Below are 122,387 nucleotides of genomic sequence, written 5' to 3'. Positions count from 1 at the left end.
CAATCCTTTTCTTTACAAACATATGCACCATATAATTATCATGTCGTAATAGCGAAACAATAATGGCATAGTAAAAGATAATGTCATATCACCTGTTAAACGAACAACGTGTGTTAGCACATGTGACAGCACAGTAATCTCAGCTGCTGATCTACAGTTCAGTTTGATCATCTCCAGCACCAGCGGCAATTCGTCTTAAAAGAATGAGTCAATAAACCAACGATAACAGTGGGCAAGAAAGTGACAAATAGGAGATGTTGGCAGTTGAATGAAGAGCCAGTTACATATCTCACATTGCACAAAATACTACTCCCTCCGTCCCATAATGTAAGACGTTTTTTGACACTACACTCGGAGTAGCAGCATTTACTACCAGATATGGAATAGTTTATGAATGATGTAGAACACAAGATTGAAATTATTCATGAAGACACTGTACTCCATTATATTCAGTAATTTACTTCACCAAGAAATATTTTGCGAATAGTTCAATGCATTCATATGTAAGTTTTGTGTGCACGATGCAGTGAAGGAATACCAGCAACAACACCTTTTTCCTACTCTAAGGAACGAAGAATGCTAACCAGAGAATTAACAAACAAAGTTACTCCCCTAAATCCTAACATAATACGAAGCACAAGAAATTAACATGGAACTTACTAGACATTAGAATCTAGTATATTGAACTCTAAGAGAAAAGAGTTCAGCATTGACTCGCCAATTGATTGTCATTATGTTATGCAACACAAATGGAAGCCAAACTATGGATCACTTCGGTTCCTTAAATTATTAGCAATCGTGTCAGCTTGATTATATTATCCAACACCACAGCAAACCAACAGGGCAGAATAATTACTAATGAGTGTTGTGATAGAGATATATTGTTCATCAAGTGTATGTCAAATCACCTTTTAACAGTGCTGCATTGACTACATCAACAAGCTCTAACTCTAGCAATAAACATAATCCTGACTGTGTAGATACTAAATCCATGAAAAATGTATTTTGAATGAACCATGGCTTATATTTGAGAGCATCTACATGGCGGATAAAGTGAACTCTGTGACAATGGAAATAATGGCGGTACCTGGAGCATAGAAACTTGTGTAAGGAAAAATGTATCCCAAGGTCCCTTTCTCTGACACCTCGATCTTCGTGGACTTGAGATGGATCATGTAGATGCTAGGATACACATCAATGAAGATCACTTCAGTACCTCGCGCATAGCCAATTGGCTCTGCTCGAAGTTCTTGAACACTAGACAATTCCGCTATTTCCAGCGCAATAAACTTCTTGAGATCTATGACCCTTTGATGTGTCCATGTTACCACCCTGTCAATGCTCGACACCTTTGACCATAGATGGAGATTGAATCCTCGACTCCGGCCAAACCAAGCCATCCATCCTCTGTTGGCATGATGACATACATCTTTGGTAACTCCAAAGCGCTTCGTTCGCAAGCCTTTCAGTTAGACCCAAACTATGATTGTCCAAGTCAAACTCGATGATTTCATCGCTATCCAACACCCAGTAGAGTGTGTTTCCAACCAGAGCCGACGGCTTTGGCCCAACAAATGAGTCTCAATGAGAAGCCTCGCAAAATTGGTTTAGTGGCGCATGATCAACCATGACGAAACATGCTACTATCTGAAGTCAAATGGTGCAATACCTTAAAAGAAGAATTCTCTCGAAAACAAAGAAACATCACATGTTTCGTAAATCTGAACACTTCAAGAATATCTGAAAATTTGGTCTTTGCATTGTATAGCGAAAGCACGCGAAGCTATAATTTTAATTTGCTAAAAACATTTATGCATCATCACTTCCTTCGTAAAAGAACTTGGTGAATTCAGCACAATGTTGTTGAGGGCACATATATATGAACCACTTCAGGCAACGGGACTTGAACAGACCCTTCTAACAACAAATATGTCATGCCTTCACGGTGTTGTAAATTTGACAAAGCACCATTGCAGTTCATTAACATGTATACATTTCAAGATAGCATACAATGATTATTTCGGCTACTAGTTAACATCACATTTAGCGGATAGTTGATGCACACATAGGACAGAATCTGCATCAGTAACAGTTCAAACTGCATTCTGTATAGCACTAAAAGACAATACAAAGAATACTGATAATGTTGATCCGTTACGCTACAAATATATGCACATGTACTAAAAGATAATACTAATGTTGCTTCACCTCTTGAACGAACAACGCGTGATAGCAGTTATGACATCACAATCATCTCAAGTGCCATTCACAATTGAGCTTGATCATCTCCAGCACAAGTGGTGATTCCTATGATAAGAATGAGTCGATAAACAAATCAGCAGCGGGATGATGTGGGTAGCAATTATAATCTGTAGAGTGCAAAGTTTGAATCTTGAATGGCCGGCCCATCATTCAATAAGCAATTCTTTTACCAAAAAAGGCTTTCGCCCCGCTTTATAGATAAAGCCCAACATCCAAACAAAGTTCGGCCACAACACACACACACACACACGCATAAGTCTAACTACGAAAAGAAGTCAAAGGGTTAATGCTGAGAGCACAGCTCAACAAGCCCTGAAAAGCAAAACAAAAGGCACGCACACACAGGGTGCTGCACAACATCTAGTCTGGCTCCGGAGGAGGCGGGGGGAGCGGGGGCGCCAAGCTGAAGGCCATGGATTGAAGGTCGGCGATGAGGTTGTTGATGATGTCCCGGTCCTGTGGGCGGCTAAGCGGCCGCCAGAGCTGCAAGTAACCACACATTTTAAAGATGGCGTCAGTAGCACGTCGAAGAGGGACCTTCTGAATGACAAGCTTATTGCGGACGGTCCAAAGTGTCCAAGCGAGGACCCCAACGCAGAGCCATCTGAGATGGCGGTAGCGCGGGGGGGGGGGGGGGGGAAGCATGGATTTCAGCAAGCAGGTCAGGGAAGTTGGTGTTACACCACTGACCCCCAACTGTCTCGCGGAAGCAGGACCAGAGGAACTAGGCCATATGACAGGCGAAGAAGATGTGGTTAGCATCCTCCACCGTGTCGCACAAGGGGCACATCCCGTTCCCAGGTCCATTATGCTTACGGACCTCCACGCCAGTTGGGAGGCGGCCGCGAATCCATTGCCATAAGAAGATCCGGATCTTCAAGGGCAGGCGGATATCCCAGATCAAACTGAAGGGTTCGGGTGCCGTCGAGGGGGCGATGGCCGCGTAGAGTGCTTTGGTGGAAAAGCAGCCCGAAGGCTCGAGCCGCCAAGACGTTATATCCGGGGAGCCAACGCCATCCATAGGGAGGAGGGCAATGTCCTGCATAAGGGTGTCCCAGGCAGCCACTTCTGGAGGCCCGAAGGGGCGTCGGAAGGCGAGGCGCCCTAAGTCAATAAGGTCTGCCTCGACAGAGATACGAGGGTCAACTGCAATTGAGAAGAGCGCAGGGAATCGCGCGGCCAAGGGGGAGTCCCCAAGCCATCGGTCCAGCCAGAACAGTGTCGAAGATCCCGTACCAACCGCTATGGAGGTGCCAATACGAAGCACCGGAAGCAGCTGGACGACGGCCTGCCAGAACTGGGAGCCGCCCGAGCGCTGACAGAAGGCAAGGGGCTGTCCACGAAGATATTTGTTCTGGATGATGGTGAGCCAGAGACCTCCGTCGTCATTGGCAATGCGCCAGAGCCAGCGGGTCAGGAGGGCTATGTTCATGCGGCGGGAGGACAGGATCCCTAGACCTCCCTGGTCCTTGGGTTTGCAGATATCCGGCCAGCTAACCATATGGTACTTCTGCTTATCCCCCTCGCCAGCCCAGAAGAATCTAGATTGATACTTGGCGATCTCCTGATGGAGGGTCTCATGGAGGCTATAGAAGCTCATGAGGAACCATAGAAGGCTAGCGAGCGAAGAGTTGATAAGGATCACCCGAGCAGCCTTTGACAGCCAGCGCCCTTTCCAGGGTTCAACACGGTGTTGCATACGGGTCACCGTGGGGTGGAGGTCCGCCACGGTGAGGCGCGAGTCGCTGATGGGGATCCCCAGGTATGTCGTGGGGAAAGAGCCCAACCTACAATTAAGGCGGTCCGCTATGGATTGTGCTTCCTCAGGGAGGTACCCGAGCACCATCACTTCACTCTTATCGAAGTTAATGGTTAGGCCCGACATCTGTTGGAAGCACGGGAGGAGGAACTTGAGGTTAGCGATGTCATGGGTGGAGCCCTCCACCATAATAATGGTATCGTCCGCATATTGGAGGAGGGAGACCCCTCCCCCTCCGACGAGGTGAGGAACGATGCCATGAATATGGCCAGCATCCTTGGCCTTATCAAGGATGGACGCCAGGGCATCAACCACCATGTTGAACAAAAAGGGGGAGAAAGGATCACCCGGACGAACCCCACAGAGGGTGGGGAAGTAGGGTCAATGTCCCCGTTGATGTTCACAGCAGTCCGCCCGCAGGAGACAAGTTGCATGACCCTAGTCACCAAATGATCGTCGAAGCCCTTGCGAAGCAACACTTCTCGCAAGAAGGGCCAGTGAACCGTGTCGTAGGCCTTATGAAAGTCAAGCTTCAGAAACACCGCCCGATGGTGTCTCTGCCGGACCTCATGAAGTACTTCGTGAAATACCAGAACCCCATCAAGAATAAATCGGCCTTGAATGAAGGCGGATTGATTCGGGTGGGTAATGGCATCCGCGAGCAGGGTCACCCTATTGGCGTACCCTTTAGCCAAGATCCGGAAAATCACATTGATCACAGTGATTGGCCGAAATTGGCGGATGTCGGAGGCGCCCGGGACCTTGGGGATGAGGGCCACGATGCCATAGTTAAGGCGCCCAAGATCCATGGAACCCGAGAAGAATTCCTCAAATAGAGCCATGACCTCTGGCTTGATGGTCTGCCAGAACGTCTTAAAAAACGTTACTGGCAGGTCGTCCGGCCCCGGGGCCGAGGCGGGGTTCATCCCTTTAATAGCCTGGAGAACCTCATCCTCGGCGAAGGGGGCCACTAAAGCGGCTTTGGCCGCATCAGAGACCAATTGCGCACCCGACCAAATGTCGGGGGCGAGACTAGCCCCACCCCGAGGGGTGGGGGTAAATAGGGCCTTGTAGAAGCCATCCACATGGGAGCGGATGGCCGCGGGGCGGACGAGAGGGGTCTCTCCATCCCAGAGACAGTGGATGGAGTTGCGGCGTCGGCGGCCGTTCGCCACCGCCTGAAAATATGCGGTGTTGGCATCTCCCCGGAGTACCCACCGCTGGGTACCCCGTATTCGCCAGTAGGCCTCTTCATCAGTGTAGATGGTTGACAGCTGGTCTTCAAGGTCATATCGCAACATCCACTCATCTGGAGAGATTCCAGATGTGTCGGCACGGGCGTCCAGCGCTTGAATCGCCAGCAAAAGGGCCTTTTTCCGTTCTCGGAGATCCCGACCAAGGTTTGCACCCCACCCTTTCATGAATTGGCGGGCAAGTTTGGCACAAAAGTGCCACGACTCAACAGCCGACATGGTGCGATGCGGGGAAGAACGGGCAGAGATCCAGCGGGCAGCCACAGCCTCCCGGAAGCCGGCCTGGTTGAGCCAGAAGAGCTCAAACCGGAAGTGTGGTGGGGAGGGGGGGCGCTCGTCGGCGGTGGAGAGGAGGAGAGGGACATGGTCAGAGCCGATCCTGGTAATCGCCCGAAGCGAGGCTAGGGGGCAGCGTAATTCCCATTCCGGGGAAACTAGGACGCGATCCAAAACGGATCGCGTCGGGTCAGCCTGACGGTTTGTCCAAGTGAACCGGGCACCCGTCCGGTCCAATTCACGGAGACCTAGCTCCACGATCCAGTCATTGAATAACTGCATCCGGGGGAGGTTAATCCGGTCGTTATTCTTCTCATCCGGGGATCGGATGAGGTTAAAGTCTCCGCCCACAACGACTAGGAGGAGAGAGTTGGAGATCTTCAGATGAAGCTCCTCCAAGAAGGTCGGGGAGCGGCGATGATCGGCCGGGCCATAAACAACCACGACCTGCCATTTAAAGTTGAGGGCCCTCTCGAAGATCTCCATACTCATGAAGAATTCCCCCCGATCCATGGCCCCAACCTCAAAGGTGGCATCCTTCACGCCTAACAGGATGCCGCCAGAATGGCCAGTGATCCCACTAGAAGGAAGCCAATGCCAGGCGAAGAGGTGCGGACTAAGGCACTCTAGCTCCTGGAGGAAGAATTCAGTTCGCATGGTTTCCTGGATGGCAATGATGACGATGTGTTCGCCTCGCATGTACTTGATGAGTTGGCGGCGGCGGCCATCATGGCCGAAACCGCGGATGTTCCAGAAAAGGACCCGCATCTAAACCCCCATAGGGGGCTGCTTGACCCGAAGACACGGGAGGCGCTTTGAGCGCGGAGAGCGGCACTGCGAGAGCGACTGCGGCCGCGTATCACACCATCAGCCACCGGAGGGCCCAAGACCACGGGTGCAGCGGACGACTCCACGGCGGGCCGGAGCAAACGTGCCCGAGTCTCAGCCAGCTTACCGTCTAAGATCTCGCGAGCCCTAATGGCCGCAATCTGTTCTAAGGGGGGTCCAACCTCCCCCCTGAAAACTATGGCCGAGTCAGTGGCCACCTTGGCGAGGTGGCCGAGAGGGACGGCCTCAAGTGCGGAAAAGGAGCAACTGGAAGAACTGGGAGGGATGGAATCCACACCTGACTCGAGGTTCTGGGCCGCAACCCGGAGCTCCGCGCGCTCAGCGATGGACGGACCCGGGGAGTCCGCCGGGCGGGTCGCATCGAGGCGGGCGCTGCGGCGGGACGCCGTCACCGGTGTCGAGGTAGAGCGGGGCCGCCGGACGTACGCCACCGTCGGAGGAGGGTGAGCAGTGGTCGGGGTGGTCACGACCATAGCCACCGTCGCGGCCGGAGAGGTGGGAGGCGCGAGGAGTGACGGAGGACCCCAGCGGAGGGAGCGGGGCGACGGGCACAGGGGTGTCGCCATCCGCTGTGTCCGCAGGTGGGGAGAGCGGAGCCGGAGCGCCGGTGGGGGGGGGGGGTCCCCGCCACCACCCATGAGGACCGGGGAGGTCGGCCTAGGGGTGGCCGGGGGGTCCGGGGCCGCCGGCGAGGTGCGCAGGCCGGAGACGACGGAGGGGGAGCACGGCGACGACGGTGGCATGACAAGTAGGCCCACGCTGGAGATGTCACGGGCTGACTCAGACGGAGGCGAAGAAGGCGCGGCTGGCCGACACCCGGGTGCGACCAGCCCCGGAGCCGCCCCAGCCCGGAGGTGGGTTGGCGGGCTCGCGAGATGGGGAGCAAGAGCGGTCGGACAGGTCCTCGTCATCATCGGGATCTTCGAGGCGTGGATGGCGGGACCGACGGTGGTGAGCGCCGTCGTCGGCAGCAGGCCCGCCCCCAAGTGGCTGTCGTCGGAGAAGCGGGGGCGACCCATGTGGTTCGGAGGCTCGGGGCAGATCTTGAGGTCGTAACCGTCGTCGTTGAAGAGCACCCGAATCGTGGCGTGGAGCTTGGAGGAGTCTAGGCATTTCACCTTGACCCGGACCTCCTCCTCCTTGCGGAGAGAAAGCTCGTCGACCACCACCACCTTGCCCAGGAGCTTGGACATGCCGCGAATGACTTGCTCGGACCGGGCCACATCCGGTAGGCCGGCGATGAGGATCCAAGCCGTGCCGAGGACCACCACGGCCTTGGGATCCCACTTCGGCTCGGAGATGTTCACCACAATCCCGTTGAGGGCCAAGGTGATGTTGTCGCTGCGGGTACAGAAGCCCATGCTCAGAGCGTCGGGGAAGATCACCGTGAAGGAGTTGGCCATGGAGGAGGTCACCTGCCAGTCCCACTTGCATCTGCACAAGTGGTTGAGCTCGGCCTCAATCAGCTCTGGGGTGGCAACGGCCTCGCCAACGATAGTGACGAGAGCCAGGAGCGAGGGGGGGGAGGAGGCAGCTCCGGGACCTCGATGTGGAAGAAGCCCATGTCCTCGATGCCGTGCCCGTACATCATGAGCTCCTCCGTCACCGGACGGTCCGGACAGAGAATCGCGGGGTGGCCGGAGTCCTTGCAGAGATAGCACATCGGCGGGTTGGGGCACGCCACCTGGAAGTGTCCGGTCAGACCACAGTTGAAGCACGGTGGGCCGTCAGAGGCGAAGGCGGAGCCCGGAGGTAGAGCGGCCGCGCCAGCAGCAGGAGTGGCGGCCGGGGGGTGGGGAGGGCCTTTCTTCTTCTTCTTCTTTGCACCCTGGCGCCCCCGGTTCCCGTTGCCCCCATTGGACGGGGGGAACGCGGCTTGGGCGCGGGGGGGGGGGGGGCTCGTAGCGGTTTGAGTTGGCGTTGGTGGCCGGGATGGCGGTGTCGGTGGAGAGAGGCATCGGCCGGGGCGACGGGGACCGGTCCTGACGACGCGGTGGGGAAGGGGACCGCCGCCGTGGGGAATGCCGCGAGCCCCCGACCGAAGAGCGGCCCCGATCCCGCGAGTCGGCTCGAGGAGGCGAGCGGCGCGACGGGGACCGGGAGCGGCGGTCGTCCCGGCCAGGGGAGCGGCGGGCGGGGCGGGGGGAGCGGCGGCCGGAACGCGCGGGGGAGCGGCGGGCGGGGCGGGAGTCGAGCTCCACGCGGAGGTCCTCCTCTCTCCGAAGCGCGTCCGGCGATGGGCGCGGGGGAGCACGGCGGTCATCGGCCCTGCGCTTGGGGCGTCCAGCCCCGTCGTACCACTCGCGGGTCATGGCCGGCGAGGAGGAGGAGGGGTGCGGGCGAGCGGGAACCCGCTGGGGCGACAGAGCGGGAGGTGGCGGCGGGCGGGGCTGGGACGAGGGGAGAGGTAGACGATGCGGAAGATGCGGGCGAAGGGGGCTGGCGAGGGAACCCTAGTGGAGGCCAGATGGATTGCCTCGCCAGGCCGAGGCCCACCCAGGGGCGGGGCTGGGCCGCGCGGGGGGGAGGGGGCCTGGGGGGCCCAAGCAGCGCGAGGCCCGCATCCAGCTAGGCCAACGGCGGCCCAGAGGCGCAGGGCAAGCGGTCCACGGCGCGGCCCAGGACGAGCGCGGCCCGGTAGGACCGACCGAGGGAAACCAGTCGCGGGGCGAGGGTTTCCCCCTGAGCCGCCGTGGAGGTGGACGCCGGCGGGCAATGGCGGGGACGGCAGGGCCAGGCCGGGGACCGGGGCGCGGGGGTGCGGGGGGCGCCGAACGACACGATGAATGGGCGGAAAGGGGACCTCCGGTAAACCACCGCTGCGAGCTTGAAGGAGGGCGTTGCCGGTGCGTCGGCCGGGGCAAGAGAGGGGACAGCGGGGGGCGGCGACGGGGCGGACGACCTCCAGGAGGTGCGCGCAGGGCGGTCGGCCCTGCCGGCGACACCCCACCCTCCAGAGCGGCGGCCACGAGGGCGCACGCCGGGGCTCAAGGCAGAGCCTTTCGGCATCGCCGCCCGGGAAGAAGCCACCGGCAGGCGCCGGCGCTGGCCATCCCCGCGGGCAGCGGGACTCCCACCCCTGGGAGTCGAGCCACCGGCAGGAACGGCCAGAGGCGGCCGGGCCGGAGCCTTGGGGGGACACGGTCGCGGCAGACGACCAGGCGGCTCGCAGCGAGGTCATCGGCCTCCACGACGTCAGCCCATATGACGCGCGTCGAGTCGGCGGGAGAGGAGGGCGGCGGAGCGGCCGGGGAGGGCGTTGGCGGGCAGCCGGAGGCCGAGGGAGGGGAGGCCGGCACAGCCTGCGGCGGCGGCGGCGGCGAGTCGCCCAGCGGGTCGCCCGAGCGCTGGGACTCCATCCCTCCGTCCTCCTAAGTTCCTCCGCCAGTCTTCTTCCCTCCTCCGCCTCCGCCCGGCTGCCCACCTCGTCGAAAGAACCACTCGCGCTGAAATGTCCTTGACGCCATACGCAATTCTTTCAAAAGAAGTTCCATGAAAGGTCGTCTGTGACTGTAATAATGGCTCGTATATTTGAAAGCATCTACAAAGCAGATACACTTTGGAAGATTAAGTGAACTTTGTGATAGCAGAAATAATGGGAGTACCTGCAGGAGTGTAGAAACTTGCGTAAGGAAAAACATATAGGTAGGGCACGTTGGCCGACGCCTCCTGAATCTGCATGCACTTGAGATGGATCATGTAGATGCTACAATACACAGCAATGAAGATAACATCAGCATCTTCAGCATAGCCAATCAGCTTCATTAGAACCATACGTGCCGCCGCTACTACTTCTGTTGCAAGAAGTCTCTCCAGATCAATGATCCTATGATGTGTCCATGATGCCACCCCATCAGTGCTAGTTACCCTTGACCACAGATGGAGCTTGAATTCATCAAGTCCGGCAAGACCAAAAAGTCCATCTTTTGTTTGCATGATGATAGTCTCCTCGTAACTAAATGGCACATCCTCAATTTGCTCCAACCTATGGTTATCCAAATCAAACACAATAACGCTACTGTGACTCAACAAGTAGAGGTTGTTTCCAACCAGAGCTGGCGGCCGGAACTGAACTAATGAATATGGTACAACATGAGTCGAAGTGATCTCGCCCCATACGCCGGTCTCGGACGAGTACACGCAGGCGGAGATGGAATCTGGCTGGTTACTGAACACAAACGCAACGAGGAACGGGCGATCGCCGTGGGTTGGTGCACGGAGAACCGTGCCATTGTAGTGCCAATGCCGGTCAGCCTCATAGGCCGGTGGGAGCGGAAGGTAGCGCTTGTCGCTGGTCACGAGGTTCAAGACGAGGAGCGTTTTGAATTCCTCGCAGTCAAAAAGGAGGGCGCGGCCGTGGCGGCAGTCGAGGGTCCACCAGTGGTTGTGGGACATGGTGGCGGTGGGGAGCGTGAAACCGTCAGAGACGGGGACAAACCGTTGAGGCCATGGCTGGTTGTGGAAGAATCCAAGGACCGGTGGCGTCTTGCCGTGGAACTCACGGAAGCGGCGGAGGAAGCCCGCGTCGTGGACGAGGCCGCGCCAGTGCTTGGAGACAAAGGAGGCGCGGAAGAGGTAGATGGGCTCCGGCGGGAGGCGGAGGAGGATCTCCGGGAGTAGCAGTGCAGCGGCGGCCGCCGGCGAGATCGTCCCTGCTTCCATAGGTTCGGTTGCTGGGGCAAAAAAGATGTGTCGAGGGTTTTGCACGAAACAAAAGCTATGTGTATATTCCAGGCCAGCGTATGAATCGGTATTGAACTCAAATATGCTTGACGTGGCAAAGCCCATCTGTGTTAATCGTGTTCGCTGGCGTTGACGAGGGCGTCCGCAAACGCCTTGAGCTGACGGAGTACTACTCGCCACGAGCAAATCACATTGAACCACGTTGCCGAGGAACAAGGAGTTGAGCTGCAGCTGCTTGAGGTGTTGGACGTATTTCTGAAGCTGAATGCACCTTAGTCTTAGACATGAACCCAAACGCTCAAAGTCCGACTAAAAGCCTGACTTCACATGGTTCTATCATCGTAGACAAAATGGCTGAGATACACCGCGTGGCGTCTGTCGTGATTTTATGCAAATGAAAAACACAAAGTTCCTTTGTACCTCAGGCTACATGAAACCTCTTATCCTCAACCCTCCAGCCTTGCTTTGAGATCCGTACTCTCTAACTAACTAACAACAAGAAAATTTTTCTTTTTTGTTTCTCGAAAATGAAACAACATATGAACTTCAAACTTTGCAGATCGAACAAAAATTAGAACATCAATGCATGAAAAAACATTCAGATTTTTTGGTCTCATATAAATATACAAAATGAGATTTTCTTTGAATAAAAATATTATTTCAAGTATTTAAAATGCATGAAAAAATCTGAAAGTTTTTTCCTAGATTGTAGTTAGAATGTATTGTTGTTCTGCAAAATTTGAAGTTTATATGTTATGTCGTTTGAGAGAAACAAAAAAGACAAATGTGTCTGCACAGATCTTGATGCATAAATGGATGGCAAAGATAAGGGGTACCATGTAGCCTAAGCTACAGAAAACCATACTCAAATGAAAATCATATACATTCATCTGAAGCTAGAACCCAAATTTGCAGGAAAGAAATTGCATATCTACTTCCCAGGTACGTATATAGCAGCAGCCATACTGCCATGCCATCAAATTCGCAGGGTTCAACTTTGCGCATAGCGGAGCCGATTTTGCCTACTCGCGATCACGAGGGGAAAAACTACAGAGAAAATTATATCTGCAAGTTCAAAGAACACTAGCTAGCACAACAGTTTTGACCAGTTAAATTTGTTCTCTCGTCTCTTTGCACATCTCAACCGGAAGAGAACATGTAAAAGCACTATGCTACCAAGATTACCAGTCATGGGCAACATTTGATTTCTAGTAATACTTTTGGCTCAGTACTCAATATGATTAGTAGCAAGTTGAGATTTATTGAACCCACAACAGGAGCATGAGTTCATATCTGAAGATTGAATTGAAAACTTCCAGTCAATGTGTTTTCTCAAATGCAGATTCCAGCTCGTGACTGATGTAACTATGCAGCAAAGGGATATCGAAGAAATGGTATAAAATTGTTTGACATGATAAACTGCATCATGGTAGCACATCAGCATAAAGAACTATGAAGTGTGAAGATCCAGGATAAGTGTTTCACAGCTCCAAGAGAATTGTTGAAAAAGGTCAAACTATGCCATATACGGTCACATATAAGGGCTACAGAAACAGAACTAGATCAGATTATTCAAAATTCTAGCTGTATTGTGCATAGCAGTGCAGAAAATATCGATCCATTTCTTGCAAGAAAAATAATAGACACATAGTAAGAGGATGTCATATCACCTCTTCAACCAACAAAGCGTGTCCGCAGATGTAACAGTACAATCATCTTAACTGTTGTTCAACAGTTCAGCTTGACCATTTCCAGCACCAATGGTAATTCCTATGAGAAGAGAATAAGTCAATAACTAGTGAAAAATGTGGACAAGAAAACAGCCGATGAAAGGTCGCAACACTTAAATGGAGCGATCGTTAGATATCTCACCTTGCAGAAAATACTAGCTATTGCTAGAAGGAACAATTATGAAATGACATGTATTGCAAGATTTCAATAATTCATCAAGACATTGTAAACTATCTACCCAAATGGAAGGATACGATATTCAGTAATTTACTTGACCAGGAAGCATTTTTAGAAGTGTTTTGGTGTGAGCCCATTCGTTGTCATAAGTCCAGGAAAAAAACAGTGCGTTAATTCCTATTTAAGTATTGTATGCACATGAGACAGAAGGAATACCAGAATGAACACCTTTTCCTACACCTCAGAACAAAGGATGCGGCCAGAGAAATAAGAAACTAAGTAACAACCCTAAATCCCAGGCTGCCAACATGACACGAAGCTTAAGCAATTGAGAATGCAACATCCGTAGTCAAGAGATTAGAGTTCAGTTGCTTAAACTGAAAGAGAAAATTGTTCAGCATTGACTCACTGATTGGTTGTTATATACTCCCTTTGTAAGATCATCTCCAACAGGAGCACAAAAGTTTCGCGCCCTAAAATAGTTTTAGCACGCCACTGTAGCACTTTTAGCGGGCCGGACCCAACATTGGTTTATCAGATGCCCAAAAACGCACGCCCAAAAAACACGCAGTGTAAATTGTGAAGCGCGCACAATCCGGCCCCTCAAATTTGCAGCTTGCGATAGCGTTTTTCAGCATGCGCCCAACCCTTTTTTGCACGCGCATTATTTTACAGCTTTTGCTGGAGCTGTCCGGCACCCAAAAAACCTCAATTTTAGCGCGCGGAGCAGTTTTTGGGCGCCTGTTTGAGATGCTCTAAAGAAATACTAGCACTGTACCCGTGCGTTGCTACCGAGACATAAAAAGGCGAGGAGTTAAGGCCATCTATGAAAAAGGTTAGTGTCTTGCACAATATGATATTAAAAAAGAGCAAAAATACGGCAAGAGGGACGCGGTAGGTGTCGGAGAATTTGAATTGACCGTACTGGATACTTTGCATGATTTTGAAACACGGGAGAATGGGCATTACAATTTGTTCGCTCTCTTGTGATATGATATAGGACTTGGAAAATTGGTTGGGAAGGGAAATTAAAACAAAATCACAACTTTGAGTTGAAATCACATTTTTGCATTTATTATTTGTGGCTTCTACATGAGTGTTGGTTTCATGTTAAAGTAGTACTCCCTTCGTCCCATAATGTAACACATTTTTGCAAGCTATGTTAGCTTGCAAAAGCGTCTTATATTATGAGACGGAGGGAGTATTATATTTGTTTATCTGTGTTAGATCCCACTTGCGAGTATAGTACAATTATTTATATATGTCTTGAAGATTGCTAGTTCTACTGGAGAGGAGTGTATTTTTTTTATTATGTGGCCCCACATGTGAACTCACCACCAGCTCAAACATTTATAAATAGAAAAGATAAGACGCTCTTATATCTCTTTAGGAAGGGAGTATTAGGCAACACAAACGAAAGTCGGACTATTGGTCACTTTGGTTCCTTATAATTGTTAGGAATATGCAACTTGTATTCCCATGAGGCCATAGGCCGATATATATATATACATGTACAGGTGTGGAACATATGCAGGAAACTCCTCATATAACGGGATAAATACAAAGGGGTACATGACTTATATTATAACTCTAACACCCCCCCTCAAACTCATGGTGGATAAACAACACTGAGTTTGGAGAGATAAAAGCCATGTTGTGCTCTAGTCTGAGCCTTCGTCAGGAAATCCGCCAACTGTAACTCGGAAGGCACATATTGAAGAGCAATAACCTGATCCTGCACAGCAGCACGTACATAGAAAGCATCAACACCAATATGCTTGGTGAGCTCATGCTTCACAGGATCGCGTGCAATGCTGATAGCACCTGTACTGTCAGATAGAAGCAGAGTCGGTGTAGTGACAGAAACACCAAAATCCTGAAGTAACCACCGTAACCAAGTCACCTCTGCCGTCAAAAGAGCCATTGCTCGCAACTTAGCCTCGGCACTCGAACGGGAAACTGCAAGCTGTTTCTTCGTCTTCCAGGCAATGAGAGAACCACCAAGAAAAACACAGTAAGCCGAAAGTGAACGGCGATCGGAAGGATCACTAGCCCACGTAGCATCCGAATAGGCCTGGAGCTGTAAAGAACTGGAGCGAGGAAAGAATAGACGGTGAGAGATAGTGCCTCGAAGATATCGAAGAACACGAAGGAGATGACTATAGTGAACCGAGGTGGGGGCAGAGACAAACTGACTCAGAATATGAACCGGATAAGATATGTCCAGACGAGTGACAGCTAGATAGACAAGACTGCCAACAAGATGACGATAACGCGTCGAATCAGGGAGAGGATCACCATCAGTAGCACAGAGGTGAACATTGAGCTCCATAGGAGTCTCAACAACGCGCTCGTCAGTAAGAGCAGCACGAGCAAGAAGATCCTGGATATACTTTTCCTGGGATATAAAAAAGCCATCAGAGGTAGAAAAGACTTCAATCCCAAGAAAGTAGCGAAGAGGTCCAAGATCAGACATAAGAAACTGCTCAGTAAGACGGGCCTTTACAAAGGCAATATACTCGGGGTCATCCCCCGTGATGATCATGTCATCAACATAAAGAAGAAGAAGTGTCCGACCACGAGGAGAAAGGTGAATAAACAATGCGGGATCATGAGCACTTGCTAAAAAACCAGCAGCAGTGATCACAGAGGCAAAGCGCTCAAACCAGGCGCGGGGGCTTGCTTAAGGCCATAGAGAGAGCGACGAAGACGGCATACCATGCCATCGGGAACAGAATACCCAGGTGGTGGCTGCATGTACACCTCCTCACGCAGCTCACCATTAAGAAAGGCATTCTTAACATCAAGCTGAGATATAGACCAGTGGCGTGCAGAGGCAACAGCAAGAAGGGTACGAACAGTGGTCATATGAGCCACAGGAGCAAAAGTCTCGTCATAATCACGACCATGCTCCTGCTGAAAACCACGAGCCACAAGACGAGCTTTGTGACGCTCAAGAGAACCATCGGAGCGAGTCTTAACCTTGTAGACCCACTTACAAGTGATCGGACGGACTCCGGGAGGAAGAGAAACAAGATCCCAAGTACCAGTGCGTTCAAGAGCAGCAATCTCCTCTGCCATCGCAAACTGCCATTCAGGATGAACAATAGCCTGACGGTAAGAAGTTGGCTCAAGAACAGCAGCACCAGCAGTGGGAAAGCCAAAGCGATCAACAGGCGGACGAGGACGAGAACGCAAGCCATAAGTAGGCTGAGAGGAAGATGACGACCCATCCATAGAGGCATCAACTGGTCGTGGACGACGAGTGTAATGCTAAGGAAGACATGGAATAATAGAAGGAGGAATCGGCAAGGTAGAATCAGGGGGTGGTGACGAAGAAGTCACCGGAGATGAAGGTGTAGAATCCGGTGACAGACTGGGAGAGGAGACCGGGGAGGAAGTCACCGGAGATGAGGGTGGAGAACCCGGTGACATGCTAGGCGAGGAGACCGGGGAGGATGGTGGCTGCAAGTCAACTAGATGTGGAGAAGGAGAGGAAGTGGAACGGAGAGGTACAGTGTCGGCAGGGGTGAGAAGTGAGTCAGGAAAAGTGAGGAAAGAGATATCCTGCACTGAAAAAGTCGAGGAAGATGGGCGTGGGTAGAAGGGACGAGACTCTTCAAAAGTCACATCTCGAGAGATACGCATCCGACGACCAATAGGATCCCAACAACGATACCCCTTATGCTCATCACTGTAGCCTAAGAAGACACACTCAACAGACTGAGCGGTCAGTTTGGTGCGTTCGCGAGGGGCAAGAAGAACATAGCAAACACAACCAAACGAGCGAAGCATCGAATAATCGGGAGAACGATCAAAAAGTCGCTCGAAAGGAACACCACCCTGTAGAGCAGCGGAAGGCTGTATATTATAGGTGGATGTGGAGACGGCCTCAGCCCAAAAATGAGGCGGGAGAGAGGCAGCAATCATCAATGCACGAGCCGTCTCAAGAAGATGTCGATGCTTTCGCTCAGCCACACCATTCTGAGCATGAGCACCAGGACAAGAGAATTGAGAGAGAGTCCCGTGCTCAGCAAGAACACCACGCAACATCTTAGAGATATACTCGCCAGCAGAGTCGGCACGCAAAACACGAATGGGTGAAGAGAACTGAGTATGAACCATGGCAGCAAAACGCTTATAAATAGACAACACCTCAGAACGAGAAGTCATGAAATAAAGCCATGTGTAACGAGAGAAATCATCTATAAAAATAATATAGTATTTATGACCACCTTTCGAAGCGAAAGGGGCCGGACCCCATACATCAGAATGGACTAAATCGAAAGGACGCTTAGACACGGACTCACTATGTGAATATGGTAACTGAATCTGCTTGCCAAGACGACAACCCTGACACTCTAAAGAGACATCTCCTGAGACAGACCCCAGAAGGCCTCGACGAACTAAAGAAGACAACCGAGAACCACACAGATGACCAAGTCGATGATGCCACTGCTGGAAGGAACCAGTGACGGAGGCAACAGAAGCGGGAGAACTGGCGATGGTGGTGGCAGCAGAAGGAACATGAAGCCAGTCCAACTCCCAAAGACCCTGAGAATCACGGCGGCGAGGGCCAGCCCCAACCAGAGTGTGTGTGTGACGGTCCTGGACAGAACAAGAGTCAACGTCAAGGATGACGCGACAACCAGAATCCGTAAGTTGTCCAGCAGAAAATAAATTCATGGTAAGGCGAGGAACATGAGCAACATCAGGAACAGAATAAGAAGGAGTAGTAAGATTGCCTCTACTAGCAACAGAAAGGGGAGTACCATCAGCAGTGAGGACATGAATAGGAGAATCGAGTGATCGAAGAGAGGACAAAGTGGAAGAATGAGAAGACATATGAAAAGAAGCTCCAGAGTCCAGAACCCATGGGGATGTACCTGACTGTGTAGAGGGTGAGTGCTCAGTGCGGGAAGCATCAGTCACAGAACCGGCAGCACCCGTCGAGGAAGAACCTGAAGCCGCGAGCAGACGCTTAAGTCTCAGAATATCCTGCTCAGTCAAAGCAATGGCTGAAGCTGTCGAGGTAGACGACGAAGTCCCTGAAGATGATGATCGAGCCTTGCGCAGGTGTTTCTTCTTCGTGTAGCACTGAGACTCAAGATGACCATCATTGTTGCAATAGGCGCAGTGTGGACGGGGGCGATCTGAGCCTCCAGAAGGAGTGGGCAAGAGCGGCGGAGCACTCGAGCGAGAAGTGGTCGATGGAGCAGGTGGCGTAGGAGCACGAGTAGCAAGCACAGAAGGAACCTCCAGCAAACCAGCACCACGTAAGCGAGTCTCCTCCGCACGAATCTCAGAAAGCGCCTCCATGAGAGAAATACGGCCACGAGCAAACAACTGAGCACGCCGGGGCTCAAACTCCTTACGGAGCCGAGACAAGAACTCATAGACGCGATGAAACTCCAAATTGGCCTGGACAGCCTGGCAACAGGGGCAGGGATGACACCCAGCACTACGGAGAGAATCAAGCTGACGCCAGATAGCAGAACTCTGGGCATAGAAGTCATCAACAGTAGAGTCACCCTGCTGAAGAGCATGCTCCTGACGGATCACAGAGAGGTATAAGGCATCACCAGAGGGCTGATAGCGCTCACGAAGACGGGTCCACATCTCAAAGACAGTAGAAAGACCCAGAAATTCAGAAGCAAACTGAGGCAGAACACTAGCAGTGAGAACAGCTGCAGCACGAGCATCATCATCAAGCCACTGGGTGTAAACAGACAGAGCACCATGATACAACTGAAGAGCCTCCTCATAAGTCAAAACCCTCTCATCATAAGCACGATCAGCAGCCTCATCAGCAACCTTAGCCGCATCCTTGGCGGCCTGATTAGCATCCGTGGGAAGAACCGATGGAGTGGGCGGAGTAGGAGCCACCGGAGGAACTGGACGTGGCGGACAGCAGACCTCGCCAAAAAGAACACCCCAAAGACGAATGCCACGCATGTGAATGCGCATGAAGCCAGTGAACTCGGTGTAGTTAGTACCATCAAAGATCACCGGACAGCGAGGGACAGCAACAAAACCCGATGCAGCAGACATTTTTTTTTAGGATCCGGCGAGAACAACCAGATCGGGATCAGGCGCGGGCTACAGGAGCTTCGGAAGCCGGCTGGAGAGGGAACCCGCGGCTGGGGCAGGGATGGGCGGCTGGAGCAGGGACGGGTGGCTGAGACGAGCTCCTGGGCGCCCGCGGGAAGGGCGGCTGAGACGAGCTCCTGGGCGCCCGCGGGAAGGGCGGCTGAGACGAGCGGGATGGGCGGCTGGGTAACGCCCGATCTGGACGAGCCGGCAGCCAAGCTCCCTGGGCACCGGCGGGATGAGCGGCTTGGAGGCGGCTTGGAGGACTCCCGGCGGCTTGAGACGAGCGGGATGGATCGGGACGGGCCGGCAGCAGTAGCCCGTGCGAGCGCTCCTGGGCAGCCCTGCGAGCGGCCGGCAGGAGAGGAGAGCAGGGCTCCTGCGGGCGGCTGGGAGAACTCCCGATCGGGACGGAGAGGAGATCGAGCGAATAGCTTCGATCGAACAGACAGATCAAACGCACGAGTTGCAGCGTGCAAAAAATTGACCTAGCTCTGATACCATGTTAGGAATATGCAACTTGTATTCCCATGAGGCCATAGGCCGATATATATATACATGTACAGGTGTGGAACATATGCAGGAAACCCCTCATATAACGGGATAAATACAAAGGGGTACATGACTTATATTATAACTCTAACAATAATTATCATCTCTCTTGGGCCAGTGAGATTATACTATCCAATACCACAACAAGGCAACAGGGACAGACCAATTATAAATTGGTGCCACGATACAGTCATACAACTATATTGTTCCTCAAGTACATTACTGGTAGGAAATACACATAATCCTGACTGTTACATCTAAATGTATAGCCCAGCTGAACATCAAGAAATTGATTTCTCCACTGTACAAATCAGTAAATTGATTCCTCAACTGTACAAATATACAAGCTCATTAGTATTAGTTATACAAGCAAATGGCAGGATGTGGGTCTGGATGAAGAGAAAAAAAATTAAAGTACATGGAATTAAGAATGCCAGGGCTTCCCATACATCTTTTTGTTGTGAAAGGGTTATTTTCTGCTCTCGCGTGAATCACTTGTTGGTAAATTGGTGCAACAGTGATAAGAAACCACATGAATGAGCAAATCCTACTAGAACGAGCAGCAACAGGAGGAGGATGCGGGAATCAATAATCAGTAGAGTGCAGAGTATTAATGGCTCATCATTTAATAAGCAGTTCTTTCACAAGAAGTTCCATGAAAATTTGTCATCTGTAAATGAAATATGGCACATATATTTGAAAGCATCTACAAGGCAGATACAGTTTGGAATAGTAAAGTGAACTCTGACATTGGAAGTAATGGCGGTACCTGGAGCATAAAAACCTGTGTAAGGAAAAATGTTTGTGTTGATCAATCTCTCTGGGATCTTCTTTACCTTCATGGACTTGAGATGGATCATGTATATGGTACGACACACAACAATGAAGATCACATCAGCATCTTCAGCATAGGCGACTGCCTCCGCTCCAAGATCTCGAACCATACATGCCACCACTATTTCCGGCGGAAGAAGCTTCTTGAGATCAATGACCCTTTGATGTGTCCATGTTACCACCCCGTCAACGCTCGACACCTTTGACCATAGATGGAGATTGAATCCTTCGATTCCAGCCAAACCAAGCCATCCATCCTCTGTTGGCATGATGACAACCTGTCGATAGTAGCTTTCTAGAGCATCAGATGGGAACTCCTCAGTTAGGGCCAGCCTATGCTTATCCAAATCAAACTCAATGATGACATCGTCATCCAACACGAAGTAGATTGTGTTTCCAACTAGAGCCGTCTGCCTTGGCTGAACTAATGCATCTGGTATAACAATGGAAGCGATCTCACCCCAGACGCCGGTCTCGGACGAGAAGACGCATGCGTAGGTGATGAAATCTGTCTGTGTCTGGTGACTGAACACGAAGACCACGAGGAACGGACAGGAATGGCAGTCGCCGTGGTGGGTGTGGCCAGCCGCGCACAGAACTGCGGCATTGTACTCGAAGCTCCCATGAGAGACCTGCGCGGGGGGCGGCAGGTAGCGCTTGTCGCCGGTCATGGGCTTCCAGACGAGCAGCGTCCCGATGCTGCAGATGTCCAGGAGGACGCGGCCGTGGCGGCAGTCGAGGGCCCATCAGTCATCGGGGGACACGGTGGCGGCGGAGAGCGGGAAGCCGCCGGAGGTAGGGACGAAGAAGGGAGGCCCTACCTGGTTGAAGAAGCCGAGCACGGGAGGCGTGCCGCCGTGGAAATCGCGTCAGGGTGGACACGATCCGGGCCGGGCCGGGCCCTGACCGAGCCGCCGTCTGGACCGGCCGCCGGCGGACCAGACCGGACCGGACCGAGCAGTGCCGCGGTCCGCTTTTCAAGGACCGGACCGGCGGTGGTAAAGCTCGGGCCAGACTGCGAGGACCGCCCGTGGCGTCGTCCGGCGACGGCGAGCAGCGGCGCATGGGACTGTGAGCTCCTGCAGAGATTACGAGGCATGGGGAGGAGAGGAAGGGGCCCATCATGAGCACCATTAAGAGGCCAGATACATGACGACGGCGATGAAAGAAGGTGTTACCGTGGAGGTGGCGGCGTTGCAGGAGGCGGGGAGGTCACCTCGACAGCCTCGACCTGGTGCTGGAGTTCTTCATCTGGGAGGCCCCCGAGCGAATGATTTCCAAGGGCGGGCCTGTTCCTGGCGACACGCAATTAATCTCGTTGCCTCGTTGTTTCCAGTTTTCATTTTTCTTAAGGGTGTTTTCTATTTTCTGTCACATTAATACTGTTTATTTTTTGAAAGTATCACGTTAAATCTGTTGAGTGCATAGGAGTCCACATGGTAGGCTCGTTGCATGTGGCACAACTATCATTTTTACAATTTGCATGTTGCAAATAAATAGGGCCTGTAACGTGTATGCCCACGTACAAATGTACATTCAGTCGTACAAATTCTGATCTAGCACAGGTTAATGGGATCGTGGGGAGGTGTAGATGGAAGGAACACATCGGATCGAGCCCACCTTTCTCGTTCTTTCTGTTTCTGCTCCATTGAATAAAAGAAAAACTCCAACGTTTTAAGCAATAGAATTCCTATTTCTACGAAATAAATCGTGGAGATAATGTCTATCCAATATTGTGGAGTGAATCGTGGAGATAACTGTCTCTCAAATAAGTAAATCGTGGAGATAACTCCCTTCTACCTCGAGCCAAAGAACCCATCGTGTAGTTCATTCGTGCGTAAGAAACAGCCGAGCTCGTTCGGTCCAGTCGAGTTAACCGAGCTAAGACCGGACCGGACTGGTCGACTTTCGGGCCGAAATTCCCAGCTCGGACCGGCCTATATTCCCAGCGGGCCAGGACCGATCGGTCCGGTCCAGGTCGGTCCACGAGCGGGCCAAAAAGCCCGCTCGGTACATCCAGCCTGAAAATCACGGAAGCGGCGGAGGAAGCGGGCTTCGTGGACGAGGCCGCGCCAGTGCTTGCACACGAAGGAGGCGCGAAAAAGGTGGATGGGCTCCGGCGGGAGGCGGAGCAGGATCTCCAGGAGGAGGTCGTCTGGAGGAAGCGGAGGTGGCGGATCTGCGCTGCGGCAGTCGCCGGCGAGCTCGTCCATGGGACTTGCGTGGGGATTGTTAGACTGTATCGTGACATATCCCCAAATCACCTAAATTGAGGATAATTGTTATTGCTGAGATCTCCTTTTTATGACTAGGATTGTAATATTTGCCTATATATTATTTTTTTGATGTAATATTTGCCTATATATTAAGGGAACCGATTGTACTCAGAATCTTGCCGGCAAACAACTACTATCGATGTGGCGTGGCTTAGTTTTTTTTTCCGAAAACATCCAATCTATTCATCTTCAATCAGAGCATCTTCAACAGGTGCGGCAAAAGGCGCGTAAAATTTGGTTTTAGCGCGCGCCGGCGGGTTCCGCGTGCTCCAGCGGTGGCGGGAACTTACCGCGCACGGGAAGTGTTTGCGCGCGAGAGAGAGAAAGCGGCACGCGGCGCGGTAGATTTGGCGCGCCGCTTCGCGCGCGCCTATAAAATGCCGCGCTCGCCACGCGCACAGACACAGCCATGCGCTCTCCCCTCGCAACCTCGCCGCTTCGCTGCTTTCCGCGCCACCACCGTGCCACCATGCCGCCGCGCCGTCGGTGTCCTTCAGGCTACCGCGGCGTCCGCGAGCGCCCCAACGGCTGGTACTCCGCCGAGATCCGGTCCGGCGATGTCCGGCTCGGCCTCGGGTCGTTCCGGAGCGCGTACGACGCGGCGGCGTGGCGCTTGGATAGGCCCCGGTCGCAGATGAACTTTCGGGACGTCTTCACGCGCGAGCAGGCGCAGCGCATCGCCCCTCCGCCGCGTCTCATCATCGACATGGACCGTGCCGACCACGCTCGGCGCTGCCGCCGCCTCCTCATCGCCGAGGAGGACGAGCGAGCCATGGCGGAGTAGCGCCGTCGCCACCCGGAGGACGTCGTCGACGAGCGTGCCTACTGGGCGGAGAGGACGACAAGGCGCCGCGCGGAGCGGGCGGACCGGCGTCGGCGGAAGGCATCGGCGAATGTGCAGTCCGATATCGTTGCAGCAGGTGGGAGGTTGATCTTCACGTCAGACGATGAACGTTGGGACGACATGTGGCTCGATACCTCGGACAACACCGACGAGGATGATGATGGTGGTAGCGACTTGGAGTGGTTTCTATCTATGTATGCCGTAGTAGTTTCTATCTAGTTGCTCCGTAGTTTTATCTATCTATGCTTTCGAACTATCTATCTAGTTGCACCGATGTAAAATAACTTTGTATCGTTTTTTATCTATGCAATTTATCGTTTTTATCTTATTATCTATGCTTCCGAAAATGTTGTAAAATGAGCGCGCGTGCTGCATTTTTTGCGCGCTGCTGGAGCGGCGCGTGCGCATTGCATCTTAGCACGGCTGCTGGAGCCAGCGCTGCGCGCCGCGCCAAACCAGGCGATGGGCGCGTGGCAAAGCTGTTTTTTGCACGCGGCGCGTTTGGCGCCTGTTGGAGATGCTCTCATGGTAGTACAACGAACACTAGAAATAATAAAAATTACATCCAGATCTGTAGACCAACTAGCGACGATTACAAGCACTAAAGCGAGCCGAAGGCGCGCCGCTGTCATCGCCCTTCTCTCGCCGGAGCCGGGCAAATCTTTTTGTAGTAGACAGTCGGAAAGTCGTCGTGCTAAGACGCCATAGAACCAATGCACCAGAATAGCAACCGCCGCGGATGAAAAGTGTAGATCAAAAGGATCCAACCTGAAGACACACGAACGAAGACGAACGACGAACAGATCCAAGCAAATCCACCAAAGACAGATCCGCCGGAGACACACTTCCACACGCCTACCGATGATGCTAAACACATCACCAGAATGGGGGCTAGACGGGAAGACCTTTATTCAATCTTTAGGGAGCCGCCGCCGTCTCGCCTTCCTGAGCAGGACATAAACCTTAACAAAGTTCGAAAAAAGATCTAAAAACGAAGCCCTCCCACCGACAAGGGCCAAGATCCATTCCGCCTCTATGGCCCTAAGGCCACCAGAGACGGGACGGACCGGCGCCGACAGGAGGCAAAGAACACTCGGGTGACAGGTATAGTTACAAACACATGATACGTTTTGTGCTCATTGTGCTCAGTCACAGATATCCTACTAGTATGTTGGGGTACTTTCATTTCTAAGATCCAAAAGCAGGAGTAGTTTACTGAATCAAAACACAATGACGCAAAAAAAAAAGCACTCTCTTCAGACCAGAGAAACAAAAGCCATGTATGATAAAAAACTAAAAAGGAATATTCTTAGGACCAGACTGTTTTGCCTTTCACCTTTTAGGGTGAAGGAGGCGTTTCCTGATTCTGCTGACTATTGTTAAGACCGTTTAATTGCCTATATACTAGTTTGTTGATCTGGTCCCTTGTGAGAGTTTCATGCTCAAGGAGGGCGCCGGCTAGCACATGAAGCTCCTTGCTGTGCGTCGTGAGAATCGTTTTCGCATTCTTGTAAGCCTTGTCCAATAGCTGCTTCACTTCCTCATCGACATGGGATGTCTGCAGCCCCCTCATGGCCGTCCTCTTCACACTGCTGCCACCATCGTCATCGTAGGAAACAAGGCCGACCTGCCCGCTCATACCATACCTGGTGACCATGTCTATTGCCAGCTGCGTCGCCTGGCTTAGATCAGAGGAGGCGGCAGCGGTCACCTCGCTCTCTCCAAATACAAGCTCCTCGGCCACCCGGTGTCCCATGAGGACATCCAATCTCGCCAGCATTTGCTTCCTCGTTTCTTTATACGCATCTTCTTCCTCTGGCAGGTGTGTCACCATGCCTAGAGCATCTCCCCTGGGAACAATGGTGGCCTTGTGGATGGGGCGAGCGCCATCCGTGTGGATGGTAACAAGGGCATGCCCTCCCTCACGGTACGCGGTAAGCTTCCTGCAGTTATCAGGTATCACTGCTGACTTGCGTTCACTTCCCATCATGATCCTGTCCTTGGCATACTCAATGTGATGCATCATAACAGCATCCGCCCCATCCTTGGCTACCTTGAGAGCAGCGTCATTCACCAGGTTTGAGAGGTCCGCACCAGAGAATCCAGGTGTCCCCCTTGCAATGGTCATCAGATCCACATCCTTGCTGGCCTGGACCTACAATACAATCATGGAGAAAAGGTGAGTCTTGCAATGGCGATGGCAAAGACGCCTTATATTTTGGGACGGGGTGGTAGTATGTACTTTTGACATATAAGCCTCGAGGATCTGCCGTCTGCCCTCAACATCTGGAATTGGGACATGAATTTGACGGTCAAGACGCCCAGGCCTTAGGAGGGCTTTATCAAGTGACTGGGGGAAGTTGGTCGCCGCGATCACAATGATCCCATCATTTTGCTTGAAGCCATCCATCTCAGAAAGCAGCTGGTTCACGGTTTGCCTGTAACACGTTGGATCTTCCGGGTTTCTGCGGCCTCCAATGGCATCAATCTCGTCGATAAATATTATGCAAGGAGATTGCTTCTTTGCTTCACTGAAGAGCTCCCTTACTCTCTTAGCCCCAACACCTACATACATTTCCTCGAAATCACTGCCACTGCACGCAAAGAATGGGACGCCGGCTTCCGCAGTCACAGCCCTTGCCAACATTGTCTTCCCTGTGCCAGGTGGGCCCACAAGCAAAACACCCTTTGGAAGCTTGCCACCAAGGCGCGTGAAACGCTGCAAATTAAGTATGCTAGGTTAACAACTCTGATGGGCATTAAGAAAAAAGAGAATTGAATTGTAGCCCATGCATGCCATTTTCTTAGTTGATGATCTTACCTTGGGATCTCGTAGATAGTGAACAATGTCCTCAAGCTCAGCTTTGGCTTCGTCAACCCCCTTGACATCACTGAATTTCATGCCCGAATTTGGGGCCACTTCATTCACACCGTCAAAACTACATTTTGAATCATCGCAGTCATGCTCTTCTTCCTCTTCCGAATCGCCGTTGTCATAATCTTCATCATCTTCTTCTTCCTCCAGATCATCATGCTCGCAATCTTCATCATCTTCTTCTTCTTCAAGATCATCCGGGTCACAATCTTCATCTTCTTCCAAACCATCATGGCCTTGGTCGTTCAATCTGTCAAGCCTAGTCATGCCGGCATAGATTACAAGGCCAGTGACTGCGATGGCCTGAAAGGTACGCCAAAGCTCCTTGCTGAACTGGCCTTTCTCCGCTGCAACCACATTCTAAATTAGCAGTGCGTGGAGAATTCATCCACACGAAGAAGACCAGTAGTCCAACAACAAATCGCGTGTCGTTTATGCATGGGGAAGAAATATCAACAGGTCGGTGTAAAGGAAAAGGGCGGCTACCTCGAGCTTGGGTTTCGAGACTGACAAGGGCCTTGATGTACTCAGAGAGAGCCGCAGATGAGTTCTGGCTTTCGAAGGCCTGCACAACTCTCTCTGGTAAGTGCTAGAAGCAGCGCCAGAGTGCAGGCCCCGCGCGTTGTGACGGACAGAGCTCGACTGGCATCGCGCTTGTAGGTTTGCGCTAAGGACGCTACCTGCATTCAACATAGTTATGTTAGTTCCTCTCCTCCATGGCAACAGTCAAAAATCAAAGGGGTCTAGCTGTATGTATGACCCAAAACAGGCTCATATACGTTACATATATACGTACCTGTGCTAATAGTTGCAGCTGCAGCAGGTTCCCTGGAAGAAGAAGTGTGGATCACGTGTGCCGATCTATCCTTGGCAAGATGCCTTGCAGCCTGTGACACAAGCACACACAAAGACCGATCATGGCTACTGGAGTCAATGTGGTGTGGCATATATAGTACTATCAATCTGGAGAGCCTCCTCGATCGTCCTGCACCCAAGATCTGCCGAAACCATGCTGATGCATGCTGGGAAAAACACAAGGGAAGGAAAAGAAAAGTAAGGACCTTGGAGAGGGCGAGGCGGCAGGCCATGGTGGTGACAGGAGGACGCGCTGCTGCTGGAGAAAGATGTGTATGTCTAGCTGAACCCTTACTCGCCGTTGCCGGAAGAATACCAAGACTCGACGAGAGAAAATAAGGAAAGCTTTCCACCGAATTGCTCCCAAGAGATTATATCCCTCACGATCTCAACTCCAGATTCCAGGTTCAGTTAAGTACTATTCCTTCTTCAGTACGTTGGTTTTGTACCTCTCTCTTTTATGTTTGCGTTTTTTTTTTGGAAATACAATACCCCCTTTGTTTTTATTTAGTCCGTGTATTAGTTTTGGTCAAAATCAAACTTTGTAAATTTTGGTAAAGTTTATAAACAAAAAATATTAACATATACAATAACAAATCAATATGATTAAATTCATTGTTGAATGTACCTTCGCATCATATAGATATGTTATCCTAAATTTTTATATTGTCTTCTATCAACTTGGTTCAAATCTAACATGCAGAGTAAATAAAAACGGAGGGAGTACAAACGCAGACGTTTACATACACGTATATATATTCATCCATATGTTTGCGTCCTATATTTATCAACCGGAACTGGAAGGCTGCGACCCGCCGGTGTGTGCATGCTGCCTGGAACCAGCAATTGTCACTGCTGATACCGGTCTTCTAAGATGTTGCAACCGTGCAAAGCGATGGTGGCGAGTCGACAACGCTGCTCAACTGGGAGCTGCGACCGCCAGAGATGTGGGACGTCGCTGCTTTTTTTTTTCCGTAGCCATGGCCCCCGTCCATGGTGTCCCGAGGTTGCGGACGACAAACACCCAGTGCCCCGTGATGATCAAAAGCTGCAATCGGCAGGAGAAAAGTTGCAACCAACATGGCCGTTAATATGACCAACAGATGCAAGGAGCTGCATTGATGGTTCGAGGGCTGCGACGACGACAACGAGGAACTACGGTGACGGGCATGAAACTACAGTTGACAGCGAGAACGGTAACCATGGAGGTGACCGGGGGCGGCGGAACGGTAACCGTGCTCTGCCTTGGGGTGAACAGGAGTGCACGTACACGAATCGGAGTGCAAGCCCGTTGGGGAAGAAAGAGATCAATTGGCTACACGCGTTATAATCGAACGACAGGGTGGTGACCTACCGAAATTTCGGCCGGTCGGGCGGCGCCTAGCACGGCCCAAACACACACACACACACACACACACACACACACACACACAAGAGGAGACCTGCAATCAATATCAATCAGTTGGCCGGATGCCTTCTCCATCCTTCATGGCGCTCCTATACGAGGTCCTACGGCTGGTTGTAATAGGGAGTATCATTTATTAGTATCATGCATATGATACTAGTTTATGATACTACATTTTTAATGCATATTATCATATGTTGGTATCATAAAGGACTACATTTATTGCTATGCATGACACAAAGTAGCATATCATTTAATATGATACGGTATCATGGTAAGATACTTAAGCCTCTCTTTCTTCATTTAATTCTATGCCAGTTCATCAAAATTGCTTAGTTAGCATGCATGATACTACCTATGATAACTCCCATTACGGGCAGCCTACGAGCCATCAACTCGTCCATCAGACTGCCCACGTCATTGTACGAAGATCCACCGTTCTCCACCGCGCACCTTGACTTCATGCCGAGGTCCTTGGCCTTCTCTCGTACCGCGTCGCCCTCCTCGCTGTTGCCCATCAATCTAACAATGGATTCGGCGATCGCCTCCCCCAGCACCTCCCCAGAAGACGCGTAGTCCTTGCCACCGGTGATGCTGACACCCACTCCAAGCACCTCCACGACGAGCTGCTCGTTGTGGAGCTGATCTGCATACCGCGGCCACGTGACCATCGGCACACCGGCGCTCACGGCCTCGAGCGTCGAGTTCCAGCCACAGTGCGTCAAGAACCCACCGACGGCAGAGTGGTCTAGGATGAGCAACTGCGGCGCCCAACCTCTGATGATGAACCCTCGGCGGCCGCGCGCCATCAGGTCGGCGAAGCCTTCAGGCATCCACTCTGAAGTGTCTAGGGCTTGGCCTGCGGCGCCGATCACCCACACGAAATCCACGCCTGAGAGCGCGAGGCCGCGGGCGAGCTGGTGCATCTCCGCCGGCGAGGAAGTGGTCAGCGTGCCGAAGGAGACGTACACCACCGAGCCGGCGGGCTTCGTGTCCAGCCACCGTAGGCAGCTGTTCGCGTCCGGCGAGAGCGCGTCCGTGCCCCTCCCAGCCATGTCCTTGCTTGCGAGTGCGACCGGCCCGACGAGCCATGCTCGGCGGCCGAGCGTCCTGTGGTAGTGCTCGACGTAGTCCGGCTCCAGCTCGTGGAAGCTATTGAACACCTCGCCGAAGCTCCGCTGGTCCGCGGCGTTGATGCTCTGGAACAGCGCCCAGTGGTCAGGCCGCTTCGCGGGGTCGATCATCATTTGACTCCGCCTCAGCTGGACGCGGTGCGGCAGCCCGGGTAGCAGAACGAGAACATCGGGGTCGTCGGGGACGGTCTCCAGCGGGTTGTTGCGCAGCATGCTTTCGGTGCAGGACCGCGCCAGCATGCTGGTGCCGAGGAACGCGAGGCGCGGGACGCCGTGCTCCGCGGCGGCGTCCGCGGACCAGTGCCAAAAGCTGTCGGACACCACGGCGTCGGGGCGGTTGTCGGCCAAGAACCGCTCGAAGGGCTCGCGGAGCAGCTGCGCCGCTTCGAAGAACCTTTCGCGGTCGACGTCGGACGTAAGGGCCATGCCGTTCTCGACGCCCGGCGGAAGGCCCCCGATGTCAGGGAAAGGAACGATGGATATGTTAATCGCCGGGTAGTCGGCGCCACGGAATGCGTCGTTGGCACGGTCGACGGTGGAGCGGATGATGGCAGCGTTGACGGGCGTGGTGAGGACGGTGCACCTGATGCCGCGGGCGGCGAAGAGCGCGGCCATGTCGGCGATCGGTATGAGGTGGCCGGGGGCGAGGAACGGAAAGAAGAGGATGTGCAGCGGTGGCTGCTGCTCGCCTTTGACGACAGCCATGGCTGGCTAGCTGCGTGTCTGCTCGCCGGCACGGAGCAGGAGCAATCTGTGTATTTAAAAAGGGCAAGTTGTTTGTGACTTTGCTGATCTCCTTCCTCGAGAGTCCACTTTGCTCTAGTTAAAAAGAGGCTCGATTATGACTTTTTCGATGCCTTCTGATGCAAGAGTTTGAACACTCGTCCCACTCTCACTTTTTTGCGCGTGATCTAGTTAAAAATTGAAAACAAGGTAAATTCCGCTACTCTTCGTAAGCCATGGACTTTGCTCAATCAACCACTCCCTCCGTCACTTATATTAGGGCATGTATAATGGTTTTATCTTAGCAATACCACGTAAGATAAATGATGAGGTGGAGAAGAAAAAAATCATAAGAAAAATTTTGTCTTCTTTTATTTAAAAGAAGGCAAGAGATGATCTCTTAGCACAATATGTCTCGCCATGTTTTTAGGAATAGCTAATTATTAAAAATAAGGCTAAAAGATGACCCATTGTATACATCTTATTTTTTGTCAGATAAAACTATCTTGTTAACCATTGTATATGTCCTTGGACGGAGTGAGTATTGTCTCGTTCCTGATCTTTATGCAATTATTAAGTATATTTAGAAAATAAGCCGTAGAACAATGCATGGTTTGACTAAGTAAATTAGTGCAAAGGTCACTGTCTGGTTCCACAACACCTTCGCCAACAGATACGTCCCGAGTTAGAAAACACTATCCAGTTTGTCATCTAGACAGGTCATGCCCTAAGAGCATCTCCAACACGCGCGCGGTAGCACGGCGCGTTAAAAAAGTTTTACAGCGCTGAAATAGTGCTTTTGCGCGCGAGAGGTTTACTAGACGCACAAAAATGCGTCGCCCAACCCCACGGCCCCACATACAGCAGCCTGTGCGCATAAGCCGGCGCCTCAAATCTCTAGCCCCTCAGCCCTCATGCGCTAATTAAACTTACAGCTTCGTTTTTGTGCGTGCTTTATTTTACAGCTTTCGCTGGAGCGCTTGCGTGCACGCTATATAGGCATCTTTTTTAGCGTGCGGCTTATGTAGCTCGTTTGTTGGAGGTGCTCTAAGGAGCAGTTGGAGTGACCCCGCGTCCCCCGCGTCGCCCTCCTCTTGGCGACACGGGAAACCCTAGCTGCCACAGCTGGGAAGGCCCTCCTCCGCCTGCTACCGCTACTCCTGGCTGGCCGGCGAAGCCGCGCCGCGCCCCAGGATGGTGGCGGAAGGGCGGATCTGTCCTTCATGGGCCGCATCTCCCTCATGCCAGGATGCTCCAAGTACAAAACCGCATCTCATGAAGAACTGGTGAATGGAAATCAGGACAAGAGCTACTTGTATGCAAAGCTGGACTAGGACTGATAGCAGAGTCTCAATTAGCTTCACGTTGCTGAGGTTGAAATCGAGGGCAAGTAGGACTGATAATTTCGTACTCACCATAACAACCTCCTCAAGGGTAATTATTTCAGTGAGCTACTTGTATCACCTCCCATGTGCCTTTTTATCAAATAAGTGTGGTTTTCACTTTCAGTGAGATTTTGATGAAATATACTGAATTTCATTAATTTCAGCAGTCACTGAAATAATTACCTTTCAGCCAAACTATTTCAGAAATTTCAGTAGTACACATGAATTCAAATAATTATCAAAAATGATTTTAAAACATTCAAATGTTTAGATGACTTCAGGTGAGTATTTCAGCCTTTTTGCCGAAACGCAAACTGTAATCACTGAATTTCGGTGATCTCGGTTGTTGCTGGAATTTTTCTGAAACTGAAATTCAAAACCTGCTAGTAATGTCCTAGTCAAATAAGGCTAGATGGGAAAACTCATTTCTGAATTGCACCATAGTACAGGAGTAAGACCGCAAGCTCTTGTATTTCTGAGGAGTTCTCTGCTCACATATGTGAACAGGACCAACATGAATTTTATTAGATTGCACCATATCCGATGTTGGGTACGTTGTACCAGAATCAACTTCAAAGTAGTCACCCAAGGCCCCAACTGATGATAAGCCTTGGTTGATATAAAATGTTGGACACTCCCAAGTTTCTGAAGCTTCAGTACTGGGCATCTGTAGTTTCATATTTCTGAAAGTGGTAGCCATTCCTATGCCTTCCCGTTGCTGCACCATATAGCAGGAATGAGATTGCGGGGCCTTGTAATTTTCTTGTTCTGCATGTATTAACTCAGGACTCTTCTTTTCATGTTCATCCCTATCTGGTACTTGATCCGGCCCGGTGTTGTGAACCTTGCAGATAACTGAAGGGCTCCTCCATCGGAATCAATTCACAACAGCAAATAGGTTGAACCACCAAACACGTCAAAAAGTCACAGCGATGACCACATTTCAGAACTGCAATTTCTAGTAAAAAGGCCACTGCCTTGAAATTTCCCTAGGCTCAAAAACGACCAATGCACTGTCCTGCTCCTGATCGGCAGTCTCGATCCTTTGCAATATTTCAGGCTAGAGTACTACATAGAGTAGCAGGCTCATGTACTTTATGCTCATAAAATTTCCATTGCTCCTGCCTTTTTTTTCGAAAAGGGGGAACTCCCCGGCCTCTGCATTAGAAAGATGCATACAGCCACCTCAATAAATAACAATAGGTTAAGTCTTCAACAACATAAAGGCGAGCTCACCAAGAGCATCGCAGCTAAACCAAGATAAACCACAATGGCCACAACCGGCTGGTAAAAGAAAAGATAGGAGCACTAATATCCTATCCTATTACATGACCGCCAACCAAACCGGTTGAAGATATCCCGCGCTACCATCTCCCACCGGACAGATCCAGTAACCAAACGCTCCCTGGCCTCTGTCGGAGTGAGTAAGGACCACATACGGATCAGCGCCGTAGCACGGAATAAAACCAGTAGTGACCTCGACGTCACGAAGCTTGGCCGCCCTCATGGCGCACCGCTGCTGAATATCGTCCACGTCAGGCTGGCTTTGGAGTCGTCCACTCATCCGGCACCCCTCAGACACCGGATCCTGAATCCCTCCAAAAGCGATAACCTCCTCCCGAGAGATCGCGTCCGGGGTCCGGCCTCCTACCGCTCCCCAACCAGCAGGCCGATCCACCTGTACGGACTCACCCGAGATAGGCAAAGCACTCACAGTCGACGCATGGCGCGGCCCATCTGGCGATACTCGGGGTTGGGTGGGTGGAGACCGACCAAGGGCCACCTGCCCTCGCTCCCCACCCAGCACCGAAGAAGTTACCCGCACAGGCACCGGAGAAGAAGGAGGCTCCGAGGCCACCTGCCCCGAGCTGCCTCCCGCAGGCGAAGCCGGCATCAACCGACCGGCAGACGTGACGGGGGGAGAGATATCCGAGGCCACCTGCCCCAGACCCCCTCCCGGCGAGGAGGAAAACTCGGAAGCCACCTGCCCCAAGTCGCCTTCCTCAGCAGAAGGAGAGCAAACCAAGGCCGCCTGCCCCAGGTCACTCCCCGACCGAACAGGTACAACAAGCTGCGGCACCTCCAGATAAGGTGTCGTCAGCTGGGCACGAAGGGGAGTGGCCACCGGCCGATCCCCAGGAATCGTGTCCACATCATCCTCCAAACCCAAAGCCGGTAACTCGCGCTCAAACGCCTCCTCGGACTCAACTCGATCACTCCAGAGCCTCGGTGGTGCAGAGTGAGGCTCAAAAGACCCAAATCTCAGAGTCGTCGAAGGGACCACAGAAGGTGAGACTGCTCCATCCCCGGTCGACGCCGGCTCGGGCCCCGGCCCCTTGGACAACTGTCGTCCAGGGTCCTCGACTGGCGACTCCCGAACTCCTGCTCCGCCATCACTCTCATGCATATCCATATCAGAATCATGAGCCGGCGCACCCAGAAGGCTCTCATCCTCAAACTCAATATCCAAATCATAGACTCTGCCTCGATAAGCCCACTTAACCACATCCGGAACATACTCAATGTTCAAAATAATAACCAAGACCCGAGCAATCCCATGAGCTCGGGTAAAATCCATGTCCACACACTCAGGCTTCCCTACCAAAATGCCCATACTGGCCGCCACCCGAGCATCCTGCAGCGGCCTAGAAGGAGCCCCGGAGAAACGCAACTACTCCTGAGTAAGCGGCGTGCCCTGGGGCTCCACAAGCTTCCACTCCTGAAACTCAAGGATACCATCCGTTCCCGGCACCTTACACATCCCAAAGCTCAACAGCCTCTGCAAATCCTCAACAGAAGGAAACTCAACCCTGAACATCCTATCAGCCATACTGACAAGGTCCCACTGGAACTCCCTAGGAGCCAACTCCCGGAGTCTCTGCACGATCTGTGTCTCAGCCACCTCTCCTCTGGTAACCTTGACTATCCCCGTGGTCATACTCGTAGACTCGTCAGCAGCCTCTCGCTCATTTGGAGATTCAAAAAAAGTTAACTCAGCACAATATACTCCATACATCATGAGCGACGGTGCCTGATCACGCAGCATCGGACACTCCCCAGACTCGTGTGCCAGCTTACCACAGGTATCACATAACATAGCCACACACTCCGCGATGAAGTGACCCTTGTCACCGCACCGGTAGCAAAGCATCTTTTCCTTCCTACGCGCCCACTTGAAAGCCCTCTCAGCCTCAGACCTATCAGACAACTCCGCAGAAACATCGGTCATAACCTCGTTCTCAGGAACCTGCACAGAGGCAAGAGCCGTCACGACCTCCATAGCGTGGCCAGGCAAGAGAGGGCCCTCGGCAGACTCGTCAGTTGTCGTCTGGTTGACCACAACTGGAGGTGGCGGAGGACGTGGACGGTAACGGCTCCCTCTGCCTCCTCGACCACCCCGATAGCCACGAAACCCTTGTCGCTGGCGATGTCCCGGATCCGAGGGCCCCTCGACGAAGCCTCCTGAAGGACCCAAGAAAGGCCTCTCGGCAGATCCATCACTCTACCAGGTATAGCCACGGCCACCACCCGTTGATGAAGAACCACGGTGCTGGCTCGTCCCGTAAGCATCATATCCGTCATCCCCCCATTGACCTCGGGGTGCAACCGTAGACCCAGGAGGGCAAGCAACGAGATGCGGAGGAGGAGCTGGGGGCCTAGGTGGCGCAGCTCCCCGGCCCGCCGCAGGCACGGCCGCCGTACTCTGCACAGCCGGGGGTGGTATTTGCACCGGACCCGAGGGCGGAGGAGGCCTAGGAGGCACAGCCCCCCGGCCAAGAGCCACTGCCGCACCCCCCAAAACAGGCGGCCGAACACCAGCTGCCGGGCCGCCCGGACCACCTCTCCCGCCAGGCAGCACTGCTGGAGCCGGCGGGCTCCCAACAGGGCCCCCGAAAGCCACCCGCGCCGTCGCGGCGGGAGGGAAAGACGCACCACCACGAGCAGTAGCAGCGGGCATCTGCAGTCCACGGCCAACACCCGATCCCGGCGGCGCCGCGGCCCGACCAGAGCCAGTCCCCGGTGGCGGCACTCCCGCAGCCCGCCCCGCCCCAGAGGGAGGCGGCTTCTTCCCAGGAGGCGGAGCTCCGCCAGGCCCCGCCATCGACCCAAGGGGGGGAATGCGGCGTGCCCGGCCCGATCCTGTGGAACGACGACGCGGCGAACGACGAACCCTAGGACGCAGCGACGGCGAAACTGAAACAGGACGATGCGTGCATGCACCCCCTCCCGTAGTAGCGCCCACTGCCTGGCTTGTTCCTTAACAACTAGAAACTGATGCTCAATAAATTTTACTGAACCGAAGTCCTTAACAGAGATAGGCACAGGCTGACCCATATTGCTAACAGTAGCATAGTAGTGGTCAGTAAGGAGCTCAACAGTAGGTAGTTCAGACCACATACTGCAGTTAGACAGAGACAAATTGTCAGAATCAGCGATTCCACCTGATGGTTGCAGCATTTTCGAATCAATTTCTCTATGAACTACTCCCTCCGTCCCATAATATAAGAGTGTTTTTTACACTACATTACTGTCAAAAACGCTCTTTTATAATGGGACGGAGGAAGTATGTGACACTTGAGGCTTCCCTTGTCCAGCAAATAAGTAACAAGTCTCCACTGACAGAAGATGCTGACGGTCACATTTCTTCAAAGCACTGGCCATTACCGAAAGGATTGGGAGTCGAAACTTCCAAGAAGACCATGATTGCAACTCCACTAAAGCGACAATCAGGGTCTGCAACTGAGCATGAAGCATCTGTTCTTGCAATTTTCCGCCCTATCCTTGGCTGATATTCAGGTGGCTTGGCAGGTGGTAGGAGGCAAGGTTTTGGATCCCAAGTTGACTTTTTTTCTCGTGGGGCACCGGAATTCGCGGTTACCACGGTAACCACGAAATACCGAAAAAAATTCGGGCGAATTCAAAATCAAGATTTGAATTCAAATATTTGTGAAGACGATATAGATAGGTATTTAACTTTGAAATATTACGAATCTTGTCCTGCCATAGTGGCTATTGGACCGCAACTTTCGCTTGCTCGTACACCGCGAGTTGGACCCCTGGTTGTTGCAGAATTTTTGAACTTTTGCATCCTAAAAAGAAAGAAAAATGCAGGAGCCAAGACTCGAACACGCGAGTCGCTGCTGAGAAAAGGGCACCTTTGCCACTAGAGAAAGTATCCTGTGCAACGGCCGAACTGATGCTACTGATCCACCAGGGACTTGTGGGCCGTTGGATGAAGAACAAGGGGGCAATATTCTGCCCCAAGGTAGGCTACTGGTACTTTTGTATACTGGTCCTCATTTTCGTCAGAAAGAGCAAAGCGGTACCAAGTGTATTCTATGCAAGCTCTTTCATAGTATATCTCCCATCTTTTCTGTATTTTCTTTCAACGGGTCACATGAGCTGCTACCACTAGAAGACAGGTTCATTTCACGTAGCTATATTAGTCAAGCCATGTCCACTTTGAATCTGAACCCGTACTGTAGTGAAATGCTCCAACAACACTCCGGATCAGACTGCTCCGGATGCATTGCTGTAGATTGGTGCTCCATTTCATTTTGTAGATACAGTTACAACAAAAAACATGGCACTAGCATCAACAGACTGGCAGCAATAGAACATCAATGATCTAGATGATGTGGAAATTGCATCACAAATTGATTGGATATATAACTTGACAAACAACTGGCGTACAAAATTCAGTTGTTTCATACATACACTGGCATGCTTTACAGGGAATCATCAAATGCAGAAAATGACAAAAATAAAAAAATGTGTTCTGAGGTCTTTGGTTCAGTTACAAAACAACATCACAACAGTTATTTCTAAAGTTATTTTCTCTCATACTTAATATTACGGAGTTTTAACTGTTGAGTTTTCCAACTGTCCCAAGAATAAATTCCATGAAAATTCTGCATTTTTTGCCAAAGATAGCAATGAGCCACCACACAACAGTTACATAAACTGATACAAGAGCACATCTTGCCAATTTTCTCAACTGCTATGCACGGCTTTAAACAGAAGCTCCGTCAAACAAATGTATAAACGAAGATGAAACATGCCATCCCATACAGTCTACAGCAGAGTAAGACTGCACTTGAAAAGCAGGCGAAAAGTAGGCGTTCAAAGCCAGAACAGGAAATCTTACAATATTTTTGTACACTACATCTGGTAGATATCCAGTTATTTCATAGAGTTATACCCAGTCTTAGCTTTTCCAGGTTTCCAGTACACCACCATAGATAAACTGTACACTTATAACAGAAAGCATTGGAATGGTTACTTTAATCAGATTACATAACTTGCTGCGTATATTTGGCATGGCACTTACATACGAGCCATTTTGCACTCGAACAATCAAAGTGCGTAAATGACATAGAAGCACCAATGGACTTGAATGGATTGGCATCCACTATATCAAGTTTACACAATATGACTTCAAATAATTATTCTATATCGCGAGCATATAGAACATTACTAGTTCATGTACAAGAACAACTAGTAATTTACAAACTCTTGTCGTATACAGATAAGTGAGTGAATTGCGAAAAACCACCACATTGAAACGTAGGTTTGCAGGAAAGACTCTTCTACGAATTTGTGCCAGAAAACACTGATTTTAGTCCTAATCTTTTGCAAAAAACACTGATCAACCTTTTTATGCATTTTAACCTCGATTATGACATCTGGGGCCCTGGTATTTTTGCATAGTCACCCTTCGGGTAAAAGTACAAAACGCAATCAGCTCCTTGTCGCCAGCCTGGAGCAGAGGCATCGGCGCTCATGGTCCTCGTCACCAGCCATGGCCACACCGTCCAGAGGGGGGGAAGAGGTTGGCTCGTCGCCGTTGGCCGGTGGTGCCGCATCTGGCGGTGGTGGGACGTGCACCAGAGGACGAGGCGGTGGCTGGTTCATGCACGCGGCAGCGCTGCTGGCTTGGAGTCGCATGTGCTTGGTACCGTCGGCCACCGCGCGCTCACCGTCGAGGTTGCTTCTTGCTGCAGCTTGCGCACCGCCGTCGCTGCCTATGCCGAGCTGCACGGTGCCGCTGGTGAATTTGGGCTGCCCAGAGAGCAGAGCAGCAGCACACCGGCCATGGCTGATGGGTCTCGTCACCTGGAATGGGAGCAGAGAGCACGGCCACGGCACAAGCGCATCCTCAAGGCGCAGGCGAGCCTGCTCTTGCTGGCGTGGACGCCGAGCAAGGGCGCCGGAGGTTGAGCCCGAGGTGCGGCGCGCAACCCGCTTGGAGGCGGTGGACGCGAAGCCCCTGCTGAACTTGGCGGCGAGGAGGGCGCTTGCGTCTGCTCCGGCAGGTCACCGCACCGGGCGGTCGCGTAGACGAGCCTTGTCGCCGCCTCCCGCTGCGGCTCGCCGCGGAGTAGCGCGTGGTCTGGGTGGCCTACCTGGAGCAGCTGCCCCGACCACCACTCCGCCTCTAGCGCGCCGACCAGACTACCTCCTATCGCTACCACCCACGTCCTGTGCCACCATATGCCAGATCCGGCCGGGTCCGATGTTCCCCGCCTCCACAACCCACGTCCAAGGACGGCCTGCGTCAGGATCCGGCGGGCCCAGACTCCACCACGCCTCATCCCTCCTCCTCCCCGTCAAGGCGGGTCGAGCTTGGCATGGCAGGCCGAGCTGCGCGTCGGGGTCGTAGCCGGGAAGGGAGGTGGCGGCGCTGGGAGGCGGGGGCGCGTCGGGAGGGAGGTGGTGGCGCTGGGAGGCGGGGGCGCGCAGGAGCAGGGAGAGGGTAGTTTTTTAGGGAGGGAAGGACGTTTTGGCAAAAAGACCGTTAGCCACATCAGCAAATGGTGGGCTCCATCTGTCATAATCGTCATCAAATGGGCTAAAGCCATCAACTAGTGTTTTCTGCAAAAGATTAGGCTAAGAATCAGTGTTTTCGGGCACAAATTCGTAGAAGAGTCTTTTTTGCAATCTACGCTTTAATGTGGTGGTTTTTTGCAATTCACTCCAGATAAGTTCCTAGGTATAGATACGATTCGACCAATTACAGGAACAACTAGTAATTCCACAGGAACATTACTAGTTCAGAGTAAAGATATGATTCAACTCTGAGAAGCTATGTCGATTTTAAGATGGAACAAAACATTTCATAGCATTTACCAATTGTACACACTCTCTTTCTTTAATAGAATCAATTTGGTTTTCTTGAATTTTGAGTGCTTGCCAACAACTAGATTGTATTGTTAGCGTTCTTTTTCCATTCTCACAGTACAATCCTACTGCTGAACTGCCAATGAAAGGAAATGGTACTGTCGTTGTTTGTTGAACCTGCTTAGCTAACCAGACATATTTTTACCATCTGATATCGTCAAAGAGAGTTTATGGTGGTTGCTGCTGTATGTAGACACATCCCTAATCTATTTTCCACTAGCCGTAGTAGTGGTAAGACTTCTCAATTACGGCTGCATCTCGGCATCTCGCACATAAACTCTAACAGTACTCTGGTTTCAAACTCAGCTCGTCTATTTCCCTTTTCCTTTGTCCATTGTACCAATATATGACCGCACATGAATAACATGACAACCAAATTCGGTGTACATACCTTGGATCCTTGAGCTGTAAAGTACGATGGCCCGCTCGTATGCAGTTGTACCGTCGATCCACATAGCTACAGGCCGGTGTGGCTACAGAGATGCAATGACAGCTAGCCGCCGCTGGACATCATGATTTGGATCTTGGGCGCTGGTGTTTCAACGCCGGAAGCCGGAGAGGGAGAGGGAGAGGGTCAATTCGCCCAATTTTTGGTTAGCCCTAGATCAGCCGGCGACCTCAAGCAGTGGTACAGAACAGGGGGAAAAGGGGATAGACGAACCGAATTTCGGAGGCCGAAAGCTGCACTTCAAGGTCCGTTTTGCAAAAAGTACCAGCAGCTCCCCTTGCTCCTCATCCTATCCCTCTCTTTTTCATCGAAGGGCTGCTGTTCCGTCGGAGCACCTGGTGCACGAGTCAGCTCGGTTACATAGGATACGTTCTCTTTGCCACTACGCCACGACTAGTTCTGCTATCATAACAGAGATGTTCTATATTTAACTCGATAGTGAGCGTTTGAATTCAAAAATTTCAAAATATTCAGGATAATTTGCTTGTTATGAGTGTTTCTCGAAGGGTGACGGTAAACGCGGTAATCGCGCGAAATCACGAAATTTCGTTCGGTTACCAAATCAGTGGTAGGAGGAACAATAATATTTCAGTGGGTTGCATTTGCATAGCCTCGACTGCCAGATGCACAGTGTAACCTCCATTGCCTGATTTTTCCTTCACCACTCTATTGCTACATTTTTCTGGACTAGTTGGTGGCCACAGGAGCAACCTTGTATCATCATGTATATATTGCCAAATCTCAACAGCTTGTAAACTGAAAGCCTGTTCCATGGGAGTCATCTCACAACAAGAATTTGGAATAAAATCCTCATCTCTGAATAACAACATAACGATCCCAGAACTGAACCATGAAATATCGTATGGCTGAGTATGTATACCTGAACATGACTCCTCTGGGTAGCCTGCATCTGAATGATACTTTAACAACGGCCATGGCCTAGGCCTGAACATGTGCCCCATGTGTATGGCCCCCACTGGAGCTGACTGCTCAAGGAAAGTGTCGACTATGGTCGTGGGAGGTGAGTGTGTCACAACTGAGCTGAGCATAGACATCAATGGGGTTTGCGTCACCGTGGGCCGCGTCACTCATCACTGGGGTGGAGTTGTTGACAGAGAAGGCATGGAGCTCCTCCAAGCCGACCTTGGGGTCAACGTCAGTGGTGGTAGTCACGGGAGGAACGACGACCTCAGCGGTAGAGGGAGTGCTCGTGCCGATGGAGGCCGTTGGCTGCACGGGGGTGAGCTGCTCGACTGATTGGTGGATGGAGTCGACCGCGGGCTCGAGGTGGACGGCGGTGGTGGCGTCATGGACCTGGGTCGAGGACTCCGTCGAACAGGTGACGGGCACCATCGTGATGCAGATCCAGGGCTGCATCGTGGGCGACGGTGGGGATCTCCTGGGCCTGGGTGTTGAAGGAGAAGGAAGGCGTCGGGACGATGGGTCAGCCTGTGGGCTACATCGCATTATTGAACTATTGAAGGCACAAATGGCCAACCAAAGGGCAATAAAACTTGAACAGAACAGGCTCTTCTCATCAACAACAATTCACAGGATAGAGATTACTCAACATCAATAGAGATTACTCAAGACAACAACATCACACGATTAATTTCTGCCGTTTTGCAAGTTAATGACACAACTATCAAGGAGTAGTAGTTTTTTTACAGCCACATTGACCGCTCCACATTTTAAGGCGTCACCAACCGAAGATTGAACATCCAGTATGAGTAAGTTGTTTCTGCATCCCAGCAACAAAAAAGAAAAAACAGAACCTGCAGCAAAGAACCTCATCAGCAGAGCCGATTTTCGATACTCATGAGGAAGAAAATACAGAAAAAAAATATATCTGCAAGTTCAAACAGCACTAGGAAACGGTTTCTACCAGTTAAATTTGTTCTCTCATCTCTTTGCACATCTCAACAGAGAAAGAACGAGTAGAACAATGTACTGCCAAGATTATCAGTCATGGGCAACATTTGATTTCTAGTAATACTTTTGGCTTAAGATGATTAGTAGCAAAAGTTGAGATATATTGAGCCCACACAATTGGAACATGAGTTCATATTCGAAGGATTGAATTGAAACCTTCCAGTCATTGTGTTTTATCATAAAGCAAAAGGATATTGAAAAAATGATATAAAATTTTCTGGCATAATAAACTGCATTGTGGTAGCACATCAGCACAATGAACTATGAACTGTGCAGATCCAGGAGGAAGTGTTTCACAGCTCCAAGAGAAAATACGAATACGGTCAAACTAGGCGATTAATTTATTTTCTTTACCTTTGCAGAATATCAATCCATTGACTGCAAACAAAACAATAGACACATTGTAAAGAAGATGTCATATCACCTGTTTCACCAACAAAGCGTGTCAGCAGATGTAATAGCACAATCATCTCAGCTGTTGCTCAACGGTTCAACTTGATCATTTCGACCGCCAAGGGCAATTCCTACGAGAAGAATAAGTCAATAAACTAGTGATAGCTGTGGGCAAGGACAAAACAGATAAAATGTGGTGACACTTAAATAAAGCGATTGTTATGTATCTCACCTTGCACAAAATATTAGCTTTTTCTACAAGGAACAACTAACAAATGATATGTATTGCAAAATCTAAATAATTCATAAAGACAGTGCACACCATTTACCTCATAGTGAAGGATACAGTGCTCAGTATCTTACTTGACCATGAAGCATTTTTAGAATTGTTTTGGTGTGAGCCCATTTGTTGTTAGAACTTAGAAGTCCAGCAAAATACCAGCACGTTAATTTATATTTAAGTTTTTTATGCACATGAGAGCGAAGGAATACGAGAATGAACACCTTTTACTACACTGCAGAACAAAGAATGAGTACCAGAAAATTAAGAAACCAAGTAACCACTCTAAATCAAAAGTTCTCAACATAACACAAAGCTGAAGCAACTGAGAAGGCAACATTAGTCCTGACTCCAGACATTAGAGTTTAGTTGCTTAAACTGAAGGAGAAAATAGTTCAGCATTGACTCACTGATTGGTTGTTATATATTATGCAACAAAAACAAAAGGTGGACTATTGGTCACTTTGGTTCCTTAATTTATCAACTCTCATGGGCCAGCAAGATTACACTATCTAATATCAGCACAAGGCAACAAGGACAGTGCAATTATGAATTGGTGCCAGGATACAACCATACACCATATTGTTCCTCAATAGTATGTTTACTGCTAACAAATCACCTTTTAACGGTGCCATATTGACCAAAAATATACAAGCCCAAACTCTAGCAATAAACACAATCCTGACTGTTTACATGTAAATGTATAGCCCAGAACATCAAGAAATTGACTTTTCTCCCCTTTACAAATAAACTAGTTCATTAATACTCTCTCCGTTCGGAATTACTTGTCTCGGATATGGATGTATCTCCATATCCGAGACAAGTAATTCCGAACGGAGGGAGTATTAGCTATGATACAAGCAAATGCCAGGATTTGGGTATAGCCGAAGATTAAATATGTGAACACATGCAAGTTAGAATGCCAGGGCTTCCCATAGTTATAGTTGTGTGTAATGGTTATTTTTCCGCTCTCGCGTGAAACGTACTTGTCGGTAAATTTGTGCAATAGTGATAAGAAAAAGAAATGAATGAGCAAATCCTACTAGAACCAGAAACAACATGGGAGGATGCGGGAATCAATAATCAGTAGAGTGCAGAGTATTAAGGGCTCGTTATTTAATAAGTCGTTCTTTAAAAAGAAGTTCCATGAAAACTTGTCATCTGCAATAAACTGTGGCTCACATATTTGAAAGCATCTACAAGGCATATGAAGTTTTGAATATTAAAGTAAACTACGCGGCACTAGATATAATGGCGATACCTGGAGAGTAGAAACTTGTGTAAGGAAAAATGTATATGCAGTTCCTTTGCTCTGTGACCTCCTCGATCTTCATGGACTTGAGATGGATCATGTAGACGCTAGGATACACATCAATGAATATCACATTAGCGTTTTCAGCATAGCCAGCGGGTGCCGGTACTCCCGGCGCAAGGGACTTTTCCAGATCAATGATCCTGCAACGTGTCCATGATTCCACTCCATGAATCCTAGCTTCCCTTGACCACAGATGGAGCTTGAACCCATCAACTCCAGCACAACCAAGAAGTCCATCTTCTGTTGGCATGATGATGATAGCTTGCTTGTAGCTATATGGCACCTCCTCAATTAAATCAAATCTATACTTATCCAAATCAAACCCAATGATACCATTGTTGCCCAATAGCCAGTAGAGTGTGTTTCCAACCAGAGCCGTCAGATTGGCCCCAACTAATGAATTCGGTACATGAATCGAAGTGATGTCACCCATACGCCGGTCTCGGACGAGTAGACGCAGGCGGAGGTGATGAAATCAACCCGGCTGCTGAACACGAGCGCCACGAGGAACGGACACGAATGGTAGTCGTTGTGGTCAGCCGCGCAGAGAACCGCCGCATTGTACTCAAGGCCCTTCTGATAGGCCTGCTCGAGCCGCGGCAGGTAGCGTTGGTCCCCGGTCACAAGGTCCCACACGAGGAGCTCCCCGGCGGGACGGCTTTCCAGGAGGGCGTGACCGTGGCGGCAGTCCAGGGCCCACCAGTCGTCGTGGGACATCTTGGCAGCCTTGGAGACGGCAAAGGTGCCGCCGGTGGGGACGAAGAACGGAGGCCCCGGAAAGTTGAAGAAGCCGAGGATAGGAGGCGTGCCCCCGTGGAACTCGCGGAAGCGACGGAGGAAGCCGACATCGTGGACGAGGACGCGCCAGTGCTTGGAGACGAGGGAGGCGCGGAAGAGGTAGATCGGCTCAGGAGGGAAGCGTAGGAGGATCTCCAGAAGAAGGTCGTCCGGGGGAAGCGGGAGATGAAGCGGCGGCGGCGGCGGGCCGGGCAAGTCGATGGCGAGCTCGTCCATGTCGCTTGGGAGTTGGGGGGAAAAAGGATAATGCAGACAGGTTTTCTTTGATTTTTTATCCCACGTGAGACACAAAGTTTATGTGTTTTTGTGAAATCGACCTTGAAGTTTTATCCTAGAAACACAAAACTTTCTAACTTATCTAGTCCTCCCCAATCCATCCACTCGAGTCCTTTGTGATTCTTCAAAAAAAATCCAAAACTTCACTTTTTTTTTCTGTCGACACTCCTCTTCATTCTTGCCATTGATCGACTGCAACGCCTGCTCGAGGCGGCGGCACACATAGACATCCTCAGGCCATCGCTAGAGAAGGAAATCAAGCTACGAGTGAGCCTTTACGTCGATAACGTGGTCATCTTCACCAACCTAGATAGAACGCCATGAGATCGACATGCTAAAGATCCTGCATGGTTTTGATCATGCCTCCAGCCTGCATATGAACCCAACAAAGTCATCCATGGTGCCAACAAGGTGCACTCTCAACAACGTGCTCAATTTTTTTACCGGAAAGATGGTGAACTTCCCCATCAAGTACTTAAGTTTACCCATCACCATCAATAGAACTAGGATTGTGCACATGTAATTCATCCCTCATAGGATTAGGGCGAGGCTCGTCGGTTGGAAGGGCCGTCTCATGCCGTTGTGGGACGGCGGGTGCTTGTTCGGTGCGTCCTCTCTGCCATGCCAGCCTTTGCACTCGTCCCACATGCTCGGAAAGAATAATTCAAAGACATCAGCAAGGTGCAGCGACGATTCCTTTGGGTGCAATACGATGAGCTCGCCGGTACAAAATGCAAAGTAAAGTGGCAAATGGTCTCCTCACATGGTGGATTGAGGTGGCCTCAGCATCCTCAACTTGATGCGCTTCAGCCGTGCGTTGCGGCTGCGATGGTTGTGGCTGGCCAGGAAGCACTCTGATAGGCCCTGGGTGGGAATTGGCACGCTTTGCGATGGCAAGGATCGAGTGGTCTTTGCTTCTGTAATAATGTGACGATTGGTAACAGAGCCACTTCAATATTCCGAAACTACTTGTGTGACGAGCACGCTGGCTCGGGGCGGGACGACTCGTTGAGGGAGCGCAGGGGCGGCGTGGTTCTACACGCGGTGGCGTGTCACGGACATCCTACTCGGGGCACGGGGCGTGTTGTGAGGTCGGGCGCGGATCTATGCGGCGCGGGTGTCCTAAGCATGCGACGGGGCCAAACAGCACAAATATGTTGCGTGGGCTCCGTGGGAAGGGCGTCGTAAGGGCAATGCAAGAAGTCGTGCGTTGGTGCTTCTACGCGATTGTTTTGCCGGGGCGTGTCAAGAGCCCTGGACGACGAGCAAGGACAACTACGTGTAGTGGGGCTCCAGATCTGGTCCCGGCGGGTGCTCTGTGGCGTGTGTAGTGCGCGTTGATGGTGAGCTCATCCATGTCGCGCGCTTGGGAATTGGGGGAAAAGGATAATGTAGACAGTTTTTCTTTGATTTTTTATCCCACGTGAGACACAAAGTTTTAGTGTGTTAGTGACATCGACCTTGAAGTTTTATCTTATAGAAACACAAAGTTTCTAACTTATCTAGTCCTCCCCAATCCATCCACTCGAGTCCTAACTCTGTTTGCGATTCTTCGAAAAATCCAAAACTTCACTTTTTTTCTGTCAACCCTCCTCCTCTTCATTCTGGCCACTGATTCACTACACCGCTTGCTCGAGGTGGCGGCGCACATAGACATCCCCAGGCCGCTGCTAGAGAAGGAAATCAAGCTACCGGTGAGCTTGCACATGAGGTGGCGGCCCTCATCTTCGCCAGCTCGGACCGCCATGAGATCGACATGCTAATGGGGTTCCGGCATGGTTTTGGGTGATGCCTTCGGCCTGCACATGAACCCGACATAGTCATCCCTGGTGCCGATAAGGTGCAATGATGTCGATCTCAACAGCGTGCTCGAAAATTTTGGGGGGAAGATCGTGAACTTCCCCATCAAGTAGTTAGGCTTACCCATCACCATCAATAGGACTAGGATTGTGCACCTGTAGTTCATTCACGACTAGGAATGCGATGATGTTGCATTTTGAATTAGTGTTCTGTCAAATTTTCGGTTCGATGCAAAATGTCACGAATCGTAAAGTGGTGGCTTTCCATTAGTCATGACGGTTCTGTGCATTTAACTCTGGAAAAGCAAGAACATAGATAGGTCAGGCATCATACTACAGGGTCGTCTAAAAAAAATGTATTTCTCTGCAATCATCAGCACTTATGCGGAAACTAAATGAAACCGCCACCAAGCAACTTCAGGCTTTTCAAGGTGATACATACCAAAAAGTCCAACTATTAGGAGTAGAAGCCTGCATGCAAACTTGAAGCATTAAACTGCTTATGACACATACGCTTCAAGTTCAGTAAGTACAAAGTCAAAAGCTGAAATTAGTGGCTCGTGATGAATCAGAATCAGAACCGGAAGAGAGAAGCCTCTAGAAATTGGTTTAGTGGCTCATGATCAATCATGACAAAACATGCTATCTGAAGTCAAATGCTGCCAGACTGCCAGTACCATAGAAGAAGGGTTACCTCAGAAACAAAGAAACATCATGTGTGTCGTAAATCTGAACGTGTCTAGAATATCTGAAAAATTAGTTTCGGCACTGCGTCAGTGAATTCAGCACAAATGAGCTACACGGCATTTAAGCTCCTAAAAATCCCTGGTGAATTCAGCACAAATGAGCTACACGGCATTTAAGCTCCTAAAAATCCCTGGTGAATTCAGCACAAATGAGCTACACGGCATGGATGTATCTAGAACTAAAATACACCTAGATACATCCTTTCTCCGACAAATATTTCCGGACGGAGGGAGTAGTATACAAATCAAGATAGCATGCAATGATTATTTAGACCAGTTTTGCACGTCAACGTCACATTTAGCATATAGTTGAGGGCTTGAGGCACACATAGGACTGAATCTGCACCAGTAAGTTGTTTCTACATCATAACAATGGACAAAGAGCCTAGGTACCTGCACAACAAGCAATCTCATCAGCTGAGCTCATGACAGGCAAAAGCCATTCCAAAACAGAAATAGGAGAACCGTTATGCTGTCTCCATATCACAGCATCTCAGTAGCAAGAACACATGGAATGATCAAAGGAACAATGAACTGAACCAGTCATGTGAGGTGCCATATTTGTATCATTTGGTTTATAATTATACTTTTGGCTCATGATGAGATTACTAGCAAATTGAAATTTATCAAAGCCACACAATTGGACCCTGCACATCACATATGGAGGATTGGAAGTGTGGACCCTTATATCACTCTGTTTTCTCTAATGCAGACTTCAGCTCTTGCTTAACGTACTATATAGCAAAAGTATATTGAAGAAACGATATAAAACTAACTGACGATAAATTACATCGCTAGTAGGGAGCACATGAACATGGTGAAGTGTGCAGATCGATGAAGAAGTGGTTCACAATTACAAACTTCCAAGAGAGGGGCCTGGGAGATACTCATCTAAGGCTAGAGAAATATAACTAATGGTTTCTCTCTCAAAACATGGTACTCCCTCTGTAAACTAATATAAGATCTTTTAGATCACTAAAGTAGTGATCTAAAAGATCTTATATTAATTTAGAGAGAGACTAGTTGAGAAAGAATATGTAAAGGAGCCAAATGAGTACGCCATTCCCAGTTCAAACTGCATTCTGTGTTACAGATAATACAGAGAATATTGATAATGTTGATCCGTTCATTTAGAAACATGTGCACATGTACTAGAAGATAATGTTGCATCACCTCTTGAAGCAACAACGTGTGGTAGCAGATATGACGGCACAATCATCTCAAGTGCCATTCACAGTTCAACTTGATCATCTCCAGCACCGGTGATGATTCCTATGAGAAGAATGAGTCAATAAACAAATCAGCAGCGAGAGGATGTGTGCATCTATAATCTGTAGAGTGCAGAGTTTGAATGGCCGCTTAAACATTCATTAAGCAATTCTTTAAAAAGAAGTTCCATGAAAACATATCATCTGTAATGGCTCGTATATTTGAAAGCATCTGCAAAGCAGATACACTTTGGAAGATGAAGTGAACTTTGTGATATCAGAAATAATGGCAGTGCCTCAAGTGTAGAAACTTGTGTAAGGAAAAACATATCTGTAGGGCCCCATCGCTGACGCCTTCTCAATCTGCATGGACTTGAGATGGATCATGTAAATGTTAGGATGCACACCAATGAAGATCACATCAGCATCTTCAGCATAGCCAACCAGCTTCATTGGAACCATACGTGCCGCTGCTACTACTTCTGTTGCAAGAAGTCTCTCCAGATCAATGACCCTGTGATTTGTCCATGATACCACCCCATCAATGCTAGCTACCCTTGACCACAGATGGAGCTTGAATTCAATAAGTCCGGCAAAACCAAGTCGTCCATCTTTTGTTTGCATGATGATAGTCTGCTCGTAACAACTATATGGCATCTCCTCAATTAGATCCAAGCTATGCTTATCCAAATCAAACACAATAATGCTCCTCTTGGCCAAGAGGTAGAGTGTGTTTCCAACCAAAGCTGTCGGCTTCAACTGAACTAATGAATGTGGTACTCGAATAGAAGTGATCTCACCCAGACGCCGGTCTTGGACGAGTACACGCAGGCGGAGGTGATCAAATTTACTTGGTTACTGAACACAAACGCAATGAGGAACTGGCGAGGGTGGCAATAGCCATAGTTGACCCCACGGAGAATCGCGCCATTGTAGTTCCTGTCAAACACATATATTGTGTCACGTATATGGTGGCGCATACCTGGTGGCGTACAACGTTAGGAGAGGTAGAGTAGACATAGGTTGTTACCGAATATCTCATCATGTAACCTGTCTCTCTTATCTCTTGCTCTCCAAGATGTAATCCTCTTATCTTCCTAGAAGATCTCCAACTACATTGTATGCGCTGTTGCCAGGAAGGTGCGTCCCTGATTATATAACACGTAACGCGTCCCTCATATCGAGGTAAGACACTTCTGCCTATTCGCACATGGTAATCAGAGCTGCCTCTTCACAACTCATCTAGGGTTCCAGTAGCGATAGCCTCCATGTCTTCCTCTGCCACCTCCCACTCAAGCCTAAACGGCCAGGTCACGGAGAAGCTCTCCCGCACAAATTATGTGCTATGGCGGACACAGATCACGCCGCAGCTGAGATGGGCCGGTTTCTTTGGCTATGCTGACGGCACCATGCCGGAACCAGCTAGTCTTCTCGTCACCAAGGACAAGGACGGGAAGGAGACTTCTGAGCTCAACCCTCTCCACCCCATCTGGGTCAAGGAGGACTAGCAGGTGCTCAGCTACCTGCTTAGCAACCTCTCCAAAGAGGTGCTTGTCACGGTGACGGCAATCACCACCGCGCACGCGCTCTGGTCGGCGCTGGCAGGCATGTTTTCGTCGCAGTCCTTGAGCCGCGTCAACAACATCCGCACCGCCCTTATCAATGTCCAGAAGGGCAACCAATCTGTCGCCGCCTACTTCGCCTCCATGCGCGGCCTCGCCGATGAACTCGCCTCGACCGGCAAAGCCATCCAGGACGATGAGCTGATCTCCTACAGGCTCCATGGGCTGGACATGGACAACCAGCCCCTTGTCTCGGCCCTCGACGCCCGCATCACACCCGTCTCCCTCAACGAACTCTTCGCCATGCTCAGCAATTTTGATCAGCGCGTGGCCCAGTTCCAGAACTCCGGTGGCCGGCTTCAAGTCTTCTGCAAACGCGGCCACGTGTGGACGTGGCGGCTACTCCTCGCGCCACCACGGTCCTTCTCGTCCCAAGGGCAAGCATGGCAGTCCTGACAACTCAACAGCTCCAGCTCTCGCTCTGGGCGCCCCAACTCCACCAACACCAGGGGGCGCCGTGGTGGCTACGGCAAGTCATGCCCCGATGTCATCCACTGCCAGATCTGCGGTAAGCCTGGCCACACAGCCAATGACTGCTGGTATAGGTTCGATGAGGACGGCGCATCTTCTGAAGAGGATGACAAGGTGGCCGCAGCCGCGGAAGGAGCATATGGCGTGGATACCAACTGGTACCTCCACAGCGGCACCACAAATCATCTCACGGGTGAGCTCAAGAAGGTGACTCTCCGTGAGAAATATCAAGGGAAGGATCAGACCACACCGCCAGCGGTGCAGGTATGAGGATACGTCACATAGGTCATTCAGTTTTTCGTACCCCTTTCCGTAAGATTCATCTTCGTAAAATATTGCATGTCCCTAGCGCCAAAAACCTTCTGTCTGTTCATTGCATCACCATTGATAATCATGTTTTCATTGAGTTTCATCCTTTTTCTTCTTGATCAAGGATCAGGCCACGAGGAAAACTCTCTATCGAGGTAGATGCGTTCGAGGACTTGATTCGGGAGTTTTGAAGATCAAATAAACAAGCTTGTGGTGCTATCAAGCTTTCGTCCACACGATGGCACGATTATCTAGGACATGCCTATTTTTCCTTGGTTGAACGTTTGCTTAGAAAGAATAAGCTCCCGTTTGTTGGTGAGCGTAATATTCAAACTATTTGTGATTCTTGCTAGAGAGAAAAATGTCATCAATTGCCTTATCCCATCTCTACTAGTGTCTCTACTATACCTCTGCAATTAATATTTTCTGATGTTTGGGGTCCTGTCCCTAGCTCTGTTGAGAGACACACATACTACATTAGCTTCATTGATGACTATAGCAAGTTTTCTTGGATCTATCTTCTTAAGAAAAGATCTGAAGTGTTTCAAGTGTTTAAAAACTTTCAAGCACTCGTTGAACGCAAGTTTCATAGCAAAATAATTGCTGTCCAATCCGACTGGGGGGACATATGAGAAACTTAATTCCTGTTTTCAAACACTTGGCATATCCCATCATGTGTCATGCCCCCACGCTCACCAACAAAACGGGTCAGTTGAGTGCAAGCATAGGCACATAGTCGAAGTGGGTTTAGCTCTTCTAGCAGGTGCCTCAATGCGACTTGAATTCTGGAATGAGGCTTTTCTCACTGTCGTACACATCATCAACATGCTTCCCAGTCGTGTCATAAACAATGAAACTCCCACCGAAAGATTGCTTCATGTCAAACCAGATTATACATCGCTTCGTGTCTTTGGGTGTGCATGTTGGCCAAATCTCCGTCCTTACAACACTTGCAAACTCATGTTTCACTCAAAACAACGTGTTTTTCTTGGGTATAGTGCTCAATTCATGTCCCGAACCAGAGCTCTCCTGCGAGCGCGCACGGGTGGCGGCCGCTCCCACCTTCTCGGCCACCCCACCGTTGCCTGGCGGCCCAGCCGTCATGCTGACGCCGCCTCCTCCCTTTCTGCCCACGGGCTTCAAGCCGGTCGTCATCCTGCTGCCATCCTTGCCTTCTTCCTGGTCAGATCTGGATCTTGACCTCCTACTTCTGCCGCCGCCGACGACGCCGGACCTACCCGCCCAGGTTCGTGCCACACATCGTCCGTGTCACCGATGCTCCCCATGCCCACGACAGCTGGCGACTGCCTAGCTCCAGCAACGGCCACTGCGACGTTCTGAATGCCCGCAACAGCTGGTGGCTACCCCGCTCCAACGACGGCGGCCGTTGCTGTCGACACTCTTGTCCCCGTGGCGGCTCCATCCCTCCTTCGACCGGCTATGTCCCAGAACTCGCATCTGTCACCATCACGCTTTCTCCCCACCGAGCCTGGGCCCATGGACCCTCCCGCACCACCGCTCACCGTTGCCGCACTGACGGCGACTGTCCTTGCTTCCCGCAGGTCAGCCCCGACCATAGGAGGGAGGAAGGCTCTTCCTCAAGCATATCTGGATCTCGTTGCTCCGTCGCTTGTTGGGCGCTCCTGCCTACCCGGCGACCAACCTCATACACTCACTACTCCTGCACTGCGCGGCATTGCTGGAGGCGGCCGGTTCATCCCGCTCGTGCACCCGGGTTGGGGGATTGGCGTGGATGCTTCCATCACGATGAGGCGGTTGTCGTTCTCGAGTATGAGCTTGCGGGCTGGAGACAGTCTCGAAGGGGCGCCGCTCGCCCCCTCCCACAACTTTCCATCGCTCCCTTCCATCAATGTGTCGCCGCCTCCTCCGGCGTGTCTTAGAGGCATATGCTATCGGTGCCTGTGTCGAGATCATCGAGCACTCTCATGCAGGGATCCTATCCGCTGCAAGAATTGCCTCCGTTTCGGCCACAGTGCTCATCTCCACCGTGCAGAGCAACCCATGAACACTACTAGGGAAAAGCTTATAGGTAGACGCTTACTAGTAGCGCGGGTTTATAACCCTCGCTACTGCTACTTACTAGTAACGCAGGTTTATGCCACCCGCTACTACTAAGTTAATAGTAGTAGCGCGGGTTTATACCCTTCGCTACTACTAAGTACAAGGTAGGTGAACTCCCCATATCCTCGGCCGAATCCCTCCTCTCTCCCTCACTCTCCCCCCTTTCTCCATAGGCTCTCCGATGGTGCTCCTGCGCAAGCACACCTCCTCCTCCATGGCGGCCAACGAATTCACCTCGTCGCGTCGCTGGCATCCAGGAGCTCGCCCGTCTTCCCCCTCGCCTCTATGCCACCACGACGGAGCACCTCACCACCAGCGACCAACCCCGCTGCTACCTCCATCCCCTTCCTCTCTCCCTCATTTTTCTTTTTTTCCCTCTCTCTCCCTCTGGTTTGACAAACCCTCCCATGTCCTTGCCCGTGTAGGTCGTCGCCATGAACGACCAGGAGTTCATTGCCTTGGCTACGAAGAGCAGCCCCGCGCCGCTGCCTTGCTCAGCCATGGATCCGGACCCTCTGTAGCAGTCGTCACTGGATCTGGTCTGCCGCCGCCCTTCCGCACCTCTGGCGACGCCTGCTGGCGCTGGATCGAACCATTGCTGCCATTGCCAGCACGCACCTCCTTTTTTTAAAAAAAAGGCTTCATGTGGTTCACAATTCTAAAACCTGGAGATTGTTTGAAGATTTTTGCTTTCTTCTCCATGCCAGGGAAAAAGCATACTCATCTGAAATCCTGAAGCTAGAAATTACGTTTGCACAGAGTAAAAGCACTTCGTCGCAAAGACGATGGCAGCTGCCATGCCCATCACACTACCAGAGTTGAACTCCATGCATTACAGAACATAGTGTTAGTTAATTACCAAAAGAAAAGAACATAATGTGACAGTTTTTCTCTGGGCATCATAGTGACAAGTACACACACAAGCCATAGGGGTCTCTGAAGAAAGCATAACACCTTGTAAAAACCAAGAAAAAAAAACCTAACAGATCCCTTCTACACGGATGTGCTGCAGCGCATCATCGAGGCACAAATGCACAAGCAAAGGGCAGTAAAACTTGAACAGGCTCTTCTCATCAACAGTATTTTCACAGGATGAAGTACATTTTAGCAAGCACTATTGCTGTTGGTCAACATCACACGATTAATTCCTGAAATTAGCAAGTTAACGACCCATCTGTCAAGGAGTAGTACTCTGTTTGCAAAGAGACAAGAGAACATTTGATTTCTAGTGAGATTTATTGAACCCACACAGTGAGAGCATGAGTTCATATCTGAAGATTGAACTGAAACCTTCCTGTCATTGTGTTTTCTCAAATACAAAGACTCCAGATCGTGACTGATGCAACTATACAACAAAAGGATATCAAAGAAATGATATAAAACTGTATGATATGATAAACTGCATTGTGGTAGCACATCAGCATAATGAACTACAAACTGTGCAGATCCAGGAGGAGTGTCTCACAGCTCCAAGAGAAAAGGCGAATAAAGTCAAACTAGGCGATATAGTCACATTATTCAAGGTTCTAGATGTATTGTGCGTAGAAATAGATTTTCTTTACCGCTGCAGAGAATATCGATCCATGGCTTGCAAACAGAAGAATAGACACATAATAACACAGGATGTCATATCACCTCTTCAACCAACAAAGCGTAGCAGCAGATGTAACAGCACAGTCATCTCAACTGCTGTTCAATAGTTAAGCTTGATCTTTTCCACCATCAATGGCAATTCCTATGAGAAGAATGAGTTAATAAACTAGTGACAATAATGGGCAAGAAAACAACTGATAAAAGGTGGAGACACTTAACCGAAGCGATTGTTATAAATCTCACCTTGCACAAAATACTAGCTTTTGCTACAAGGAAGAACTAAGAAATGACATGTATTGCAAGATTTAAATAATTCATCAAGACAGTGTACATCATCTGCATCAAAACGAAGAATACGGTATTCAGTAGTTTACTTAACCAGGAAGCATTTTTAGAATTGTTTTGGTGTGAACCCATTCATTGTTACAAGTCCAGCAAAAGAATAGTGCATTAATATCTATTGAAGTTTAGTATGCAGGCATACCAGAGTGAACAACTTTTCCTACACTTCAGAATCAAGAATGCGGGTCAGAGAATCAACAAACTAAGTAACCACTCTAAATCCCAAGTTCCCAACATAACACAAAGCTCAAGCAAACGAGAAGGAAACATCCAGAGTCCATAAATTAGAGTTCACTTGCTTAAAGTGAAACAGAAAAGAGTCCAGCATTGACTCGCTGATTGGTTGTTGTATATTATGCAAAACAGAAAGGCAGACTTTTGGTCACTTTAGTTCCTCAATTTATCAACTCTCATGAGCCAGTGAGATTATATTATCCAATACCACAACAAGGCAATAGGGACAGAATAATTATAAATTTGTGCCAGGATACAATCAATCAACCATACAACTATATTGTTCCTCAAGTGCATGTTTACTGGTAAACATATCACCTTTTAACGGTGACACATGACTAAATGTACAAGCCCAAACTCTAGCAATAAACATAATGCTCAGTTGCTCAGTGTTTAGATCTAAATGTATAGCCCAACTGAACAACAAGAAATTGATGTATCCCCTGTACAAATAAACTAGTTCATTCATATTAGTTATGATACAAGCAAGTGGCTGGATGTGCGTCTGGATGAAGAGTAAAAATGTGAAGTACATACAAGTAAGAATGCCAGGGCTTCACATACATCTTTTAGTTGTGAAAGGGTTATTTTCACAGTGAGGAGGATACGGGAATCAATGATCAGTAGAGTGCAGAGCATTATTAAAGCCACAAATGGACAACCAGAGGCCAATCAAACCTGAACAGGCTCTTGTCATCAGCAATATTTCACAGGATGATCTACATATTTTACCAACCACCGTTGCAGTTGGTCAACATCATGCGATTAATTCCTCACGTTCTGCAAGCGAGCGACACATTTCTCAAGGAGTAGTACTTCATTTACAGCTACATTTGCCGCCCGACCGAAACCTGCACAGCAGCAATCTCATCAGCGGAACCGACTTTGGCTACTCACAATCACAAGGGGCAAATATATAGAGAAAACGATATCTGTTCAAACTGCACTAGCAAAACAGTTTCTACCAGTTAAGCTTGTTCTCTCGTCTCTTTGCACATCTCAACAGAGAGAGAACAAGTAGTAGACTGTACTAGCAAGATTTCTAGTAATACCGAAATACTTTTGGCTCAAGGTGATGATTAGTGACAATGAGAGCATGAGTTCATATCTGAAGATTGAACTGAAACCTTCCAGTCATTGTGTTCTCTAAAATGCAAAGACTCCAGCTCATGACTGAAGACTGATGCAACTATACGACAAAAGGATATCAAAGAAATGATATAAAATTGTTGATATGATAAACTGCATTGTGGTAGCTTGTCAGCATAATGAACTATAAACTGTGCAGATCGAGGAGTGTTTCCCAGCTCCAAGAGAAAAAGCGAACAAGGTTAAAGTAGGCGATAATGCACATTATTCAAGGTTCCAGCTGTATTGTGCATAGCACTGGATTTTTTTTTACCACTACAGAGAATATTGATCCAGTGCTTGCAAACGAAACAATAGATAATAGTAACAGAGGATGTCGTATCACCTCTTCAACCAACAAAGCATACCAGCAGATGTAACAGCACAATCATCTCAACTGTTGTTCAGCAGTTCAACTTGATCATTTGCACCACCAATGGTAATTACTACGAGAAGAATATAAGTCAATAACTATTGAAAAACATGGACAAGAAAATAACTGATAAGAGGTGGTGAAACATAAATGAAACACTTATTAAATATCTCACCTTGCAGAAAATACTAGCTTTTGCTACAAGTAGTCAAAGAACAATTAAGAAATGACATGTACTGCAAGAAATCAAGAATTAAATATTCATCAAGACATCTAATCTACCTCAAATTAAACAAAGGATAACGGTATTCAGTGATTTACTTAACCAAGAAGCATTTTAGAATTTGTTTTTGTGTGGGCCCATTCGTAATTTATATCTATGTTTTGTATGCACATGAAAGCGAAAGAATACCAGAATGAACCCATATTTTCTACAGTTCAGAACAAAGAATGCAGACCAGAGAAATAAGAAAGTAAGTAACCACCCTAAATTCCAACATAGCTTGAAGCTCGAGCAATTGACAAGGCAATATCCAGAGTCCACACATTACAGTCCAGTTTCTTAAACTGAAAGAGAAAAGAGTTCAGCATTGACTCGCTAATTGGTTATTGTTCTATTATGCAACACGAACAAAATGTAGACTATTGGTCACTTTGGTTCCTTAATTTATCAACTCTCGTGATTCAGTGAGATTATATTATCCAATATACCACAACAGAACAAGATGGAAGAACAATTATAAACCGGTGCCAGGATACAACTATATTGTTCCTCAAGTGTATGCTTACTGGTAAGCAAATTACTTTTTAATGGTGCCACTTGACTAAATGTACAAGCCCAAACTCTAGCAATAAACACAATGATCACTGTTTAGATTTAGATGTGTAGCCCATGGGAAGCGGGGGAAGCGGTGCGGCGGCGGCCGCCGGCGAGCTTGTCCGTGCCTCCATGGGGTTCGGGGGAAAGTGGGTGTGTGTCGGCTTTGGGCTTTGAGAGAATGAACAAAATAATTGGGCCCTGGTTTAAGTTAGGGCGAGTACTAGGTGACTTCCAACTCCGGCTCGCCGGGGCGGAAGGAATCTGCGGCCAGGGGCAGCGGAAGAAGTGCGCGTGGGCGCTGAGGTTGGAGGTAGGGACCTACGCGGGATAGGAGCTAGCCGGCGGCAGGATCTGGAGGAGGAAGGCGAGGAGCGTGGCCACCACCGTGCCTGGATGCGGTTGAGAGAGAAAGAGAGAAGGGGATCTGGAGGAAGAAGGTAGAGGAAGAAACAAGATAAGGTGGGGGCAGGGAGGTGCGCAAGATGTATGATGCGCCTCGATCACATGGCTCGCGCGTGACCGGGTGAAGATCAGCCGGTCGGCTAGGCACAAGCGTTTCCCTTAATAAGTTAGACCCCCTTCCACCCTTCGTCAAAAAGAAAACCTAAAAACACTTCCAAAGCACCATCACATTGAGAACACATTGACTAATCTCAAAGCATCCTCCCATTGGTCAATGATTTAATATGAAATCGACTCTAAAGTTGGTGGCAGATGTGAGTGGTGTCATCCTTTCCTCAGCAACCTTCATTAATCCTCTCTCAACATAGGTAGGAAGATAAACAAAATATGAATTATGTAACACAATATGTATAATAAAAAACTGTTTTTAAATACAAATCTACTAATATGACATATAGCTTGCAAAATGTCAAAAACCTTGAGGCTAACAACTGGTTAATCATACTGTCCTAGGACCTCAGGCTCAAACACATTGCATAAATACTACACACTATACAAACCCATATACCTTCGAGACACTCATGGCTAAGTGCAAGAAAAAACTCAACTCATATATCATAATTAAGGTCAGCATAAGAAAACGCCAATTACATATACAACATTCAATGTGGACCGTCTGATATTTCAGGCTCCTCTTTAACCTTGCGATTGTTGGAGAGAATGTTTTGATCTTTCACTTCACAGAAATAGCCTCACCGCTTGCATTTTTACTCCAACGCTAGTGCACATTCTTACTGTAATTGGAATGCATTAAGAAACTACCATGTCACCAGAGTGGAGGAAAGGTTCTCAAGGAAAATAGTAACTTCAAGTAAATACTACAATAACTTATAAATACTAAATGTAAAAGTTTACAGATGTAATCGTTTCAATCATTTATGGACACTACATATTCGTATAAAAATCTCCCTAAAAAGCAAACAGAATACTTTCTAAAATCTTAGCCATTAAAACTTGAGTTCTACATATATAGGTTGCAATGGTGCTTTGTGTAATGAAAACAAAATGGAAGAATTAACATGTGACTAGACCAAGCAAAGAGGAAAGGTTCTCGGGACAAACTTTAACTTCAAAATAAATATTAAAAACTTCATAAAAAATTACAAATGTATTTTGTTGAATCATTTATATGGGTATTCATAGATTTGTTTCTCCAAAAAAAACTAAATACTTCCCTAAATTTTCAAACATTAAAACTTGACTTCTACATAGGTCGTGATGGTGCTCTTCTTAATAAAAAAAATGCAAGAATTACCATGTCACTAGAGATAGCAGAGTGGATTGGTTCCCGGGACAAATTTAAACTAAAAATAAAATTTAAAAACTTCCAAAAATGTAAAAATTACACATGTATTTTCTTGAATCATTTATATGGGTATTCATAGGTTTTCTCCATCGATAAAAAAACTCAATACTTTCCTAAATTTTCAAACATTAAAACTTTAGATACACGGTCGCAATAATGATCTTTTTTTTTGTATAAAAAAATGCAAGCCCATGCATGCTACCTAAACATTTTACATGTCTATTTTTTCCTGATTATTTTTCACATTTAGAAAACTTCTTTTTCACTGCTCAAGCTCATTTACGACTATGCGGATTGGCGCACAGGATTGGCGGGAAAGATATCCTCACTTAACCCATTGATGTTTCTCTACTGACATAGCTATCCAATAGTAGATGGAAATGCTTTTCCAAAACGAAATTGCCAGTCAGTGGTAGGTCCGGTTCAGCCACTGAACTACTGTAACAATGCCAGCCAGCACCTTGAAGATGACCCATACTCTAAATCCGACTGAAACGTATAAAAGACAATCAAAGGAGCTGGAGAAGTTGCGTCACCATTTAGCCTGGAATGGAAGATATATCAAGTTCCATAATGTCATGGCATCACATCAACGCATTAGGAATTCCAGAGTCGAACCTTACGATCGTCGTCCTCCCTGGACCAGCCCCGCCGCCGTACGTGGCTGCGTGAACAGCAACTTCAGCGATGTCACAAACCACGCAGACATGGACCGCAGGTGCCGTCTCTCACTATGCACATGAATCATATATACTCATTTTGCTCTCAAGTATTTTGCAAGTAATGTGGCAGCTGAACATTGAGTTCCCCCTATGCAGTATCAGAAATGGAAGCAGCAGCAGTGTGTATTCTGTCTAGGCCCTAAACGTGGCTCCCGCGTGCTCTGGCTCTGGCGTTGGTGACGCCCCCCCCCCCCCCCCCCCCCCCGCGCGCGCGCTGGTTGTCGCCCCCGCTGCCTCCCCTAGCTCCGGGGACGCCCCGGTGACCGTGCCCCCTCCCGCTCCGCCGGCGCCATGCGTTGCGCTCGGGCCACTGCCCCCTTCGCCGGCCCCGCCCCTGCCCCTCGCGTCCGCTGGGCGGACCTCGCTGACGAGGAGCCGCTGCCCTCTCCTGCCGGCTGCCCCTCTCCCCATCCCGCCGCTCCCCGTCGCTCTGCTCAGCCCCCCGCATGCGGGGTTCTGCTGCCGGCTCGCGACTGCTGCGGGTGCCGACGCCGCCCTCGAGCTCGTCTCGGGCGAGTGGGATGCAAGGTGCGGCCTTGCGGGAGGGAGGGGCGCGCCGCCGACGGTTGCGGTCCTAGGGGGGTGTTGGCCGCTCCGACCAGGGCTACGCCCGCTCGTCGTGGCGCCGGCCGGTGGCTAGCGGGTGTCCGGTAATGTCCTCGGCTCCGCTGGCGGCTCGCCGTAGCCTGTCCCCAGTGGCACCGTTTGTTCGCGTCTCGCCCTTCCGTCCATTCATAGCCGCCTTCAGGTCCTCCCCGCTCTGCTTCCGAGCTCCCCTTCCCCTGCGACGACCCTGGCTGGCCATCTCCGGCAGCGGCAGCGGCGAATCGTGCACCTCAGGGGGAAACCCTACAGGTCGCGGCTCCCCACCGCTCGCTGGACCAGGCTTCACCTGCGAGGGCCTCCTGGGCCGCGGCCCGGCCCAGCTGCTGCTTCCCCCTGCTGGGCCCACGTCGCCCCGGTTGGGCTGCCTTCGTGCCCTAGGGCCGGGACACTGGTAGCCTCGATCTGGCTAACGGGTGGCCTCCCGTCCGCGTCATCCCCCCCCCCCCAGCCGCCTCACTCGACCATGTTCGCTCTTCCACTGCAACTCTGTCGGACACCTCACCGTCCCCTCCCTCCCGACCAACCTCTGCTGACACCCCCTCCTCCCTCGCTGCGACAGGCTATGCCTCGCGAGTGGGATGACAGCGCGGCTCGGTGCTACCTCTTTTAGCACTGCGTTGGTTTTCCCCGAAGAGGAAGGGATGATGCAGCAAAGTAGCGTAAGTATTTCCCTCAGTTTTGAGAACCAAGGTATCAATCCAGTAGGAGGCTACGCGCGAGTCCCTCGTACCTGCACAAAACAAATAAATCCTCGCGACCAACGCAAATAGGGGTTGTCAATCCCTATAGGGCCACTTACGAGAGTGAGATCTGATAGATATGATAAGATAATATTTTTGGTATTTTTATGATAAAAGATGCAAAGTAAAATAAAGGCAAGTAAATAGCAAAGTAAATAACTAAGTAGTAGGAGATTAATATGATAAAGATAGACCCGGGGGCCATAGGTTTCACTAGTGGCTTCTCTCAAGAGCATAAGTATTCTACGGTGGGTGAACAAATTACTCTTGAGCAATTGACAGAATTGAGCATAGTTATGAGAATATCTAGGTATGATCATGTATATAGGCATCACGTCCGAGACAAGTAGACCCGACTCCTGCCTGCATCTATTACTATTACTCCACTCATCGACAGCTATCTAGCATGCATCTAGAGTATTAAGTTAAAAACAGAGTAACGCCTTAAGCAAGATGACATGATGTAGAGGGATAGACTCATGCAATATGAATAAAACCCCATCTTGTTATCCTCGATGGCAACAATACAATACGTGCCTTGCTGCCCTTACTGTCACTGGGAAAGGACAAAGCAAGATTGAACCCAAAGCTAAGCACTTCTCCCATTGCAAGAAAGATCAATCTAGTAGGCCAAACCAAACTGATAATTCGAAGAGACTTGCAAAGATAACCAATCATACATAAAAGAATTCAGAGAAGATTCAAATATTATTCATAGATAGACTTGATCATAAACCCACAATTCATCGGTCTCAACAAACACATCGCAAAAAGAAGATTACATCGAATAGATCTCCACAAGCGAGGGGGAGAACATTGTATTGAGATCCAAAAAGAGAGAAGAAGCCATCTAGCTACTAACTATGGACCCGTAGGTCTGAGGTAAACTACTCACACTTCATCGGAGAAGCTATGGTGTTGATGTAGAAGCCCTCCGTGATCGATGCCCCCTCCGACGGAGCTCCGGAACAGGCCCCAAGATGAGATCTCGTGGATACAGAAAGTTGCGGCGGTGGAATTAGGTTTTTGGCTCCGTATCTGATCGTTTGGGGGTACCTGGGTATATATAGAAGGAAGAAGTACGTCGGTGGAGCAACAGGGGGCCCACGAGGGTGGAGGGCGCGCCTGGTGGGGGTGGGCGCGCCCCCTACCTCGTGCCCTCCTGTTACGTGTCTTGACGTAGGGTCCAAGTCTCCTCAGTTGTATTCGATGAGAAAATCACGTTCCCGAAGGTTTCATTCCATTTGGACTCCGTTTGATATTCCTTTTCTTCGAAACCCTAAAACAGGCAAAAAACAGCAATTCTGGGCTAGGCCTCCGGTTAATAGGTTAGTCCCAAAATAATATAAAAGTGGATAATAAAGCCCAATAATGTACAAAACAGTAGATAATATAGCATGGAGCAATCAAAAATTATAGATACGTTGGAGACGTATCACTCGGCCCAAGCGCCGCGACGAGGGTCGGCGTGAGGCGTCCCGTCCCTCTCCCGATGCCCTCCACAGGGAGGAAGAGCTCCGGCGTGAGCTGCGGAAACTCCGCGAGGGCCGTCGTGATGATCACCGCTCCCTGGCCCACTGCGATGCCCGGGGCCGGTCCCGCTCCCCCCACCCGGCGACATCTGGGGACTGGAGGTCTCGTCGGCGCTTGCCTTCCCCGGCCCCGTGACGTGGCCGTAGACCTTCCCCGTCTCAGGCAGTGCGCCCCCGTCTCCCCGTGTCCAAGCTCCTGTGTCCGCCCCTGCTGCACGAAAGTACGTGCCGCCCGATGCCACCGGCCCCTCGTCTCCTGCCTTTGCGGCCATCCCGGGCAGCACCCCTTCCCGCGGCCGCCAAGGCCCCGCCAAGAAGAAGAAGCGCCGCGGCCAGGGCCGTGGCAACCCGGCCACACTCCTCCCGTCGGCCCCGGGCATCTCCTCCACCCGAGCCCCATCTCCAACCTTTCTCGCCCCCTTGCTTCAATTGTGGGGTGGCGGGCCACTCGCAAGTCAACTACGTCAACCCCTAGTGCTTCTACCTCTGCAAGGACCCCGGGCATCCCGCCCTCCTGTGCCCGGATCTATCGGTGATGTCGGAGCTCATGATGTACGGCCACGGTATCGAGGGGATGGGATTCTTCCACCTCGAGGTCCCCGACCTCCCACCTCCCACCCTCTCCCGTCAGGCGGGCGTCACTGTGGTCGACGGGGTGGCCTCTACGGAGATGATTGAGGCTGAGGTTAACCACCTCTACCGTTGCCAGTGGGACTGGGTGGTCACTCCTACCGCCAGTCACATCTTCACCATGGTCTTCCCCGACACCGTGAGCTACGGCTACGCCACTCGTAGTGGCCGGATCACCCTCACCATCAACCAGCTCGTCGTCGACATCACCGAGCCGGTCCTCGATCGACCCCAAGGCTGTGGCCGTCCTGGATTCTCGTGGACGGTCTTCCCGACATCGCCCGGTCTGAGCTCAACATCCGCTAGACACTACTGGAATCAGCTACTTTGCCATCTGCCAGCTCTTTGCCGTCTGCTAGCAGACGGCAAAGAAGCTCTTTGCCATCAGCTACCCGAAAGCAGACGACAAAGAACTGGCTGATGGCAAAGAAAGCCTTTGCCATTAGCCAGTTCTTTGCCGTGGGCTAGCTGACGGCAAAGATTCTTTGCCGTCGGCTAGCAGACGGCAAAGAGGGAGGGGCCCCACTGACGAGCTTCTTAAAAAAACTTAACGGGCCCCCCTCTTTGCCGTCTGCTAGCAGACGGCAAAGAGCAAATAAGCGGACGGCAAAGGGGGGCGGACGGCAAAGATTTAACATATCTAACGGCGCGCGCCCCACCCCGCCCCTCTCTCTGTTTCTCTCCCCTGCTCCCACACGCGCGCCGCCGCCACCACCACTCGCCGCCGCCGCCGCGCCCTGCCCCCCCCCCCCGCGCCCCACCGCCCTGGGCCCGGCGCCGCCGCCCCGTCCCCCTCCTCCACCGGCCCCCCGCCTCGTCGCCACTGCTGCCGCCCCGCCCCCCTCCTCCACTGGCCCCCCGTCTCAGCGCCGCCGCGCCCTGGCCCCCCGCCCCCCCGCGCCCCACCGCCATGGGCCCGGCGCCGCCGCCCCAGGCCGCCCCGCCCCCCTCCTCCACCGGCCACCTCCTCCACCGGCCCAGGTGAGCTCTACCTCTCCTCTATTTTTCCTTTTTTTTCTTCTGTTTTTTTAGTTTTAGGTTTATGTTTAGTTTAGATTTAGTTTCAGTTTTAGTTTTAGGTTTAGTTTTAGGTTTAGATTTAGTTTTTTCCTTTTTTTCTGTTTTTTTAGTTTTAGGTTTATGTTTAGATTAGATTTAGGTTTAGTTTTAGGTTTAGTTCAGTTTTAGGAAAGAAAAAGAAGAAGAAGAAAAAAACAGGAGAGGAGGAGAAGAAGAAGAGGAAAAAGGAAAGGAGGAAGAAGAAGAGGAGGGGGAGAAGAAAAAAGAAGAAGAGGAAGAAGAAGAAGAAAAAAACAGGAGAGGAGGAGAAGAAGAAGAGGAGTAGGAGAAGAAAAAAGAAGAAGAGGAAGAAGAAGAAGAAAAAAACAGGAGAGGAGGAGAAGAAGAAGAGGAAAAAGGAAAGGAGGAAGAAGAAGAAGAAGAAGGAAAAAAAGGAAGAAAAGGAAGAAAAGGAAGAAGAGGAAGAAGAAGAAAAGGAAAAAAGACCCCGACCCGGCACCCCGACACGACACCCCGACCCCGAGATCCCGACCCCGACACCCCGAGCCCGACCCCGACCCCGACACCCCGACCCCGACACCCCGACCCTGACCCCGACACCCCGACCCCCCGAGCCTGACCCGACACCCCGACCCCGAGCCTGACCCGACACCCTGACCCCGACACCACACCCCGACCCCGAAACAACACCCCGACACCGACACGGCACTACCCCGACATCGACACGATACCCCGACCCCGAAACAGCACCCCGACCCCGACACGGCACCCCGACACCGACAGGACACCCCGACCACCGACACCTCCCGAAAAGGTGTTCTTTGGCCTTCCAGAGGCCGACGGGGTCATATATTTGTGAATTATTAGTTAGGTCATATATTTTTCGATTTTGTTATGAAAAACATCATATATAATTGTGTTGATCGTGTAGTTTTAAATGTGCAGTTGTTTCATCGCTGCGAGGTTTGGTGTTCGACGACCTCGCCGTGCGTTTGACGAGCTCTGCCCCTTCGTTCGTGGGTGAGCACAAATGACAAGTCGTCCTCCCCCATTAATTATTTGATCTATTCCGATGAAACTTGATAGCTAGCTATATATGTGTCTTGAATCATCAGTATGCGTAACCAATATGTGTCTCCCGTTCGAAAGCGTCATAGTTATAAATATGCATGCATTTGCATATTTATAACCTTGATTCTTTCGAATTGTCCAACACTATCCATGGACAGCCCGAGTATGTGTAGATTGGGTTCGTTTTCCCATATGCTTTGCTCCGGATCCGACGCATATATTTCGTCAGTGCCTCCCCTGTTGTTCTCCGGGTACACATCCTCTCTGTTTATTGCAGAGACGTGTATCAGGAGAAGAGCGGGGAGGTGCTGCCGAAATTTTGCGTCGGATCCGGAGCATAGCATGGGAAAATGAACCCAATCTACACATACATGGGTGGGATTAGGACCTATCATTACCTATTAGAGTGTAGGTTGCATGGACGTAATAAAATTGACAAAGTAGATCAACTAATGAATATATACATGGTGAATTACATATATAATTGTTGTGTGTCCAGTAGCTCTGAAAGTCAAGATGAGTGACCGTGCTTGGATGTATACCGGTCACACTGGTCAGAACAAATGGAGCGCTGAATGGTTCACAAAAACTAAGGGGTTTGTGCAAGCCACATTTACAAATGGCCAAAAGAAAACCTAGTGCCCCTGTTTCCGGTGCGGCAATTGGGAAAAGAAGACAGAGGCTGAAATGGGCAAACACCTGCAGAAGAGTGGTTTTACGCCCGATTATACGGTGTGGACATTTCATGGTGAGTCTGCCCAACGTGACCGAGCTGAGGTGGATCGTCGTCGCACCGACGAGCATGGTACCGGGATGGAAAACATGGTGCAAGGCTATGATGATGCTCGGGATTCAGACGAGGAGATGGAGGAATCTGCAAAGGCCTTCAATGAAATGTTGGAGTCTTCGAAACGTCCGCTCCACGAGCACACTGAGCTTTGTCAGTTGGATGCCATCTCACAAGTAATGGCTCTAAAGGCTCAGTTCAACTTGGGCAGAGAATGCTATGACGCAATTATGACAGTATTTGTAATGCCTACAAACCTGTACCAGTCGGACAAAATCCTCCGTGCACTGAAGATGCCCTATGAGAAGATACATGCCTATGAGAAAGGATGTGCCTTATTTAGGCTTGACTATGCGGACTTGAACTATTGTCCCATTTGCAAGTCTTCCAGGTATATTGTGGTAGACAACGGTATGGGTGAGAAGACACAGACCAAAATCCCCGTTAGTGTTCTTCGGTATATGCCAATCGTACCAAGACTTCAACGTCTTTTCATGGTCGAAGAGACGGCCAGACAGATGACATGGCACAAAACAGGCAAAAGAACCGAACTAGATGCAGATGGGAATCTGATGATGGTACACACATCGAATGGTGTTGCGTGGAAAAAGTTTGATGAATTACATGCTGACAAAGCGGCAGATCCGAGGCATCCTCGAGTCGGCATCAGCACGGATGGGTTCAGTGTGTTTGGTATGACGGCAGCCCAATGCAGTTGTTGGCCCATATTTGTCTTTCCACTCAATCTCCCCCTTGGACAGATTATGCAAAGAAAGAACATTTTCCTGACGTTGATAATTCCAGGACCCAACTATCCGGGCAAAAATATGAATGTGTACATGCAGCCACTTAAGGACGAATTGCAAGAAGCCTGGGATAATGGGTTCAGGACATACGACGCCTTTAGCAAACGGAACTTCATAATGCGTGTCTGGTACATGTACTCGACGCATGACTTGCCGGCGTATGCGCTATTCGTTGGCTGGTGTGTGCATGGAAGGTTCCCGTGCCCCACATGCAAGGGAGCTCTTGAGTTTCGTTGGCTTCAGGCCGGTCGCAAGTTTTCTTGCTTCGACATGCATAGGCAGTTCCTGGATCCTCGCCATAAGTTCAGGAAAGACAAGAAGAACTTCATCAGGGGTAGAGTTGTCAAAAACTCTGCACCACCTGCATTGACAGGCCAATAGACCCTGGATCAGTTAAACGCTCTCGAGCCAGATCCACAACGTCCAGGGTACTTCAAGGGGTATAATACTAAGCACGCGTGGACTCACAAAACATGCTTATGGGATCTGCCTTACTTCAAAGACCTCCTTTGCCCACACAACATCGACGTGATGCACACTGAGAAGAATATCGCCGAGGCACTTTTTGGTACATTGTTCGGCATAGATGGGAAGTCAAAGGATAATACTAAGGCTAGATTCGATCTGGAGGCACTATGTGATAGGCCATTACAAAACATGAAAGAACCAAAAGGAAAGCAGAACTGGACGAAGCCAAAGGCATGGTTCAATCTTGGAAGGCCAGCTATGAGGGAAATTCTCTTGTGGGTGCAACAGCAGTTGATGTTCCCCGATGGGTATGCAGCGAATCTAAAGAGGGGAGCGAATCTTGATAAACTGAAGATATTTGGTCTCAAGAGTCATGATTGGCACATATGGATTGAGCGGGTAATGCCGGTGATGTTGCGTGGCTTCATCCCTGAGGATGAATGGCTAGTACTAGCAGAACTCAGCTATTTCTTCCGTGTTCTTTGTGCGAAAGAACTATCGCCTGGCGTGCTAGAAGAAATGGAAGAGTTGGCGCCGGAGTTGATCTGCAAGTTAGAGAAGATCTTTCCACCGGGCTTCTTTTATCCAATGCAGCATTTGATTTTGCATCTCCCGACCGAGGCAAGATTGGGGGGGCCCGTGCAAAATCGTTGGTGCTACCCAACTGAGAGGATGCATAAGACGCTTCGAGAAAAATGTAAAAATAAACGTAGAATTGAAGCATCGATGGCTGAGGCATTCATCATAGAGGAGGCGGCAAACTTCGTAACAGCACACTACGAAGCCAAAAATCGTCATTTGCATAATCCGAAGCCTCGGTACAATGCTGACGAGCCTAAAAAGGGTGGATCCAACCTCAGCCTATTCAAAGGGAATCTCGCACCAGCTAGTGTTTCACATCCAGTATCTTTGGATAACGAAGAATGGCGGACCATTTCGTTGTATATCTTCAACAACCTGATAGAAGTGCGGCCGTACATCGAGTAAGTTCTCGGTACATTGTTTCGCAACTTCTATTTCCTTTGAACTACTCTTATTCCTGGATATGTCATACAGTCGATACGTCGCCATATTCTCGTATGGAGCGGAGATCCAAAAGGATTCCGTCGAAGAGTATGAGCTTCTCGCAAAGCAAGGAGGTGGCTATCCCGGTTTCATCTCTTGGTTCAAACAAATGGTAATTTCTATTAGACAATTTCATTTCATTCGCTAATTTGTGCATAATGCAACAATCCTTTCATATTAAACTTGTAGGCTAATTCAGAGTCTATGGACGCCGAATTGAGACAAGTCGCTAATGGTTTTGACTATAAGGTCCGTTCATTTGACAAGTACGACATCAACGGGTATCGCTTTCGTACCTATGGCAAAGAGCTATCTATGGCCGACCGAAAGTCTACAAATTGTTGTGTATCTGCTATCGGCGAAGGAGGTACCGAGTATTATGGGAGAGTTGAAGCAATTTATGAACTTCTGTTCTATGGTGAAAACCCACCGAATGTCGTAGTCTTCAAATGTTATTGGTTTTAGCCGAAGGAGACTAGAAGGACTCATGAACATATAGGGCTAGTTGAAATCAACCAAAGCACTCATTTAGATGTTCCTGATGTCTATATTATGGCTCAACAGGCGACCCAAGTATTCTATCTACCGTGGGCCTGCCAAACTAATCCAAATCTGAAAGGTTGGGATGTCGTTTATGAAGTGCCGCCACGTTCTAGACTTTCTCCCCCAAAGGAAGAGGATTATGAACCTCACATTAACCCAGACACATATGAAGGAGAATTCTTCCAAGAGACACGTCTTTCCAAAAAGCGTTTCAAGAACCGCTATACTTCACCCCAAAACATTGAAGTAGACAGCGACAATGAATCCGACATCACCCCAGAGGAGGAACAAGAAGAGCCGGAACAAGAAGAGGTTACTGCTGCGGATGACCTGTCAATGCTTGACCGATTACGTCAAGGTGGCCTTGCACATGTTGATGCCAATGAACCCTATGAGCCCATCATTGATTATAGTGATGATGATGATTATGCATTTATTGATGATACTGATCGAGATTATTAGTAGTGTCAGGTATTCAATTTTTTATGTTGTACTTGATGATGATACACTTAAGTGATATACATATTATTATTCATGTCGGTACTTTTTTTATGTTATACTAATTTCGTTTATTCTTTGTCATGGCAGGTGTTGAAAGATGGTGGGCGCTGGTCGGGAGCGCGCCGAGGCCCCTTCTTCGTCGGTGCGTGGTGCGAGGTCTTCCATTCCACACGCACCTCTCCGCCGAGTTTTTCTGGACAGTATGGCGACACCGTCGGGCCCTTCTTTGTCGACCGTGGTGCCTAGCAGGGGACGAGGTAAGAAGAAGAGAGGAGATGGAGCACGTGGTCGCGGGAGAGGACATACGGTGACTGCTAGGGCGCCTTCCTCGCCGCCACCCCCAGCTGTTTCACCCGAGCACGTGACTGCTAGGGTGGACTCGTCTGAGGAGGAGGCTGCACGGACTCCGGTCCACGAGCCTCCGGTCCACGAGTCTTCGGCCCACGAGCCTCGGGGCGACGGGCCTTCGGCCCACGAGACTTGGGCCCATGAGACCCCGGAGGAGCACACGTCTGGATGGGGTACCTGGCCGGGTCAGCCTGAGCATGGCGGGGAGCCGAGTGGCCATGCTGATGATGGCGGGGAGCCGACTGATGAGGAGGGGGAGGAGGGGGGCAACGTCTACCAGCGTGGTGCTACACGGCTCCTGTCCGTGCCGGTGACCCGCGAGCAGAGGTGGTTGATTTTCCCTGATGGGGAGAGGTATGTAAATGCATTTAATATTTTTGTACCTTCTGCATTCACGTTTCTTCAAATAACTAATGCGTTGGCCTTGTCATGCTGCAGGGGTTGGGACCACCATCATAGTGTCCGCCGGCCCAACTCCGTCCTTGGAGTTCTTTGCCGGCAAAACTTCCCGGGGTTTGTCACGTTGCCTGGTGAGGGTCGGCTTCCAGAGCTTGGATTGAGCTGGGAGCACTACGTGGCTGCCCCGACCCCGCCGGATGAGATTATCGACGGTGTCGTGTGCGACACGAGGGCAGACATGGTGATCAGAAAGTTTTGGGTAATTTCTCCTTTACACATTTAAAAATCTTCAACTAGCTAGTTATTAATTGTACTAATCAATATTGTCTCATTTGATTGCAGACATTCTACAAGTGTGAGGAGGGATACGTGGAGGACGCGGCACATGTTATCGAGAACGGCTGCAAGGGCCTACTCCAGAACTTACGGCACGAGGCTCGGGTGCAGGCTGTTCGAGACTACTACGCCTTGCGTGGTATCAAGAAGACCAAGGCGGCGTGCCGCGATAAGTTCCTGAGTAAGGAGCAGTACATGAAGGTAATTCTTAAGGCCTTCTCTACTTAAGTTCCTTCATTTAGTAATTCTTAGCCATAGCGCTCAAGTTTCTATTTGCTAACTTAGGCGCCTCCGAGATGGTGTGCGGATCGGATGGATTTTTGGGAGGTGTTGGTCGATGAGTGGTGCTCAAAACAATGGCTAGCCCTCCACAACGAGGCCAAGGACAAACGTGCCCAAATGGAAGGTGTGCCACACCATCAAGGCAGCTCCAACTTATATCAGTTCGGGCGCAACTGGGTATGTGGTTTGCTTCATGATTCATGCAATTCATTCATCATGCTAGCTTGAGCCCTTTAATTACTAATTTTCATTGTTTCTCTCTTTCAGGCACGCTACAATAAGGCGGATAAGGTGCCAGAGGTGTACGACCTGTATGCCATGGCCCACACTGCCTCTTTCAAGAAAGTCAAGGCTTTCTCTCAGTCTGACCTCGATGATGCAAACAACTTCACCAACATCTCCTCCCACAACAAGCTCGTGAGATATAGAGATGAGGGGAAGGCGAGGAAAGGGGAGGACTTTAACCCGAGCCAGGGTCCCATTGATCCAGAGCTGGTGATGATATCTGGTGGCGGGAGGTCCCATGGCTCCATAGCCATTGGAGATGGACTTATCTGTTGTCCTAGCACTCTCCCGGAGATCAAGGCGCGCCAGTCGAGCTCCGCTCCTGAGATAAGGCCTCGTGAACGGCCAGTGCAACTCGCCATCAAGGTTAGTGATACGTACTCAGTTATCTTTCTCCATTAATTACATTGTGTGCGCTTCCATCAATGATTACAAATGGTCATGTGAGTGGTGTTGCAGGCTGCTATACAGAGTGAGAGAGATAGAACGGAGAAACTTCTGGCGGAGGCGGCGGAGAGGCAGCGGGAGTTGGAGGAGAGGACGACAAAGATGATGGAGGAGGAGAGGGCACGGAATGACATGCAGGCAAGGGCCATGTACGAGCTCCTTGTGGTAAGTTTCTTCTGCAGATTAGCCAAAACATTCATGTAGTGTTTGTCTCATTACTAACTAGTATGACTGAGTTGTCAAAACCAAATGTGCAGTCTGTGTGCGAGAAGACAGGTCAGACCGCTCCGCCGATGCCAGTGATTGCTCCTGGGACCACGGTGAGTTTTATTTGAATGGACATTACTTGCTAGTCTTAACATTTGAGTGTCATCATGCTAACAAGACATTGGAAATGATCTTTGGTGCAGCGTAACTCCAGACAAGCATCGCATGATCCTTCTCCATCTACCGACACGAGCCACCCCGCTCCTACACCTCCTGGATCTTGGTAAGTTTATCTAGTGTTTTGCTTAACACATGCATAAAGACCTAGACTTAGCTTTATTTCCTCCAATGCTTACCATAATGACCTAGACTTAGCTTCTTCTCCTCCAAAATGACTTAATAAGCTTACTGACCTCCAAAACCATCCATTTTACCTAAGTTAGCTCTAAAACGATCTGTACTTAGCTTACTTATGTCAAAAATTGCATAATTAGCTTAGTTAGCTCATAGACGATCCATTTTACCTAAGTTAGCTCTAAAATGACCCATTTTACCTAGGTTAGCTTATAAATGATCCAGTTCATCCAAGTTAGCTCAAAAATGACCCATTTTACCTAGATTAGCTCCTAAATGATCCATTTTACCTACGTTAGCTTTAAAATGACCCATTTCACCTTGGTTAACTCCAAAATGACCCATCTTACCTAGGTTATCTCATAAACGATCCATTTCAACTAATTTAGCTCATAAACGATCCATTTCACCAAGTTAGCTAAAAAACGATCCATTTCACCTAAATTAGCTCTTAAATGATCCATTTCACCTAAGTTAGCTCAAAAAGATCCATTTCAACTAAACTAGCTCATGAATGATCCATTTCACCTAAGTTAGCTAAAAAACGATCCATTTCAACTAAGTTAGCTCATAAATGATCCATTTCACCTAAGTTAGCTAAAAAACGATCCATTTCACCTTAGTTACCTCGAAAACGATCCATTTGACCTTAGTTAGCTCATAAACGACCCAGTTCAACTAAGTTAGCTCATAAATGATTCATTTCACCTTAGCTAGCTCATAAACGACCCATTTCAACTTAGTTAGCTCATATATGATCCATTTCACGTAAGTTAGCTCATAAATGACATACTCTTCTTGTTCTAGTCTTCTTCTTGTTCTACTCTTCTTGTTCTAGTCTTCCTCTTGTTCTACTCTTCTTCTTGTTCTACTCTTCTTGTTCTAACTTTCTTATTTTTCATTTTGCAGATTTCATTCACTTGACGAAAGCTTGCATAGATGGAGTGCTCCTTATCCCTTTCTCTGTTTCTTTTGTATCGTTGAACTATGCATGTATCGTTGGATGAAACTATTGTAATATATATGGTTGGATGCCTCTATGTTGAACTTGTTATGTATGATGGAACTATGCATGTAATATATATGGTTGGATGATGAAGTTATGTGTTGGATATCTTATATGTTTGCTCTGTAATGGCCTTTTGAAATATATCTATATATGTCATATATATTTGTGATGAAAATTGTTGGATTTAATAAAAAACAGATAAAAGAGCCAACATGGCAAGCTCTTTGCCGTCTGCCACCGACGACAACGGGCTTTTTGCCGTCTGCCGCGGACGGCAAAGAAGACACGTGGCATCCAGCTGTGCTTCCTGGGAGCTGACCCATTTGGTCAGTTTGCCTACAGTGGCAGACGGCAAAGACTTTGCCATCAGTGGCGGACGGCAAAGAACCTGCCATGTAGTGACGTGTAGATGACATCATACGGCGGACGACAAAGATACTAGAAATTTTGCCGTCAGCGGCGGACGGCAAAGGCCTGCCGTTAGCCACTTAACGGACTGACAGCGCAATTATTGCCGTTCGCTCTCTTTGCCGTCAGCCGCCAGGAAGCAGACGGCAAAGTTGCTGTTTACCGTAGTCTACTTTGCCAGAGCCTTTTGCCGTCCGCGGCTGACGGCAAAGGCCTTTGCCGTCCGCCGTTCATGCCTTTGCCGTCCGCCGTGGCAGACGGCAAAATAGCTGATTCCTTTAGTGAGATGTCCAGGATTCTGGGCAAGGTGGTGGTGGTGGACGAGGTCTCCATCCACAAGGAGGAGGAGGCTCGGGTCGAGGTCAAGTGCTTAGACTCCTCCAAGCTCCATGTCACCATTCGCGTGTTCTTCAACAACCAGGGCTTTGACCTCTGGATTGCCCCCGAGCCTCCCAACCACGTCGGCCGTCCCCTCTTCGTCGAGGATGGCCTTCCCGGTGACAACCCCGCGGCCTACGGGGACTACCATGGCCGCCACCGCCCCTGCTCCCACCGATCGGAGGACGAGGGGGGATCGGATAACTCGCACTCCCGTTCGCAGTCCCGCTCTCCTTCGCCTCTGGCCGCAGGTGGGCATGGGCGCCAGGCCGCTCTGGGCTTGCTCCTTGCGACACCTCTAGTGTGGGCATGGTCGTCTGCCGTGCCTCCTCCCCACGCTCCCCCGCTCCCGCTGCTCCCGTCGGGCTGATCCTGGGGACGGTGCCCTCCCCTTCTACGTCGCTGGCCCCCGGCCCACCCTCGCTGGTCTCCGCGGGGGAGGCGGCCTCCCCGGCTTCCTTCCCTGGCGCTTCGCTCCCAGCCGCCCCGACGGGCCGTCTCTGCGCCCCTCCACCGGCGGCGAGCCCCATTGCTGTCGTGATGACCCCGGCTATGGCCGTTCCGCCTACAGCTCCGCCTGTGGCCGTCCTGCCTCCACCGGTCGCGATCCCGCCACCGCCCCCGATGCCTCTGGCGGACCGGGCTCCGCTTGTCGACGCCCCTGCTCCACCCTAACGTGCTCGACTCCGACTTCGACTCCAATGCTCCTCGGCTGCGCTGGGCCAGCTCTCCTGCCCCCCCTCGCGGACCCCGACACGGATGGGGAGACCCAGGTGACCACCCCCTTGGCCGCCTGGCCTCCCCCTTCGCGGGCCGCGGCCTACTCCCGCCGCGGCCGGTCTGCTTCCTCTCCGGTAACAGCCTCCCGCCGGAGCGCTCGGTGTCGGTTCAATATCCAGCGTATCTCGTAGTAGGGGTCCTAAGCTAGGCGTCTTGGAGTGATGGTAACATGGAACGGGATTTTTACCTAGGTTCGGGCCCTCTTGATGGAGGTAAAACCCTACATCCTGCTTTTGATTATATTCATATGGGGGGTAGTACAGAGTACATGTGTCTACCACGAGATTGATCTAATGAATGTTTGATCATCTATTGACTAGCCTGGCCTCGGTTTATATAACACACCAGAGGCCTAGAGTTTAGGAGCGTCCTCGTCTTGGGCGCCAAGTCTCGTGGGATCTCCCTTGTATGCGGCATGGATTGTCTGAACTGGCCCAATGGTTAACCGCCATGGGGGTCCTCGGCCCGACCCACTGGTCAGGAGACAACGTGGTAAGTACCCCTAGTCCAGGACACCGTCAGTAGCCCCCTGAACCAGTCTTCAAGTTGGGGACGCTCCTCGATTCTTCCAAATTGTTCTTCATCTTCGGTCGTCGGTCTTGAAAACTGGTTCAACAAATCTTCTCATCTTCGATCTTGAGGATCGCCGAAGTGCCTCCGAAGAGTTTACGTGTTGGGTATTGACACGTCTCCAATGTATCTACTTTTCCAAACACTTTTTCCCTTGTTTTGGACTCTAACTTGTATGATTTGAATGGAACTAACCCGGACTAACGCTGTTTTCAGCAGAATTGCCATGATGTTGTTTTATGTGCAGAAAACAAAAGTTCTTGGAATGACCTAAAACTTCATGGGATATCTTACAATAAATAATAAAAAATCCTCGCCAAAGATGAAGACCAGGGGGCCCACACCCTTCTCATGAGGGTGGGGGGCGCCCCCCTAGGGCGCGCCCCCTACCTCGTGGGCCCCTTGGAAGCCCCCCGACTCCAACTCCAACTCTATATAACTGCTTTCGGGGAGAAAAAAAATAGGAGAGAAGAAATAATCGCATTTTACAACACGGAGCCGCCGCCAAGCCCTAAAACCTCTCGGGAGGGCTGATCTGGAGTCCGTTCGGGGCTCTGAAGAGGGGGATTCGTCACCGTCGTCATCATCAACCATCCTCCATCACCAATTTCATGATGCTCACCACCGTGCGTGAGTAATTCCATCATAGGCTTGCTGGACGGTGATGGGTTGAATGAGATTCACCATGTAATCGAGTTAGTTTTGTTAGGCTTTGATCCCTAGTATCCACTATGTTCTGAGATTGATGTTGCTATGACTTTGCTATGCTTAATGCTTGTCACTAGGGCCCGAGTGCCATGATTTCAGATATGAACCTATTATGTTTTCATCAATATATGAGAGTTCTAGATCCTATATTGCAAGTCTATAGTCACCTATTATGTGTTATGATCCGTTAACCCCGAAGTGACAATAATTGTGATACTTACCGGTTGAGGGAGTCCTGGATTAGGGGGTATCCGGATGGCCGGACTATACCTTCACCCGGACTCCTGGACTATGAAGATACAAGATTGAAGACTTCGTCCCGTGTCCGGAAGGGACTTTCCTTGGCGTGGAAGGCAAGCTTGGCGATACGAATATGTAGATCTCCTACCATTGTAACCGACTTTGTGTAACCCTAACCCTCTCAGGTGTCTATATAAACCGGAGGGTTTTAGTCCGTAGGACAACATACAAAACAACAATCATACCATAGGCTAGCTTCTAGGGTTTAGCCTCTCCGATCTCGTGGTAGATCTACTCTTGTACTACCCATATCATCAATATTAATCAAGCATGACGTAGGGTTTTACCTCCATCAAGAGGGCCCGAACCTGGGTAAATCTTCGTGTCCCTTGCCTCCTGTTACCATCCGGCCTAGACGCACAGTTCGGGACTCCCTACCCGAGATCCGCTGGTTTTGACACCGACATTGGTGCTTTCATTGAGAGTTCCTCTATGTCGTCGCTGTTAGGCTTGATGGCTCCTACGATCATCAATGGCGATGCAGTCCAGGGTGAGACCTTCCTCCCCGGACAGATCTTCGTCTTCGGCGGCTTCGCACTGCGGGCCAATTCACTTGGCCATCTGGAGCAGATCGAAATCTATGCCCCTGGCCGTCAGGTCAGATTTGGAAGTTTAAACTACACGGCTGACATCCGCGGGGACTTGATCCTCGACGGATTCGAGCCACTGCCGAGCGCGCCGCACTGTCACGACGAGCATGATCTAGCTCTGTCACCGAACAGTGCCCTGGAGGCCGCACCCGCATCGGCTTCGACCCTTAATTCAGAGACAACTACGCCGATCGAGGATGGGTGGTTAGACGCCACCTCGGGGGCTGCGATCCCAACGGCGATCGAGTCGAACACCAGCCCCGCACTCCGCGAGACTCATGACTCCAAGGAGCCAGACTCCTCTCCAGACTCCGAACCCTCCGCGCCCCTGCCGATCGAATCCGATTGGGCGCCGATCATGGAGTTTACTACCGCGGACATCTTTCTGCACTCGCCTTTCGGCGATATTCTGAAGACACTAAAGTCTCTCTCTTTATCAGGAGAGCCCTGGCCGGACTACGGTCAGCAAGGTTGGGATACGGACGATGAAGAAATTCAAAGCCCACCCACCACCCACTTTGTAGCCGCTGTCGACGATTTAACCGACATGCTCGACTTCGACTTCGAAGACATCGACAGTATGGACGCCGATGCAGGAGACGATGAAGAACCAGCGCCTATTGGGCCCTGGAAAGCCACCTCGTCATACGACATATACATGGTGGACACCCCAAAAGAAGGAGATGGCGATGGAACAGCGGAGGATGACCCGTCCAAGAAACAGCCTAAGCGTTGGCGTCAGTGGCGCCGCTCAAAATCCTTCCAAAGCAAATACGGCGATTCCAGCACGGGAGATAATAATACTCCAGAGAGTGCCGAAGAAAACCCCCTCCAGCAAGATTCAGCACAGGAGGATGGAGAAGCCAGCCCTCATGAGAGAGCGGCAGACAGAGAGGTCGAGGACGATAACTATACGCCTCCCTCCGAAGACGAGGCAAGCCTCGACGACGACGAATTCGTCGTGCCAGAGGATCCTGTCGAGCAAGAGTGTTTTCAATGCAGGCTTATGGCCATGGCAAGAAGCCTCAAGAAAAAACAGCAACAGCTTAGAGCTGATCAAGATTTGCTAGTCGACAGATGGACTGAAGTCCTTGCGACCGAAGTGCATAAACTCGAACGCCCCTCCAAGAGCTACCCAAAGCGCAGGTTGCTACCCCGATTAGATGAGGAAGCACTTAAACCTACATCACTAGCACTTGATACGGCCGACCGGCCACCTCGTGGCCGCGACAGAGAGGCCTCTCGGCCCTCCACTCAAGCCGCACCCCGTACCAAGGCACGGGAAAATGCGCTAGACCAGCGAGATATGTTGGAGGACAAGGCAAGGCAGACAAGATCGATCTACGGATCGCATGGGCGCGCCACGACTCAAGACGATAACCGTCACGCCAGACACAAATCCGGTAGGGCCGAACACAGTAGACAAAGCTCATTGGAGCTACGTCGTGATATAGCCCAGTACAGAGGCGCCGCACACCCACTATGCTTCACAGACGAAGTAATGGATCATCAAATCCCCGAGGGATTCAAACCCATAAACATCGAATCATATGATGGCACAACAGATCCCGCGGCATGGATCGAGGATTATCTCCTTCATATCCACATGGCCCGCGGCGATGATCTCCACGCCATCAAATACCTCCCACTCAAGCTTAAAGGACCAGCTCGGCATTGGCTTAACAGCTTGCCAGCAGGATCAATCAGTTGTTGGGACGACCTGGAAGCCGCATTCCTCGACAATTTCCAGGGCACTTATGTGCGACCACCAGACGCCGATGACCTAAGCCACGTAATTCAGCAGCCAGAGGAATCGGCCAGGCAATTCTGGACACGGTTCCTAACAAAGAAAAATCAAATAGTGGACTGTCCGGTCGCAGAGGCCCTAGCAGCCTTCAAGCACAATATCCGTGACGAGTGGCTTGCCCGGCACCTTGGACAGGAAAAGCCGAAATCTATGGCAGCACTCACGACACTCATGACCCGCTTTTGCGCGGGAGAAGATAGCTGGCTTGCTCGCAGCAACAATATGACCAAGAACCCTGGTAATTCGGATACCAGGGACAGTAGTGGCAGGTCGCATCGCAACAAGCAGAAGCGCCGCACTAACGGCGACAATGCTGAGGATACGACAATTAATGCCGGATTCAGAGGCTATAAATCCGGTCAGCGGAAAAAGCCATTCAAAAGAAATCCTAGGGGCCCGTCCAGTTTGGACCGAATACTCGACCGCTTGTGCCAGATACATGGCACCCCCAAAAAGCCGGCCAATCACACCAACAGGGATTGTTGGGTGTTCAAGCAGGCAGGCAAGTTAAATGCCGAAAATACAGACAAGGGGCTGCATAGCGACGACGACGAAGAGCCCCGGCCGCCGAACAACAGTGGACAGAAGGGTTTTACCCCACAAGTGCGGACGGTGAACATGATATACGCAACCCACATCCCCAAGAGGGAGCGGAAGCGCGCGTTAAGGAACGTATATGCGGTAGAGCCAGTCGCCCCAAAGTTCAACCCATGGTCCTCCTGCCCGATCACCTTTGATCGAAGGGACAATCCCACTAGCACCCGTCATGGCGGATTCGCCGCATTGGTTTTAGACCCAATTATTGACGGATTCCATCTCACTAGAGTCCTTATGGACGGCAGCAGCAGCCTGAACCTGCTTTACCAGGATACAGTGCGGAAAATGGGCATAGATCCGTCGAGGATTAAGCCCACCAAAACGACCTTTAGAGGCATAATACCAGGTGTAGAGGCCAACTGTACAGGCTCTGTCACACTTGAAGTGGTCTTCGGATCTCCGGATAATTTCTGAAGCGAGGAGTTAATCTTCGACATAGTCCCATTCCGCAGTGGTGATCACGCACTGCTTGGACGAACCGCATTCGCCAAGTTCAATGCGGTACCGCACTACGCATACCTTAAGCTCAAGATGCCAGGCCCTCGAGGAGTAATTACGGTCAATGGAAACACTGAACGCTCCCTCCGAACGAAGGAGCACACGGCGGCCCTTGCAGCGGAAGCACAAAGCAGCCTCTCCAGGCAATTCTCCAGTCCGGTCATTAAACGTCCGGACACCGTCAAGCGCGCCCGGAGTAACCTACAACAAGGCCGCCTGGCACGTTCCGAGCAGGCGTAGCAATGCGGCCCCAACCCCAGCCCTCGCAAAAATGCGACATCAGTGCTTCGCGTACATAACTACGCTCTAGAAATACCATGGGTACAGGGGGAGGGGCACCATCATGGCACACCCGAAACACGGCTTAAACCGCACCAGGGGCTGCCGAATTTTTAATTTTCTCTTGCTTTCAGGACTCCATTCTTCAGAAGGCCTGTTCGCCAGTTCAATTGCCGCGCAAACGATGCAAGAACCAAGGAAGCAGACAAGCCATGCCGCATTACGGAACTCCTAGGTGGTCTCTATCACGAGCAGTATACCTGTTTCGCATACCATTCTGCAGCCCGCCCCTGGAACGGACATGTTAAATAGTCCAACCTTTTGCTTATCGCATTATTTGTATCGTTCTGCTTTGATCGCAACCCTTTTTAATAAACAATGCATAGCTTTTGTCTATTTTTGCATTACTCTTTTTTTTACAAATATATGTTCCTTAACGACATGTTGCTCCCGTACACTTTGGTACGGCCAAAATACGCCAGGGGCTTTAGTACCCCTCAATATGGTGTGAGAAGTCCGAACACTTTAACAAGTGCGGCACCCCGAACTTATAGCATTATATGCATTGGCTCCAAATCATGTCTTGGGTCAATAGTTGGGTTTGCCCGGCTCCTATGTTTTGCTGCCTTATGTTCCGCTATATCGGCTAAGGTAGCACTAGGAGAACTACTGCGATTGTGCCCCAGTTGAGCTGGGTCGAGCACCTCAGTAGAGAAAGTTAAAACTGATTATCATGATGAAGCGAGAGCTGGTCGCTGTTCGAGAGGTTTTTCGAGTCCCTAAAGACTTACGCCGCTTAGAGCGAGGAGCCGGCTCTGTCCGGCCAAGGCGTGGATAGCACCCCGAACTCGGTCTTCCGAATACCAGGGGCTTCGCCGAAATTTAAAATTATAGAATTCTATGGCTAAGTGAGAGTGTTCAAGCATTATAGTCTGATTGCCTTGTTCGTTGTGCTGAGCACCTCCCTCGAAGGACCCAAACATGGGAAAAAGAGCGCTCAGGTTTATCCCCGAACACCCCAGCACTAGCAGCACGGGGGCAGATGCTGACGACTCGCCATCTCTCAGAATTGATAAACAGCCGCACAGAAGGTAATATTTTAAATTCCAACAGCATTGCCTAAGCGCATATGAACAAGTTTTCAGCGGACAGGACAAAACGAGCGAGTTTTACTCAAAAATTACATCCCTGGAACATTCATCCGCCATAAGGCGGGCACCCTTCAGAACATCCTTATAATAATTCTCGGGCTTGCGATGCTCTTTCCCCAGCGGTGGCCCGTCCTTCACAAGCTTCTCAGCATCCAGCTTGCCCCAGTGCACCTTAGCACGGGCAAGGGCCCTACGGGCACCTTCAATGCAGACGGAGCGCTTGATGACTTCGAGCCTTGGACAGGCCTCCACCAGCCGCCGCACCAGCCCAAAATAGCTCCCAGGCAGAGCCTCTCCAGGCCACAGTCGAACTATGAGGCCCTTCATGGCCTGTTCGGCCGCCTTGTGGAGCTCGACCAGTTGCTTCAGCTAGTCGCTCAGGGTCACGGGGTGTCCGGCCTCACCATACTGAGACCAGAACACCTTCTCTGTCGAGCTGCCCTCCTCGGCTCGATAGAATGCGGCGGCATCGGACACGCTACGGGGAAGATCTGCGAATGCTCCTGGAGAGCTCCGGAAACAAGTAACTTACATTTATGTGTTTGCTTTGCATAAAGAATGCCTTACCCGTCGCTATCTTTTTCACCGCATCCAACTCCTGGAGGGTCCTCTGGGATTCGGCCTTGGCAGACTTGGCATTTTCAATAGCCACCGCGAGCTCGGACGCCGCGTTTTTGAGTTAAGCTCCAAACTCGCATGTTTTTCCATGAGAGCCTGGAGCTCTTGCCGCACCTCGCCAACCTGGGCCTCATACTTCTCCCGCTCAGTGCGCTCCGTGGCCGCCCTCTTCTCGGCCTCGAGCATCGCTTGCTTAAGGGTCGCCACCTCAGATGTGGCCCCTACAATAGCCACGATAATCCTGTTATTTTTTTGCAATTGCACCTTTTATATATATATTTAAACAAGGTATTTCTTACCTTCCTTGTCCTCGAGCTGCTTCTTGGCACGCCCGAGCTCTTGCTCGAACTGCTCGAGGTTCTGCTTTAGCGTGTCCACTTCTGCAGTCAGTGCGGCGGACGCCAGTAGGGAAGCCTGCATACGCATATTGACTCCTTTTTGTTAAGACTCCTGCGAATTTTATTTGATCCTCTATTCGGCTTTTTTTCTCGAACACCAAACAGAGCATCAGGGGCTACTGTCTATGCGGTAATATTATTTACACATTCTTTACTTACCTCAAAGCCTGTTAAAAGGCTAGTACAAGCTTCAGTCAGTCCGTTCTTGGCGGACTGAACCTTCTGGACCACCGCACTCATAATGGTGCGGTGCTCCTCGTCGATGGAGGCGCCTTTGAGCGCCTCCAACAGATTGTCCGGCGCCTCCGGTTAGACGGGGGTCACCGGCACGGAGGGCCTGCTCCTCTTGGAAGGAGGTCGCCCGCCGGACTCTGGAACCTTTGAAGGTTCCGGAGTGGTGTCCGGCCTAGAGCCGGACTTGGAGCCCTGGGGTTTTTTTCCCCTTCACTCCTGGAGTCCGGGAGGTTGCCTCGCGGTGCCTCCAGGACCACCTCCTCCTGGCTTGGAACCTGTTGGGACAACACTTCAGCGTCGTCCGTAGGGCGGGGGGAGGAAGCCGTCGGAAGCGAATTCACATCCGACGAGTCCAGTGAACCGCTCGACGACGCGTCAAGCCGGTCTTTGGGTGGGCTGCATAATCATATTCGACATAAGGGAAAGCACTGCAATAAAGGAATACTATGAATTATTCTGGTATCTGGGTACTTACGATTTTGCCAGGGGCTTGGCCCTGTGCGGCCACTCCTCTTCGCCGTCGTCGGCGTTGGTGGAGTAGTCCAGAGGAAGGGTTTTCCCCTTCTTGGACCCTTAGGCCTCCCCAGTTGGGGCGGCCTTCCTTTTCTTCCCTTCCCCCACTACTAGGGAAAAGGCTAGCAGCAGCGCGGGTTTTAGGCCTATCAGCAGCGCGGGTACCCGCGCTACCAATAAGGCGCTACAGCTAACTCTTAGTAGTAGCGCTGGTTGTACCCGCGCTACCACTATTGACTACAGCAGCATCGCTTTTCAGGAACGCGCTACTATTACTTAGCTATAGCGATTTCCCGGTCCAGCGCTACTGTTATATATTTCACCATTTCCCCATTCCGGCTTTGATAAACTGCAATTTCCAGATACTAGGTACTACTAGATATCAATTTCATAAAGCATTATAGGTACTAGGTAGTACTCCCTCGGTTCGAAATTACTCGTCGTGGTTTTAGTTCAAATTTGAACTCAAACCACGACGAGTAATTTGGAACCGAGGGAGTACTAGATAACAATTTCATATATACTCAACATGCATCCTCAAGCAGTACAAGGTGACATCGACGACAATCATCATATTTAGTTCTAGATGATATCGACGACGATCATCATATGTAGTTCTACATGATATCGATGACGATCATCATATGTAGTTCTAGATGATATAGCCACATACACATATGTAGTTCTAGATGATATCAACGACGATCATCATCCTCAAGCCTCGGCGGTGGGTGTTCCTGATAGTAATTAGGATGGCCTATCCACCACGAAGATTCTTGCCAACGAGGAATCTCTTCCACCCAACCGAGTTCAAGTGTGTGCGACCATCTGTGCCCATGCGATAAGTACATGTGGTGACGGAGCCCCTTGCGGTAAGGCATAGTCCAACTGAGCCTTCTTCATCAGGCTCGATACCACAACTCACAGATAGGTTCTTTGGCAATCTCTGAATAAGAAAAACATATTAATTAATAAATAGCCTAAGCATGTGATCAGACTCTACACTAAAGTATATCATCGACTAGATTCCACAAATCATATCATTGGACTCTACACTAAGCATATCATCGGATTCACTAAGCATATAATCGGATAATTTGCATTTGTAAGTATAACAATAAAGCACATATATATCATCAAATTACTACATGCAGTACGTATAACATACCATTTCATGCCGATCGACCATGGTACTTGTCAGGCGGGTCACGAATGGCACCCCGACAAAGTCATCACGTGGCGGAATTATGTCCCATAGGTTGCACACCTCCTCCTCGCTCAGCCTCATTCTTTGAGCTATGATGGCTTCATGAAGTGGGTTCTCATCATCTTCATTGAGTGGGTCCTCATTATCTTCATCATCTTTGTCATCTTCATCATCTTCCACCAGGTTGATATAAATGACAACCAGCTTGGGTCTTTCTGCTCTGAAGGAGAATCTGATCAACTCACCACCAGTAAGATGCATGCGAGCGAGGAAACGGGCCCATCCATCTCCTCCAATCTGCGACATATTGCGTCCTTTCTCGACCTCCATAGTGTACGGCCCCCAGGAGCCTCAAATGTCACAGTGTCTCCTGTCAGCTTGTTGAATTTCAACCTCACATTGCATGGGACGATCTGTGTAAGAAAAGCAAAATGACACAATGCAGTAATGCCAACACTAAAAATAAAATAGTTGTTACATTTCATCTAACTTCTTACTGCCGCATGACGAAAACTCGGACGGAAGTAGATGCCGAACAGCTTGCCAGTTGCAAGGCTGCTGGCGCACCTTGACTTGCACAGTCGACATAGTGGTGCTGGTGGTGGCGCCATTTTACTAAATCAACTAAATCAAAATGTTCTAAATCAACTAGCCTACTAAATCAACTAAATCAACTAGCCTACTAAATAAACTAAATCAAAATGTTCTAAATCAACTAAATCAACTAGCCTACTAAATCAACTGAATCATATCATCTAAATCGACTAAATCAATTAGCATACTAAATCAACTAGCATACTAAATCCACTAGCATACTACGGCGAGTGGAGGGAGGACGGATCAAGGAGGAAGGCGGAGCGAGGAGGGGGCGGCCAGCGGCGAGTGGAGGGAGGACGGAGGAGGAGGCCGGTACCGAGTCCAGCGAGGAGGATGAGGGTACAGCGGCGCAGATCGGGGGAGGGGCGACGGGGGAGGGGCGACGGGAAGGACCAGCGGCGCGGGGGGTGAGGAGGAGACCGTGATCGAGTGTGTGTGAGTGTGATCTGTGGATGAGGCGCGCTAGTGAGATCTGTAGTTAATTTAGCAGTAGCGATTATTGCTAGAATGCACTGCTGCTACATTACGTAGCAGTAGCGCTGTCTATTTTAATGCGCTGCTGCTATAACTGGCCTCGTGGCGGCGTCGTGGGAATTTTAGCAATAGCGCCGCTTGGAGTGCGTGCGCTACTGATAAACTTGTTTCAGCAGCGAGTTTCCATAGCCCGTGCTACTACTACTTTGCAGCAGCGCCTGATTTTATAGCGCGCTGCTGGTAAGATTCTGTGTATAGGCTTTTCCCTAGTAGTGCCCGCTAGAGGGGGAGAGGTCTCTTCTTCCTCCTCCTCGTCTTCGTGGGAGGAGTGCGTCTTGGAGCCGTCGGATGATGGATCCGACACCTCCTGGCACCGGGCACTCTTTCGAGTCCCCGTGGCCTTCTTCTTGGCCTTCTTCTCCGGCACCACATAGGGTGCCGGAACCAGCAGCTTCGCCAAGCGAGCGTCTGCTGGGCCTTCGGGCGAAGGAGCCGGACAGTTGATCTGTCCGGACGTATCCTGCCAATCCTGTTAAAGGTAAGGGAGCTTAGATCCCGCATGGAGTCAAACTATGAAAAACTAATACCCTGTAAAAGGTAAAAATAGCTTACCACACGAGCGTGATGCTGCGTGCTGAATCTGCAATCCTCGGTAACGGATGCGGGGGCCTCACGCCTTTGAAAAGCACCTTCCAGGCATCTTCGTACGTCATGTCGAAGAGCCTGCTCAGAGTTTGGTGCCACGCTGGGTCGAACTACCACAGGTTGAAAGCCCGTTGTTGACACAGGAGGATCCGGCGGATGAGCATAACCTGGACTACGTTGACAAGCTTGAGCTGCTTGTCCACCGGGGTTTGGACGCATGTTTGGAGTCCGGTCAGCTCTCCCTTTTTACCCCACGATTGGCCCGTCTCTTTCCAGGAGGAAAGCCACGTAGGGGGTCCAGATCGGAACTCGGGGGCTGCGACCCACTTAGGGTCGCGCGGCTCGGTGATGTAAAACCACCCTGATTGCCACCCCTTTAGGGTCTCCACAAAGGAGCCCTCGAGCCATAAGATGTTGGGCATCTTGCCCACCATGGCGCCTCCGCACTCCGCACTCCGCCTGGTTGCCACGCACCACCTTCGGCTTGAATTGAAAGTCTTGAGCCATAGGCCGAAATGGGGGCGGATGCGGAGGAATGCCTCGCACACGACGATAAACACCAAGATGTTGAGGACAAAGTTCGGGGCCAGATCATGGAAATCTAGGCCATAGTAGAACATGAGCCCCCGGACAAATGGGTGGAGAGGGAAGCCCAATCCGCGGAGGAAGTGGGGGAGGAACACCACCCTCTCATGGGGCCTAGGGGTGGGGATGAGCTGCCCCTCTTCGGGAAGCCGGTGCGCAATGTCGTTAGACAAGTATCCGGCCTTCCTTAGTCTTTTGATATATACGACCCTCCATAACGGAGGAGACCATCCACTTGCCTCCCGCTCCGGACATGACTGGAGAAGGTTGAGGTGGGGAGTGCGGACTTGGGCGTTGGAGCTTGAGTGCGCGAAAATGGATAGGCAAAGGAGGAAGAAGGCGTAGGTGAAAAGGTGGATCCTTATCCCCTTATATGGGTGGACGCGACTATGCGTCCCCACCAGCCTGGTTAAACTCGCTTATCTCCCAAGCGCCATAATCGATGGCGCGGTTGGGTTACCCACGCCCATATTGATGAGAATCCCGGAATAAGGAGACACGATCTCTGCTTTGACAAGACGTGCCAAGGAAACCACCTTGCATAACATGCTAGGGCGGGATAATAAAACGATTCGAATAAAGGCTTGGCCGTGTTGTGATGTCACATTAGGGAATACGTCAGCATATTAGATTTGTGTAAATATTATTCTCTCTATATGGAAATTTATTTTGCAGAGCCGAACACTATATTTGTGTTCAAAATCTCCTATGAAGTACTTGTAGGAGGAACCCGCCTTGCAATGCCGAATACAATCTGCGCGCCGGACTCATCGTCATTGAAGCCTGGTTCAGGGGCTACTGAGGGAGTCCTGGATTAGGGGGTGTTCGGATGGCCGGACTATACCTTCAGCCGGACTCCTGGACTATGAAGATACAAGATTGAAGACTTCGTCCCGTGTCCGGAAGGGACTTTCCTTGGCGTGGAAGGCAAGCTTGGCGATACGGATATGTAGATCTCCTACCATTGTAACCGACTTTGTGTAACCCTAACCCTCTCCGGTGTCTATATAAACCGGAGGGTTTTAGTCCGTAGGACAACATACAGAACAACAATCATACCATAGGCTAGCTTCTAGGGTTTAGCCTCTCTGATCTCGTGGTAGATCTACTCTTGTGACACCCATATCATCAATATTAATCAAGAAGGACGTAGGTTTTACCTCCATCAAGAGGGCCCGAACCTGGGTAAAACTTCGTGTCCCTTGCCTCCTGTTACCATCCGGCCTAGACGCACAGTTCGGGACCCCCTACCCGAGATCCGCCGGTTTTGACACCGACACCGGTGATGCCCGTAGTTTGAGGAGTTCATGTATTCACTATGTGCCAATGCTTTGTTCCGGTTCTCTATTAAAAGGAGGCCTTAATATCCCTTAGTTTCCATTAGGACCCCGCTGCCACGGGAGGGTAGGACAAAAGATGTCATGCAAGTTCTTTTCCATAAGCATGTGTGACTATATTCGGAATACATGCCTACATTACATTGATGAATTGGAGCTAGTTCTGTGTCACCCTATGTTATGGCTGTTACATGATGAACCACATCCGGCATAATTATCCATCATTGATCTGATGCCTACGAGCTTTCCATATACTGGTTTACGCTTATTTACTTTCCCGTTGCTATTGTTACAATCACTACAAAATACCAAAAACACTACTTTGCTTTCATTACTCTTTTGTTACCGTTACCATCACTATCATATTACATTGCTACTAAACACTTTGCTGCAGATACTAAGTTTCCAGGTGTGGTTGAATTGACAACTTAGCTACTAATACTTGAGAATATTCTTTGGCTCTCCTTGTGTCGAATCAATAAATTTGGGTTGAATACTCTACCCTCGAAAGCAGTTGCGATCCCCTATACTTGTGGGTTATCAAGACTAATTTCTGGCGCCGTTGCCGGGGAGCATAGCTCTATTCTTTGAGTCACATGGGATTTATATCTGCTGGACACTATGAAGAACTTGAGAGATCCAAAAACTAAGATCTATCCCTCAACTACGAGGGGAGGTAAGGAACTGCCATGTAGCTCTGCACTTGATTCACCTTCTGTTATGAGTAAGCTTGCGACGCCTACACCCGCTTCTGCTATTCGTTCTGATATGTCGCATGTTATTGATGATGCTACTTCTACTATGCATGATACTTATGATGAAACTACCTCTATGCCTGATACCACTATGCCACTTAGTGATTTTCTCGAGGAACGACTTGCTAGGGCTAGAGAGATTGAAAATATTGAATCTGATTATGAAGATGAAAGTGATGATGAAGAATCACTTGTTATTCCCGAGGGTTATCTATTTGATCAAGATGCTTCTTTAGCTATTTTAGCCTGCAAAGATAGATATGAACTCAAAAGGTTATTAGCTAAATGGAATAAGGAATCTCCAAATGCTAGGATGAGACCTGACCCTGCTTTACCTACTTCACCTATATGTGTTGCTGATAAGGATTATGAATTCTCTGTTGATCCTGATATAATTACTTTGGTTGAATCGTATCCTTTTCATGGTTATGAATCTGAAACTGTTGTAGCACATCTTACTAAATTAAATGATATAGCCACCCTGTTCACTAATGATGAGAGATCTCGCTACTTTTATATCGTTAAAATATTTCCGTTCTCATTAAAGGGTGATGCTAAGATATTGTTTAATTCTCTTGATCCTGGTTGTGTGCGTAGTCCCCAGGATATGATTTATTACTTCTCTGCTAAATATTTCTCTGCTCATAAGAAACAAGCTCCTTTAAAGGAAATATACAACTTTGTGCAAATTAAAGAAGAGAGTCTCCCACAAGCTTGGGGGAGGCTTCTGAAGTTACTTAATGCTTTGCCTGATCATCCTCTTAAGAAAAATGAAATACTTGATATCTTTTATAATGGACTAACCGATGCTTTCAGAGATTACCTAGATAGTTGTGCTGGTTATCTTTTCAGGGAAAGAACACCAGATGAAGCTGAAATCTTATTGAATAATATGTTGACAAATGAAAATAATTGGGCACCTCTTGAGCCAGCTCCTAAGCCAGCTCCTGCTCCAATTAATGATCCTATTCCTAAACCAACTCCGAAGAAGAGAGGTGTTCTATTTCTCAGTCCTGGAGATATGCAAGAGGCAAAGAAATCTATGAAAGAAAAAGGGTATTAAAGCTAAAGATGTTAGGAATTTACCTCCTATTGAAGAAATACGTGGTCTTAATTTACCGCCTGATGAAGAAATATATGATCTTAATCCTTTATTTATTGAAGAACCTCCAGACCTCGATAACCCGACACAGGTAGTAAAGGTAAATTCTCTCTATAGATATGATAAAGCTGAAATCCCTCCTACTAAAATTGCTAGTCAATGCTTGGATGAGTTTGATAATTTTATGTTTAAGCAAGAAGACTTCAATGCTTATTTTGGTAGACAATTAAAACAAGATGCTGATATGATTAAATACTTGGGTGATTATATGGCTAATATTAGAGGTGAACTTAAACTTGTTAGCAAACATGCTTCTAAGGTTACCACTCAAGTAGAACAAGTACTTAAGGCTCAAAAAGAATTTCTCAATGAGATGAATAGTAAGAAAAATGATTATGCTGTTAAAGTGGCTACTAGAACTGGTAGAATGACTCAGGAACCTTTGTATCCTGAAGGCCACCCTAAGAGAATTGAGCAAGATTCTCAGAGAAATAAAATTGATGCACCTAGTTCTTCTAAAAAGAAGAAAAAGAAAAATGATAGAACTGTGCAAACTTCTAGTGAACCTATTGTTGAACCACCTGATAATCCAAATGGTATATCTATGTCTGATGCTGAAGCTCAACCTAGTAATGATAATGATGTAGAAATTGAACCTGCTGTTGATCTTGATAACCCACAATCAAAGAATCAACGTTATGATAAGAAAGACTTTGTTGCTAGGAAACATGGTAAAGAAAGAGAGCCTTGGGTTCAGAAACCCATGCCTTTTCCTCCCAAACCATCCAAGAAAAAGGATGATGAGGATTTTGAGCTCTTTGCTGAAATGATTAGACCTATCTTTTTGCGTATGCGATTGACTGATATACTCAAAACAAATCCTTATGCTAAGTACATGAAAGATATTATTAAAAATAAAAGAAAGATACCGGAAGCTGAAATTTCCACCATGCTTGCTAATTATAATTTTAAGGGTGGAATACCAAAGAAACTTGGAGATCCAGGAGTACCTACTATACCATGCTCCATTAAAAGAAACTATGTTAAAACTGCTTTATGTGATCTTGGAGCCGGTGTTAGTGTTATGCCTCTCTCTTTATCTCGTAGACTTGATTTAAATAAGTTGACACCTACTAAAATATCTTTGCAAATGGCTGATAAATCAACTGCTATACCTGTTGGTATTTGTGAGGATGTGCCTGTTGTGGTTGCAAACATTACTATTTTAACGGACTTTGTTATTCTTGATATTCCCGAGGACGATAGTATGTCTATTATTCTTGGAAGACCTTTTCTTAATACTGCAGGGGCTGTTATTGATTGCAACAAAGGCAATGTCACTTTTCATGTTAATGGTAATGAGCATACGGTACACTTTCCGAGGAAACAACCTCAAGTTCATAGTATCAATTCTATCGGAAAAATTCCATCGATTATATTTGGAGGTTTTGAATTTCCTCTCCCTACTGTCAAGAAGAAATATGATATACTTATTATTGGGGATGTGCATATCCCTGTTGAGGCAAGTACCTTGTTCCGTTGACGGCTATCCACGCCTACCGGAACCCTGCACCAGCCGAGGAGCCAGAACCGGAACCACAATTTGATCCTTCACGACAGTCTAACTATCAGTGGGATCCAGAGATGATTGCCAGCCAGTGGCAATCGGAGCCTTCTTCTTCCTCATCACAGTACGACCCCAACAACTATCATTATGGATATCAGCCAGGCCAGCCGTGGCCATAGACCAACTTAGGCTAAAAGCCTAAGCTTGGGGGAGTACGTATTTCCCACCGACATTACATTTATGTTCACACACTCATTGCTAGATGTCGGCGCTCATACTTTTTCATTGTATCATCCATGCTAGTTTATTTCCTTTTATGCTTTCTTCTTGTGTGTTTAATAAACCTTAAGAAAAACCAAAAAAATAGTAGTAGCTTTTAATTAATTCACTTTCCATGCTTGTAGTAGTAATTAAAATGAAAACCCAAAAATATTTCTTGTTCTTCTTTTGCTTGTTGGGAGCTTTCCCGTGTAAATAGTTTTATTTCTTTTCTTTGGGGGTCAGTAGGAGAAGACCATGATTAAATTGTTGAAATGGCTCTTATATGCGTTATTGTTTATCTGATAAAAGAGCCCATATTGCCTTGTCTTCTCCTGTTTATTGAATGCTCGCAGATTCCAGCTTAGTCCAATGCACGTGCACTCTTATTATTATTCACATCGTTCGGTCGTGCAAGTGAAAGGCAATTATGATGATATATGATGGACTGACTGAGATGAGAAAAGCTGGTATGAACTCGACCTCTTTTGTTTTTGTAAATATGATGAGTTCATCGTTCTTGATTCAGCTTGTTATGAATAAACATGTTTGCAATGACAATTAGAGATCATAGTTGCTTGTGCCATGCTTGATTAGCTATGAGTTATAATGATTTACCTTGCGTGCCAACATGCTATCAAAATGGTTATGATGTGTTATGATAGGGTGGTATCCTCCTCTGAATGATTTAAGTGACTTGACTTGGCACATGTTCACGCATGTAGTTGAAACAAATCAACATAGCCTTCACGATATTTATGTTCATGGTGGATTATATCCTACTCATGCTTGCATCCAATGTTTATTAATTTTAATGCATGTACATGGCTGTTGTTGCTCTCTAGTTGGTCACTTCCTAGTCTTTTGCTAGCCTTCACCTGCACTAAGTGGGAATACTACTTGTGCATCCAAACTCCTTAAACCCCAAAGTTATCCCACATGAGTCCACTATACCTTCCTATATGCGGTATCTACCTGCCGTTCCAAGTAAATTTGTATGTGCCAAACTCTAAACCTTTAAATAATCATCCTGTTTTGTATGCTCGAATAGCTCATGTATCAACTAGGGCTGTCTGTACTTCCATGTTAGGTGGGTTATTCTCAAGAGGAGTGGACTCCGCTCCTCACTCACGAGATAAAGGGCTGGTCACCGGGATGCCCAGTCCCATGCTTTATGCAAACTAAATCAAAATAATTACAAACAAAACTCCCCCTGGGACCTGATGTATGTTCGAGGCACTCGTTGTTTCGAGCAAGCCATGGATTGATGTTTGTTGGTGGAGGGGGAGTATAAACTTTACCATTCTGTTTGGGAACCGCCTATAATGTGTGTAGCATGGAAGATATCGCCATCTCTCGGTTGTTATGTTGACAATGAAATTATACCGCTCAAAATGTTATTCACCTCTATTTTAAAACCGAGCTCTGGCACCTCTACAAATCCCTGCTTCCCTCTGTGAAGGGCCTATCTATTTACTTTTATGTTGAGTCATCACCCTCTTATTGAAAAGCACTAGCTGGAGAGCGCATCTGTCATTTGCATTCATTACTGTTAATTTATATTTGGTGTGACTATGATTGGATCTCTTTTACCATGAATTACAATGTCTAGTCAGTCCTTGATCTTTAAGGTGCTCTGCATTTATGTTTTGCGGTCTTAGAAAGGGCTAGCGAGATACCATCTTGTTATATCATATTATGATTGTTTTGGGAAAGTGTTGTCATCCGAGATTTATTATTATGGCTTGCTAGTTGATTATGTTATTGATATGAGTAATCATGAGACCTGAGAATTATTGCAAATGTGGTTAGTTATAATCTTTGCTAAAAACTTGAATGCTAGCTTGACATATTTACAACAACAAGAGCAAACAGAGTTTGTAAAAGTTTTTCTTTATTTCTTTCAGTTTGTCAACTGAATTGCTTGAGGACAAGCAAGGGTTTAAGCTTGGGGGAGTTGATACTTCTCCAACGTATCTACTTTTCCAAACACTTTTGCCCTTGTTTTGGACTCTAACTTGTATGATTTGAATGGAACTAACCCGGACTGACGTTGTTTTCAGCAGAATTGCCATGATGTTGTTTTATGTGCAGAAAACAAAAGTTCTCGGAATGACCTAAAATTTCACGGGATATCTTACAATAAATAATAAAAAATCTTCGCCAAAGATGAAGGCCAGGGGGCCCACACCCTTCTCACGAGGGTGGGGGGCGCCCCCCTAGGGCGCGCCCCGTACCTCGTGGGCCCCCTGGAAGCCCCCCGACTCCAACTCCAACTCTATATAACTGCTTTCGGGGATAAAAAAATAGGAGAGAAGAAATCATCGCGTTTTACGATACGGAGCCGCCGCCAAGCCCTAAAACCTCTCGGGAGGGCTAATCTGGAGTCCGTTCGGGGCTCCGGAGAGGGTGATTCGTCGCCGTCGTCATCATCAACCATCCTCCATCACCAATTTCATGATGCTCACCGCCGTGCATGAGTAATTCCATCGTAGGCTTGCTGGACGGTGATGGGTTGGATGAGATTCACCATGTAATTGGGTTAGTTTTATTAGGGTTTGATCCCTAGTATCCACTATGTTCTGAGATTGATGTTGCTATGACTTTGCTATGCTTAATGCTTGTCACTAGGGCCCGAGTGCCATGATTTCAGATCTGAACCTATTATGTTTTCATCAATATATGAGAGTTCTAGATCCTATCTTGCAAGTCTATAGTCACCTATTATGTGTTATGATCCGTTAACCCTGAAGTGACAATAATCAGGATACTTACCGGTGATGACCGTAGTTTGAGGAGTTCATGTATTCACTATGTGATAATGCTTTGTTCTGGTTCTCTATTAAAAGGAGGCCTTAACGTCCCTTAGTTTCCATTAGGACCCCGCTGCCACGGGAGGGTAGGACAAAAGATGTCATGCAAGTTCTTTTCCATAAGCACGTATGACTATATTCGGAATACATGCCTACATTACATTGACGAATTGGAGCTAGTTCTGTGTCACCCTATGTTATGACTGTTACATGATGAACCACATCCAGCATAATTATCCATCATTGATCCGATGCCTACGAGCTTTCCATATACTGGTTTACGCTTATTTACTTTCCCGTTGCTATTGTTACAAGCACTGCAAAATACCAAAAGCACTACTTTGCTTTCATTACTCTTTTGTTACCGTTACCATCACTATCATATTACTTTGCTACTAAACACTTTTGCTGCAGATACTAAGTTTCCAGGTGTGGTTGAATTGACAACTCAGCTGCTAATACTTGAGAAAATTCTTTGGCTCACCTTGTGTCGAAACAATAAATTTGGGTTAAATACTCTACCCTCGATAGCTATTGCGATCCCCTATACTTGTGGGTTATCAGGTATCCGAGGAGCCCCTTTAAGTTTCCGGCCTTTATCAATGCCTTGTTATTTGTATGCCACACCTCGGGTTTGAAGTTGTTCCCGGGCGACAGTGCCCTCTTGCGTCCAAGCTCCAACGCCGGACTGCATTCGAGGTATCTTTTGCAGCCGAGCACCAATGCCGGACTGCCTCCGAGCTCCAACGCAGGAACGTATCCGAGCTCCAACGCCGGACTGTATCCCAAGAGTATTGTTACATCCGAGCTCCAGCGCCGGACTGTATCTGAGCTCCAACGCCGGACTATATCTGAGGTGTCATAGATCACCTTGGTTCAAAAAAGTTGAAGGAGTTTAGCCGAGCTTAATGCCGGAAATGCCCTCCATGGAGCCAACAACTAGCGCCCGAGCTTTATGCCGGACTGCTTCCGAGGTGGTGCACCACCCCGACTGCGGGACGATTTTTGTCAATATTTTTGATTGGTGCAATTTATTCTCCGCTGAGATATATAGCCAGTAGCCCTCAAGGTGTGTATCGGTCTAAAACCCGAGATGCACCTGAAGGATGACGTAAGACAGCTGATCCCAGTAGCCCCTGAGACTTAGGTTGATTCGCAAAATTGGCCTGAGGATCAACTCCTAGCTCGGCAGAATACTTCGGGACACAAAAAGCGGTGTGCAAAGTCATCGAGACTTAGGTTGGGTGTGGCCGACCAATCTGAGGATCATAATCTCCTCGCAAACTATATTGCACTTAAATTGTCTGCATTGGATTGTCAAATGCAGTAGCTCCCCGAGAATTGGGTTGGGTAAAATGGTCGACCCTAGGATCTTACCTCCTCGGGAAGAAGTTCAACTGTCATGTATTTTTGTCAATACCGAGGTGGAGTTCAGCAAAAAAGATGCCGAACTACAGTTTTTAGAAAAGAGTTTCACGCCGAACACCTCAACCAAGAGAATGTCCCTCTTCCTGAAACATAAAATAGGTGAAAGATGTTATAAGATAAAAAATGCCAACAAACATGCGTAAAAACTTTACGTCTAGATTGAATCAAGCTGTTTTGGTGCCAATATGAAATTGGTCTTAAAATTGTACTTTCGTCATGTTTTGACATGACACATCTAATCTCTAGACTTCAAGTGGGTCAGCCCTCAGCTTCAACCTCCCTATCCCAAAGGCGAAGTGTTTCTCAGGCCAGTTTAGCGAACTAAATGCTAGCAGCTTTTAGAGAGAAACCAGGCTACCTGGCTATTGATCATACACCTGAGTCGAGAAAGGAGTGGTAGAAAAAGACTGTGTAGCGACTAATAAAAACGACTCATACTAATTCAAGAGCCCCCAAGCGACTTGGGTAAAAGATTTTGTCATGAGTGTATGTACCGAAGTACTTATATCATATTTGTGTTCATCCGAACTTTAAACGCATCTTAACCGACCGTCGGCTTCTCCCTCTTCGGTCAAGGGCTGAAAAGTGTTATGTACTCCACTTATCGAGAATATCGACGGTGTTTCCGATAACCAGGCAATTAGGCCATAAGGCTGTAACAGACAAAGCACGCTCAGGAAACTTATGCTATATTACTGACGAAATGTAAGAGGCATCTTCGAAGAAAATAGTACCTCCACCGATACCTTTCTTCGGTTGCTCATTGTTACTATGAGACTTGTGCAATAGATTTTTTGTATTGATGAGTTCCGTTGCGTTCCGACCATGATTGAAAACAATAAGAGCGCTAGCTTTCGGCTTCACCCAGTCTAAGGTCCGAGCTCGGATGACCCGATCGTGACAATCGCAGAGGTGCTCCCTTTAGTCCCTAGCCGAACAATCGGGAACGTAGGGGTAAACACAGGAGCAAGGCAACCCAGCTTGCGGAACACTTAAGTCAACATGGTGCATATTGTGGCGTAATGCACGAACAAGAAACGAAGCCATACAAGTATAATCATATGCAAGAAGAATGGCTTCATAAAGGAAGCCCCCAACTAAACGGGGTATTTGAATTTGTGTGTCACAAACAAAGTTTTGACAAGGAAGTTCACATACAACTTTTTTCCAAAATAATATAATGCTTGGTCGAACCGAACAAAATTTAAAACTGAAAGTTTTTGAGCATGAAAGCGACTTAGCTAGTTAATGTGTTCGGTATTGATGACGCGGTCTGAGCTTACGATGGGACGAAGTCCTAGCCCCTAAGCCGGTTCCAAAGTGTCCGAGAAAAGAGCTCGGCTTGGCGAAGTGGCGACATTGCGCGGCTGACGTGTTGAGGAGCAGCCGAGCTAACGAAGCTGGTCGGCTGATGATGCCGGAGTCCCCGGAGTAGGTTTGATGAAGAGATGGCAAAGCCCCCGGTCCAGCCGAGGTGACGCGGTAGGTCGGTAAGGCGACGACGGGAACCCCATGTCGGCACGTCAGTACGCTGGAGTGACAGCGCTGCCCGACCTGAATCATTTACATGTGCACAGAAAATAGTGCAAGCCGGAGATAATAATAATAAAAATCGTTGCATAATTAATAATTTATGCAAAGTGAGTAATAAAAGAAATATGGCCCTTTTGCCGAACACTCGATGAGGTGGAGCTCTCTCAGTGATGCCGAAGTTCCAGAGAAAACCGAACATGTCGGTATGGCGATTCAACCAACAAGGTGATCATGAGAGAAAATTTATGCCGATTGGGACAACAACACCGGCTTGTCGAAGTGACCGCGTGACGCAGTCGAAGTTGATAACCTGATCCGGATGTAGCCATAGGAGTGAGAGAACTTCCCCAAAGTAACTACTTAATTAAATAATATAAAGTGAGAAAGGAAAAAAGAAGGTCAAATCTCCATTTGGTTGCGCCGAGCCGAACTCTCTTCGGCCTCGATGGGCGTCGTCGCGCTAGGTAATGCGCGGTGTAAGTCAATTGCATGCTGACACAGAGACACGCGCTGAGGCGACGCCGCAACTTGATCGATGCAAGCAGGACGACGACGTCGGCCCACAGAGTTGACCGCATGATGCAGTCGAAGTTGATTACCTGCACACATGGAATAGTGCAAGCAAGTAATAATAATAATTGAGAAAAAATGCATAATTAATTTTTGCGAAGTGGATAAGCTTGGTAAATATGGCCTGAGCGCCGGGGTCGGCTCGATGGCGTGGCGGTGTTGTGGCACGGCGATGTCGACACAGGTCAGCCGGCCTAGGTCGCAGTGAGAGGCTGGCTAGACCGACAGTACGTACAAGCGTCGGTAGAATATCTCTGCAAAAATAATGCAGTGCGGACAAACATAAAATATTCTGCATAATAATTTTATGTACTGAACAAATGTGTAGTTGGGCGTGTAGTTAGGCAAAATAAAACCTGCTCCATAATATCGAGCGCAGCAAAGTGAACGGTGTGGTCCGTACAGAACAAGTACAAACCAGTACCAGAGATAGACTGAAGTTGGTCTTTACGTGGAGTAGTAGTATTCGGACTACTATAATTCAACGACCAAATTTAGGGAGCCATGCTGTGAAACTAGTAGCCCATTGGATTAGTACACTTTGGTTTCGTTAGAGAAACACTAGCGTCCAGCGATTGCCTAGGTTGCTGAATTAGAAAAAGAATAGAATAAACAAACAAGGAAGGAATCTCCCATGAATGGCCGCTGAGAAAGCTCCTGTCGGCCTCGTGTGCGCTGCCACACGTGGGACGTAATACGGCGTGGCTCCTTGATCGTAGCGCCGCGTGATGAAAATTTTCTGTTTCCGTCGACCCTCTCTGGCTTTCTGCATCCGTGTCCGGCTGCCCGCATCTCCAATACTTTTACGGCACGGAACTGGTATACTGCTAGACGTCAGACACTTTTTCCTGATCTTGATTTGACGGCGAATCAGGTAGCACGAGGCAGCGCCCATAATTTTGCAAAAAAGATGCCATACGTAGAACAGATCTAACTGAAAAAATATCACCTGGTCACCCATCGATCCATGACGATCACCCAGCAGGCTCTTAATGAAAGCACCAATGTCGGTTCAATATCCGGCGTATCTTGTAGTAGGGGTTCTGAGCTAAGCGTCTTGGAGTGATAGTAACATGGACATGGAATTTTACTTAGTTTCGGGCCATCATGATGGAGGTAAAACCCTACATCCTGCTTTTGATTATATTCATATGGGGTGTAGTACAGAGTACATGTGTCTACCATGAGATTGATCTAATGAATGTCTGATCATCTATTGAAGATATGCAAGAGGCAATATGTGGAAATTTATTACCCCATATCTTCAGTGTCTGATCATCTAATACCTTTTTCTTTCATAGATTTCTTTGCCTCTTGCATATCTTCAGGACTGAGAAATAGAACACCTCTCTTCTTCGGAGTTGGTTTAGGAATAGGATCATTAATTGGAGCAGGAGCTGGCTTAGGAGCTGGCTCAAGAGGTGCCCAATTATTTTCATTTGTCAACATATTATTCAATAAGATTTCAGCTTCATCCGGTGTTCTTTCCCTGAAAAGATAACCAGCACAACTATCCAGGTAATCTCTGGAAGCATTGGTTAGTCCATTATAAAAGATATCAAGTATTTCATTTTTCTTAAGAGGATGATCAGGCAAAGCATTAAGTAACTTCAGAAGCCTCCCCCAAGCTTGTAGGAGACTCTCTTCTTTAATTTGCACAAAGTTGTATATTTCCTTTAAAGGAGCTTGTTTCTTATGAGCAGGGAAATATTTAGCAGAGAAGTAATAAATCATATCCTGGGGACTACGCACACAACCAGGATCAAGAGAATTAAACCATATCTTAGCATCACCCTTTAATGAGAACGGAAATATTTTAACGATATAAAAGTAGCGAGATCTCTCATCATTAGTGAACAGGGTGGCTATATCATTTAATTTAGTAAGATGTGCTACAACAGTTTCAAATTTATAACCATGAAAAGGATCAGATTCAACCAAAGTAATTATATCAGGATCAACAGAGAATTCATAATCCTTATCAGCAACACATATAGGTGAAGTAGGTAAAGCAGGGTCAGGTCTCGTCCTAGCATTTGGAGACTCCTTATTCCATTTAGCTAATAACCTTTTTAGTTCATATCTATCTTTGCAGGCTAAAATAGCTAAAAAAGCATCTTGATCAAATAAATAACCCTCGGGAATAACAAGTGATTCTTCATCATCACTTTCATCTTCATAATCAGATTCAATATTTTCAATCTCTCTAGCCCTAGCAAGTCGTTCCTCGAGAAAATCACTAAGTGGCATAGTGGTATCAGTCATAGAGGTAGTTTCATCATAAGTATCATGCATAGTAGAAGTAGCATCATCAATAACATGCGACATATCAGAATGAATAGCAGAAGCGGGTGTAGGTGTCGCAAGCTTACTCATAATAGAAGGTGAATCAAGTGCAGAGCTACATGGCAGTTCCTTACCTCCCCTCGTAGTTGAGGGATAGATCTTAGTTTTTGGATCTCTCAAGTTCTTCATAGTTTCCAGCAGATATAAATCCCATGTGACTCAAAGAATAGAGCTATGCTCCCCGGCAGCAGCGCCAAAAATTAGTCTTGATAACCCACAAGTATAGGGGATCGCAATAGCTTTCGAGGGTAGAGTATTCAACCCAAATTTATTGATTCGACACAAGGAGAGCCAAAGAATATTCTCAAGTATTAGCAGCTGAGTTGTCAATTCAACCACACCTAGAAACTTAGTATCTGCAGCAAAGTGTTTAGTAGCAATATAATATGATAGTGATGGTAACGATAACAAAAGAGTAATGAAAGCAAAGTAGTGTTTTTGGTATTTTGTAGTGATTGTAACAATAGCAACGGGAAAGTAAATAAGCGTAAACCAGTATATGGAAAGCTCGTAGGCATCAGATCAATGATGGATAATTATGCCGGATGTGGTTCATCATGTAACAGCCATAACATAGGGTGACACAGAACTAGCTCCAATTCATCAATGTAATGTAGGCATGTATTCCGAATATAGTCACACATGCTTATGGAAAAGAACTTGCATGACATCTTTTGTCCTACCCTCCCATGGCAGCGGGGTCCTAATGGAAACTAAGGGATATTAAGGCCTCATTTTAATAGAGAACCGGAACAAAGCATTGGCACATAGTGAATACATGAACTCCTCAAACTACGGGCATCACCGGTGTCGGTGTCAAAACCGGCGGATCTCGGGTAGGGGGTCCCGAACTGTGCGTCTAAGCCGGATGGTAACCGGAGGCAAGGGACACGAAGTTTTACCCAGGTTCGGGCCCTCTTGATGGAGGTAAAACCCTACGTCCTTCTTGATTAATATTGATTATATGGGTGTTACAAGAGTAGATCTACCACGAGATCAGAGAGGCTAAACCCTAGAAGCTAGCCTATGGTATGATTGTATGTTGTGATTGTTGTCCTACGGACTAAAACCCTTCGGTTTATATAGACACCGGAGAGGGTTAGGGTTACACAAGGTCGGTTAGAAAGGAGGAGATATCCATATACGTATTTCCTAGCTTGCCTTCCACGCCAAATAGAGTCCCATCCGGACACGAGACGAAGTCTTCAATCTTGTATCTTCATAGTCTAACAGTCCGGCCAATGGAGATAGTCCGGCTGTCCGGAGACCCCCTAATCGAGGACTCCCACAGTAGCCCCTGAACCAGGCTTCAATGATGACGAGTCCGGCGTGCAGTATTGTCTTCGGCATTGCAAGGCGGGTTCCTTCTCCGAATACATGACATAAGAAGTTGAATACGAGGATAGTGTCCGACCCTGCAAAATAAATTCCACATTCCACCGCAGAGAGAATAACGTTTTCGCATATCTAATTTGTTGGCTTGTTTTGGCAGCATGACGTTACGTCACGGCCCGGTGATTATTCGAACCGTTTTTTAACCAGCTCCACACATAACGCGAGGCGGTTTCGTGACACGTCTTGCCGAAGCGGAGATCGTGTTCCCCCAATTACGGGATTCTCATTAATGCGGTCATGGGTAACCCAACCGTGTCTAGGACTCCTAGATTATAGGCAAGTCCTAAACGGCTACGGAGAGGACGCTTGATATTCACCCTCTTTATAAAGGGACGAGGTTTTTGCTTTTTCTCTCTCGTGCTCAATCGAACCCTTCCTCCGCCTCGAGTTCTAACACCCAAAGCCCAGGTTAGGTGCTCCAGATCTTCAATCATGTCCGGATCCAGCCTTCAAGGCCGATGGATGCCCTCCTCCGTTACGGAAGAGGACATTAAGAAGTTGAGGGAGGCCAGATACCTGACCGCCAAGGTTTCGCATCGGCTGCCTGCTCGAGGGCAGGTCGTCCCTACTCCCAAACCCAACGAGAACGTTGTGTTCGTCTCCCACTTCCTCCGAGGTCTAGGCCTCACTCTGGATCCTTTCGTCAGGGGTTTGATGTTCTATTACGGGCTACATTTTCACGATCTAGCTCCGGACACCTTTCTCCACATCTTGACGTTTATTGTCGTGTGTGAGGCCTTCCTCCGCGTTACCCCTCACTTCGGCATGTGGCTCAAGACCTTTGAAATAAAGCCGAAGATGATCGAGGGGCAACAGGCAGCGTGCGGAGGTGCATCAATAGGCAAGATGGCAGGAGCTCCATGGCCGGAAGTTTCCTTTCCAGAGGTGTCCGAATTATGGCAACGGGAGTGGTTTTACGTCACGGCTCCCCGAAGTGCCAAGTGGGCGGCTGCCCCCGCTTTCCGCTCGGGCCCCCCACCACAACTGATGTCACGGGTTAGCAGAGGCCTAAGCTGGGGTCCAGCCAAGGACGTGCCTATAATGCAAAGCCGCATTCGAGATCTCTTCGAGGGAGATTTTAATTTGGCTGTGGTAATACAAGTTATGTTGGTTCGTCAAGTACAGCCTTGCAGACGCCGGCCCCTTCGCTTGTGGGAGTTCAGCCCAGAGGGACCGCGTGCCATTCAAAGTTTCCTCGGCCTGACGCACGAGGAGATGTACAAGTCATTCTTCGGATCTCAAGTGGAGTGTCCGGATATTACCGAGGACGTGGGCCTGAGCAGTAACCGCGCTGCCGAACAAGTAAGAAATCCTCTGGCCGAACACACTGTCTTTTATTCGAAGTTGTTTCTGAGAGTTCGCTTTTTGACCAGGACTGGCTAACGAAGACGAATATGATTCGGTGTTTGGCCCCCCTCCCTGAGGGTTTGGAAAATCCGGTATTGGAAAAGATGCTCGAGGTCGCACCTTGCCCTGAGCCCTCGAAGGAAGATACCGGGGGGATAATACGGGTGGACGCGGGCCCCCGTCGCTGATCGTTCCAACCGAGGGAATGAGCGTCTCCATGAAGGAGGACAACCGGGGGAGGAAAAGGACTGCTTCCGAGGATCCGAAAGCCGAAGCCTCCAAATGGGAGAAGAAATCTCCCACAGAGGGTCCCGCCTTGGGGGGTGCTCCTGCCGCACATAGTCCACGGGGGGATCTGCCCTCCAACGAGTCGTAAGTGATCCCAAAATACTTTAAGGTATGCTATCTTTCTTCTGAGAAAATAACCACCGCATATATCTTGCAGTTCGGGCCTTAGCCCCTCTCAGATGAGCTCGTCTTCGGGGGATCTTCTTCCAGAGATCCAGAAGCGGGTGACCCCGAAGTGTCGTCACGAAGGGCCTCTCCGAACCGGTGAGGCCAGAAGATAATCCCATAGACCCCCGAAGTCTCCAGCGTCCGGCTCCCGAGGAGAGCAGACAAAAGAGTCCGGCACCGTCTGGTGTGCGGTCGGACATTCTGAGGGAGTTGGTGGGGCGAGCGGCCATCTCAAAAGAAAACCGTGTGCTGATGGGTACGGTGATGGAGAGAATCTCGTCCGCTGAAAGCGGATTACATGAAGCCTTTATGAGTCTAGTGACAGGCTTTGAGGTACGTAAGATAATATGTGATAGTACTACACATGTTAGGTGCGCCCTGTGTAGATAGTAGCCCCTGAGACTCTGGTTGCCGTCGAGAACGGCGGCGAACAGAGGATCATATTCTCAGGCAATAACCAGACTGCCCTTATGTGCAGGTGGTGGAGGCTCCGGTGGCTAGCCGGACTAGTGAGTTAGGCAAATTAAAACGGCAACTGAATGCAGCAGACGCCGACCTCGAGCTTGTTAACAAGAGGCTTGACGAGGCACAGGGTAAGTGTTATTATCTGGTGAACGCCACATAGTAAGAGCAGCATAATGCCAGTATCTTTAATATGTTGTGACTGCAGATGGAGCTGCCTCCGTGGAAGCCTTGCAGGCAGAACTTACCCGAGCCAAGGAACAAGCGAGGATTAGTAATGCCGCTGCTTTGAAGGCGGCCGAAGAGTTGAAGGCCGAGAAGGCCGCACATTGCGAGAGCCAAGAGAAGATGGCCAAGATGGCCGTGGAATTAAAAGATACTGCCGACCATTGCCGAGTCCTTGAAAAGGAAAACCGAGCAAAGGCAGCGGACCTTGAGAAGGCCACGACGGCGGAGAAGGACACCGGTTCTGCTATGAGAGCGAAGAAGGAGGAGCTGCGGGAAGCCGGGGATATTGCGGCTGGGAAACCCTTCATGTTACGGAGGAAGTTCGGAGATCCACGGTATGCCCCTCTGGATCGGCTGTGGAGTTCGGCGGATGCATATATGGATTTGGCGGCGAGTGCTGCCGATGCTGCCAAGTACTTCTAAGGTCAGACAGATCGTAGGTGGACAAGCTGTTCTGGTCGCAGTTCAATGTTCCAGAGCGTCCGCTTTCATTGACTGACCAGCTAGCAGAATGGGCCGAACTGAATAGGTTGTCCGGACTCGCCATGAGGGCTGTTGTGGATCAGCTGTGGCCGGAGAAGCAATAGCCGGATAGCTATTTCAGCTTAGTACAGCAGTTCCTTGGTGCGGTGCCGCTCATTAATGCGATGAAGAGGTCGGTGTGCATAGAAGGCTCGCGGATGGCCCTTGCCCGTGTTAAAGCATACTGGGCGGAGATGGACGCTTCCGTAGTCGCGGCGCAGGGTTCGGCCATAGGCCGAGTGGAAGCCGAGCATTATTTCGAGGAGGTTCTCGAGGGTGCTCGTTTGATAGAGGCCCAGTGCTCGAAGAATATTATGTTTGAGTGATATGTATTCTCATTGTAAACACAATGCTTTTATGAAGTTTTTATAAGGCTATTTTTATACTTTTGCCTAAAAGTAGTAGGATGCCTCCTGTGCGGCCGTTTATGTATACATGTGTATAACCTGAAAGATTGCAGCCGTCGGCTTCAACCCCCACGCATATAATGCGGAGGTGCTCGCAAAAAACGCGTGTTCACACTTAACCCAACGTCTTGGTCCTAATAAGGAGGTGATAGCGCAGTGAGCGAGGCAACCGGACTATAATGCTTTAACACTTTCACTTAGCCATAGGAGTTTAACAGTGGGGCTACTAGATAGCCCCTGGTGGCTCCGCACTCTCCCGATCGCGGGGTGTGTACATGCCTTGCCGGAAAACGGCCCTTCGTTAAGGCGGTGGAATTCTATCATTCCGATAGGTCATCGAGTGGTTGACCAGTCTCACGCTATATCATGACAGTCAGTTTTCGGCTTTCTCTACTGAGATGCTCGTCCGGATGAACCAGGACACAATCGCAGTAGTTCTCCTGGTGCTACCTTAGCCGGTAAAGCAGAACGTAAGGCACCAAAACACAGGAGCCGGGAAAACCCAACATTTGACCAAAGACAATGATTCGGAGCTGATGCATATAAGGCCAAACTCGCGATGCCGAACACTCCCTAAGGTATTCGGTCTTTATGGTATAAACCGGGCCAAAATAGTGCCGTTTGTAAGAAGCCCCTTGTGTCCAGGTACATGCATTATTCTGACGTGGCCACACGCCAAGACATCAGCATCCTTCTCAGCTATGCTGAGAATTCGGTGGATATGTATCAACAAGAGACAGTAAAAAAGGTTTACGCAGGGTCTTAATCTAAAAAGAATCCTTGGAGCGGGTCCCTGCTGCACGTCTGCGCCTGTGTCTCCGTTGTGCCGTATCCTGGACGGGTGTAGCACGATGATTATCTGTAAAAGAGAGGACCTTAGGTGAAAAAGTTGTCGTGCAAAATGTAGTTTTTAAAGAAACCATGTATAATTCAAGGTGAGTAAGAATTGCCACTTGTCTACACACATCGAGCCCCTTGTATTTGTAATAGGGGTGTGATCATAGATCCGGTATAAATTGCATATAGTTGTGCCGGACTCGTCTAACCGTGTCCGAGATCGTGACGACCTGCTAAATGCTTTAGTTGGTGAGGCCGTTTTTAGTGTGCGGCTGCCAGGGCAGCCGCACGCTCTTCGGCGCGCAAAGATCGCTTAATACTTCCGTTCACTGTAATGATGCCACGTGGACCGGGCATCTTGAGTGTGAGGTAAGCGTAGTGTGGTATTGCATTAAAGCGAGGGAAAGCTTCGCGTCCGAGTAGTGCTTGATAGCCACTTTGGAACAGAGCGATGTGGAAGGTTAAATGTTCGCTACGGAAGTTATCGGGGAAGCCAAATATAACTTTTAGTGGTAGGGAGCCCGTGCAATGAGCCCCTGGGCCTGGCGTTACTCCTTTAAAGGAAATATTGCTATGGCAAATTTTTGTTGGGTCTATCCCCATTTCGCAGATTTTATCCTGGTATATCAGGTTTAGACTGCTGCCACCGCCCATCAGGACTCGTGTGAAGTGGTATCCGTCAATTATTGGGTCTAATACCAGGGCAGCCCATCCTGCACGCCGGATACTTGCTGAGTAATCACGATGGTCGAAAGTGATCGGTTGAGACGACCAGTGGGAGGACTCCGCGGTGATAGGCCTTCGGGCATATTTTTCTGGGAGGGCCGTTTTGTTTCTTCCATTGATCACGTGTAACACATTTACTATTTTGACTTCTGGTGGAAATTTCTTTTGTTCCCCAGTGTCTTCTTTGAGAGGCTCATCCTCATCTTCGCTTGGTGTATCCTCCCCCTTGTGTACGGCGTTGAGCTTGCCGGACTGCTTGACGACCCAACATTCTCTGTGGGTATGATTGGCTGGTTTGCCAGGGGTGCTATGGACCTGACATATTTGGTCCAGAATTTTGTTTAGGCTGGACAGTTCGTCTCTGGCGCCTTTAGGGGGCGGCTTTTGCTGACCTGGCCGAGAGCTTTTGAATCCGGCGTTTACTGTCGTGCTCTTTGTGCTGTCTCCTTTATTCCGGCGTTTGTTATTGCTGTTGCACCGTGATTTCCCGTTTCCATCTCTAACTTCATATGTACTGGGGTCGCTGGTGCTGCATCGGGCTAGCCAGCTGTCCTCACCCGCGCAAAAGCGGGTCATTAGGCTTGTTAATGCTGCCATTGTTCTCGGTTTTTCTTGGCCGAGGTGTCGGGCAAGCCATTCGTCACGGACGCTGTGCTTAAAAGCTGCCAAGGCTTCGGCGTCCGGACAGTCAATAATTTGGTTCTTTTTACTAAGAAACCTGTTCCAAAGCTTTCGGGCTGACTCTCCGGGCTGTTGAGTTATATGACTCAAATCATCCACGTCTGGAGGTCGGACATAAGTCCCTTGAAAGTTTGCCCGAAAAGCGTCTTCGAGCTCTGCCCAGCTTCCAATGGAGTTTCGGGGAGGCCATTAAGACAATGACGAGCTGGCCCTTTGAGTTTGAGTGGTAAGTACTTGATGGCGTGGAGATCATCTCCTCGAGCCATATGGATGTGGAGGATATAGTCCTCGATCCAGACCCCAGGGTCTGTTGTTCCGTCGTATGCCTCTATGTTTACAGGTTTGAATCCCTCTGGAAATTCATGATCCAGCACCTCATCGGTGAAACATAGGGGGTGTGCGGCACCCCTGTATCTGGGTGTACCACGTTGTTTGGATGTTTGTTGTGTTATATCGTATGCTGGGGCGCGCTCGCGTGGTCCATAGATGGATCTGGTTGCGCTGTCCTTTTGGTGCAAGCCCTCGCGTGAATCGCGTATTGTCTTGTGAGTGGCATTATTTTCTGCTCTATGTTGGCCGTGAGGTCGTCTATCCGGCCAGGTGGCTATTTTGATTTTTGGTTGTGAGGGGTCTGAGGCCTCCTCATCGAATTCAGGTAGCAACTTCCTCTTTGGGTAGCTCTTGGTGGGGTGATTTTCGCCGTACTTTGCTGCTGTGTTGAGTACTTTACTCCATCTGATTTGGAGTGTGTCCTGTGCAGCCTTGAGCCTTTGCTTCTGCTTTTTCAGACTCCTCGCGGTGGCAACAAGCCTTTGACGGGCATTCTGCAGCTTCGGGTGCCTGTCCGGCGTTGTGTCGTCCGGACTATTATCTTTGACAAAATTGGTTTGTTTGGTTTGATTCTCCGTATTGCCGTTGTCCGGCAGTGGTTCGCCCTGCTCCAACGCTGGGTTTGTGTGATCGTTATTTCTAGCGAGGCGTGATTTGGGGCGGCGCTTGCACTGCCGCTTTGACTGCTTCTCGAGGGAACAAGCCTTCGGTGCGTCCTTCCGTTCCTCGTCGTCGTCTTCTTTTGGTGTGTCCACCATGTATACGTCATATGATGAAGTGGACGTCCAGCGCCCTGTGGGCGGTGGTTCCTCTTCGCCTCCCGCATCGTTGTCCATACCGTCGATGTCTTCGGAGTCGAAGTCGAGCATGTCGGTTGAGTCCTCGACAGTGGCTATTAAGTGGGTGGTGGGTGGGCGTCGAATTTCTTCGTTGTCCGTATCCCAATCCTGTTGGCCATAATACGGCCAGGGCTCTCCTGAAAAACAGAGAGACCTTAGTGAATTCAGAATGTCGCCGAAGGGCGAGTGCTGAAAGATACTCGTGGCGGTGAATTCCATGATCGGCGCCCAATCGAATTCGATCAGCAGGGGCACGGATGGTTCGGAGTCCGGAAAAGAGTCCGGCACCTTGGAGTCACGGGCTGCGCGGAGGATTATGCTGGTGTTTGGCTCGATCGCCGTCGAGACTGCAGCCCCTGAGGCGGTGTCTAGCCACCCATCCTCGATTGGCGCAGTTGGCTCCGAGCTAAGGGTCGGAGCTGATGCGGGCACGGCCTCTGGGGTACCATCCGGTGGCAGAGCTAGGTCATACCCATCGCGATAGTGCGGCGCGCCTGGCTGTGGCTTGAATCCGTTGAAGATCAAGTCCCCACGGATGTTGGCCGTGTAATTCAAACTTCCAAATCTGACCTGCTGGCCAGGGGCGTAGCGTTCAATCTGCCCCAGATGGCCAAGCGAATTAGCTCGCAGTGCAAAGCCGCCGAATACGAAGATCTGTCCGGGGAGAAAAGTCTCACCCTGGACCGCATCGCTATCGATAATATTAGGAGCCATCAAGCCTAACGGCGACGACACAGAGGAACTCTCAATGAAAGCACCAATGTCGGTGTCAAAACCGGTGGATCTCGGGTAGGGGGTCCCGAACTGTGCGTCTAGGCCGGATGGTAACAGGAGGCAGGGGACACGATGTTTTACCCAGGTTCGGGCCCTCTTGATGGAGCTAAAACCCTACGTCCTGCTTGATTAATATTGAAGATATTTGTAGTACAAGAGTAGATCTACCACAAGATCAGAGAGGTTAAACCCTAGAAGCTAGCCTATGGTATGATTGTATGTTGTGATTGTTGTCCTACGGACTAAAACCCTTCGGTTTATATAGACACCGGAGAGGGTTAGGGTTACACAAGGTCGGTTACAATGGAGGAGATATCCATATACGTATTGCCTTCCACGCCAAGTAGAGTCCCATCCGGACACGAGACGAAGTCTTCAATCTTGTATCTTCATAGTCTAACAATCCGGCCAATGGAGATAGTCCGGCTGTCCGGAGACCCCCTAATCCAGGACTCCCACAATGCCCCTCTGGATCGGCTGTGGAGTTCGGCAGATGCGTATATGGATTTGGCGGCGAGTGCTGCCGATGCTGCCAAGTACTTCCAAGGTTAGACAGATCGTGAAGTGGACAAGCTGTTCTAGTCGCAGTTCAACGTTCCAGAGCGTCCGCTTTCATTGACTGACCAGCTAGCCGAAGGGGCCAAACTGAATAGGTTGTCCGGACTCGCCATGAGGGCTGTTGTGGATCAGCTGTGGCCGGAGAAGCAAAAGCCGGATAGCTATTTCAGCTTAGTGCAGCAGTTCCTTGGTGCGGTGCCGCGCATTAATGCGATGAGAGGTCGACGTGCATAGAAGGCTCGCGGACGATGGCCCTTGCCCGTGTTAAAGCATACTGGGCGGAGATGGACGCTTCCGTAGTCGCGGCACAGGGTTCGGCCATAGGCCGAGTGGCAGCCGAGCATTATTTCGAGGAGGTTCTCGAGGGTGCTCGTTTGATAGAGGCCCAGTGCTCGAAGAATATTATGTTTGAGTGATATGTATTCTCATTGTAAACACAATGCTTTTATGATGTTTTTATAAGGCTATGTTTATACTTTTGCCTAAAAGTAGTAGGATGCCTCCTGTGCGGCCGTTTATGTATACATGTGTATAACCTAAAAGATTGCAGCCGTCAGCTTCAACCCCCACGCATATAATGCGGAGTTGCTCGCAAAAAACGCGTGTTCACACTTAACCCAACGTCTTGGTCCTAATAAGGAGGTGATAGCGTAGCGAGCGAGGCAACCGGACTATAATGCTTTAACACTTTCACTTAGCCATAGGAGTTTGACAGTGGGGCTACTAGATAGCCCCAGGTGGCTCCGCACTCTCCTGATCGCGGGGTGCGTACATGCCTGGCCGGAAAACGGCCCTTCGTTAAGGCAGAGGAATTCTAACATTCCGATAGGTCATCAAGTGGTTGACCAGTCTCACGCTATATCATGACAGTCAGTTTTCAGCTTTCTCTACTGAGGTGCTCATCCGGATGAACCAGGGCAGAATCGCAGTAGTTCTCCTATTGCTACCTTAGCCGGTAAAGCGGAACGTAAGGCACCAAAACATAGGAGCCGGGCAAACCCAACATTTGACCAAAGACAATGATTCGGAGCTGATGCATATAAGGCCAAACTTGCGACGCCGAACACTCCCTAAGGTATTCGGTCTTTATGGTATAAAACAGGCCGAAATAGTACCGTTTGTAAGAAGCCCCTTGTGTCCAGGTACGTGCATTATTCTGACGTGGCCACATGCCAAGACATCAGCATCCTTCTCAACTGTGCTGAGAATTCGGTGGATATGTATCAACAAGAGACAATAAAAAAGGTTTACGCAGGGTCTTAATCTAAAAAGAATCCTTGGAGCGGGTCCCTGCTGCACGTCTGCGCCTGTGTCTCCGTTGTGCCGTATCCTGGACGGGTGTAGCACGATGATTATCTGTAAAAGAGAGGAGCTTAGGTGAAAAAGCTGTCGTGCAAAAAGATAGTTTTTAAAGAAACCATGTATAATTCAAGGTGAGTAAGAATTGCCACTTGTCTGAGCACATTGAGCCCCTTGTATTTGTAATAGGGATGTGATCATTGATCCGGTATAAATTTCATATAGCTGCACCGGACTCGTCTAACCGTGTCCGAGGTTGTGACGACCTGCTAAATGCTTTAGTTGGTGAGGCTGTTTTTAGTGTGCGGCTGCCAGGGCAGCCGCACGCTCTTCGGCGCGAAAAGATCGCTTAGTACTTCCGTTCACTGTAATGCTGCCACGTGGACCGGGCATCTTGAGTGTGAGGGAAGCGTAGTGTGGTATTGCATTAAAGCGAGTGAAAGCTTCACGTCCAAGTAGTGCTTGATAGCCACTTTGGAACGGAGCGATGTGGAAGGTTAAATGTTCGCTACGGAAGTTATCAGGGAAACCGAATATAACTTTTAGTGGCAGGGAGCCCGTGCAATGAGCCCCTGGGCCTGGCGTTACTCCTTTAAAGGTAATATTGCTATGGCAAATTTTTGTTGGGTCTATCCCCATTTCGCGGATTGTATCCTGGTATATCAGGTTTAGACTGCTGCCACCGTCCATCAGGACTCGTGTGAAGTGGTATCCGTCAATTACTGGGTCTAATACCAGGGCAGCCCATCCTGCACGCCGGATACTTGCTAAGTAATCACGATGGTCGAAAGTGATCGGTTGAGACGACCAGTGGCAGGACTCCGCAGTGATAGGCCTTCGTGCGTATTTTTCTGGGAGTGCCGTTTTGTTTCTTCCATTGACCACGTGTAACACGTTTACTGTTTTTACTTCTGGTGGAAATTTCTTTTGTTCCCCAGTGTCTTCCTTGAGAGGCTCATCCTCATCTTCGCTTGGTGTATCCTCCCCCTTGTGTACGGCGTTGTGCTTGCCGGACTGCTTGAAGACCCAACATTCTCTATGGGTATGATTGGCTGGTTTGCCAGGGGTGCTATGGACCTGACATATTTGGTCCAGAATTTTGTTTAGGCTGGACAGTTCGTCTCTGGCGCCTTTAGGGGGCGGCTTTTGCTGACCTGGCCGAGAGCTTTTGAATCCGGCGTTTACTGCCGTGCTCTTCGTGTTGTCTCCTTTATTCCGGCGTTTGTTATTGCTATTGCGCCGTGATTTCCCGTTTCCATCTCTAACTTCATATGTACTGGGGTCGCTGGTGCTGCATCGGGCTAGCCAGTTGTCCTCACCCGCGCAAAAGCGGGTCATGATGCTTGTTAATGCTGCCATTGTTCTCGGTTTTTCTTGGCCGAGGTGTCGGGCAAGCCATTCGTCATGGACGCTGTGCTTAAAAGCTGCCAAGGCTTCGGCGTCCGGACAGCCGACAATTTGGATCTTTTTAGTAAGAAACCTGTTCCAAAGCTTTCGGGCTGACTCTCCAGACTGTTGAGTTATATGACTCAAATCATCCGCGTCCAGAGGTCGGACATAAGTCCCTTGAAAGTTTGCCCGAAAAGCGTCTTCGAGCTATGCCCAACTTCCAATGGAGTTTTCGGGGAGGCCTTTAAGCCAATGACGAGCTGGCCCTTTGAGTTTGAGTGGTAAGTACTTGATGGCGTGGAGATCATCTCCTCGAGCCATATGGATGTGGAGGATATAGTCCTCTATCCAGACCCCAGGGTCTGTTGTTCCGTCATATGCCTCTATGTTTACAGGTTTGAATCCCTCTGGAAATTCATGATCCAGTACCTCATCGGTGAAACATAGGGGGTGTGCGGCACCCCTGTATCTGGGTGTACCGCGCTGTTCGAATGTTTGTTGTGTTATATCGTATGCTGAGGCGCGCTTGTGTGGTCCATAGATGGATCTGGTTGCCCTGTCCTTTTGGTGCAAACCCTCACGTGAATCGCGTATTGTCTTGTGAGTGGCATTGTTTACCGCTCTATGTTGGCCGTGAGGTCGCCTATCCGGCCAGGTGGCTGTTTTGATTTTTTGATGTGAGGGGTCTGAGGCCTCCTCATCGAATTCAGGTAGCAACTTCCACTTTGGGTAGCTCTTGGTGGGGCGATTGTCGCCGTACTTCGGTGCTGTGTTGAGTACTTTACTCCATCTAATTTGGAGTGTGTCCTGCGCAGCCTTGAGCCTTTGCTTCTGCATTTTCAGACTCCTCGCGGTGGCAACAAGCCTTTGACGGGCATTCTGCTGCTCCGGGTGCCTGTCCGGCGTTGTGTCGTCCAGACTATTATCTTTGACAGAATTGGTTTGTTCGGTTTGATTCTCCGTATTGCCGTGGTCCGGCAGTGGTTCGCCCTGCTCCAACGCTGGGTCTATGTGATCGTTATTTTTGGCGAGGCGAGATTTGGGGCGGCGCTTGCGCTGCTGCTTTGACTGCTTCTCGAGGGAACACGCCTTTGGTGCGTCCTTCCGTTCCTCGTCGTCGTCTTCTTTTGGTGTGTCCACCATGTATACGTCATATGATGAAGTGGACATCCAGCGCCCTGTGGGCAGTGGTTCCTCTTCGCCTCCCGCATCGTTGTCCATACCGTCGATGTCTTCGGAGTCGAAGTCGAGCATGTCGGTTGAGTCATCGACAGTGGCTATTAAGTGGGTGGTGGGTGGGCATCAAATTTTTTCGCCGTCCACATCCCAATCCTGTTGGCCATAATACAGCCAAGGCTATCCTGACAAAGAGAGAGACCTTAGTGAATTCAAAATGTTGCTGAAGGGCGAGTACTGAAAGATACTCGCGGCGGTGAATTCCATGATCGGCGCCCAATCGGATTCGATCGGCAGGGGCGCGGATGGTTCGGAGTCCAGAAAAGAGTCCGGCACCTTGGAGTCACGGGCTGCGCAGAGGATTATGCTGGTGTTTGGCTAGATCACCGTCGAGACTGCAGCCCCTGAGGCGGTGTCTAGCCACCGTCCTCGATTGGCGCAGTTGGCTCCGAGCTAAGGATCGGAGCTGATGCGGGCGCGGCCTCTGGGGTACCGTCCGGTGGCAGAGCTAGGTCATACCCATCGCGACAGTGCGGCGCGCCCGGCTATGGCTCGAATCTATCGAAGATCAAGTCCCCACGGATGTTGGCCATGTAATTCAAACTTCCAAATCTGGCCTGATGGCCAGGGGCGTAGCTTTCAATCTGCTCCAGATGGCCAAGCGAATTAGCCCGCAGTGCGAAGCCGCCAAATATGAAGATCTGTCCGGGGAGAAAAGTCTCACCCTGGACCACATCGCTATCGATGATAGTAGGAGCCATCAAGCCTAATGGCGACGACACAGAGGAACTCTCGATGAAAGCACTAATGTCGGTGTCAAAACCGGCGGATCTCGGGTAGGGGGTCCCGAACTGTGCGTCTAGGCCGGACGGTAACAGGAGGCAAGGAACACGAAGTTTTACCCAGGTTCGGGCCCGCTTAATGGAGGTAAAACCCTACGTCCTGCTTGATTAATACTGATGATATGGGTGTTACAAGAGTAGATCTACCATGAGATCAGAGCGGCTAAACCCTAGAAGCTAGCCTATGGTATGATTGTATGTTGTGATTGTTGTCCTACGGACTAAAGAGTTGCTATCCATATACGTATTGCCTTCCACGCCAAGTAGAGTCCCATCCGAACACGAGACGAAGTCTTCAATCTTGTATCTTCATAGTCTAACAGTCAGGCCAATGGAGATAGTCCGGCTGTCCGGAGACCCCCTAATCCAGGACTCCCACACCTAGGGTTTAGGAGAGTCCTCGTCTTGGGCGCCAAGTCTCGTGGGATCTCCCTTGTATGTGGCATGGATTGTCTGAACTGACCCAATAATGAACCGCCATGGGGGTCCTCGGCCCAACCCACTGCTCGGGAGACAACATGGTGAGTACACCCTAGTCCAGGACATCGTCAATCGGCTTGACGCTGCACGCCCCGAGGGCAGCCCGGCGCTTCCCATCCACGAGCGGGCGGAGCCCCGGGCTGCGGCCCGGAACCTGGAGCCAGGTACGCCTATAGTCTCCCCCTCGGCATATACTTGTTCCTTCTCTACTCTTGAGTCGGTTCCGCTTAGTCACCTTGCGAAGATCGCAGCCGACTCCGCGATCATCATCAGGGGGAGGTTGCTTGCCCCTTAGTCCAGATCGAGGCCATTAGGGCCCGCGAGATTCTCGACGGTAGGCTCGCGGAGGGCCGAGCATCTCTGCTCTCGCCTCCCGCCCCATCGATTGCTTCGAAGGATGCCATCCCGCCCCCTCCTCGAAGGGCCGCTGGCATCCTCCCCCTGACCGCTGTCGAGCTTCGTGGCCGTACCCGTTCTCGGACCGCCGCTCTCTGCGCCCAAAGCGCATCCCGTGTCCTGGGGTCAAGCAGCCCCTCAATGGATGCATAATTCGTGCCCTCTTCTAGAACATCCGCGGTTTTGGCCATGATGGCCGCCGCCGCCAACTCATTGAGTGCATGCGAGATGAACACATTGACATTGTCGCCATCCAAGGAATCATGCGCACGGAATTCTCCCTCTGGAACTCGACCGCCTTGGCGCCCACCTCTTCGCCTGGCATTGGCTCCCTTCTAGTGGGAGCTCAGGCCATTCTGTTGACATCCTGCTAGGCGTGAAGGATGCCACCTTCGAGGTGGGAAGTATGGATCGGGGCTAGTTCTTTGTTAGCATGGAACTTTTCGAATGTGATCTAAACTTCAAGTGGGAGGTTATTATCGTCTACGGCCTCGCTGACCATAGTCGGTCTGCCTCCTTCCTCGAGGAGCTCCACCGGAAGGTTTCGGGTGCTTCGCTTCCGGTGGTAGTTGGGGGTGATTTTAACCTCCTGCGTTTCACGGAATACAAGAGCAATTCGCACGTCAACTTTGCACGTATGCAAATGTTCAATGACTGCATTGCTGACGTTGGTCTCCGCGAAATAGATAGGGTTGGTGTCACGTTCACCTGGACCAACCGTCAAGCTGCTCCGACCCAGTCCGTCCAGGACCGGGTCCTAGTCTCCCCGTAATGGGACCTCCGTTGCTCGCTAGCCTCCATCCAGGCCATTACTCGGATCGGTTCTGACCACGTCCCCCTCCTTATCTCTTCCGCCGACGAGCGCTGATACGTCCATTTTGCATCATGCTTTTATATAGATATGTATTGCATTATGGGCTGTTATTACACATTATGTCACAATACTTATGCCTATTCTCTCTTATTTTACAAGGTTTACATGAAGAGGGGGAATGCCGGCAGCTGGAATTCTAGGCTGGAAAAGGAGCAAATATTAGAGACCTATTCTGCACATCTTCAAAAGTCCTGAAACTCCACGGGAGCAATTTTCAGAATATATAAAAAATATTGAGCGCAAGAAGTACCAGAGGGGGGCCACCCACTAGCCACGAGGGTGGGGGGCGCGCCCCCTGGCTCGTGGGCCCCCTGGTGGCCCTCCGATGCCCATCTTCTGCTATATGAGGTCTTTCTTCCGAGAAAAAAATTAGAAGCAAGCTTACGGGAAGAAACTCTGCCGCCACGAGGCGAAACCTTGGCGGAATCAATCTAAGGCTCCGGCAGAGCTGTTCTACCGGGGAAAGTTCCCTCCGGGAGGGGGAAATCATCACCATCGTCATCACCAATGATACTCTCATCGGGAGGGGGTCAATCTCCATCAACATCTTCACCAGCACCATCTCATCTCAAACCCTAGTTCATCTCTTGTATCCAATCTTTGTATCCAAACCTCACATTGGTACCTGTGGGTTGCTAGTAGTGTTGATTACTCCTTGTAGTTGATGCTAGCTGGTTTACTTGGTGGAAGATTATATGTTCAGATCCATTATGCATATTAATACCCCTGTGATTACGAACATGAATATGCTTTGTGAGTAGTTATATTTGTTCCTGAGGACATGGGAGAAGTATTGCTATTAGTAGTCATGTGAATTTGGTATTTGTTTGATATTTTGATGAGATGTATGTTGTCATCCCTCTAGTGGTGTCATGTGAACATCGACTACATGACACTTCACCATTGTTTGGGCCTAGAGGAAGGCATTGGGAAGTAATAAGTAGATGATGGGTTGCTAGAGTGACAGAAGCTTAAACCCTAGTTTATGTGTTGCTTCGTAAGGGGCTGATTTGGATCCATATGTTTCATGCTATGGTTAGGTTTACCTTAATACTTCTTTTGTAGTTGCGGATGCTTGCAATAGGAGTTAATCATAAGTGGGATGTTTGTCCAAGTAAGGACATCAACCAAGCACCGGTCCACCCACATGTAAAATTATCAAAGTACCGGACGTGAATCATATGAACATGATGAAAACTAGCTTGACAATAATTCCCATGTGTCATCGGGAGCGCTTTACTTCATATAAGAGTTTGTCCAGGCTTGTCCTTTGCTACAAAAAGGATTGGGCCATCTTGCTGCACCTTATTTAATTTTATTACTTGCTACTCGTTACAAATTACCTTATCACAAAACTATATGTTACCGATAATTTCAGTGCTTGCAGAGAATACCTTGCTGAAAACCGCTTATTATTCCCTTCTCCTCCTCGTTGGGTTCAACACTCTTACTTATCGAAAAGGCTACAATAGATCCCCTATACTTGTGGGTCATCAAGACTCTTTTCTGGCGTCGTTGCCGGGGAGTGAAGCGCCTTTGGTAGGTGGAATTTGGTAAGGAAAATTTTATATAGTGTCCTGAAATTTACTGTCACTTGTTACTATGGAAAGTAATACTTTGAGGGGTTTGTTCGAGGTATCTTCACCCCGACCGGTAGAGCAAATAGTTGCTCCTCAACCTAATGAATCTACTGAAAATGTTTACTTTGAAATTCCTTCGGGTACGATAGAGAAACTGCTAGCTAATCCTTTTGCAGGAGATGAAACATTACATCCCGACTTACACTTAATCTATGTGGATGAAGTTTGTGGATTATTTAAGCTTGCAGGTATGCCTGATGATGTTATCAAGAAGAAGGTCTTCCCTTTATCTTTGAAGGGAGATGCATTGACATGGTATAGGCTATGTGATGATATGGGATCAAGGGAGTGGACTCACCCCAAACACCGGTCTCACCCCAAACACCGGTCTCGGACAAGAAGACGCATCTGGAGGTGATGAAATCTGTCTGGTGACTGAACACGAACGCCACGAGAAACGGGCAGGAATGGCAGTCGACGTGGTCGGTGTGGCCAGCCGCGCACAGAACTGCGGCATTGTACTCAAAGCACCCATGAGAGGCCTGCGTGGGGAATGGCAGGTAGCGCTCGTCGCCGGTCACGAGGTACCAGACGAGTAGCGTCCCAGAGCGGTAGTTCTCAAAGAGGGAGCGACCGTGGCGGTAGTCGTAGGCCCACCAGTCATCGGGGGACATCGAAGCAGTGGAGAGCGCGGAGCCGCCCGAGGTAGGGACGAAGAAGGGAGGCCCTTTCTGATTGAAGAAGCCGAGCACGGCAGGCGTGCCGCTGTGGAAATCGCGGAAGCGGCTGAGGAAGCGGGCGTCATGGACGAGGCCGCGCCAGTTCTTGCAGACGAAGGAGGCGTGGAAGAGGTGGATCGGCTCCGGCGGGAGGCGGAGCAGGATCTCCAGGAGGAGATCGTCCGGGGGAAGCGGCACGGCGGCGGCCGCCGTTGAGCTCGTCCATGCCTCCATGGGGTTCGGGGGTTTCGGGGAAAGTGGGTGTGTGTCGGCTTTGGGCTTTGATAGAACATAATAACTGGGCCGTGGTTTTTTCATTTCTTTTTGGGCCGTGGTTTTTTCGTTTCTTTTTGGGCTGTGGTTCAAGTTAGACCTCGCACTCCAACCAAGGTCTGCGAATGTATTTTTAGGTTAAAATCACCGAACGATTTATGCTATCAAAGTGGCTGGGTTATTCTCTGGTGCTCAGTAAACTAGCTATTGGACGGGATCAGATATTCTTAGAACTAACCCCTCTTATATATGCAATAATAAAAATGGTTTCGTTTGGTATACTGTGTGCTAAGTATTCTTTTCCTATCAATGAACTTTCCGTTATTTTCCATCCACCCCTCATCAAAAAGATATAAATGAAAAACACTTCCAAAGCATCAACACATTGGCCAAACAATTGACCAATCTCAAAAGCATAATTTTCCTATCAATGAACTTCTCAAATTAAGTTGTGAATAAATATTAAAAAAACATGATCAGTTTTTCGAATGTCTCCAAATATTTTTGAAAATTTTATTTTTTTGGAAAAAAAAGATTGTTTTAAGTTATGAAATTAAGGAAAAAAGGAAGACAAATAAAGAGAAAGGGAAAAAATGCCCCCTCCCCCCTCCCTGAAAATCCAGGAAAGAATGAAACAACAAAAAAAAAGCAAAAACGATGCATTGTGGTGGCTAGACATGGGTCGGCCCATACCTAAGCTCTCCTATGCGAATGGCCGACTATTTGCCACAACTAGCGGAAAAAAGGGAATTCGTCAATTACTTGTTGCATAATGTGACAAACAGGAAATCAACTTTTTTTACTCTCTTTCCTGTCCGGTTGTAGATGCTATTAAAGATAGGCCCAGACTCTAAATCAGCTAATAAAAGACTGAACTTGGAAAGGGCTTATAGGTGAACCACAATGAGTGGTGAGCGACGCGTGACACCTGCCACATCTATTTTGAAATGTTTGCACATGCATGAGTTTTGACCACCACTACTACCTTAACATCAGTGGCGGGCGCTCTGCCTCGCCCGCCACAGGTAAAATCTTTCATACGTTTTTTTGGCATAACTCACCTATGGCGGGCACTGGCCGGCGCCCGTTTGATACGTCCATTTTGCATCTTGTTTTTTCTATTCATATTTATTGCAATTTGGACTGTTATTTCACTTTATGATACAATTCTTATGCCTTTTCTCTCTTATTTTGCAAGTTTCACATGAAGAGAGAGAGAGAGAGATTGTCGGCAGCTGGAATTCTGGACCGGAAAGGGCTATATCGGAGAACCTATTATGCACAACTCCATATGACCTGAAAATTGACAGATAATTATTTTGAAATATCACTAGTAGAAAAAGGACCTAATGTGAGACACATTAGTGCTGGTTTGATTTTAGCCCGGTACTAATGGTACCATTAGTGCCGGTTCGAACGGCTATGCATTAATGCCGGTTCGTGTTGAACCTTTAGTACCGGTTCGTGCCACGAACCGGTACTAAAGGGGTGATGGCAGGCTGGCGTCCGGCCGGGGCCCCACGATCACCTTTAGTACCGGTTCGTGTCACAAACCAGTACTAAAGGGCTAACCTTTAGTACCGGTTTGTGCCACGAACCGGTACTAAAGGGGTCTGACCTATAGTACCGGTTTGTGATACAAACCGGCACTATAGGGCAATTTTCAAACTCTACCCCCCCCCCCATGTGTCGCCATTTCAGTTCTGAAAAAATCAAAAGAAAATGATAAAAACTTCAAAAAATAAAATCCTTCGAGAGGTAGTTATATTACTACATCTACTAGTTAGGAAAATTTGAAAACTTAAATTTGGAAATGTTTTGCAAAAAGTGTAGGGAAAATGTAAAACAGCTATAACTTCTGCATACGATGTCGGAAAAAAACGTATAATATATCAAAAAATTCAGCACGAAATCCGCATCCGATGGAAACCGCCTACGGCCTATTTGCAATTTTTTAGAATCCTCAAATTCCAAAACGAAAAAAATATATGGTCAAATTTTAGTTTTTTAAAAAAATGGTTAAATCTAGTCAAACTACTTATTCAAGAAGTATTAATGCTACTACATAATTATTCAAGAATATTAGTGTTACTAAATAATTATTTCAATTTTTTAAATTTTGGTCAAATCTGGTCAAACTATGGTCAAACTGTGGTCAAACTTATTCAAGAAATATTAGTGTTACTAAATAATTACTGTTTTTTTATAATAATAGTTTCAAACTGAAACGCTGAAACATGTGACCTAATGCTCAAGCTAAACTGCTGAGGGTTAATAGGATTGACAGCTTACATTTGATAGGAAAACAACAAGTGCAGACTTGGAATGTAGGGGGAATAGAACTCCGAAGTTAAGCGTGCTCGGGCTGGGTGAGTGAGAGGATGGGTGACCGGCCGGGAAGTCAGGTGATTTGGAATGAGTGATCCACACTTGAGCAGTTAAGAGAGGTGATTAGAGACTAAATCATCAAATCATTCAGAAAATTAAAAACTGAAAAAAAATCAATTTTTTTC

The 122,387-nt window shown here is 49.2% G+C and overlaps 6 protein-coding genes, 1 long non-coding RNA gene and 3 pseudogenes across 8 annotated transcripts; 1 reads left to right on the top strand and 9 right to left on the bottom strand.

Annotated features, from left to right (window-relative positions):
- Positions 1–877: 877 nt before the first annotated feature.
- On the bottom strand, positions 878–1,971 carry LOC147976982 (uncharacterized; annotated as a pseudogene).
- Positions 1,972–2,266: 295 nt separating this feature from the next.
- Positions 2,267–11,061, bottom strand: LOC147976981 (uncharacterized). Its single transcript, XM_087519122.1, has 2 exons — positions 10,005–11,061; positions 2,267–2,307 (listed from the first exon to the last, which is right to left on the bottom strand). Exons 1-2 carry the CDS (start codon positions 11,059–11,061, stop codon positions 2,267–2,269), a joined length of 1,098 nt encoding a protein of 365 aa, XP_087375248.1.
- A 9,212-nt stretch (positions 11,062–20,273) lies between these two features.
- Positions 20,274–21,152, bottom strand: LOC147976980 (uncharacterized). Its single transcript, XM_087521046.1, has 2 exons — positions 20,402–21,152; positions 20,274–20,302 (listed from the first exon to the last, which is right to left on the bottom strand). Exons 1-2 carry the CDS (start codon positions 21,135–21,137, stop codon positions 20,274–20,276), a joined length of 765 nt encoding a protein of 254 aa, XP_087377172.1. The 5' UTR covers positions 21,138–21,152.
- A 2,059-nt stretch (positions 21,153–23,211) lies between these two features.
- Positions 23,212–23,526, top strand: LOC147976979 (ethylene-responsive transcription factor ERF071-like). Its single transcript, XM_087521045.1, has one exon. It carries the CDS (start codon positions 23,212–23,214, stop codon positions 23,524–23,526), a length of 315 nt encoding a protein of 104 aa, XP_087377171.1.
- Positions 23,527–24,925: 1,399 nt separating this feature from the next.
- Positions 24,926–26,728, bottom strand: LOC147976978 (ATP-dependent zinc metalloprotease FTSH 4, mitochondrial-like). The gene is made up of 3 exons (XM_087519882.1): positions 26,408–26,728; positions 25,829–26,305; positions 24,926–25,741 (listed from the first exon to the last, which is right to left on the bottom strand). Exons 1-3 carry the CDS (start codon positions 26,726–26,728, stop codon positions 24,926–24,928), a joined length of 1,614 nt encoding a protein of 537 aa, XP_087376008.1.
- A 2,013-nt stretch (positions 26,729–28,741) lies between these two features.
- Positions 28,742–30,656, bottom strand: LOC147976977 (scopoletin glucosyltransferase-like). The gene has a single exon (XM_087519118.1). The coding sequence runs from the start codon at positions 30,557–30,559 to the stop codon at positions 29,054–29,056; it is 1,506 nt and encodes a 501-aa protein (XP_087375244.1). The 5' UTR covers positions 30,560–30,656; the 3' UTR covers positions 28,742–29,053.
- A 1,626-nt stretch (positions 30,657–32,282) lies between these two features.
- On the bottom strand, positions 32,283–35,242 carry LOC147976976 (uncharacterized; annotated as a pseudogene).
- A 9,186-nt stretch (positions 35,243–44,428) lies between these two features.
- LOC147976975 (uncharacterized) lies at positions 44,429–45,528 on the bottom strand (annotated as a pseudogene).
- Positions 45,529–49,416: 3,888 nt separating this feature from the next.
- On the bottom strand, positions 49,417–119,835 carry LOC147976973 (uncharacterized). Its single transcript, XM_087519117.1, has 2 exons — positions 119,250–119,835; positions 49,417–50,117 (listed from the first exon to the last, which is right to left on the bottom strand). The coding sequence occupies exons 1-2, from the start codon at positions 119,833–119,835 to the stop codon at positions 49,636–49,638; spliced, it is 1,068 nt and encodes a 355-aa protein (XP_087375243.1). The 3' UTR covers positions 49,417–49,635.
- On the bottom strand, positions 54,692–58,790 carry LOC147976974 (uncharacterized). 2 transcript variants are annotated; one of them, XR_015601754.1, is made up of 4 exons: positions 58,635–58,790; positions 57,466–57,565; positions 56,556–56,842; positions 54,692–55,557 (listed from the first exon to the last, which is right to left on the bottom strand). It is a non-coding gene; the product is annotated as an uncharacterized LOC147976974 (long non-coding RNA). The 2 variants fall into 2 exon arrangements; XR_015601753.1 differs by having other exon boundaries at positions 56,670–56,842.
- Positions 119,836–122,387: the final 2,552 nt, after the last annotated feature.

Source organism: Triticum urartu, chromosome 4A (assembly GCF_056163025.1).
Source record: "Triticum urartu cultivar PI428250 chromosome 4A, HENAU_Tu73, whole genome shotgun sequence".
NCBI classification, from domain to species: Eukaryota; Viridiplantae; Streptophyta; class Magnoliopsida; order Poales; family Poaceae; genus Triticum; species Triticum urartu.
Note: the sequence above shows the minus strand (reverse complement) of the source record. Positions and strands in the feature narration are given on the sequence as shown.

Excerpts from the sequence above, each read along its gene's own strand:
- LOC147976973 (XM_087519117.1), bottom strand. The coding sequence starts at position 119,835 with ATGGAGGCATGGACGAGCTCAACGGCGGCCGCCGCCGTGCCGCTTCCC. Across the intron at positions 50,118-119,249 it reads CGGTGTTTGGGGTGAGACCG|TACCACATTCATTAGTTCAG; the intron begins GTGTTTGGGGTG and ends CTTCTATTCGAG.
- LOC147976981 (XM_087519122.1), bottom strand. The coding sequence starts at position 11,061 with ATGGAAGCAGGGACGATCTCGCCGGCGGCCGCCGCTGCACTGCTACTC. Across the intron at positions 2,308-10,004 it reads AAGTTTCTACACTCCTGCAG|GAATCACCACTTGTGCTGGA; the intron begins GTACTCCCATTA and ends TTCTTATCATAG.
- LOC147976980 (XM_087521046.1), bottom strand. The coding sequence starts at position 21,137 with ATGACCGGCGACAAGCGCTACCTGCCGCCCCCCGCGCAGGTCTCTCAT. Across the intron at positions 20,303-20,401 it reads CACAGGTTTTTATGCTCCAG|ATGACAAATTTTCATGGAAC; the intron begins GTACCGCCATTA and ends TTTCATTTACAG.
- LOC147976979 (XM_087521045.1), top strand. The coding sequence starts at position 23,212 with ATGCCGCCGCGCCGTCGGTGTCCTTCAGGCTACCGCGGCGTCCGCGAG.
- LOC147976978 (XM_087519882.1), bottom strand. The coding sequence starts at position 26,728 with ATGACTAGGCTTGACAGATTGAACGACCAAGGCCATGATGGTTTGGAA. Across the intron at positions 26,306-26,407 it reads ACTATCTACGAGATCCCAAG|CGTTTCACGCGCCTTGGTGG; the intron begins GTAAGATCATCA and ends CTTAATTTGCAG. Across the intron at positions 25,742-25,828 it reads TCGAGGCTTATATGTCAAAA|GTCCAGGCCAGCAAGGATGT; the intron begins GTACATACTACC and ends ATTGTATTGTAG.
- LOC147976977 (XM_087519118.1), bottom strand. The coding sequence starts at position 30,559 with ATGGCTGTCGTCAAAGGCGAGCAGCAGCCACCGCTGCACATCCTCTTC.